This window comes from Lissotriton vulgaris, chromosome 2_1 (assembly GCF_964263255.1).
Source record: "Lissotriton vulgaris chromosome 2_1, aLisVul1.2, whole genome shotgun sequence".
NCBI lineage: Eukaryota > Metazoa > Chordata > Amphibia > Caudata > Salamandridae > Lissotriton > Lissotriton vulgaris.
This window is the reverse complement of record NC_141687.1, coordinates 972,765,956-972,910,134: the sequence shown is the minus strand read 5'-3', so window position 1 is coordinate 972,910,134 and position 144,179 is coordinate 972,765,956.

Below are 144,179 nucleotides of genomic sequence, written 5' to 3'. Positions count from 1 at the left end.
CAATAGGTACTGCGTCACCTTTGTTAAAAGTAAGGTATGTGAAACCCACCGCCCCAGGGATTATTATCACGAGGTTGGTGTGGTTATCACGAATCAGTAAGAATTTAGGTTCTAGAAGATCAGCCTGCAAAGTTAGCAGAATTGCTGAATGTTCAGGCAACCAGCACAATTTGGTAAAAGTAGGTTGTTTGAAAGCATACAATGGCTTGATACGCTAGGCATATTCAGGAATATATGTAAGCTCGAAATTAAAAAATCCCAGCAAGGACTGTAATTTTTTCAGTGTTGTAGGAGGGCGCAGCTGTGCGCATTTCTTCAAGAAGTGAGGAGCTAAACCTCGACCTTCATTATTGAGCTCATAGCCCAGGAACAACACTGTGTACTCTGCAATGTGAGTCTTTGCAAAGTTGAACTTGTAACCGAAGTCCGCAAAATTACAAATGATGCAGTCAACGCGACAGAGATGCGCCCAAATTTTGTCATCTGTATGATAAATGTCATCCACATACAAACACGAATCTGGGTCAATTCTCTCCAAAGGAGAGACAATGCGGGCAGCAAACACACCCAGACTATTTTTATAGCCCATGGCAGGCATTTAATTTGCCTTTGTTTGCCGCCACTGGTAAAACTGGTCCATTGGAAACTCAGACAAATTGTGGGCAAAAAAAACGTTGGATATGTCAAGTGTGGTTTTAAACCATTTGCGCACAAGACCATCCACCAAAGCAGAGCCGTGGGTATTCTGTACTGCACAGGTACAGCAATGCAAGTTCAAATGCCGGTAATCCAATACCAAATGGTACCAACTGTCAGGCTTGGTCCCAGTAAAAAGTGGGTTATTTATCGGTGAAACACAAGTTGATACCCTCATTGTTCAAGGATTTCCGCAACGGAAGCCTTTACTTCACGCCGTATAGGATATTGAGGTTGAGGCTGTGGCAAAGACCGTAAAGGAATATAGTGGTGTGGGGAAAATTTATCCCAACCACAGTAGGTACGGTACAAAGCCGGTGCAAGGGCCTTAGCCCACTCTTCTGCAAAATTCAGCGCATGCTCCTTAGACACTTTGTGCGCGAAACTAGGGAGGATTACCTCCTCCCCTCTCGGAGCTGCGAGAATAAAGGGTGGGGGCCAGTCAGCCTCCGCTAACAAAATGTCATAGGTAGTTGTAAGAGTTTCCCAAAATGCCCATTTTATGGTACGTTGTATGTCACCTTCAATTAAAAGGACAATTTCAAAAAGCCTATCAGGGGGAGCTACTCTAGTATCAGCTGCCTCCACAACAACATATTGATCAGTCGCTGCCACCTTCAATAGTGGACGCAGGGCTTCTTGTAGTAAGGTAATCTCCGCCGTGCTGTCCAACAACGTCAGCACCCATGTCTGATTCCGAAGCTGCGTTCTCAATATCTGTGGCATATCTCACTGTTAATGCGGCAACTTTCTTTTTCTGAAACTGGGGTCTTTTCTGTGAAGAATCGTCCTGCTTGCCTTTAACGTCTTTCGGGCGGGGCTGGTCATGACTCTGTTGGCCACCCGACCTCTACCGCCGCTCCCACCACCGGACAAAGAGGCCGATGTGTCCTGCAAAGAACGACTTAATTGTAGTGCTGTCGCGCAAATCATAAATGCGCTCAGTAGACACAGGCACTGTTAATAGGGGACGGGACTCGTGTTTCTGTTGTTGTTTCCCCTACTTTTTATTTCTGTTCTAATTTTGCTTTGGAGCTTTGGGTTGAATGTCCGTTTCAGACTTCAAACCCTGAGGTTGTTTTTTATCTTTAGCAGAAAAGGGTTTGACACCTAAACTATTGCGGCCAATGGTTTTATAAGACGCCGTAATAATTCTCGGTAACTATCGGATTTGTCGGCATCGGCGACTGTAGTTCCGTAGTTTGCGGGTCTGAGCTTCGGTGGTTCCGAACCCGTTCAATAAAGATCGTCGGAAATAGACGATTTTTGTGTCAGCGGACTGCAAATCACGAGTGCCTTGTGTACAAGTGTTTTCGCATTAATCGATCAATGGGAACACTGTGTATTTAGGGATTTCGTTTGAACCCCCGGGTTCCATTTTGTGTACGGTAGCCATTTTGTGTGGTTGCCCTCACATAGGCCGATGACTACGGCCAAGCGAGTCCTTGAGACACGTACACCTTAGCTGACTTCTGTGTGACCTGGCCAAACTGACTCCCTTGCCCGAGGCTGACCTCGCTGAGCCAGTTCCTTGTTAAGCAGCTGGTCAGATAAAGATCAAAGAGCAGGACGTGCCGAAGTTTACAGTACACTGCACCCACCTTTCTATCTTGCTTCCAATCTGTTTCTGCTCTTTCCTTTACGACATAATCACTGATTTGGGTTGAGGTTTTTATGATGGGTTTGTCCGGCCTGATTGAACAAGATATTGGAATGTGCTTGGTCATTTCTGGTGGGCTGGACAATGGAAAGTGGGTTTGCCGTCATACGATATGTTTGAAATGTCACCATGTGATTGGTCAGTTTGTATGTAACTGAGGCTACTTTGGAATGTGATTTTTGGCATAAAAGACCATGCTCCGCTCATTGAATTTGGCAAGTCTCTAGCGAACCACCCGTGTTGTGCTTCGTAGATCTCTGTTCCTGGTTGCAGCCAATAAACTTTGGTCTTTGACGTCATCCAGAAGCGTCCCGTGTCTCTGTTTGTCAAGGCAGGGGAACTCAAAGGCATTGGGCGTTTTCCCTGGCGCCTCTAGGTTCTAAAACCTGGTCCTTCAGTTGGGGCCCAATGCGGGGGCGACTTCAGCGGTACCGGTCCATGCCCGAAGATCGTGGAGAGCTTCGTGTGGAAATTCTGGAGGAAGGCCTGCCACTTCATCGACCCCTGTATGTCGTCGTGGTCCGAAAGTCTTTGCTGCGAGGTTCCCCACTTTCCGACGGCTACGAAGGACTAATGCCCTGACTGTCGCCCTTTCTTGGAGCCATAGATGATTTGTAGAGCGAGACGATTGACGGGTCTTCTGGTGACGCCATCGACATTTCAGTTAAGTATGAGTGGAGCGTCTCCCAGTCCTTAGTTTGTTTGGTATAGCTTCGTGGATCGCTTTGATTTGGTACCTGCAGCCCCCAAAGCCAAGGGACTCGTGTATTCACGAGATTATCGTTTTTTAGATTTCCCTTGAAGTTTGAAGCTAGACTAGTGAGTGAAGATGCCTGGTCTTAGCAGACTTGAAAGATATATTGGTGTGGTTGTTCTAAGGATTCCCGGTTAGAGGATTCGTGTCCGGTTCCTCCGATTGGACCTCCTACATATGAACTCTATGTGAAGCATGGTGTGGGCCCTATTAGTCATCTGGGTAAAATATACGAAGAATGACGGTGTCCTACAGTGGCCCCGTTACGGTAGCTTTGAAACTGAGATTTTAGATAATCTCAAAGTTAAATTGTTCAAAAAGAAAGCCCGTCCGGCAATGTTTGACTCTTTCCGCATATGGCGCAAAGAAGCCAAACAGAAAGAAATCAAATTAGCGAAGAAGAATAAACGAGATCGAGGTTTGTCAATGGTGCAAGCTGCTATAGCGTATAGGGATAGTGAGGAAGAGCAAGAGAGCGAACAGGTGCTTAGGGTTAGGAAGTTAGTGGTAGATAAGTGCTACCCAGTTTTACCGCTTAAAGAACAGGAAGCAAAGAAAGATCTTGCGAAAGATCCTTTAATGTCGCATCTATTGAGTTCGCCACCCCCTTATGCACAGAATGCTACGGCACCACCGCCACCAGTTGTAGTTGCGCAACCTCCGGTTGTCGTGCCACCTGCAATTCTTCCACAGCCAGCTCCTTTTCCGTTGGCTACTATTCCTTTGGCGCAGCCTCCTCAGGGGCTGCCAACTTTGCCTCCTTTTTCGTCTGCTACTCCTACGCCTATCTATAATACTCCTTCTGTTCCATCTTTGGATTCTTCCACTATCGTTCCGTCTTCTCTTATTCTTTCACCTTCTCCTTCTGCTAGACAGAGAATGACTGCTGCAGTTTCTGGTTTCTTTTCTCCTTTGTTGGGACAATTGGGTATGTCTCCTGTTAACGAGCGTAGACAATCACGTAGTCAGTTGCCTGATACAGATGAGCGTACAGTTTTAGATCATCTGGCACGTAAATGGACTACGTACACTTCTCAGTATGATCTTGAGGGTGTTATGGATGTTTTCCTTCAATGGGAAGCACCAAAGCAGCGGTACGTCTTTGAGATGATGTGTGTGTTCCTCCATGAACAATGGGTTGAAGAAGGAGGTAAAGCTCCTAATGAGTTGTACCGAATACGTTCCGAATTTGCGAAAGGGACCGTTGTGGGTCCTCATGATGTTGGGAGAGCAGTTGCGACTATCTTGTCATTTCGTAGTGACACTCCTTCTGTGCGCCTGTTTGAGCCTGATTCGTTAGTTAGGAGAGCAGTGCATCAATATCCAATGCAAGAGGTTCCTCCTGTTTGGAGACCTCAGGATGGAAATGTTGCTGCACACTTTCAACGAGTTTGGGTACATGTTCCTTGGAAGCGTGTTGAAGTTTTAGCAATTAAGCAGTCTTTGCCTGATCCGCGCAAAAATCCAACGGGATATTATAAAGAGCTCACTCAGACTGTGGGTTCGTGTATCATGAATTTGGCAGATATAGATATGTTGTTTGGAAATGTTGTTCCACAGCCCATTTGGGGTACCATTCGTCACACGGATCATGCACAAGAATTGGGCGATACATGGGTTAATCTTCGTGCTGTGAATGATAGACAAGTAGGCGGTGCTAAGCCTGAGGATATTATTACTGAACTCCCTGGTAGGATTATTACTTACATGAAGACCTTGATGCCCGAAGTGCGTGTTAATTGGGACAAGTTGTCTGCATGCAAGCAGAAGAAAGAAGAAACAGTTTTCACGCGGTTTGAAGAGACGTTTGTAGATCATAGTGGTCAGGATATGGCTACTGAGGGTGGCCAGAGATTGTTCATTGACAAATTTGTGCATAATCTGCTTCCAGAGTTGTGCACTAAGTTGAAAGATTCTGAGAGTGCTTGGGCTGTTTCCACGTCAGCGCCGATTTGGGCTACGGCCCAGTACTATGAAAATAGGTACAAAGATGAGCTAGAGAAAGCGGATAAGAAGACTAAGGAATTGAAGACTAAAGTTCTTCTACAACAAGCTTATCCACCTCGTACTAATAATCAGCGTGATTATCAGCAGAATCAGCAATATTCGAGAAACTCGCAAAGGAATGAGTCTTCTCAACAGCGTTTTCCATATGGGCCTAATCAGTGTGCGTATTGTAAAGAAGAGGGCCATTTCAAGAATAGTTGTCCGGTTTTGTTACAGCGCACGAATGGTGCTTCTGGTGTGAGAGGACGAGGTGCTCAACAAGCACCTAGAGGTAGAGGTCTCGGACAGAATGGTTGTTCTTTGCCTCCACAGAACTCAATGAATAGTTTTGATCAGCAACAAGGTTCGTCTAGTAGGACAGCACAGTACTATACGGATGATTACTACATCGAAGGTGAGGAAGTGAATGGTAATGATTGTTAGGACAGCCATGGACAAAGACAGGGAATTTTTTCAGTTCCAGTAGATCAGAGTGGACCTTATGTTGAAGTGATTGCATCAGGTGTGTCAGAGCCTTTTCTGTTAGATACTGGTGCTACAAAGAGTTCTATTATGCACTCTAAACTCCCTGGCGCACCTTTGTCTGGCTTTGAGAATGTTTCTGTAGGTTTTTGTGGCGCCCAGGTTACGAATCCGATTTCTACTCCGTTGTCTCTTTCTGTTGGTCCTTGTAAATTTGAAGCACCCCTCACTTTGACTACAGGTTGTGGTGAGAACTTGTTGGGATTGGATTTGTTGAAGAGATTGTATGCGACATTGTATTGTTCTCCGTCAGGAGTACATCTTACGTTGGGAGAGAGAGTGATCTCTCCGATGTATATATCTAAAGATAGACTTCCAGCTGAATTGTCTTCTTTACCAGATTCATTGTGGGCTACTGGTCCGAATGATGTAGGACTCTTAGAGATTCCACCATATGTTGTGACACTGAAGGCGAATGCTAAGTTACTGCGCATTCCACAGTACCGTATCTCGAGTGATGGTGAGCGTGCACTTTTGGCGATTATCTATGATCTGATCGAGAAAGGTGTGATTGAGGAAACAAGAGGTAATGTGTGCAATAGTCCCGTTTTACCTGTTCTGAAGAGGACTGATTCTTCACAGCCTACTGTATATAGGTTTGTGATTGATCTTCGCGAAGTGAACAAGATTGTTGTTCCACAATTTCCTGTTGTGCCTGATTACACCGCTTTGTTGACTTTGATCCCGGCTACAGCTAAATGGTTTTCGGTGATTGACTTGAAGAATGCTTTCTTCAGCATCCCAATTGCCATAGAGAGTAGAGATGTCTTTGGATTCTCTTTAGGAGGACAAAGTTTTCGCTTTAAGCGCGCTCCTCAAGGCTATTGCGAGAGTCCATCGATCTATAGCCAAGCTTTGAAAACACAACTTGATCTGTTGGTTTTACCTGATGGTGCTGCCCTTATTCAATATGTTGATGACTTGCTAGTTGCTGCTGACAATGAAGAGATTTGTAGAGAAGCCACTTTGTCGTTGTTACGCAACTTATCTGGTTTCCATCACAAAGTTTCTCTCTCTAAGTTGCAATATTGTCGACAAGAAATAACCTACTTAGGTCACCTCTTATCGAAGGAGGGAAGGAAACTGACCCCAGAAAGAATTCAAGCTATTGCGAAAATGAGTGTTCCTACGACACAGAGAGAAGTATGTGCGTTTTTGGGTATTACGTTGTACTGTAGACAATGGATCCCTAATTTTTCTTTGTTAGCGAAGCCTTTGATAGCTCTTACTGTTAAGGATACTCCAAATCCTATTCCTTAGACTGACGAATGTCAGAAGAGCTTTTCCGAGTTACGAAATGCGTTGTGTTCGGCTCCTGTGTTGGGTACCCCCGACTACAGTAAGCCTTTCACATTGTATGGGCACGAGAGAGAGGGATGTGCATTGTCAGTGTTGACTCAACAGTTCGGCGACAAGCAACGTCCATGTGCGTATGTTTCGTCGACTTTAGATCCGGTAGCTAGAGCATTGCCGAGTTGCTTGAGAGCAACAGCTGCAGCGGCTGTTTCGATTCGACAGTCTGCTGGTTTGGTTATGGACAACACATTGATCTTAATGGTTCCACATGCAGTGGATACCTTGTTGAACTGTACAAAGACACAGCACTTAACTAGTGCTCGGTTGTCGGGTTACGAGTTGACCTTGTTAGCGAGTCATGTGCACAATAAACGATGCAACACGTTGAATCCAGCCACGTTGTTGCCGATTTCAGCTGAGACAGATAATGACACAGAACAGCATGATTGTTTTCTGAGAACTGAGGAAGACACAAAAGGGAGGATAGACCTTAGGGATACTCCTCTTCCAGAGTGTGATGGTACTTTGTGAGTTGATGGTTCGTGCTTTAAGTTGCCGAATGGTGATACGACTGCGGCATATGCTGTTACGACTTTGCATATGATTGTTGAAGCTGCACGTATCCCACATAATTCAGAGCAAGCAGCAGAGTTGATTGCATTAACAAGAGCATATGTGTTGGCGAAAGGAAAACGAGTGAATGTGTACACTGACAGCCAGTAAGCGTTTGGTGTGGCTCATAGTTTTGGACGTTTGTGGCGTGAACGTGGGTTTTTGACTTCGCATGGAACAAAGATCCAGCATGGGCAGTTGGTGAATGAACTCCTTAAATCACTTACTTTGCCATTGCAAGTAGCGATTGTGAAATGCAGGCCCATAAGAAAGTTACGGATGATGTTGGTCGTGGAAATGCGTTTGCGGATTAAGTTGCGAAAGAAACTGCGAGAAATGTGATGAGCCGAATGTATGTTGCAGGTCCGGCGAGATGGGTTCCAGAGAAAAGTATGTGTGAAGATACGATCGAGAGTGTGAAATCCATCCAAGTTGAAGCTACAGAGAAAGAGTTGAATGAATGGAGAGATAGTAAGGGTAGATTTGATTCGAATGATTGTTGGACTGATTTGTCTGAGCATCAAAGATGGTTGTTGCCTGACGCGTATGTGCTTCCAGTTGTTACAATGGCTCATGGGATGGCACATATTAGCGTGAAAGGGATTTGTAAGTTGTTGGCTCCGGTTTGGCAGAATACAAGGATTCCCAAATGTGTAGAGAATTTGGTTAAGAACTGTATGGTGTGTTTGATGTACAATCCTGGTAAGGGAACTCCAACACCATCTGGTCATTTTGCTCCTCCTAAGTATCCGTTCGAGGCTTTGCAGCTAGATTTCATCCACATGGAGAGGTGCAACAACCTGAAATATGTTTTGGTGGTTGCTTGCTCCTTCTCTAGATGGGTGGAAGCTTATCCTTTGAAGGACAATACTGCCTTGTCCACAGCGAAAACCCTAATCAAGGAATTTTTCCCTAGGTTTGGTTTGCCGAGAATTATCTGGAGTGACAATGGGAGTGAATTTGTGGGTCAAGTGATGAAGAGAGTATGCGAGGGATTAGGTATCCGGCAGAAGTTTCATGCAGCAAATCACCCCCAATCAGCTGGTTTCATCAAGTGCTATAATGGCACTTTGAAGTTAAAGTTGGCAAAAATCAAAGCGAGCTCGAGTTTACAATGGCCAGATGCTTTGCCTTTAGCGCTCTTGTTCACAAGAATGACTGCATTCGCGAATTGGTTTGAGTCCGTATGAGGTTGTGTTTGGTCGCCCGGCGAAAATTTGGGGCGTACCAAGACCAACAAAGTTCAGTGACCTTGAGTACCCTGTGTTGCTTGATTACTTGTACGAACTGACGGCTAAACTGTGTGTTTTACACCAACAGGTTTATGACAGTTTGCCACAAGCTTCTGAAGATCCAGGTCATTCCATTGAACCCGGCGATTGGATCTTCATCAAGAACTTTCAGCGGAGCAAGAACGATCAGCCCCACTGGACAGGACCTCATCTAGTTCTCCTGTCTACACGTTCTGCAGTTCGAGTACAAGGCAAGAATCACTGGATCCACGGCGTACATTGCAAATGGGCTCCATTGCCCTTACCGTACGACTGGTGGGTCCAGGAAGGACTCCCAGACTCTGAAACAGAAACTGTGCCACAATTTTTGCCATTCAGCGATGCCCGTTTGATTGGAACAAACTCTGAAAAAGAAAGTGACGATCTTTTGCAAGAAGCTGTGCCTCCTTTGAATCGATTGAACACTACTGAGCCTGAGCTCCTATTTAAGGAACAAACATTACCTGGGAAAGATCGTTATAATTCGCGACCAAGAGTCGTGGGACAAATAAAGAAATAAATGAAGTTTTTTATGATTTTTCTGTTTACAGGTTAAGTCTCCACCCAGGATCTACTTATTTTTGTTTTTCGAACCGCCATCCGGGTTCAGCTGTAGGATCGCGGTTGAGAAGTCTTTGGAGTGCAAGCCTGAGACACTAGGTCAAAGGTTCTGGTTGGCCTAAGGGAGTTGCCCTGGGTTGACAGAGGCATTCCTTAGCATAGAACACCCTACCATCACGAGCAGCATATTTAGTTAGGATGGATTTCTTCGAGTTGGAGAGACCTGTAGGAATGATGACTTTTAGAAAAAAGATATACAAATTGATCACACGAAAAAGATTTTTATATTGTGCTTGTTTTTGCTATTGAGTTTAATGATATTTATAATTGGTTATGTGACATTCTCTTTTAAAGTGACGTTTATTCCCACTGTGCAACCTACACCTCCAGCTACTATTTCTTCTCATTATTTTCACCCTTTGCCTGAACATCAGGCAGTTAGACGACTGGAATTTGCCAATAATTCCTTTATTCAACTTTTGCACCAACACCAGTTAGTTATGAACACAACAAATTGTTGGCTCTGTGGTATAATGCCCCATACGACCGATAAAGGTATTCCACTTGGTTTTGCCTTTTAGCCTTAATGGTTCTATTTGGGCTTATAGAACGATGTTCATTTACACTCATAGTGTCTATCCCCAACGTTCAGTGAAAGATAATCCGAAGAATAGTGCTCTGGTCAAGGGAATAGTCGATATGATTAGGGGAATTAGTTCGTATGAGACTATTCCGAGGGATGAGACACAAGCATACATTGGTTGGAACGTTACTGGATATGGAGTTAATCTGAGTGTTAACCAGTGAGCGAAAAGTTCTCCACCGATTTGGATAGTGCCCCATCAGGGTCGCTATTGTCTGCAGGGTAATGGCATGAATCCGAGAGCTCAGCTAGGGAAGAGCGTTTGTACTGACACCTATGTATTTACGTCTCAGACTTCCCCAGCATTTCTAGCCGCTAAGGGTACTTACTTTGTTTGCTATGACAAAGCGTATACATGGTTGCCCCCTGACTTTTCGGGCACATGTTTTGTTTCCTTTCTGTTGCCCCCCCTTTAACAGCTGCGGCAGATTACCATAAGACGAGAGATGCTAGAGGTGTCTTCAGTCAGGAAGACACTGCAGGGCAAGAGTTGGGAGATTTCTTTAAGGGTTTTCTGCCGTTCTGGGGACCGATGGCTAACAGCAGGAATATTAGCCAGTTGATGAGAGTGGTTGAGTCCACCATAGTCGAAACTACCGGTGCCCTTAGTAACTTGACTGCTGAGCTCCAGTCAGATAGACTTATGACTCTTCAGAATAGAGTTGCTCTTGATGTCATACTAGCAGACCGAGGTGGAGTATGTAAACTGATTCGATCGAGCTGCTGCGTTTTCATTCCAGACAACGCTCCATCAGTTTTCCAGGCCATTTCCAAGCTACATAAGATCTCCGATTCTGTCCATCTAGACAAAGGAGATTGGTCATTGATGGGATGGTTCTGGGGATTGATATCCACTTGGGGATGGAAGATTCTGATGGTCATTGGGATGATCTTAGCTATCCTTTTCCTGTTCTGTCTCTGTGTACAGTGTGCTCCTGCTATTTGTGGCGTTTGTGCTACTTCGTGTGTAAGGAGACCTGTCCACAGAGAAGTACTAGGATGATGCTACAGCAACATATCGATGATCTGTTGATGATAGATCTAGATTCAGATTGACATGGGTTTGGGTTTATTGCCTATGTAAGGGCAAAAGGAGGGTCTGTAATTCTGTAGTTTGAGGGTCTGAGGTTCGGTGGTTCCGAACCCGTTCAATAAAGATCATCGGAAATAGACGATTTTGGTGTCAGCGGACCGCAAATCACGAGTGCGGTGTGTACGAGTGTTTTCGCATTAATCGATCAATGGGAACACTATGTATTTAGGGATTTCGTTTGAACCCCTCGGGTTCCATTTTGTGTACGGCAGCCATTTTGTGTGGTTGCCCTCTCAAAGGCCGATGACTACGGCTAAGCGAGTCCTTGAGACACGTACACCTTAGCTGACTTCTGTGTGACCTGGCCGAACTGACTCCCTTGCCCGAGGCTGACCTCGCTGAGCCAGTTCCTTGTTAAGCAGCTGGTCAGATAAAGATCAAAGAGCAGGACGTGCCGAAGTTTACAGTACACTGCACCCACCTTTCTATCTTGCTTCCAATCTGTTTCTGCTCCTTCCTTTACGACATAATCACTGATTTGGGTTGAGGTTTTTATGATTGGTTTGTCCGGCCTGATCGAACAAGATATTGGAATGTGCTTGGTCATTTCTGGTGGGCTGGACAGCGGAAAGTGGGTTTGCCGTCATACGATATGTTTGAAATGTCACTATGTGATTGGTCAGTTTGTATGTAACTGATGCTACTTTGGAATGTGATTTTTGGCATAAAAGACCATGCCCCGCTCATTGAATTTGTGTAGTCTCTAGCAAACCACCTGTGTTGTGCTTTGTAGAGCTCTGTTCCTGGTTGCAGCCACTAAACTTTGGTCTTTGACGTCATCGAGAAGCGTCCCATGTCTCTGTTTGCCAAGGCAGGGGAACTCGAAGGCATTGGGCGTTTTCCCTGGCGCCGCTAGGTTCTAAAACCTGGTCCTTCAGGACCTCACGTAAGGCATTAGCCACTTGAAAGTTCACCACATCTTCCTTTATATTAGAAAGGACTAGATCGGAAACGACATGTGCCCACGAGTCTCGTTCCCAACTCAACCGCAGCCTCCGTTCCGTGTTCATTTAAACGCGCTTAATGACCGTCGGAAGGACAGCCGTTGCGGAGTGCCGAAGCACCTCATGTACACTGCCACAAAAATTCTACCCCATGACTCGCAGTCACCGACTTCTGGTACCAAGTCCTTGGGTAAACTAACTGTAAGAATCCTGTGTTTTTCTACAGGAGTCGAATTAGGAAATACTGCTTCCAGCTGGTCAAACTTCTCGGCAAGCCAAGAAGGCATATCATCCTTATCCTGGGGACGCTTGCCCATAACCGTATTGACCATCACAGGACTAAGCTTCATTCTGCTCGGCCCAGCTGGAAGGGCCGCAACACCAGGGAAACTGCAGGTAATATATTGATTTAGGGCCCGAAAAACACTGATAGCAGAGTTATACAGGGTATGTAATTCAGCAACGGGGACTTGCCCCGCACGAGGATGCGGGGTGAATCCAACCAAAACCGGCCAAGAAGCACCCGAAATGGACAAAGGACCCAATCTAATCACCGTTACACTGTGGGGAAGGGCGCCATCAAACCAAACACAGTGCTGCCATGCAGACATTGGAATCTCCTGTGTCCTATAAGGATCATATTCCACGGGCACGGCTGTGTGAGTGTAAGTGTGAAACACTTGCGTAGCCGCATCCGCCTGAGGAAACGTCACCCATGAGTAGAAAATCTCAAAAGGGTAAGCAAACTCAGCACTCACCACCAAAATAACTGCCATGCCCTCCAAACCAACGTTATAAGCCTGCAAATGATTGCGGACAGCAGTGCGACTATGCTGCGGTATGTCAACGTTATCCATAGCGACACAGAGAAAAAAAGGTAGTAATGCAAAAGGAAACCGTTTTGAAAGATTCAAGCTTGAAATGACCTATGTAACTATAGGTAGGTTTGTCCGATAACAGTGTTATCCGGAAACAAAAGTGAATGGGCTAAGGACTGATAGAAGTACTACTCAAGCGTCATGTAATAAGACCACCATTGTTTGGTGCTATGTAGCAGGGATTCTGCTCCTACACAGAACTGTGCATAGAGACTTGGAACCTCAGTGAATAAGGGTGTGCCAAAACTCACCTTAGTACCCAACATCCCCTACCAGACTAGGATAAGTGTCTCATTGGCTCATCCAAAATACCAATGATTAGACAACCCAGAACATGGACCTTAGATTACCTCAGCAATGAGGAACACATGAACACTCTTTTGTTATACTCTCATACCAGTCCAAAACAGGGAGTAAAAGAAGACACGTGCAAGTTTGAAATATTTATTTCTAACGCCGTGTTCTCATGCGCAGCATCTTAGCTAATACAAGCAGACATATTTCCAGGAACAAGATTATCAGCATAGTTACTATTCCATAAAATACAAAGGGAGAAAGCATATTATAATGCTATATGGAAACAGGATTAAAATATACCTATATTTCACCCCCCCCCTTGCTAGTAGATTATTTTATATCTGCAGAAGGTCTCTTTGGATTACATAGGCGGCCCCATACCTCTGGTATTTAGCAGAAGTGGATCACATCAGATTCTGCACCAGCTCTAGCATACAAATGTTCTCCAAGTGTGTGTGATCATGCCTACGCAGTGCATTATTAAACGCGCCAATCTCAGAGGTGGCCGCAGCTGCATATGTGTTATGTCTAGAACGTGTGCTGATCAGTCCGAACAACAACCACTGTGTTGAAGTAACCTTGAAGGCCTCAGTACTCACTGTTCAGACTAAGCTTACCAAGTAAGGCTGCTAATATAGAAAATCATGTTATTCTCGTGTGAAGCAAAACACTCTGCTAAACTCTAAGCATTTAATAAAGTGTGTGCAGTGTGCAAAAGGCAGCAGAAAGGAAAAATGGCGTTTAAACTTCTAATAAGCTTATTTCAACTTAACACTGTGTGAATGCAAAGCTCAGCCCCACAACATCTAAATATCTCTAAAACAGTCTGCATTAACGATTCACTCAGTTATGTGAGTGCATGTCTATGTCTCTGAGTGGGTCTGTGACTGCATATATAAGTCTATTAGTGGATATGAAAGTAGACTCATGGGTCTTTCAGTAAGTGTGCTTCTGGTTGCATAAGTCTCTGAGTGCATCTCTCTATCAGTGAATGTTTGAGTGGAAGTATAAGTCTCTCAGTGGCTCTATGAGGCAGTACGTGATTCTCAGACTGGATATGTGACTGAGCAATCAATAACTCAGTGGGTGTGTGAGTGGAATTATAAGTCTCTCAATGGGTCTGTGAGTAAATGCACAAATGTCTGAGTGATTCTCTAACTGGGTTAGTGAGTGTCTGCATATGTGAATGGGTACATGAACCTTTGACTGGATCTAAGAATAGGTGCATTAGTGTGTGAGGGGGTCTGTCTATCAGTGAGTGTGTTAGTGGGAGCAAAAGTCTCACTCTGGGTCTGCAAGTGGATGTATGAGTGGGTCTGTGCATGGGTGCATCACTCTCCAAGTGAGTATGTAAGTGCATGCATGATTACCTGAATGGGTATGACAGTGGGTATATCAGTATCTGAGTGGGTATGTGACTGGATATATATGTGTATGAGTGCGTATGTGAATAGGTGTATAAGTGTCTGAGTGAATATGTACATAGGTGTGTGACAGTCACCGGCTAATGTTTACAAATCTAAATATATATTTTATATTTCCACCAATATTGGTGGTGTCTCTGTGATACTCAGGACGTCCCCATGATGCTACACAGGGCCGTTCTGGCAGCCTCGTTGTCATTGCAAATATCGTGCGCAACTAATACAATCAATTTTGGATACATAACTTGTGTCACTAACACCCCAGTTTCTCCAACATGGGGTCAGAGTACCTCTAACCTGACCCCTTATTTTAACTTCTTCTGAATTTTTCTGCCACTAGAAACATTCCCTATCAATAAAATGGTGGCTGCAACTTTCTGTTCAGGTTCCATCCAGCCTATCAGAGAACTCCCATTGGCGCACACATTCGCGATTACTCGTGAAATTACTGCAAAGTATCTGCGGATACAGATATCACTTTACATTTCGGATTACATTTCGAAATAACTACTAAACAGATTTACACCAAATAGGCAAAAGGCTCTTTCTTGAATCAACATCTACCTTCCTTCCAAATTTGGTTTAATTCCATTCAGCAGTTCAGGCTGTAGGTGTGGCTTAATGTTCCAATGGGAATTAACATTACAAATGCACCCTTATTTTGTGCCTCAAGTTCTCAGTCCCCACTGCATGGATCACCCCCAAATTTTCCATAACAACCACAACTTACCTTGACACTTTTCTTTGGAAAATTGGTCAAATTACGCCAAAGTTAAAGACAAGTCAAAAATGCATTTAATATGGCTACCACCAGTAGGTGATATATATTTTTGTGGAGGAGTTTTTGGACATATACATATATATATATATATATATATATATATATATATATATATATATATATATATATATATATATATATATATATATAACGTCCAAAAACTCACCCACCACTCAGAATGAGCCCAACACATGCAGGGATTAACAATCGGATTCATTCAGGAAATCACTTACAGCGCGTAGTGATCAAAGTTCAAGAAACGCTGTGGCAGACGTGTTTCAGCCGTGTGGCTTTCTTCAGTGCCTGGTTTCAAGCAGGTCCTTACACCTGGGGCAGGTTTAAATCTCCTGATGTCACTGTAGCCACTCCCAATAGCTATATTTATATTATCACCTACTGGTGGTAGCCAGTAGGTGATACCAAACAATAATCCCTTTGGTTTCAAAAGATTGAACCGGCACTCCAAAGGCTTCTTTACTCAGTTATTTCTTTATAAAGTGATGGCATCTACGCATTTCAGCTGCCTAAACAGAGGACATAACCCAAGGCAAAGTGAGGCATATTTCTAGTTACATGGTACTCCTTGCGCATATATAGATAGATAGATAGATAGATAGAGAGATAGATAGATAGATAGATAGATAGATAGATAGATAGATAGATAGATAGATAGATAGATAGATAGATAGATAGATAGATAGATAGATAGATAGATAGATAGATAGATAGATAGATAGATAGATAGATAGATAGATAGATAGATAGATAGATAGATATGTATAAAACAAAACACCCTCTCAATTTGTAAGAATACATTTAACTTTTCCAAATATCTACAGCTGCCAGGTTGTTTGTGATCAAATTTGACTGAGCTGGAAATATGTTTAAGCAGCAGCTCTTGGAGTAAGAGGTGACTGGGGCAAATCCCCAATTTTGCATAAAATACAGTAGGCTCAGAATTGGTTAATTCCACTAGCCTTAAATATAATTAAGGGTTACAATTTTCAGATTGTTCTTAATATTGCAGATAAACACGGAATACAACTTATTTTCATATCTGTATTGATTTTTAAATATCGGTGGTGAAAACAGAAATTATTATGTTGGTTGAATGATTTTAGATGAACTTATTTATGACTGCCAGGCTGTGAGTATTGTCAGATAATGGATTTTTGAAAAAAAGCAAACATTTCCTAGTGGAAAAGCTGTTGGTGTGATTAAGGTTGATACTGAAATGTCTAGGTTTTCATTTGAGTGAATTGATCTATAATATATGTGTTTCTGTAATACCTGTATAAAAGCCAGTTTTTAATTTCTTGACAATCAGCGACTTGTGACACTCTCAGATGCTGATTAGAAAAAAGACATCAAAACTCGACTATTATAAGTTATTACAGTGGAGTTGTGACTTCATAATGCCTGCTGCCAGAGCTGGCAGCTGATGTGAAATGCAACTCAGGTCTCAGAGCATAATTGAGGCAGCTGCTTAGCACTGAAAACAGTATGATGCTTTTCTTTTTCAGCTCTATTTTATTTAGCTTACAATGACAAGCAGAGAGAACATTTATTTTTTGCACTTCTTATTTATTAAGAGAAATGCTAGAATCTTTCTGCATGTTTCCACACATTCTGAGCTTGTAGAGTTTTTTAAACTGACTTTATATTGAATTATTTCTAATATCTGTTTGCAACAAATAACTAACTTTTGAAGTCTTTGATTTTGCATTAGAGATTTCATTTTTATTCTTCATCTTTTCAAACATGCTCACTCTGTTGTATGAAAAAGCTATGCACCAAGGTTTTAAGTGGTTGTGGCAAAGATAATGATGTGGCAATGTATTATAAGTGATAAAGTCCCCCCTGATGAACAAGATATGGATATTGCAAGTCACCTCCGAGTTCCATAACCTTATAAAGGAACTTGGCATTCAGCCTTCTTTATGTATATGGTTGTGGAACTCTTCAGTGACTTGCAATATCCTTATAATGTATGGCAGGGGATACCTTATATCATATACAGGTATTTACATAATTCAAAACTGTCAGTCACACAATTGGTTAAATGAATGCGGGTCTTTGCTAGTTTCATCTTCATTTTTACCACCAAATCCAACGTGAATATGGACAAACACAGATCAAATTAGCAAAGGATAAATATGGATAAGTACATACAGAAAAGTAAAAAATAAGTATTATAAAACCCGGTTCCCTGATTAGGATTCATTGCTGTGTCAATAACATTGCCCAAAATATTAGGTATGGTCATTATTTGAACGCAGAGGAAATGTAAGCAGCAATAAGGATAGGAGTCGAGAGTGCATATGTTTAATTCACTCAGAGAAAAATCTTTATTTTTTTAACACCTCAGTCTGTGGGTGTAAATTACAGGGACACAACAAAGGTGTGCGACACCCTAAACCGGTTTGAGGAATGACTTGTCATTAAGTGTCACCAGATAAATCAAATTCAAAAACATCGAATTCACCAAGGCATTAAGCCCACGGTATCAGCGCGTGGGATTTATTCAAAAGAAGTGAAATACAGCTGATTGCCATTAGGCGAATCACACCACTAATTACAATCATGCAGAATTTACATCATACGATTCTGTATTAATGAGGCACATTCACAAGCAATTCACAAACACGCCACTCATTTGATTATTTCCCATTTTCAATAGGTGCTAATTTACTGTGTTCAAATGGATTAGAAGAAGAGGTGACACTAAAAGATCCGTAGCATAAGATCTGTTTACTGTCACCCAAGAAAGCAGAACTGTAGTTACAGAATGGTGGAATACAGCAAATTAGGACAATAACACTTCAGACAGTCAGGCTCGATGCTGACATCTATTTATTTACTTATTTATTTATTTTATCAACTTATATGGCGCAACAGCTACCCAAAAAGGGTTTCCCGGCGCCTAACACACAGCCTGGTAGAAAGTGTAGCCAGCATAAGTGATCAGATTACTGGTTAAACAACCAGGTTTTTATCTCCTTTCGAAACCTGAGAAGGTTTTGCTCTTTGCGTATTTGAATTGAGAGTGTATTCCAAATGACGGGACCCAGGTAGGCAAAGGATTTGCCTCCCATCCTGGCCAGCTTAAATCTGGGGACACAGAATTTTTCAGCTGCTTTTGATCGTAAATTCCTATTAGGGATGTAGGGGGAAGCGAGTGCCTGCAAATATTTAGGAGCGGTACCTGCTTTGATTTTAAACATGTAGTTTAATGCTTTAAACCTAATGCGATTCTCCACCCTCAACCAGTGCAGTTCACGCAGGTTAGGGGACACACTGCTGTTTTTAGGTATGCCACAAAGAAGACGAGCAGCTGCATTTTGTAAAAGCTGCAGTCTTTTTGTGACTGCTTTATTTGCACCTAGATACAGGATGTTCCCGTAGTCAAGCCGAGATGTAATTAAGGCGTTGACCACCGTTTTCTGCATAGGGCTAGGCAGCATCCACAGGATCTTCCTGAGCCATCTCAAGATGGTAAAGCAGATGCTCACTACTTTGTTGACTTGCTGTTTCATGGACAGAGAGTTGTCCAGGATTATCCCCAGATTTCTAGCCTGCGGCACTGGTGTCGGGAGATTTCCCATCTGGGCAGGCCAATGTAATGAGTTCAAGAGCTCTGGTTGCCTGCCCAGAAGGAGAATCTCCGTCTTATCTCCATTTAATTTCAACTGGTTAGTTGACATCCAGTTGAAAATGGATAGCAGGCCAGCTTTAAGGAGAGATGGAGAAGAAGTTTGGGGTTCAGATAGTGAGAACACAATTTGAGAATCGTCGGCATACGACATGAAGGTTAGACCCGCTTTTTCCACTAGATCCGCTAGGGGTCTAAGATATAAATTGAAAAAGAGCGGGCTAAGGATGGAGCCCTGCGGTACTCCATGAGGGGAATTGAAAGTTTCCGAACATGCCGCTGACGATGATATTTGAAAGGTCCGATGACTCAGGAATGATCTAATCCATTTGAGTGCGTTTCCGCCTATTCCATTTTTTCCTAGTAGAGCGATAAGCCTTTTATGCGATACGGTGACATCCAGTTGGAAGGCATGGCTACATAGTTCCAGTAGTGATCTTTCTAGAACAGCATTTCAAAAGTGAGGCAGGTGACCTTGCACTGTCCTGTTGTATTTTGCAGGGTTTGTCTCCTGCTGACAGGGCACAGATGCCAACATGGGAAGGACAGAAGGGACGGGCAGTTAGTTAGTACAAGGAGAGGATGGAATGACAGCACCACAGCCATTACCAGCACAATCCTTCTCCCCTCCCCTTTTCTCCAAACGAATGCATGAAGATTCATGGACAAATACTAAGTACCCCTAGACACCCCTAATCATCTCCACGGTTGCATAACAATGCACCTTTCTCTACATTGTTAGAGAAACCTCCTCTGGCAGTGAATGAGGATGTGGAGTGGATGATTCTTAATGACATAAATATGAATGCTTTTTTATGGTTGATCATTTGAAGTTCTGGTGTAAGTGTTAAACTAGAGTGAGAGTGACTAAACCTCCCAGTTTTCAAGGGAAGAACACTAACTATAAACAAATGAAGTCTGTTCTTAAAAAAAGATGTTCTATTGCATTAAAGTGATAGGGGTACTCCTGAAAGTTAGAACTGCTGTCCCTTTTAAAATATATGTTAGTACTTCTGGAAAGTGCTTGTGCAGTGGACTGATATCCTAGCAACGCTAATTAGAGACTACACCGGTTCCCACTGAGGCACTGCAGCCCTGTTGGCCCTGTTAACTGCCCCATTAAAATAAGGTAGCACTGGGGGTCATGGCTTTACACCCACAGAAGATTGCGGCTAGCGAGTAGCTCTTTGGAGGGCAGCAGAGCCTTACAAATTACAGAGGCTGCTCCTCCTTTTGCCCCTCACCATTTTCTCTGCGGAAGATGATGTGAACCACACACGTTTGGTTCTACATTGTTTTTAAGATACACTGACACTTTTTCTGCACAAATAAGCACATGCGCTTTCCTCCCTCATTGCGGCCGCTATTTTCCTTTGCAACTGCTTTGGAGCACTGAGGAGAATAAAATGAAGTGGGTTATTTGGTAATTACCTATGATCCAGAATTGAGGAACTGATTTTAACAGCGGAACAGCATATTTCATCCCTTAATACCATGACTCTTGCAGTCAACCAGCTTCATTCCCAGGTTTCCTCACTTAAAAAACAAGTCTAGAATTTGGAGAAAAAAAAAGAATAGAAATAATATTTTACAACTTTGCAGTTTTCCAGAGTCCTCTGAAGCATCTGACTATTTAATTGTTCAAATCATTTCTTCCTAAGCTGCTCCATCTACTGATTCACCTTCTCTAAATATACAGAGTTCATAAATTGGGTCATCTATCTATTGCTGCTTCTACCTCTAAGAAGCCAATTCTCTATTTCCTTAAAAATTCAAGTAAAGGCATTTAAAAAATCTGACATTTCACTGGATTATGTTAAAACACTGCAGACAGATGCAAGTAATTCTTATCCAAGAGACCAGCTCTTAGATCTGTCAGTGCTAGTTTTGGTATTTTCCATTCATGTCTGTTTAAAGTTACTTATAAGAGCAAGACTACCACTTATGAGCATCTGTCTAATCTGAAGACATTTCTTCAAGAATGCAGAGTTGAAACTATGGACAACTCCAGACCTGTCAAAGTTAGCAAACAAATTGTCTTAACGCATTGCTTAGTATTTAACAATGTTCTTTTATTACGCAATGCATTTTAGTTTGCATGCGCTAGAATGGTTTCTTGACCTCTTGGTATTAGCAGGTATAAAATGTTCTTTTTTTCTTTTTATGATAATATTATTTTTCCTTCCACAGGTTGTATTTTCTCCTAGTTGAACTGTGCTGTCTGTCATTTACCCTTGTGCTACAAGTATCCCTGTTATCCTGTCCATTAAGCCTGACAATGGGACCTCTTCGAAGTGGCCTCACCAACCCGATTCTTCTTTGATTTTATCCTTGATTAGTTTTCCTTCACTCATATATTTTGAATTATGGTTTTAAACTTAACTTTCTTTGATGTCCGGGATTACTTCTTTTCCTTATTTCCTCTCTCCTCTATAGTTTTCCTAACACTGGAGCCTTTTCCTTTATGCTCCTCTTTTTCCTCGCTTACCTACCATACGGTATTTCATACCATTGGATATTTGTCCCAGTATTCCATCTATATATCTATGAAATGTATATCTTGGAACGTTAAGGGTTTAGGCTAACCAATTAAGCAGCAACGTGTTTTTACTAACCTCTCACAACTTAATGCTGATATTGTTCTTTCACAAGAGTCTTGGTGAAACAGAATCCATAAAATTGAAAGGAGGGTGGCTTGGCATTGTTTTCTTTTATCAGTAATGGGAAATGAAATGGGGTTGCAACTCTATGTCATAAGTCTCTCAACGGTCAGTAGATTTCACAGGAAACAGATAATGGGGGTAGTTGGTGGGTTACTAATTTTTTGACAGATAATGTACCAATTTCCATTTTGAACTTTTACAGCCCAACTAATGCAGATTGTCAATTTCGGTTAGATTTTTGCAGAAAAATATCACAATGTTTAGAGGATAATTTCATTCTTGCAGGGGATTGCAATCAGATTGTTTACTCATTTCTTGAGAGTAATTCTGCATCACCTTATGTGCCTAAGAAGCCCCATAAATTGTTTGCCCACAGTTTCAAGCAATGTGCACTGATTGATGGATGGACCATTTCTAACCACACTTGAAGCGAATATAATTACTTTTCCCTAGCCCATCACATTCAATCATAAATTGATTATATATTTGTTTCAAACACCTTATCACAGACCCTTCACTCTGCTGATATAGGTTCTGTTTTATTATCTGACAATACACCTGTTCTAATTCAATTGGACATTCTGCCTAACACTTTTAATCCTACTAGATGGAGATTAAACAATGTACTCCTATCGAACACTTCCTTCACATTTGCTTTTATCTCTTGTTTCCATGAACTTTTATAGCTTATTTATACAGACAAACTTGCCTTTCACACCATTTGCGATGCCTTTAAAGCATCATCTTATGATTTTAATATGAGGTTTTTCTCTAGTAAAAAGAAAGCTTCTGTCTTTAAAACTAAATAAGTCATTTTTGTACAAATTAAAAAATTTGTATACAAGTATTATATCCCAAAATATAAAGTTTGTGTCCAAGAACTTGTCAAGGTGAAACTTTATTTTAATACATTTTTGACAAATATTGCATCTGTATTCCTTTTTTAAATTCAGCACCAAGTACTATGGTGGTAAAAAGAAATTGGGGAGAATGCTAGCGCATTATCTTAAAATTAAGAAAAGCAGAAATAAAATTGAACCTATCACAGATAGCAAATCAAATCTGTTACACAAAGATGCAGACATCTTACAAGAATTTGCCCTATTTTATGAGACATTGTACACCTCGGAGCATATACCTTCAGGCTCTGACATCTTGAATTTTCTTTCATGAACATAAAAACCTGCTGATACTCAGACTTCCAGGAACTTGAGGTAGACTTTACTCTGGCAAAACTGCAAAATGCTTTATCTTGTCTGATAAAGCCCCTGGCCCTGATGGCTTTACTACTGAATTTTTGGGAAATTAATCTTAATTGCTCCTTCCTACATTATTTGTATCCTTGCTTCTTTTTCTAAAGAAGGAAATTCAGCTGGGTCATTCCTACAGGTACTTATATGGCTTATTCGAAAAGATGGGAAAGACCCCCACAAACTATAGACCCATTTCCCTTGTTAAAGTCTGTTTTAAGATTTTTGTCAAATCTCTTGCCCTTCGCTTAGAACTCTGTTCACCTCAGCTTCTGGAAAAGGAAAAACCTACTTTTGTGAAAGGAAGATACATCTCTGACAACAGTTGTCTAATGTTTCAAGTTTTATCCAAATTCACACAATTGACTGAGCCTTTAGCGGCAAGTACAATATATGCAGAGAAGGCTTTTGACCGGGTTAATTTGTCCTTAATTTTTCATATTCTTTACTGGTTTGGTTTCAGACCTAAAATCATCAAACTGATCTCTCTTTTATATACTGCTCCTAGGGCTGCTATTTTTGCCAACAGCCTTACTTCCCCTAATTTCACTTTGGGAAGAAGAGTTTGTTCAGGTTGTCCTCTTTCTCCCTTTCTCCTTAATCTAGCATTAGAAGCTTTCATTTACAGAATCAGGAACCATCCAAATATAAAAGGCTTCTCTTGGAAAGAGTTTATGCTGATGGCATTCTTCTATTTATTTCACACCCATTCAATCCCATCCAAAGTACAACATACTCCTCCCATCAGTGGGCAGGAATAGTCCACAAAGTCAATGTCTGGCTCACACAGGATGAGCTTCGGGCAAGGTTTCTTCCTGGCAGTGGTGGTTGTTTTGCCATTCTGAGCTCCTGGAATTTTGAGTGGATCTTCCCCTCTTTCTGAGAAAGAGGGGATCAAAAGCAGCTGAGACAGGAGAGCATGCCGGCATGTCCTCCTCTGACAGGGCCCCCATCCTGAGGCTGCAACAGATGTTGATGGGCTGGATGTACTTGGAGCAAAGGAAGGGATAGATGCAGGTAGAATATCCTTGCAGAGGGTCGTGTTGATGTCCAGCAGAACCCCAAACTGAGAGACAATGTTGGTGCTCATGGCAGCCACCTTGGTGTGGATGCCGCCACATCGGTGTGGATGCTGGCCACCTCCTGATAGTGTGCCTCTGCAGCTCTTTAATTTACTGGATTTCAGTCAATACATGGCCTATGCATCTTTGGGAGTCCTTGTAGACTCCTAGTACGTGGGTAAAGGCAGCCTGGGTGTCGGTGTCCCCAATAGGCTCACTCTGCGGACACACAGTTACACTCCCACTACCCCACCTCCCACAGGCCTGTGTCCTTGGCAAAGGCTGCACCATCCTGCTGGGTCCTGTTTCCTCCATGGCTGCGGTGGTGATATCCAGTTCAGAATCCAGGCATGGGGGCACAGGATGGGACTGACTGCGCTAGATGCACAGGTTTGGGGGGCAGTGGTTGGCTGTGTTTCTGCAGCTGTGGTGGGAGATTTTGTTTGGGCACAGTGAGCCCCAATATTGATGTCTTCCCAGGCAAATCAGATGGGCCTGGACCGTCATCCATGCCCACCTCTACAGGAGCATTGTCATCACTGAGGGCTTTGTCCTGCAGTAGAAAGGAACTCTGTTCAGTTTTCAACCTCTGTGCAGGTGCAGTAGCAAATCAAGCTGTTGAGAAATGGAAAACATTGCTAATGGTGAAAGTAAGATATCTACATCCATGTTGTTTGTTTCAAAGTAAATAGGGACCTAGAATGGAACAAAAAAGAAAGGGATTAGCACTGTCATCTATTTGCATGGAGTTTAAGTTGGTAACTAGACAATTGTGGACATTCAATAGATGTAGTAGATTTCATAAGCTCGTTAGCTGTGCAGATATGTGGCATTTTCGCTTTATGGATATACTTAAGATCTCTAAAACTCTGCGACAAACACAGTGTAGTCATAATATGTGTTTTTGCCCATTTCAAGGCCAAATTGTGTCTAATACAGGAACATTCCAAGCTTAGTGTATATTTAGCATTGTTCATCATGTAAGGAGTGAAGAGTCAAGGGGTCGCCAGGCACTGCTAATGAGCTCAATTGTCTTCCTGGCTCACATATGTTAAAGTACACATTTGGTATAGTGTCACTCATGCCAACAATAGTTTCAGTTGATGAGACCAGGACACCATCAAGCAAAATATTTAGATGTATATCTGAGTGGATCAGTGTCTGTATATTGCACAGTCCATGATAAGTGAAGATCAGTAGTAGCATGGCAGACAAGTGAGAAAGGGCAAAAGTTCTCTAGCATCATGGTTAGAGTTGCAGTCACAGGGCCTCAGTAGTGGTAGCTTTTCTATCTCAACTTACCAAGAATTGACAAATGGTGACCTACATGATGAGAAAAGATCAGTTGTAACATTGCAGAAAAGTGAGAAGGGACAAAAGGAGTACATCATCTTAGTTAGAGTTGCAGTGACGGGCCTCATGGTAGCTTCAGTCACTTCAATCTCACTTTACCAGCACTTGACAAATGGTGACCTGCATGATGAGTGATGATAATTTGTAAAATGGCAGACAAGGGAGAAGGGACAAAAGGAGTCTAGAATCTTGGTTAGAGTGGCAGTTACAGGGCCGTGTGGGAGTTGTAGTCGATTCAATCTCACTTTACCAACTCTTGACAAACGGTTAATGTAGCGTGGCTGTTGGGAGCATGCATTTGGGATGGTCCATACTTTTAAAAATTCACACATATTTCTGGGTCCTGAATTGATAAATATATAGTAATGCACTTACAGACAGCATTGCAACATGTGGGGTGTCATAGAGTTGGATACATGTGGTCTTATAAACAACAATATACACTATTGCAGACAAACCAACATCTCACATACTTTGAGTTTTACATGTTAGGAAAGTAGATAGAGAACTGTTAGACCTGGCATCTTTGGCATGGTTTCCTCTGTCTTTTTGGCCTCTACCGCCTTTATTTTTGATGCTGTGCTGGATTTCGTTTTGCTGGTTTAGATGCTTTAGACACTCTGCCACTGCGGATCAGTGCCAGATAGCACCTTGGCCTGAATAGGGCTGTGCCTGCCTTCCACAATGCTGGCTCCACCTCCTGCTGGGTGGCTGACGACCCTGCCCCTCACTCTGAAAGGAAAGGAGAAGCCAGGAAAACAAAGTGCTCAAGAAACACCAAGAACTGGTTCAGACTGGGCTCAGGGCCCACTTGCACAAAGAGAACAAAGACTTTTAGGGGTATAAGTACAGGACCCCTGACAACAGAAAATTAGATCATTCTGGAATCAAGAAGGAACCTCTGCCAAGTAGAAAGCTGAAACTGAAGAAGGAAGATTGTCCAGCTGTTGCTCTGCTGGATTGCCCTGCTGTTGCTTTGCTGCCTAGGAGAGGGGAAGGACTTTGCTTTGTGCTGTATCCCCTTGCTTGAAGGAATATCCAAGGCCCTGAGAAGAGCTGGCTCCATGTTTTGAAGTCCCAGAAACAAAAGGACTTCGCCCCCAGCTTCCCCTGAGCTCTACTGAGAGAGTTCTGTCCTTCCTGGAGTGCGTGGCCCCTGTGTGGTGCCTTTAGGAAGTTGTACCTGTGCTGGGAAGCTGGAAATTAAGCTTGAGAGACTTTGCAACAGAAAAGTTATCGCATCGCTCGCTGCGGAGCGCATCCCCGACAGTGCGAGGGAATTCCCACCGCTATGAAGATCGAGATCGTCGCAGTACCTGATGCCGCTGTCAGAGCCGTCGCATCCTTCATTTGCGGGATGCACCAGACTAACATCGCTGCGAGTGTCGCCGCAGAGCCTGTCATCGCTGGGTGAGATCGCTGCACCGCTTGCTTGCGGACCGCATCACGTCACTGTGAGCATCGTCGCAGAACCATCGCATCGAGGAGCTGCGAGAGAGAGATCGCCGCTGGATCGCACATCGTCACCCCAGAGATCGTCGCAGCCCCTACGAGATCGTCGCATCGTGCCTTTGTGAGAACAAAGTTCCTACGGAACCTACGCACCGGAATCCATACAAGTGGCCTTCCTCCCCATACAGACCGGATTCATCGCAACATGCCCGCTGCTGCAGCGGGGTGGTCGCATCGCCTCCCGAGGGTCTCAGGAGCAACGCATCGCTTGTTTTCACCGCACCAGCTTCTGCTTTTGGAACTTTGTCGCAACTAAAGGTACTGTGTCTGAAACGTGACGCAACTGTGAACTTTTCATGCAACTGTGGATTATTTTATCGCAACCTAAAGAACTTTTTATTGCAACCATAAGAACTCTTTTGAAACCATATTCTTGAACTGTGTATGTTGGATTTATGTCATTTTGGTCTTGTGTTGTTTAGATTAAATACCTTTATTTTTCTAATCTGTTGTGGAGTCAGTTTGTGGTGTTTTCACTATGTTACTGTGAGTGTTGGAACAAATGCTTTACACATTGCCTTCTGATTAGCCTTGACTGCTCGTGCCAAGCAACCTAGAGGGTGAGCAGGGGTTATCTCAGAGGGTTTCCTACTTGCCCTGATTAGAAGCAAGGGTCCCTATTTGGACAGTGGTAACCACCTCTGCCAACTAGAGACCCCCAGATCTAAAATTGTTATTCAGCGGTGGGGATTTGAACTTGTATTTGTACTAGACCCACAGTGATTGGTGTACATCACTAGTGAGTGCAGACCACTACGCCACCGCATACTACTGGTTTTTTATAATTTTTTATTCTATTTTTAAGTAACTCTTCAAAGCATCATGTCTACAAAAGGAGGTAGAAAAGGTGGCAGAGGAAAGCAAAATGCCTGTGCCTTAGAGGAGAAGAAATTGCTTTTGGCTCATGAGTTGAGCATGAGAGAACTGGATCTTAAAGCCAAGGAGGTGGATGCCAGTTCAAATGGTGGTAGCGTGCAGCCAGTGCATGGGGGTTAAGTATATATTCCTAAGGATCTGGTACAGAATTACAATAGGAGTGAGGATATTTATGCCTGGTTTACTTCCTATGAGATTGCATTATGGATGAATGGTGTGCCTGAACAACATTGGGGGATACAAAAGGGGATGATGGACGGAGCCTTTGAGCAAATCCAACACTCAAGATAGCCTGGCTGATGAGGATTATGAATCCGAAACCGGTCCCAAGATGCTTGTTTCCGGTCCAGGGAAGACATGGCTTGGCAGTTCGGGCTGGACTGTTCCCATGAGGCACAGGATCAGACTGATTTGCATATGGCCATGTCTGAACTGGGGTGGCTGAGGAAGCTAAAGAATGGTGATGGATTAAACCCAGATCAGTTGACTGGGGGTGAGTGTTTGATTTTCTCAAACTCTTCGTCCATCATCCCCTTTTGTATCGCTTTGTTCGCCCTAAGTTGGCAGGGTATGCTCAGACGTGAGTCTCTTGCTCACTTGGCCACTAGATTCAAGAATGCCTGGCGGATGAGGATTAGGAATCCGAAACCGGTCCCAGGATGCTTGTTTCCGGTCCAGGGAAGACATGGCTTTGCAGTTCGGGCCAGACTGTTCCCATGAGGCACAGGGTCAGACTGATTTGCATATGGCCATGTCTGAACTGGGGTGGCTGAGTGAGCTAAAGAATGGTGATGGATTAAACCCAGATCAGTTGACTGGGGGTGAGTGTTTGATTTGCTCAAATGCTCTATCCATCATCCCCTTTTCTATTGCTTTGAACAACATTGGGGGGCGGGCATGTGGAAAATTTTGAGGCTTCTGGGAGGAGTGCTCTAGAGCCCTTAGAATTAGCAGGTGCCATGACCTACCCCAATATGAAGGAGTCCTTATGTCTCAGGTATGGACTTACTCCAGAGCAGTACAGACAGCAGTTTAGAAATTCTAAGAAGAAAGAATCTGAGACTTGGATGGAGTTTGTGAATTTGTACTCGCATGCACTGGAAGGTTGGATGACGGGCAGCAAGGTAACTGATTTTAAGGGTTGTTGCATTTAATCTGTTGGGAGCGCTTGAGTAGTCTTTGTGTTCCAGAGCTGTGCCAGCATCTTTTAGACAGCAAGCTGACAGACCCCATTGAGCTTGCTAAGGAGGCAGACCACTGGATCAGTACCAGGGTCCACAGAGGAATTGTGAGTACCACAGCCAAATGTAGGCAGGGTCCCCAGCAGAAGAGTGGAGGGGACAAGGGCAATCAAAAGGAGTCCACACCAGGACCCCAAAATAGTTCCCAGGAGAAGGAATCCCAACCCCACAAATCTAGACAGCCATGGCCCCCTAGGGGCAGGCGGGACTACAAAGACCCCGGGAACAACAGAGGTCCCCCTAACTGCTTTCACTGCAATGAGGTGGGACATGTTATCAGCCGGTGCCCCAACCGACCCCCCGCACCCACTGGTGCTCCAGCCCCAGGGTTAGCCAGTGTAGTTCTGGGAGGGGATTTGGTTTCTAGTGGGGAGGTGGGGCTAGCAGTTATGTCCCTTGTCTCTTTAGGAGACCAAGAGATGGTCCAGAAAACCTTACTGCCCATGAACACTAAGAAATATGGGCAGAAGGTGACCATCAATGGGAGGGAGATAGAGGCTCTGAGAGACACTGGGGCCAGCGTGACATCCGTGAGGTGTCAGTGGGTGTCTGAAGAGCAGTGTATCCCTAATGTACTCCGCCCTGTAGTAGCAGTTGACAGTTCAGTGCGCCTCTGCAAAGTGGCATGTGTTCCCTTTGAGTGGGGGGGAGTCTCTGGTCTTTTGGAAGTTGTTGTCAGTGATGCCTTGCCGGTAGACTGTCTGTTAGGTAACGACCTGGAGACTTCTCCATGGAAGGATGTAGAACACCAAACTCATTTGGAGATGTTGGGGTTGCCTACGTGGATCTGTGTGACCACGCGTGCTATGGCAGCGAGTAGGGGTGATTCAGCAGAACTGGAGCCTGAAACAGTGGCCCAGAGACCTGCCAGGAGAGGACAGGGCAGAGGCTGCAGGAAACCAGCCCCAGCCATTCCCACGGTCCAGGAGGAAGTAGACCCTGAGGGGTATACCCTGGAACCTACATGGTCACAGGTAGCCGAACTGGGCGGCCAACCTGAGCTGACCCACTGGCAGCAGGAAGGTGGGCCCTCCAGGGAAGAATTCTGCCAGGAGCAGAAAGAGTGCCCGTCTCTCGTGGGTCTGCGGCAACAGGCTGCAGACCAGGCAGCAGCTGGAGCAGCCAGAGATCACTTCATCTACTGGGAAGATGACTTATTATATGGCGAGCCTAAGTTTACTGAGCCCGGTGCAGCCTGTGTGCAGGTGGAACCCGCGCGCTTCAGGAACTTCCTACTGGGTCTGGCTAATGACGTGACTCTCGTAGGACATCTGGGGCAAGACAAGACCCTAAACAGGCTTGTCACCCACTTCCACTGGCCCCAGATGAAGAAGCGCGTTGGTTCCTTTTGTAGGTTTTGCCAAACATGTCAGGCCAGTGGCAAGACGGGAGTTAAGTGCAAGGCCCCCCTCCAACCCTCCCCTGTGGTGAGCACCCCTTTCGAGCGGGTGGGCATCGACATTGTGGGGCCCCTGGACTCCAGGACAGCCTTAGGCAACTGGTTCATCCTGGTCTTGGTGGACCATGCCACCCGGTACCCGGAAGCAGTCCCTCTCAGGACAATCACAGCCCCTGTGGTGAGCCGTGCGTTGATGGGGATCTTTTCCCGTGAGGGGTTCCCCAGAGAGGTGGTCTCCGACCGGGGTGCCAACTTCATTTCTAGGTACATGGAGTCTCTGTGGGAGGAGTGTGGGGTAACTTATAAGTTCACCACTCCTTACCACCCTCAAGGAAATGGGTTGGTTGAAAGGTTCCACCGCACCCTGAAGGGTATGATTATGGGCCTTGAAGAGCCCATGAGACGGAAGTGGGATGTCTTGTTACCATGCCTGTTGTTTGTCTACAGGGAGGTGCTTCAGAAGTCCTTAGGGTTCAGTCCCTTTGAACTCCTGTATGGCCACCCTGCTAGTGGATTCTCGCACTGGTGAAGGAGGGGTGGGAGAAATCCTGTGAGAAAATCCCCCAGGATGTGTTCAGCTACGTGTTGGCGATCCGCAACCAGACATAACGCTTCAGGAAACTTGCTCAGGAGAACCTGGAAGTTGGCCAGGAAGAAATTAACAGATGGTACGACCAGAATACCACTCTGGTCGAATTTCAACCTGGGTAGAAAGTGTGGGTGATGGCCCCAGTGGAGCCTTGTGCACTCCAGGACAAGTGGACTGGGCCATATGAGGTGGTGGAAAGGAAAAGTGAAATAACCTACCTGGTTAACCTGAGGACCCACAGGCAGCCCCTGAGGGTCCTGCACGTGAACCGCCTCAAGCCACACTTTGAGAGGTCTGTAGTGACAATGCTCATGGCTACAGATGCTGGAGGGGAAGAGGATAGTGGTCCTCTCCCTGACCTCCTGGCAGCTAAGGAGCAAGACGGGTCAGTGGATGGTGTGGTCCTCTTGCCCACCCTGACCCCAAAACAGCAAAGGGACTGTCGCCAAGTGCTGGATCAGTTCACCCCCCTGTTCTCCGTGACCCAGTTATCACCAATTGGTGCGTCCATGTGGACACTGGAATTAGTTTTCCTGTGAAAAATAGATTTTCCAGGGTAGCTGACAGGGTCAGGGCCAGCATCAAGGAAGAGGTTTCCAAGATGTTGGCGCTAGGGGTGATTGAGCCGTCCAGCAGACCCAGGGCTATCCAAGTGGTCTTAGTGCCAAAAGCTGCTGCGCCCAGTGCCACTCCAGAACACAGGTTTTGCATGCACTACTGTGGGCTCAATGTGGTCACGAAGACTGACGCACACCCCATCCCCAGAGCTGATGAGCTTATGGATCGGTTGGGAGCTGCCCAGTACCTCAGTACATTTGATTTGACTTCTGGGTACTGGCAGATTGCCTTTACTGATGGGGCCAAAGAGAGGTCTGCATTCTCAACGCCAGAGGGGCACTTCCAGTTCCGAGTCATGCCCTTTGGGTTGAAGAATGCCCCTGCCACCTTCCAGAGACTGGTTAACCAGGTACTGACCGGGCTAGAGGAATTCAGTGCTGCATACCTGGATGACATTGCGGTGTTCAGCTCCACGTGGGAGGAACACCTGCAACACCTCCGTGAAGTGTTGAAGGCTCTGCAAAGGGCAGGCCTCACTATCAAGGCCAGCAAGTGCCAGATAGGGCAGGGATCTGTGGTGTATTTGGGACACCAGGTGGGGAGCGGCCAGGTGGCTCCCCTACAAGCAAAGATTGATACCATTCTGGCCTGGGAGCCTCCCAAGACCCAGATAGAGGTGAGAGCCTTTTTAGGTCTTACCGGATATAACAGACGGTTTGTCAAGGGATATGGCACCATTGTTGCCCCCTTGACAGAACTGACTTCTAAGAAGTTGCCCAAAAGAGTGAACTGGACTGAAACCTGCCAGACTGCTTTTGATACCCTGAAGACTGCCATGTGCACAGCACCGGTGCTCAAGGCACCTGATTTCTCCAGTGAGTTCATAGTGCAGACAGACGCTTCAGAGCATGGTGTGGGAGCAATACTCTCACAAATCACTGAGGAGGGCGGGGACCAGCCCGTGGCTTTCGTTAGTAGGAGACTACTCCCCAGGGAGCAGAAGTGGAGTGCGATTGAAAGGGAAGCTTTTGCTGTGGTCTGGGCCCTGAAGAAGCTGAGGCACTACCTGTTTGGGACTCACTTCCGTGTTCAGACTGACCACAGGCCCATCAGGTGGTTGATGCAGATGAGGGGGGAGAACCCAAAACTGTTGAGGTGGTCCATCTCCCTACAGGGAATGGACTTTACGGTGGAACACCGCCCTGGTACAGAACACGCCAACGCGATGGTCTGTCCAGATTATTCTGCCTTAGTGAAGAAAACTCACAAGAGGGTGGGCAGTTCCCCCCACTTTCAGCTGGAGGGGACACGTGTTAGACCTGGCATCTTTGACGTGGTTTCCCCTGTCTTTTTGGCCACTACCTCCAGTATTTTTGATGCTGTGCTGGATTTAGTTTTTGCATGTTTAGATACTTTGGACACTCTGCCACTGCTGATCAGTGCCAGAGTGTAAGTGCTCCCTGTGTAATTTGCTATTATGATTGAATGTACATGATTGGCATATTTGTATCACCATGAAGTCCCTAGTAAAGTGCACTGAGTGTGCCAGGGCTGGTGATGACAAATGCTTCTAGTGGGCCTGCAGCACTGATTGTGCCACCCACATGAGTACCCGTAAAAAGGTGTCTCAGGCCTGCCACCGCAGAGCCATGTCCTCCTGGTCAGTGTCCCCACTGACCAGGCGTAACCCTTCCCTTTTTGTGCATATTGGTCACCTCTATGGAAGGCCCAAGGTACCCCCCTGGGCAGGGTGCAGTGTATGTGAAAGGTAGAGCATGTACTGGTGCAGGTGACATGCTCTGGTAGTGAATTACAGCCATTTTCGTTTTTCACTATTGTAAGGCTATCTTGCTCCATTGGTTAACATGGGGGATGCTGGCTACAGTGGCTACAAGCATTTCTTCCCATAGGAACAAGATAGGACACAAGAGTCTAGTATCCCTGAACTCAGAATTTAATAACACATATTTTAGGAAAGGTTGTTTTTAAATCCTGTGTTTGAGAACAGCACTTTTAGAAAGTTTGCTGTTCTCTTGTCTGACCCTTCTATGTGCCTTGGCCTGTTTGTGTATTGACTGTCTGGTTTGAGAGTGACAGGGGCTGGGGATCCCCAGGAGGCTGGCTGAGTCAGCCCTAGGCTGAGTGACTGCATTTGCAACTTGAGTGGTGGAAGGAGATGGCACCTGGGCCTTAATAGGGCTGTGCCTGCCTTCCACAACGCTGGCTCCACCTCCTGCTGGGTGGCTGACGACTCTGCCCCCCACTCTGAAAGGAAAGGAGAAGCCAGGAAAACAAAGTGCTCAAGAAACACCTAGAACTGGTTCAGACTGGGCTGAGGGCCCACTTGCACAAAGAGAACAATGACTTTTAGGGGTATAAGTACAGGACCCCTGACAACAGAAAATTAGATCATCCTGGAATCAAGAAGGAACCTCTGCCAAAGAGAAACTGAAACTGAAGAAGGAAGATAGTCCAGCTGTTGCTCTGCTGGATTGCCCTGCTGTTGCTTTGCTGCCAAGGAGAGGGGAAGGACTTTACTTTGTGCTGTGTCCCCTTGCTTGAAGGAATCTCCAAGGGCCTGAGAAGAGCTGGCTCCCTGTTTTGAAGTCCCAGGAATAAAAGGACTTCACCCCCAGCTTCCCCTGAGCTCTACTGAGAGAGTTCTGTCCTTCCTGGAGTGTGTGGCCCCTGTGTGGTGCCTCTGGAAGTTGTACCTGTGCTGGGAAGCGGGAAACTAAGCTTGAGAGACTTTGTTACAGAAAAGTTATCGCATCGCTCGCTGCAGAGCGCATCCCCGACAGTGCGAGGAAATTCCCGCCGCTACGAAGGTCGAGATCGTCGCAGCACCTGTTGCTGCTGTCAGAGCCGTCGCATCCTTCGTTTGAGGGACGCACCAGACCGGTGCGGGAAGACTAACATCGCTGCGAGTGTCATTGCAGAGCCTGTCGTCGCTGGGTGAGATCGCCGCATCGCTTGCTTGCGGACCACATCATGTCACTGCGAGCATCGTCGCAGAACCATCGCATCGAGGAATGGCGAGAGAGAGATCGCTGCTGGATGGCGCATCATCACCCTGGAGATCGTCGCAGCCCCTACAAGATTGTCGCATTGTGCCTTTGCGAGAACAAATCTCCTACGGAACCTATGCACCGGAATCCATACAAGTACCTTCTTCCCCATACAGACCGGATTCGTCGAAACACGCCCGCTGCTGCAGCGAGGCTGTCGCATCGCCTCCCCAGGGTCTCAGGAGCAACGCATCGCTTGTTTTCCACCGCACCAGCTTCTGCTTTTGGAACTTTGTCGCAACTAAAGGTACTGTGTCTGAAACGTGACGCAACTGTGAACTTTTCTCGCAACTGTGGATTATTTTATCGCAACCTAAAGAACTTTTTATTGCAACCTTAAGAACTCTTTTGAAACCATATTCTTGAACTGTGTATTTTGGATTTTTGTCGTTTTGGTCTTGTGTAGTTTAGATTAAATACCTTTATTTTTCTAAACTGTTGTGGAGGCAGTTTGTGGTGTTTTCACTATGTTACTGTGAGTGTTGGTACAAATACTTTACACATTGCCTTCTGATTAGCCTTGACTGCTCGTGCCAAGCTACTTAGAGAGTGAGCAGGGTTTATCTCAGAGGGTTTCCTCCTTGCCCTGACTGGAAACAAGGGTCCCTATTTGGACAGTGGTACCCACCTCTGCCAACTAGAGACCCCCAGATCTAACAACAACACAACATCAAAAGCAGAGTAGAGAGCAAACATGACATTGTGGAATCTTGATATTGAAGTGTAATTAGCATTAGTCCACTCCACAATCTATTCAAGTAAATCCCTCAGAATTCAGAATGGCCAAAACATTATTCTCCCAGGGAAAGAATTGTAATGGTGTGCTCAGAGGGCCGCCGCCTGTCCTCTGAGACTCCAGGTGGTGGTTGTTGTACCTTGTACGCACCCTCAACTTGAGGCAAGTATGCTGGACTTGGGAACCAAAACATGGCCTCTACTCTAATGATTTCCTCCACCGTAACTGTCAACTTTTGCTCAGTGAAGGCGTTTTTTTTTTGCCAGGCATGATGAGAAAAATAAAAGTGAACGAGTATATGGTAGGGAAAAGATTTGATACAGGGAAAAAGGTCCAAACCAAAAATGACAGGTGGTGGAGAGTGCTAAATGGCAAATTAAAAATCGGTTGCTGAGAAAACGGCTGCCTGTCTTGTGGGCTGCAGTTGGGAAGAAAGGAATCTGGTCCGCAATGGGGTGTATTTTATAGTGTGATTTCCAGATGTGTCCCCTTGCCAAAGAACATCAGCTGTGTAGTTTCCATGTGTGCTGATGTGTAGTAATTCCATCCAATGGTCACTGTTGTTAGGTTTTTTTTTTGTACGTACAGCGGCGGTCTAACTCTGTTGGGTAACTGCAGTTTGTTAACTGCTGCTGGGAGACCGTGAGTCCGACTGTGTAGTCGTAATATGCTCAGCGGGGAGCACGGACCTAAGGGCATCGGAGGATGCACCATCAAGATTGCAGACCGCAGTGGACCCTGCATGAAGACGGCAGTGGCCATTGTCGACGTTTCAGACAGCGAGACTCATATTACGGCAAGCGGAAAATCGCCGGCACAGCGGTGTCTCGAGGACACAGATGCAGCGGTCAGACCTCCAAACTCATAATCAAGGCCTTATACTAAAAACATATGTTGCGTTTCTTGAAATATCTGATTGTTCTCTTAAAATTTCAACATTTCTTTGGACTTCGTTGGACTTTTTAAGCCTTTCTTTAATGGCAATCAATTTGACACTCTCACTCATGGTTCAGTGAGGCTAGTGTTTTCTAACCTCATCTAACTAAAACCCTCAAGTTATACTTTTTTGTAAAATGATGCATGTTAACATGTTAGTAACTCTGGACAATGGTTTGCTAATTTTAGCCATTTTCTAGCATATTTTATCCAAGCACAACGGAAGCTATATGTTTGACATTTACATTATGACAAAAGAATGTTCATGCTGCTGATTGTGCCTCAGAGTCAATTCTTGAAATACTACACTTGGGCCCATGACGTGATTATGACAGTATTTTGTGAATCGGGCGAGTTTACACACCACCATCAGTAATTCTATGTGTTTTCTTTAACACTATTACCGGTGTACCTGACTTACCATAGGCACATATTCTCCTGATGGATCAGGAGCTAGCAGTGGACAAGAGATAAGAAAATCCTTAATACTTTATACCTTCAATAACACTTCAATATTTTTATAATGACCACAGACACCTGAAGGGTTTTAAAGGTTTTATATAGTAAATAAAATTCAGAGTGACATGAGAATAAAACTAATACAGATTAAAACGTCAATAATCAGGATTATGACAATAATATAACTATGAATGAGGGCAAGCACCATTGAGTGCGAGTGGGAAAAACTACTGGGTAAGGGTAACAGGGAACATGCTATTCAGTTTTCAGACTTATACGAAGGTAGGGGGGATTCAAACTCATTGGTCAGTGAATTTTCTAAAGTCCTACAAGTGATTCAAACTGATCTTAGTCTAACTACTAATTCAAACCTAGATTGTAAACACCAGTAAATTAGATCATACTAATTACGTAAAACAGTTTCAATAATGTCCTACACTTTTGCATGTAAGACTTTTGGAGATGACAGAGGGAAAACCATGGGCAAGGATGCTTTATTAAAAGGAAAGAAGAAAAGAGAATAGATAGACGGACACCCACAATTATAATTACCTAGGACGGGAAAGAGGACTAACCCTGGCCACGGGTCAGCTTGGGAAAAGGCGAGGACAAGGACCCTCAAGGACTTGGGATGTCAGTAGGTGAGCAGGTACAGCTCACGGACAGTCAGGACAGGATACCCCTCAGGATTTGGGTCAGGACTGGGCTCACCAAAGGGCACGACCAACACCTGCAGCTTCGGATGCAACGCCTGCGCTACTCCCTATCTGCACGGAATCCGCCAGTAACCCCGATTGGGTTCTCGAATCTCCCAGCAAAGTGCTTCGCCAGCACTTAAGACTATTTCCACCCCTTGGAGTTTGTGGACATCTCGGACAGAGTGCTCCGCAGCTCTTTGTATTAATCACCTATAGAGTTCGTAGGGTCGGTGACAGGTCAGCTACTCGGACAAGTCAGACAATTTCTCTAGCTAAAACCAGGCTAGTTATACCCTTTTCGGGTCCCTAGACCACCTACAAATGTTGCAAGTGACAGGATCCCAACTTGGGATTGGTCAGGAGAGGTGGTTAGGTCATTGTCACCACCTAAAATTCTAGGTTCCCATAGTTAATATTCAAATTTCGTACCCACCCCTTACATTCCAGTTCCCATGTCTACGTGTAGAAGAGACAATGGAGCACACAAACATTATCATACAATTAGATACAATTTTGGTACAAGTCGAAGTCTTCTCCCAGGCAAAAGGACAGGTTCCCAGGAGCATCTCAGCTTCGGCAGCCAGCTGGCTGAGTTCCACTGATGCAAGACTTCATTTCTCTTGTCACGTGGTGAGTCCCTGTCAGACTTCTAAGATGGAGAGGCTCCTCACTCCCAGGCCCACAGATAAGCGGTACATGAAAAGTAAGCGAAAACAAATTAAAAACACAGAAAAAATGAATAAACTGTACACCATGATAAGCTACACTGCACCCCTTACTTTATAATATCTATAGCATTAAGGTTTTAGGCAGAAATAGATAGATGTGCAAAAGCAGCATTAGCAAGCAGAGAGCATGTTAAAGACAAAGCGGCCATTTTAGCTGTAATGCGCATGAGCGAAAAAATCCCTCCAGAACTGCGAGTGCGTCACATCACATGGGTATGACCGACGCATGCGCAGACTGGATTTCTGCAAAGCAGCGATTCTGTAATATGCAAGCCTTATTATGATTAATAGATATATAGGCAAGCGTCTCTGGGACACCCGCGTGTATTGTGAAAGTGCAATATTAATGACAATACAGGTTGGTTAATGCTATTACAGGTTAATGAGGTTCTTGAATGTGAGCAAGTCGCTTTACGCGCGAATCCTTGCTCCATCAGAAGCAGAAGGAAAAGCTTGACTGAGATGGGTTACTATAGAAGAGAGTGAATTACTGGATGAGCAGAGCTGCAGGAGATATAGATAAGGTGATGTATTCCACAGAGAATAGCTATGTGAGCTTGCCCATCTTCCTACTGCTGTGGTGGGAACCTGACTCTGCCATTCTTTTTCAAAAGAAACTGGTGAACTACCAAAGTCTTGACGTATCAGGTCAAACGGCACAAGCCAGATGAAGCATTATCCAATAGTCCTCCAGACTGAGGGTTGGGCAAAAGGCTAACAATATTGTCCCATAAAAAAGCATTTGTTACGAAAACAGCAGCCAGAACCTCTAAATCTTCTGGGCAGGAGGGACTCTCATAGTTTCTGCAGTAAGCATGCATGATTAACCTTTAGTCAAAGCTACAAGGAAACTACTGACAGGGTGGCAGAAGTTCTGAGTGCCAAATGGAATATCAGAATCACAGTCTGAAACGTGCAGACTGTGTGTGGCACAAAAAAGCTGGCTCAAGTAACATCTGAGATGAGATGCAACTGGGAAGCTAAGTGGACCCTGCTGTTGCCTAAACTTCAGAAAATCATTGGAAGAAAGTTTCAGAGCATGGACATTTTTCACTAATAAGCATGTATCATTGGTTTACAAGTGAAACAGGACACTGACAGAAGAATGAATGGTGTGATGGTGGGCTACCGGTTTAAATATAAATGGATTTTATTTGAGTATTTGAGTCTATGCCTTTTTATGTAAACATACATAGAAAAATTACTTAATTAAAAAACAAATTGGCTTATGCTAAAAGATGTAAATTGTGCAAGCATTAGAAAAAAAAGTGTTTCGAACACTTGTGCGTAATGAATGCCTTTGTGAAAAGTCTAATCAGAGCTGAACAAAGTCCATGGAAAAAAGCAGCAGAAAAGTATTAAACAGTGTCTAGAGACCGTAGAAAAAATAGGTAATAAGCTTGCTTACAAAAACTTGTATATGCAAATATATTCTTGCATATTGTCTGCATGAATCCCACATTTGGGAACTCAAGCACTTTGCATCATTTTGTTCTTTTTACTCTTACATTTCTTGTGTTATTTTTGCACATAGGAAGCTTGTATCTTATATGATTTTTGTGCCAGAGGGCATAATTTGGGTACCATTATATGCAGAAAGCTGACCAGGTATGTCACCTGAATTTTGCATGTCAGGACATATCTCACATACATCTCTCACAGAGACAAGCACAATTCATAAAAATGAGTACTTTTTTCAAAAACTATGCATATTATGCGTGTGGAAAACGTTTGTCATTCTGCACATATCTAATATTAGATTGTCAGAGGGAACATCCACAATTTACATTAGAGCAGCAAAGGAAGCTACTTTGCTTACCACCCCCTCCTCACCCCAACCACCAAGAAGATTACAATATTATTATGCAGAAACTAGGCATGGCCGCAATTTTTCATTTTGCTGGCGTAATTCCTGTAATTTTGATTGTTATGTGGAATTCTCTAAATAAGTACATTATGACACTTTGCATAATTACATGCTATTTGTGGTTCATTTTTACCATGAACATGCATTAGCTATAAAAATGTAAAGTGAATGCATGGGAACAACTGATTGTGAGTGGCTGTTGTTTGCTGTGCTTTTGTTTGTTTTGGCACAAGTTTTCATGTGAAAAATTCGTTTTCATGTCAAAAATTGACTTAAGGAAGCATTTTGTACTAAAGTATACTACTAAATAATGGATTCGTATTTTTGATAATTAGGTGCACTTTTTTAAAATTTTGCATAATTATTCTAAAGGAAGTTACATGAAATTCACACATCTCTAGTACAAACTGCTCTATGAAGGACATATGGACAGGCAAGGATCTTCCTTCCCCTTCATCAACCCCATCAGGCCTTCGCTCAGTGATAACGCAATTCTTATCCTTCACTGCAGGCCAGAGTAGCAAACCGTATTTTATATCCTTAATTTTTTTGTCACGTCTGAGCGTTACCCCAAATGACGATTCGTCCTTTGGGTCATTTTCAAGCCAAGCAACAGGGGATCTGCTCTCACTGGGATAAAAATCTCTTTTAAGGTTGAGATACATGCTGAACAGGAGGTGGGAGATGTGACAAAGGCAGGGAGAGCGAGATCGAGACAGGATGGGGAGAGAGAAAGAGAGAGATGCCAAAAACCGCAATGAGAATTAACAGGAAACAACGCCGTCCCTCCCACCTGAATGCAGTATCTTGTACCTAGCACCTCCTCCGCCAGCTGCGCAGCTCTTCTCGAGCCAGGGGCGCGTTCCCTCATGATGCATGGAATAATGCGTTATTGCACCCCCTGGAACAATTCTAGAAAAAGCGAGAACGCAAAGCCTTTGATTGAAGCTAATTAGCTGCTGCTTGATCGTCAGAACTTGACAAAGTTTTGTCAGCAATGCTGCGGATCACTCTATTCCTTGTTCCGGTCGGTGATTTTTTTCCTTTTTTTTCACGGAAGGCGCAGGCATAAAATTGAAAAAGTGTGTTTTGTAGTTGCTCTGGCCACTCTTTAGAAGCTTTTCCGGATTTGGCAACAGCAACTCCAATTGTGAACACCTGGTTTATGAGCAATTCCAGACGCCGCGTCAATTGCAAAGCCCATATTCCACTTAATGGCCGCTGAAAGAAAAAAAATGCAATTTCTTGCTGGATTTCGAGCACCACAAACAGAGGCAACTTGGCTGGTTTTCCATTAAGCTGCAGCGTTTGTCCACATTTAAGTAAACGTTGAGATTTAGATGGGGGCTGCTGGTGAGAAAGGTCCGAGTCTCACAAGCCACTCTTAATTCTAGGTCATCTCTGTATCCCGTGTTCTAGACATAACTTGCTAGCTAATACTATTGCAAAACCTATTATTACCAATGCTTTATAATACAGGTTCCGTGCGTTTGGCTCCACTGAGAGAAGTATTTGGCTGTTTATTGTATCATTACACCTTCTAAGAAGTGATTCAATTGGAATGCACGAGGGACGATTTTACATCTGAAAGATGCTCATTGTTTGTCACATGCAGTTCTTTATTTCTGTTTGTCACACTCAGTGTCTGTCACATTGTTCGTCACATTCAGTTGTGGCAAGCGGTTTTGACACATTCATTTCTTCATTTCTTACATGCTTTTTTAAACAGAAAACAGTCCATTATGCTTCATTTCTCTCAGTATTCGCATAGCCCGTGGATCTGATTATATTGTGCTGATTCCATGCAGCACATGCAAGCATAATTTGTGCAGTCTTGTGTTTGCATATGTAAATGTAAATGTACAGGAATTTATATTGCGCAAATCACCGAGCGGTTTCTAAGCGCTTGCTTAGGGAACCCATCCTGGTATTCCCCTGTGAGATTACCCCGGCAGGGTATCCACAAGGTGAAAGCCAGGCATCCCGCCGCGAGGGGCCATTGTGGAGATTAAGCAAGCTATTGCCCAGAGTCACAGAGTGTGAACCCGTGAATCGAGTAGGCACCGGAGCAAGAATTGTCGAGTCCATGGACATTTTAGGACTCAAGACCCCGCCGAGCCGGGAATTGAACCCTGGTCCTGGGCTGACGTCTGCTTCCAGGGCTGCCTCCTCTGACCAGTGAGCCACACTTCTCCTAGGTTAGACATTAAAAACAGACTTATGGGCTTTGCCAATGCTTGTTTTTTAATATGACTGAAGTTTGCTCTGCGACTGCCCATGCTCCTATGCTTGCAAAATTCTTTTTAAAAAACGAAATTCTTTGTTTTTTCAAAGCTTCTCCTAATATCAAAGCTTTTAACACAACCCTGAATGCCATGCTTGCTTTTCTGAACGCATCCTGGTTGGAAGAAGAAGAAAAATAAAGTACAAACAAAGAACAAGTGTTTTGCCTCTGATTACAGTATCTTTTAATTTCCAAATTAGAATGAACTCCAGGGTCACAGCAGGTCAGCCACCAGGACTCATCTCCTAATTGTTGCAATGAGCTAGTGGCATTTATTTCAGACACTCCCGCCCTCCAAGTGCAGAACAGTCCAATCCAATCAAATTCGATTCACCGCAATGAAATTCAATGCAATGCAACTCGACACAGTGCAATGCACTCCGAGCAAATACAATACACCCCAGAGCAATTAAATACATTTCACTGCAATGTAATCCAGTGCAATGCAATGTAATCCAGTCAAACGCAATTAAATGCAATTCCATACATTCCAGTGCAATGAAATCCAATGCAACCCAGTGCTATTCAATCCAATATAATGAATTAGATCCAAACCAATGCAACCCAATACAAATCCAAATCCACGTCCAATCCAGAAACCCAATGCAATGTGCAAAACAATGCAATTACTTCTACTTCATGGCAAAACAGCAAAGTATGGTGGCAAGGTGGCTGTGCAACTACTGGTGTCACAACCCCGAATTCACCTATGAAGATTCAAAGGCTGCCTGACTTAGGTCCTTCGTAAGGAGGACCAAAATAATGGGTTTTTTTTTTTGCACTTCGCTTTTTTTTAATTATGAATGTAGGTAGTGTTCCTTTTTCTATACATATGCAGAAGTCGGGGAGTGTATAGGGAATAGCAGACTCATCTCTAAGGTTTCGGACACATTTCCTACTGCATTTTGAATGTGTATGGTCAAGGTTTCCATATCTATCAGTTGCCCATTTCAGTTTTGAACAGCACATATATATAGGTGTTTGAAGAGAATGAGAAGTATTGCATGACTTAACCTTCCCTGTGTGTTTCCTAGACACTGCAGAGGTACAGCCAAAAGACAGGAATCTGCTTATTCCAAATTGGTGGGGTTATTTTGTATTTGCAAAGGCCACTTAAAACATTTGGGATTCTGTGTTGATTAGGTTGCGAGGTTGAGATTTGTAACACAGCTCTCCCTGTTTAGTTGGGCAACAATATCCTCCTTTTTAGGGCAAATCTACTCGGCAGAGGAAACTCTGTTTGCAAAAGGCCTATTGAAAGCTCACCAAGATCTTCCATTGAGCTTAAAGTCCATCTATTTCTTACAATTTTGGACTGATTGTCACTCTCAATAGCTTACTTCTTATTCTAAGCGTTGCCTTGTCCTTCCTTTGTTTATCCTTTGATTTGAGCACACCTTCTTTACTTGTATCTCTCTATTTCTCACTTTTGTAGAACTACTTTTTATTTTTTTCCTTAAGTTCCCCAAGACTGTGCTGTTAGTTACCGGCTGTCTCCCTTTTGTAATTCTTTGCCCCATCCAACTTCGTGAGACTCTCTCTTGGCCATCTTCTCATCTCCCCACTGCTCTGCTCATGTGTCTTCCAGCTGTCTCCCTTGTTTGCTTCTCTCCTCTTTCCATCCAGATGTTTCTCTCTCTCATCTATATTCTTCTCTCTTCCCCACACCGCACTCCTCACCCCGTGCTGTGTGTTGTTCTCTCCTCCGTGTACATCTGTGGTATGCTCTTCCTCTGGAACGTCTTTCTCCCCTGCTTGTGCTTTTCCCTCCTTTGCCCCACCTGCCCCCTTGTTACCTCCACATCCAAATACTTGTGGTCCATTTTTTTCAGATGCTTTGGTTTACCAATCAAAGTGTTGTCCGTCATCTTGAATCAGTAAATAAAAAATACAAATAGTGACCACATCATTCCACTGACGTGAGCATGCAGTCTGACGCAGGCACGCATTAGTAAAATGGTGTGACCTCTTGGTGCCTTTTATTAAATACTTTTCATAATGCTGAACACTGTTCCGATGCTAGAAAGCACTGTAAAAGCAATTGGTAAAACCAACATGTGATACCAAAGGTGAGACTTATTGATTGTGCCAATGCTTGTTGTTTATGTTGTTGATTGGAGCAGTGCAGACTTCAGTTTCAAAAGCTGGTTGGTTTCAGCAGCAACGTCAAAACACTGGGCCTCACTTCATTTTTTGTATTTCTCTATTGTATGATGGCTAGTCAGACCATAAGGCCACAATAAAACACATTGATCAATTCAAATTGTACTAAGCACGCAGTTCATTGGCCTAGGAGGACGCCCCTTCAGACAGGGTTGGGTGGCTGTAGTGGCAGCGTTGAGGCAGGTCATCGAATACCAGAGAGCTCTCAAACCAAACCTGCAATCCCACTCTTCTGATACTTTGTAAAAATATTTGAACCACTTGCAGAATCTTTGTGCTTCCGAAATAACCTCACTTTATGATTGCATACTTTTAACTTTGCCTAAGATATCTTATGCTAACCCTGTTACAGGCTTTTTGTCTGCTCTTGTGAAAATCAATAAAGAATTTTGAAGAAAAAAAAAAGAAATACTTCATAGTGAAGCAAAGGGGGTAGAAAGGGCGCTCGTCCTCTGACATTCAGTGGCCATGATTTAACATCTATTTCCACGCTTGCCCCCCCCATGTGCCACAGTGTGACACATGATATCGGCTCCCATTACAAGGTCACAAGGAGCCGATATCACACTGTGGCAGGGAAAACAAACTGAAAACCAATGTAAATAGTGGTCTTCAAGCTTGTTTTCGAGAGGCTTTGAACGTCTGACATCCATTAAGGGGACTTTTTTTGGGGGGGGGGATGGGTGGCGCTGTTGAGTCCAATTTGGGGGTCAAAATGTACTTCTGGCCCCCTCCTCACACAGTGAGATTGTTCTTCAAGTTGGCATGTATGCATTTCATCACTTATCTCTTTGAGAAAACAGCGGGAACCTGATGTATCAGCTCTAAAAGTACAATAGTGCTTGGTGGAGGTGGATGAACATAGACTTCTGTGGCTGGTTATAAAGTCACAAGGAAAGCATGTCGCTCGAGCTCTTAGCAAACGTACTTCAAAAGCTACTGGACCTTAAACTTTGTTAGATGTGGTAGAAGGTCAATGATAACTCGAAAAGGGTGTACAACTGGGACAATCAGTATCAATCTGCAACTGTAATTCATGTTCTTTACCTTTAAGACAAATTCACAACTTACTAGATACAGTTTGTGTAATTTTTTAACAAAAGCAACTTGCAGAACTAGCTTTCATGACCACCTAGTTGCTTTGGCAGTCAGTACAACTGAAACAGATACAACCATTACAGCAAGGAGGCATACTATTTTTTTGAGTGAGCATGTTCAAGGAAGTGTTTGGTGAAGACCGGATGAATAATAAAGCTCTTTCTGCATCCAAAAAATGTGCTGAGTTTCTGAGAAGAGCTGTATACTGGTAAAAGACAGAATGAACAATTTATTGTGCAAGTTAAAAATATAAACAGACTACTTTTCGACCAGAACCTAGGATCTGGTCCTAGGTATTATTAGACTTGAACTATAGTGTATCTACCCTCAGGACAGTAAGTTCACCAAGATGCTGAGCCAAGGTACTCACCAGTAAAAAGCCACACCTTTCTGGCAAAAGAGAAAAACACACTGAGTCTCAAAGCTCAACAGGAGCCTCTTGGAGCTCACAGATTACCAACAGTAGATCCCATGAATGCAACAAATAATGGGCAAGCAACCTGGACTATCCAAAGCTGTGAAGCAAATGTCATTCCAGGCTATTGTGATTTTTGTCTCAAAGATTTTCTTTTAACTACCTTGGTATCCCTGATGGCATGAAACCCAGATCTGTGACTGGGGGTGAATGTTTTGCCATTGTGCAACATTCCGTCCATCATCTTGTGTGTTTTGCTTATCCCTGATGGCAGCCAATGGAACCCTACGAGCATAGGTTGGCAACCTTTCAGAAAGCCATCCCTCAGGAACTCAAGTGTGTTGGAAATGGGGGTTGCCCAAGTCTCCAAGGGGGTAGCATGGCATCAAGCGGGCAGGCCAAACTTCGAGGACATGTGAAGCATTCACGCAGTACCCACAGTCAACACACCAGGCACACTACAAAAGAGGCAGGACACCAATTTGAGTTGGAAAATTAAGCAGTTTAGTATCTCCAACCTGCAAGGCAAAAATGCATTAACAGTGTCATCATAACACGGCGCCAACTGGCACCGGAGCCAAGTACTACAGAGGGGGATTATTTACAGGGGATAAAAAGGGTTGAGTCCAAAGTCCATGCTGTAAGGGAAAAAGGATGGGTTAAAATTGTCATTAGATCTGGAGCCCAATCTGGCGGGGCCAACTCAGACTCTCATCCTACAGGGAAGGCTGTAATTGCAAAATACCACTTAGCATAGATATATATATCATGCACAATCACACCAACCCAACCCCTGTAAAAGAAAACATCAGGGCATCATAGTACATATTAGACAGGAGCACCTGTAAGAAATCAGTACTACAGCTCACAAACTTGGGGCGCAGCCAGGGGCCTGGAATAACTCGTCAGGCCAGCATAGGGGCACACCTGTAATAAAAGGGCACAAAAGCATACCAACACCCATCAAGTGTAAAATCACAGTATACCTGGGCCTCAATAACATTAGTGTAGGCATAACATTAGCATAACCACATCAGCAAGGTAATCAGCCTTCAATTCAAACTAGGCACGGAAGCGCACCACACTTTGGCAGGTAACATGGAAATGCTGCATTACTTTAGGGCAACCAATATCCTAACTAGGATTAACCATGGCAATTAACCCTTGCAGGACCCAGGGATAAACAAGCCACTAACAACCAGGCTAAATTACCCCAACCCTTCACTCCACAGTGCCTACACCTAGCCAGGCGTTAACTTGTCCCTGTACCAATCCCAAAAGAGGGGGTTTCAGTAATGTCCCGGACTGGTTTAGGGGCCTAAACGGGGCTCAGAAACAGTTCCCAGGGGCGAGCACTAGTCCTGGGGTGAGCACCGACCCTGTGCCCCGACTTCCACACAGGTTAACCAAGTCCCCACTCACCGGGCTCTCCTCGATGGCTCCTGCGGGGTTCCCTCTGCAGGGGGGAAAACCAGGCACCGACAATGTGCCTCGAGTTGCAGGACTCCCCGGTGTTCTGCGCCGGTCACTCGGGCCCACAAGGCCCCACTCAGGCCTCAGCGCCACAACCGGGGCTCCCTCTTCACTATGGGGGCCCCGTTACACCACTCCTGTTGGCTTCAGGCCTCCTCTTGACTCCACCCCTTTTCAGGGTCCCAGGGCTCTCCACAACACGAGCCAGAGCTCCTTTCCAGGGGAGGGGGGCAGGCACCGGCAATGTGCCTCGAGGCCCCTCCCTCCCTGCGGCATCACTCGAGCCCCCTTCCTCTCCTCTTGGGGGCCCGGGGCGGTCACTGCACCTCTTGGCGGCCTCTCGCGGGGGCACAGACCGGCGGGATAGGCTCTCGCTCCGGTCGCTCCTTCTTTGGCGGCGGGGCTGGCACCGACAGTGTGCCCCGGCCCCGCCTCTTCAACCGGCCACGCTACCTCTCTCTGGGGCACAGACCGGCGGGGTAGCCTCCCGCTCCGGTCGCTTCTCTCGGGGCTCCCCCTTCGTCCACGGGGGCCCCTTACCAGCGCTTCACCCGGGTCCCCCTCCTTCCTCACGGGGACCCGGGGCTCCGATTCCGCCTCTTCTGGCCTTGCCGGCCGTTAGCCAATCCCTGCGCGGCGGGGGCGGGCCGATGACGCGGCCCGGCTCCCCCGTCACGTGATGCGGGTCAGGCAGGCTTCAGGGCCTAGCGCGGCCCACTTCACATCGGCGGCCCTCTCCTGGCACCGGGGGCCGCCGCGACAATGCACACCACCGCGGGGGGGCCTCCCTGGCAGCTACCAGGCAGCGCGAGGCAGCGCCAACACTCCCCGGACCGCGACGGTGATAAGGGGTAGGCTCCCTTTATTTAATTATTTATATGCAGACAGCGCGCTGACACGAGGGTAGGCTCCTCAGCGCTGTTTCTCCTCACAGTTCCTTCAGCGCCCGGGCTGCGATAAAGGGGTAGGCTCCCTTTTTAATTAATTAATTAAATGGCGGACAGCGCCAAAACGAGGGTAGGCTCCTCACATTCGATCCTCCTCAAACAGCGCTATTCACAGCACACTGCTCCTTGCCACAGTCTCCTCAGGAAACAGCGTTTTCCACCGCGCACCACTACTCAAACCACAGCGCTATTCACAGCGCACTGCTCCTTGCGCCCACACGGCAGTTCTGGGGCAGATTAGCGCTTCTAGATTATAGCGCTTCCTAGGGGGACACAGCAGCTCCTCCCTGTCCAACGCTTAAGGCAATGCAGCAGCAGCACTTCCAAAGGACAGTCTAAGAGTCACACTTACTTGAGGGCACGCTTCTCCCCGTCCAGCGCTTCCACAGGGGCCACAACTTCCCTGGGGGCATCAACTTCCCCAGAATAGCGCCTTCCAGGCAGTACCTCACAAGGGGGCAACAGTTCCTCTAGCCAACCCCAGGGGCACACTCCTCACCTCCTGGGGGGGCTCAGGTCCCCAGCATTCCTCAGCAGTGCTGGCGTAGTACAAGGTCCCAATAGTGACAGGAACCTAGGTGGACCCTCCTCCTTCAGGGGCCCAGGGGGACAGCAGAGGGGGGTTTATAGGGGTGCAGGGCCCAGCTCACAGGCCCATGTGGCGGTAGCACCTCACAGCAGGTCCCCCTCCCTTCCTTGTCCCAGCGCTGACTGACCCTCTGGTGACACTTCCCCCTATTTATACCCTCCTCCCAGGCAGTGCTAGGATCTTCTAGAATGTTGGCACATCTAGCCTAAACTGGTTCTAGGGGAGGGGGTGAGCACCCTGGGTGCCAGGCTTTCCCTCCAAAAGCTAGGGGTTGCTGGGTATTAATGACTAGACCGCCAACCTAACGCAGTCAGGTGGCACTACCCAGGCCATGGCATCCATTTTAAAATACAATACATTTCAGTCAGGTGCATTTTCAAAATGGGGGATTTTACAAGTGCTCACATTATGTCAGGTAATTACATTTTTAAAAAGGGGTCTCACACCACTCATGGCCTATACAGGTTTAATCCCATGGGGGAGACAATCCAAATAAGGGGGTCAAAAGCGAAAAATTTTGGGGGGAAAAGGCCAAGTCCAACACGACTCCCCCCCAGCCAAAAGCCAGGGTAGACACATCAATGCCTTGATGGGCTTCCCTGCTTGGGGCGGAAAAAGGTGGACGCAGGCCTGCAACTACAGGAGCACCTGCAGTCTCTCCTCCACTCTGGAACCCCATGGTTCTCTTTCGCAACCCTCCCTTCACCAACAAAACCACCCCACTGGTGTTCCCTAGTGGGATGTTTCTCCTTCCTAGAGTGGGAGGCTCTAGCCTCAGGCTTGTGATACTCTGGAACCACTCTCTTCTCTCCAAATTTCCACTGGTCCACCCCTCTGGGGTCTACACCCTCAGAATGACCAGCCCTTAGGGGCGAGGCTCCCCTCCCCCTACTTCTCCTCCTTGGGTTCCTCCATCTCCTACGCCTGGGGACACCCTCACACAACTCTCTCCCCAACCTGGAGTCGAAACTCACAGGCTGAACCGGTGACAGGGGCGAGTCCTCCCTCTCCCTGCACCCCCTCCCAGAATTCTGCACCCTCCTACCCGGAGAAGTACCCCTGGGAGTCACTTCCGGGGGGACTCTGATTACAGATGTCCCTCCCACCAGGGCAGGCAACTCCTGTCCCTGGCCACCCAACCCGGGATCTGCGCCCTGTGGCTGAGCTGGTGACAGAGAAGAGACCTTCCTCCCTCTGCACCCCCTCCCAGAGTTCCGCACCCTCCCACTGGAAGTGGTACCCCTGGGAGTCAATTTGGTAGGGACCTGCCTTACAGGAACCCCACCCTCCAGGCCAGGCAACTCCTGAACCCGGAACCCCAGTCCAAGATCTAGACCCTGTGACTGGTCAGTCCCCCGAACCACCGAAGCTCTAATTAATGATGCTCCGGGTTCTCCTGACATAAGGGGATCCCTCCCTCTGGATGACACATCGGGGCAGCCTAGCCTCCCAAGCTGGGGTTCTCTTAAAGAACACTCCAGGCCTGGTGGCCGCAGCTGGGGCACCTTGGTACACCTCCCCGCCTCACTCCCTTCAGGATCACTCCCCTCAGCCTTCCCAGACGCTCTGGCACTTACCCAGAGGTCTGCCTCCCGTGCAAGTTCCCTGGGGTCTGAGAACCCGCACTGCAACAGATGGTGACGCAGTCTTGGGAAACAACTCCTCAGCATGTGCTCCCGGATAACGGCATGGCACAGCCCTTCCCAATCCTCCACTGCTCTCCTCACCACCCAATCCTCCAGTACAGTCCAACACTCCTCCTCAAACTCTCCCCAGGACTGATGGGACAGCTTTACCTTACCCCTGAACACTAACCCGTCCTCCTCTTCCGGGGAATCAGGCACGGTCTCCTGGGCTTCGGGAGTGGGACTCCTTGCACTGGACCTACACTCGCTGCCACCACTGGATCCCACCCTCCTTGGTGAATCCAGACTCCTGAAACCACTCTCAGGGGACAACCTACCCACCTGAGCTGATCTCTCTCTGGCGAAGGCCCTCTCCGCCTCCGCCATCCTCTCCAGCGCTAGGACTTTTTCAGTCTCTAGTCGCTGCTCTTCCACCCTCAGCTGCGCTAAGCCCTCGGCATGCCTGAGCTTTGCCAGCGCCAGCTGATACTCCCTCTCTTCTCTCCTATCTACCCACTCTTCTGGGGACAGGGAAAGGGATGGGGCAGTGGCCCCGGGACTGGACCCAGTGCGAGACTCCCTATCTTCGGTGTCCTCCACAGCTACTGGCGTCTCCGCCCTCTCCAACTCTTCCTCCTCCTCATCGGAGTAACTACCTCCCAGGGTTCTGGATGGGGAGCCCTCTCTCTGGTCTCTAACCCACTGACCCTTTAAAACCTCGGGGGGGTAGTCAGACAAGTCCCCACCAATCTCCAAGGGCTCTCCCCTCTTGAGGGCCTCATAGAGAAACAGGTTCCTCCTAATGTTCCCTACTGGGGGTATCCCTCTCTCCAGGAGGAAGTCTATCACCTCCTGTTCAGTGTACTCCATCAGTTCCACTTCCTGGTAAACCAACCCCATCGTGGCGAGGTACACCCGGGACACACCCTCCCAGTGGAACAAGGGGACACAGTTGTCAAACACTTTCAGGAGGAAGCAATTTAGCAAACAACAATAATCCCCACAACAAGGCTCGGATTACATCCAAAGCTCTATTTGCAGTGTAACCCGTGGCCGCTGTGGTACTGCGCAAACACAAGTCCTATCCCACCGCTCTGCCACCAAATGTTGGAAATGGGGGTTGCCCAAGTCTCCAAGGGGGTAGCATGGCATCAAGCGGGCAGGCCAAACTTCGAGGACATGTGAAGCATTCACGCAGTACCCACAGTCAACACACCAGGCACACTACAAAAGAGGCAGGACACCAATTTGAGTTGGAAAATTAAGCAGTTTAGTATCTCCAACCTGCAAGGCAAAAATGCATTAACAGTGTCATCATAACACGGCGCCAACTGGCACCGGAGCCAAGTACTACAGAGGGGGATTATTTACAGGGGATAAAAAGGGTTGAGTCCAAAGTCCATGCTGTAAGGGAAAAAGGATGGGTTAAAATTGTCATTAGATCTGGAGCCCAATCTGGCGGGGCCAACTCAGACTCTCATCCTACAGGGAAGGCTGTAATTGCAAAATACCACTTAGCATAGATATATATATCATGCACAATCACGCCAACCCAACCCCTGTAAAAGAAAACATCAGGGCATCATAGTACATATTAGACAGGAGCACCTGTAAGAAATCAGTACTACAGCTCACAAACTTGGGGCGCAGCCAGGGGCCTGGAATAACTCGTCAGGCCAGCATAGGGGCACACCTGTAATAAAAGGGCACAAAAGCATACCAACACCCATCAAGTGTAAAATCACAGTATACCTGGGCCTCAATAACATTAGTGTAGGCATAACATTAGCATAACCACATCAGCAAGGTAATCAGCCTACAATTCAAACTAGGCACGGAAGCGCACCACACTTTGGCAGGTAACATGGAAATGCTGCATTACTTTAGGGCAACCAATATCCTAACTAGGATTAACCATGGCAATTAACCCTTGCAGGACCCAGGGATAAACAAGCCACTAACAACCAGGCTAAATTACCCCAACCCTTCACTCCACAGTGCCTACACCTAGCCAGGCGTTAACTTGTCCCTGTACCAATCCCAAAAGAGGGGGTTTCAGTAATGTCCCGGACTGGTTTAGGGGTCTAAACGGGGCTCAGAAACAGTTCCCAGGGGCGAGCACTAGTCCTGGGGTGAGAACCGACCCTGTGCCCCGACTTCCACACAGGTTAACCAAGTCCCCACTCACCGGGCTCTCCTCGATGGCTCCTGCGGGGTTCCCTCTGCAGGGGGGAAAACCAGGCACCGACAATGTGCCTCGAGTTGCAGGACTCCCCGGTGTTCTGCGCCGGTCACTCGGGCCCACAAGGCCCCACTCAGGCCTCAGCGCCACAACCGGGGCTCCCTCTTCACTATGGGGGCCCCGTTACACCACTCCTGTTGGCTTCAGGCCTCCTCTTGACTCCACCCCTTTTTAGGGTCCCAGGGCTCTCCACAACACGAGCCAGAGCTCCTTTCCAGGGGAGGGGGGCAGGCACCGGCAATGTGCCTCGAGGCCCCTCCCTCCCTGCGGCATCACTCGGGCCCCCTCCCTCTCCTCTTGGGGGCCCGGGGCGGTCACTGCACCTCTTGGCGGCCTCTCGCGGGGGCACAGACCGGCGGGATAGGCTCTCGCTCCGGTCGCTCCTTCTTTGGCGGCGGGGCTGGCACCGACAGTGTGCCCCGGCCCCGCCTCTTCAACCGGCCACGCTACCTCTCTCTGGGGCACAGACCGGCGGGGTAGCCTCCCGCTCCGGTCGCTTCTCTCGGGGCTCCCCCTTCGTCCACGGGGGCCCCTTACCAGCGCTTCACCCGGGTCCCCCTCCTTCCTCACGGGGACCCGGGGCTCCGATTCCGCCTCTTCTGGCCTTGCCGGCCGTTAGCCAATCCCTGCGCGGCGGGGGCGGGCCGATGACGCGGCCCGGCTCCCCCGTCACGTGATGCGGGTCAGGCAGGCTTCAGGGCCTAGCGCGGCCCACTTCACATCGGCGGCCCTCTCCTGGCACCGGGGGCCGCCGCGACGATGCACACCAGCGCGGGGGGGCCTCCCTGGCAGCTACCAGGCAGCGCGAGGCAGCGCCAACACTCCCCGGACCGCGACGGTGATAAGGGGTAGGCTCCCTTTATTTAATTATTTATATGCAGACAGCGCGCTGACACGAGGGTAGGCTCCTCAGCGCTGTTTCTCCTCACAGTTCCTTCAGCGCCCGGGCTGCGATAAAGGGGTAGGCTCCCTTTTTAATTAATTAATTAAATGGCGGACAGCGCCAAAACGAGGGTAGGCTCCTCACATTCGATCCTCCTCAAACAGCGCTATTCACAGCACACTGCTCCTTGCCACAGTCTCCTCAGGAAACAGCGTTTTCCACCGCGCACCACTACTCAAACCACAGCGCTATTCACAGCGCACTGCTCCTTGCGCCCACACGGCAGTTCTGGGGCAGATTAGCGCTTCTAGATTATAGCGCTTCCTAGGGGGACACAGCAGCTCCTCCCTGTCCAACGCTTAAGGCAATGCAGCAGCAGCACTTCCAAAGGACAGTCTAAGAGTCACACTTCCTTGAGGGCACGCTTCTCCCCGTCCAGCGCTTCCACAGGGGCCACAACTTCCCTGGGGGCATCAACTTCCCCAGAATAGCGCCTTCCAGGCAGTACCTCACAAGGGGGCAACAGTTCCTCTAGCCAACCCCAGGGGCACACTCCTCACCTCCTGGGGGGGCTCAGGTCCACAGCATTCCTCAGCAGTGCTGGCGTAGTACAAGGTCCCAATAGTGACAGGAACCTAGGTGGGCCCTCCTCCTTCAGGGGCCCAGGGGGACAGCAGAGGGGGGGTTTATAGGGGTGCAGGGCCCAGCTCACAGGCCCATGTGGCGGTAGCACCTCACAGCAGGTCCCCCTCCCTTCCTTGTCCCAGCGCTGACTGACCCTCTGGTGACACTTCCCCCTATTTATACCCTCCTCCCAGGCAGTGCTAGGACCTTCTAGAATGTTGGCACATCTAGCCTAAACTGGTTCTAGGGGAGGGGGTGAGCACCCTGGGTGCCAGGCTTTCCCTCCAAAAGCTAGGGGTTGCTGGGTATTAATGACTAGACCGCCAACCTAACGCAGTCAGGTGGCACTACCCAGGCCATGGCATCCATTTTAAAATACAATACATTTCAGTCAGGTGCATTTTCAAAATGGGGGATTTTACAAGTGCTCACATTATGTCAGGTAATTACATTTTTAAAAAGGGGTCTCACACCACTCATGGCCTATACAGGTTTAATCCCATGGGGGAGACAATCCAAATAAGGGGGTCAAAAGCGAAACATTTTGGGGGAAAAAGGCCAAGTCCAACAAAGTGCAACAAAAGTCCTCAAGGACTATCAGGGAGCCCCTTTACTGTGCGTCACTGAAAAACTGCTGCCAATGATGAGCACAAGAAACCAAAGTGTAAGGGCTACTATTTAGTTAAGTGCATGCCGCCATTTTCCTGGAACCACTTAGGCACCGAAAGGACAGCTTCTCATTCTCCAGTCCATCAGGCAAAGGTCGAGCATGAATGTCTGGGAAGAAATGCCCACAGGAAGGCTCAGACACAGTGGCAGGTGCGCTATTTAATCGGCTACTCTTAGAATGGGTGAATTGCACCAGGTACAGAATTTAGCCGCTGGAAAGAGCGTTTGAGCTTCTAACTTGAGAAAAAGGGTCGCTGACGCCCCATTTCTATGTTTCTGATTGATTTGCAGATGATCTAAATGTTGTGAATGAGAGTGACCCAGTCCGTGGAGGATGACGTATATACATATGTTTAAACATATTATTTAAATTCTGTTCGGCCTTTCTGTGTTTGCTTTAAAAACCACCATGAAATAGCACATTTTAAAAGGTGGATGAATCACTGCGCCTTGCCATGCTTGAATGTAGTGCAAAATAACTTGCCTGTGTATTTTTGGGACCGTTAGTTCTCTTCAGCAAAATTATTTGCAAAAATAACCCATCTTGTAACGTCGACAGCCACTGTCCTGATTCTCCAAGCAGTGACATGGATTTAAGTCCACGTGTGTTGCATTTTGTTTAGTTAAATGCAAAGAATAACCATAACGCTATAGAAAATGCTTTTGTACAGGCATTGTTGAGGATATTCAGAGTAAGCTCAGCGTGTCAGAGAATGCTCAGCGTGTCCTAAGGCCACCATGGGTGGAGCTAAGCAGCTCGGATAATGAAAAATGTCTGCATGTCCTTCTAACTGAAAGAAAATCTTTGAGACAAAAATCACAGCGTCAACAGATCCAGCAGTTTGTGTATACAAATTCCCCATCCCTTTCAACCTAGCTTCTTTTATCTCGTTACCTTGTTCAGCCCTACAGTGGCGGCTGGTGACATTTGAAAGTGGCGAGGCGTAAAACTATTTTCGTACTTCACTGGGGCGAGCAAAAACACCCACTCTCGCTCTAGTGAGCAATGGAAGGACACAACGTAATGCCCAACACCTGCAACAATGGGCGCCATTTAAGCACTTTCAACATACATCCGACAATCTGCCTGGATCTCTGACAGATGCAAGTTAGGGATACTGTCACATGAACTTTTAAACCTACTTTACACTGCAGTGCTATCATCTTTCACAGTATCATTACACATGCACCAATGAAACTGCCTTGCTAAAAGATCGCCCAATCCAATCACCTAATATTTACCTGCATGTGCTGTTACACAAATAATTCAATTAACCCAATCAAGGCAGGCCTTCAATCTAAAAACACTCTTTGGAAATGTTATAAAGCATTTCGTTTCTGCACAATGAAAGCTCTGCAAGGCGAACACACCTGAAACTCGAGAGATGCAAGTGGGAAGGGCGAATGTGATGTTCTCATACGACCAATATGCAAATCACACCTGGGCACCATATCGCCTTGCTCCGAGTCAACTCCTGGATTTTACTCAGCACTTAGGCACAAGGCATATGAATTGAGTTGCTTTCAGACAAAAAAAATTGTACTGTAGCCGGCTTGACTGCGCACGACTAAGCACATGCACGTTAAGAGTTGTTGCCTTTACAGATGTCACTAGGCTCCCAGTGCTTTTTTAAATACCAGCCCAACAGTCGCGGCCGGCATTACGGGCACGTGGGGGGGGGGGGGGGGGAGTTTGGAAATGGGGTCGCAACGACCTGAGGGGATGAGGGGGGAGGCGGGAGGGGTTTGGAAACACCGAACCAAATATGTATATAAAACAAAGTAAATTTACCATCCGGAGACTCCATCCCGACTTCCGCCATCCTGGTTTTCAAGTCCTGCAGCACGCACGTCATCAGGAAGGCGGCGCGGCAGGCAACCTCCCTCCCCTCCACCGCAGCCAGCGCTGTGATTGGTTCGGCTGGCTGCCCTACCCGCGTCATTTCTCTCTGTATGCTGCAGCTTACAGAGAGACAGGGAGAGTGGGAGGTGTTACTCGAGGGCAGGGGGGAGCAGCTTGCGTACTGTTGTTAATACTGTCTGTTTGGGCAGCCGCTCTCCCCTGCCCTCGAGTAACACCGCCCACTTTAAACCAGGAACTTCTGCTTTCTCGCCGTGCGAGAAGACAGAAACAAATGGTAGTTATTATGGCAATAACTACCTTTTGTTTCTATCTTCTCGCACAGCGAGAAAGCAGGGGGGCGGCGCCCAAACGCCCCCATGGAAGAGCCCCCACGACCCTTCTGTCGTGCATCTCTTTGTTCCAGTCCCTCCAATAGGAAGGGGCTCCAACTTCCACATCACTTTCTTTTGCTTCTTGCTCTCCCAATATATTGAGCTGCTAACTACCAACAAAGAGATTCCTCAGTGGTGTGGTTCACATTAGTATATTAGATGCATAAATGTATGTGTCTTGTAAAGCGCACTGCTGCCCTGAGGCGTTGTGGCGCTGTAGACCGCTGGGGAACTCGTCCTGGCTATCCCTGTGAGATGGTCCCTACTGGGTATCTCCAAGGTGAAACCAGGCATCCCCGGCGAATGTGGGGGGCCGTTGTAGAGATGAGGCAAGCTAATGCCCAGAGTTGCCGAGTGTGATCCCTGGTTAGAGTATGCACTGAGGCGAGAATTATCGAGTCCGCTGACCCTGGTCCATGACCCTGCCACGTAGGGAATTGAACCCTGGTCCCGGGCCGTTCTCTGCTTCCGGGTCTGCCGCCTCTAACCAGTGAGCCACACCACTCCACTCCAGACCTAGAGATACGTGGTGGGAACTGTACTCCACTGTGGACTGTTCTGTACCCCCTAACCAGTGTCATGAGCCCGTTTTATTTGCATGAAGTATGGGCTTTGGGATCCTTGCTACACCACTCAGTATTCTTTTCACTCTGCTCTCCTACCATGGAGGAACCTGTATTGAACTCCTACCAATGAAGTAACCTGACATCATGAAGAGAAGACACATCTCTAGTGCATGAGTAAACAAAATATAATAATGTTTGATGTTAAAGCATTGTCATGAAAAAAAAATGGTTAAACAAAACATTTTTATGACAAAGTAGGAATAATTTATTCAGCCTGTTTTATTTAAAATGTGCAGGGTTTTGGTTTCCTGCTACAAGCAAAAGCCATTTCCCAAATCGAATCAGTGAGGTACATTAAACCCTTCCTCGCTAAAGACCCACCCATGTAATGCGTCAATGCAGTATACCTCAACGGTGACGGTTACGTTTTCCAAAATGCTGTTAGTTTAATTGCAGTCCATGTGCACCCCTTAATGAACTTTTTGTACATTTAAGTCAGAAACATTTACTACTGTTCAATTCTGCAAATTGTGCAGTAGATGATGGATGTGTGACACTAGTGGAATATATACGATTTCTTGGAAAATGTAGCAGAATTGCTCAATTCGCTGCATCACATATTGACACAAATATGGAGACCATCCACGTCTTCCGATCCTGTAATTGTGTTCTCAATGATCCGGCAGCCCTTTTGTAGACCTAATTTAATATCAAGCGTGGAAGGTGGAAGGCATCATTTTCATGGGCAGAGCCTGTGTTGAGCAGTGGCGGCTTGCACAGGTAAAAGTGGTGCGGCGGTGAGACAGGCGGGGCGGGATGGAGTAGTAGAATTCAACAATCAATCAATCAATAAATAAATAAAACTACTTACCATGCATTCGCCGCATCGCCGACTTGGCGATGCGGCGAGTGCATGGTTAGTGGGTTTATTTATTTACTCTTCACTATCCCGTCGTATGTCAAATTCTACTATCCCCCACCCCGCCCCACCTCACTGTGCTTACCTGTGCGAGCCGTGACTGGTGATAAGAACCGTTGAAAATGTGATATGGAAAAGTGTGTGCAGTCCGAATTCCAAGTATTTGAACCCCTAGAAGAAACACTTAACCTTTAATATTCAACTAAATTGAGTAAGGTAAGTGCTGTGTTGGGCAATGTTAGCAGGTGATTTTAAAAGTATACACATACGACTTAGGGGCTTATTTACAAGACCCTTGCGCCACCCATATGTCACCTTATCCCAAGTGCAAAAGTGATGCACCGTCGTCGTAAGGACCTTGTAAATATGTCCTAAGGTCTTGAGTGCTGTAGAATTTGTTATTATTATGGTCTTTTTTCCACATAATATGGATGTAGCATACTTGCTAAATATTCCACTGTCTGATGCATAACTTACAGATTTCTTAAACAAAAAGTTATTTTAGCTCAAACAATCAAAAGGGACTGAAGCATGATGACTAAATACCCCCCTTTCAATGGCTATCTAGTCACCTTTCAACAGGATCAGACTTTGACAGAAAATAGTCCAGGGCACCAAATAAAAATGACCCACATTAGCGAGCCAGAAAGCTAAAAAATCGCCCTCATTTGAAAATTGAAGCAGATTTGAACTTGTTAAGACATGTTGCACAAGTGTGTTGCAAGATATGGGAGACTGCGTGCGTTTGCGCCTGCTTCAGACAATGTTTGTGGTAACAGGATAATATCAGCGAAATCTGCAGGAAACAAACGACCTACTAGAACATACAACCGGCCCACAAAAAAACAGGCCCACACATTGTTTTGTCAGATAAGCGGCTCCTCTGGTACTGCCCATTTAAAAAAGAAAATCCAGTTTAACTTGACATGAAGGTATTGGAGCGATTTACAGGAACAATAGTTACATCTCACAAGTACACGTTCCTCTTTGAGACAGGGGGACATTTGGTGATTTTCCAGAACCACGGATGTTGAACCGACGTTGACCCTGGAACGTGGTTCCCCAGTTCCAAAGTCGGCAGCTCTGGCCATAAGGCCACATCCATCCAGATGGTCCTTTACACCAGCCTGGCCATGCCCGTCAATTGATGATTGGTGAAGTGGCTTATTAACTGAACTAAAGACTTGAATCTTAAAATGATGAAATAGAGAAGTAATACTGCCACAGGATGTGTCACGTTGAGCCGCATAACTTCCCTTGCCACATTTAATCATGCAAGCTGAATACGTTGGTTCTCCATTGCCGCTTAATTCCAGTGGCCCTTGCACGTGCGATAGACATGTCACTTCCCTCCCTGTCATCTGCTGCCGCCTGAGGTTCAGCCCGGCGGAAGGGCGACGCGGGAAGCGGCATATCAGCGCCTGACAAGGCTTAACGTGCTGTTTGGTACTCTGTCAGATTACTGCTCATCGAGCCTGCGATTGAAAGCCCGCTTTCCCCGGAGCCATGCAAATGTCACCAGGATAGTCTCCCGGGGGCTGCGAATTTGATCGGCCTGCTGTATCACAAGGGCTTTAAATGTTACCTTTTATCAGCCATTGCCTGGCTTATTGTGAGGTGCCAGCGTTACCCAACTCTGGCATAAATCATCGCCATGACAACGGCTGCTGGGACGTACAGCCGAGCAGAGCTCCGTCTGCAAAACGAAAGACATCTCTGGTGGCAGCTGAAGGGACTGTAATGACAGGCTGAGAAAATCTCAGGTCAGGGTAGTTTCGGAGTGGCGTCACCCGCCTGCTGAGGGACGAGCAGGTACGAAGCCACGGTCACCTTCTGCAATTTCCTCTTCGTTCTCTTCTTTGTTTATTTCTTGTCGCATACACCAGCTGATTATTTTGAAGGCCGCTTTTAGCGCAAGAGAAACTGTTTATTTAAGTGACTGCAAATGCAAGGGACGGGGGAGGGACATAGAAAACAGAGGATATTAGTACTTAATATCGTCACATAGTGTCTTTGGTGCACCTCTACGCTGCACGCAAGGGGAGGAGAGCGGCGCAGAGCCATACTGACAAAATCTGGCATAGATGCTGCTCTCTTTTTCTTGCAAGCGCACAAAAAGGCTGCCTAGTGGCATTCATACAGCTTTGCATAGTGGTGCAAAGGTGTGTGCATGATGTCTAGCTACTGGAAATATACCTCTTTTTACACATTGAATAAGTACTGTACAGTTCAGCACACCAGCTATGCGTGAATTGTTTGCAAAAATAAATACATATTTTCAGACTTTGCACCTTGCTCGAGCATGCATTATTTTTGACACAATTTTAGTAAAGAAGGCTTTGCATCATATACATGGGTGTTTCTGCTGAACACCCATATAATGTACTCGTAATGCAAAGTGGCAAAAAAGCAGTGCAAAAAGAAATTTGCATTAAAAAAGGCACTTTTACAGTGTTGCAGAGACAGAAAATCGAGTACAAAATATCGAGTTGCACAAATATCGAGTGGCAAATATCATGGGTCAGAAAAATCGACAGCTAGAATATCGAGGTCAAGAATATCAAATTAAGGAAAGAAATATTCATTCATTTTAAATCTTTATTTCGACCATGCGGTCATAAAAGAAACATGTGCAATACATTCGTATAAATTGTGACACAATCATAAACCATCAAAGCGTAATTTTAAAATCACAGCCAGACAATACAAGTAATTGTTTAAAAAAAGATGTAGCAATTCTGCACTCTTACCCAACAGATTTTAAAAGACGACTACGCGAGTGCCACACATTCATAAAAAATTTGGAGAGTGCAAATACAATAGGGCCGGAGGCATCACTTTTGAAGATCCTATACATTGGTCCATATTCTCTTCCACCCAGATTTTTAATCAAAGGGAGTAGCCAGTATCTTCTTGCTGCCCTGTATGCTGGGCAAAAGAAGATCACGTGCAAGTCGTTCTCCTCTTTGTCGGTACAAACAGGACAGAATTTGGTGGACGGGGTTTTGGACCATGTGCTGCAAAAGGACCGTAGTGGGAGTGTGCTGTATCTCCACTGGAGGAATAGCTTCCTGGAAAATATGGGGAAAACAGGGTCCAAAGTTTTCTCGAATGCATACCGATCCTTGGTTTGCAAGAATGTAGAGGATAGGGACCCCTCCGTCTGGGTAGCTATAATCCTTACCCTTTTATGCTCGTGGTACAGCTTCGCCAATTGTGTCTTGGAAATTCTTGGTGCTGTATTTGCTGGTTCAGACCACAATTCGGGGAGCCCCATATCAATGCAAACTGACTGAATGTTTTGGACCCAGGGGATACTGAGCACCTTTGGATGTTTCAATAGTTCGACTAGTTCCGCCCTGTAGTCGGCGAGATTATCGCTGCTCCATAGCCTGCGCCAGAAGGCAATGGGTCTTAAGCTTATCTCGTCGGCAAGAGGTCGTATCCCTAAGTCAAGCCTCAGGGGGAGAAGGGGTGTACTGGGAGGAAGTGCGGTAATTTGCCTTAAAAACCTATTTTCTGTATGTGACAAATTCCGGCATGGGATGTGCCCCCACAATTCAGCCCCGTATAAAATAGCTCCCCTAGCCTGAGCTTTATATATCTGGATTAGGGCCCCCAGAGGGCGGTAGGTTGCACCAGTCATCATTCGGGAAATTCCCCCAGTGGTTTGAACTAGCTTAAGGTTTGCCCTGATTTGATGGCTCTCCCAGGTCATGTTTTCAGATAATGTCACCCCGAGGTATTCGAACGTGTCAACTCGTTCCAGTCTTGCTGGACCCAGTAGGGGGTTTGGGCGCTGCTTGGTTTTTGGGTTCAATACCATGTATTTCGTTTTTGAGGCATTGATTTCCAACCCTCTATCCTGGCAGAAGGTCACAAATGCGTCCAGTATCTTTTGAATGCCCATGGGTGTTTTGGATACCAATAGTGTATCATCCGCAAACATTATTGCGGGTACACTATTGCCATTCAGTTTGGGGGCATCTGTGTGGTCGGTGGCATTTAGATGGGCGATTACCCCGTTGACGAAGAGGCAAAACAGGGTCGGCGCCAGCACGCATCCCTGTCTCACCCCTCTGCCCACGGGGAATCTGTCTGTTAGCTCTCCCGACCTCCCACATCTCACCTGGGCGTAATTATTGTGATGCAGCCTCTGCAGAGTCAGTAGGATATCTGGTGGAACGCCCATCTCTGCTAAAATGGCCCAAAGTTTGCCCCTCGGCACAAGGTCGAAGGCGGCTTTTAGGTCCACGAAAATCGTGTACAAACTACCGCCTTCAAACCTGGCTGTCCTCCAGTAAATCAGATTTAATCTGAAAACTTGGTCCACAGTTGATATCCCTTTCCTGAAGCCTGCTTGGTATGGGCTGAGGGCGCCCACCTCCTCGATCCATTCCTGTAGCCTGTTCAGGAGGACCCTTCCAAACAGCTTCTGTGCTACATCTATCAGGCTAATTGGTCTGTAGTTGGCTGGGAGCAGGGGAGATCCCTTTTTAAAAATCGGGACCACCTCAGCCCCCAGCCAAGTACTAGGGATTTCCATCCCACTAAGGACACCATTAAAAAGGGTTACGAGGTAAGGCGCCCAGACGGTGGGCTCCTGCTTGTACAGGTCTCCCGGCAGGCCGTCCAGCCCCGGCGCCTTCCCCGCAGCCAAGCCTGAGATTGCAGCTGTTACCTCACTCAGTGTTATTTGGTCCGCCTGCGAGCCCTGGGTCACTGTTTCAATTCTCGCAGGAATTTCTCCAGGTTCGGCACTATATAGCGACTCAAAGTGGGCCTGCCACACTCCCGGCGCTATGTTAGGCTCCACTGCCGAACGAAGACTCCCCGATCCCCCATTCACTATTCTCCAGAACAGTCGTTGGTCTTGAACTGCTAGGGCCTTTGTGAGCACTTCCCACTGACTTTCCTCCCATTCTATCCTAGCTTGTGTGAGAAGCTTCTTGTAAGCTTGTCTACACTGCTTGAGGTGGTCCCCTCCCATGCCCTCCTTAATAACTCCAAGCAGTTCTGTTTTAGCTCGTCTGCAGGCTTTGTTGTACCATTGTGTTTTGCCTATGGGCCTCGCTTTTGACTTTTGTTTTTTACACGTCAGATGGGGTACCACCGCTTTTATGAGTATTTTGTGGACGTCAGACAATTTACACCTTATGTCCGTTTGGTTAGCCACACTATCGAGGGCCCCAGCAATTTCTAGGATTGGGGTGATCTCTTTATAAAGCTGAGGGATTTTATCCTTGTTTGTGACCATCTGCTCCCACTTAATTCTTCTCCTGGTGTTATCTATAAGGAGAGAGAGATGATTCCCTACCTCTTGGGTCGCTAGACCTTGCGGTGCTGGGTGGGCGAGATCTAACTCGAGTGCATTGTGGTCACTATCCCCCCTGACGGTAACCCTGAAATCCTGTATTAATGGCCACCTCGACAGTTGGATCAAAATATAGTCTAGGTGTGACTCCCTTCCTGGACGATTATAGGTGGTTTTGCCTGGTGTGTCCGAGGTAGTTCGCCCATTGCACGCTCTAAGACCATACCTTAGCGTGAGAGCCATAATTTGTAATGCTAACGGGGTCCAAGCTTTCGGTGGTGTCACATCAGCCCCTGGTACAGCCCACCTCTCCTCTTCTTCTGATAAAAAACCTTCCTGGAGCCCGGGAAGTGGCTCAAAGTGGGAGTTAAAGTCTCCACCCACCACGTAGAAGGAATCACTTGGCAGTTCAGATAAAAAGTTTGACAGTTCATTAAAAGCCGGTGATTCTTTTGCCTTTCCCATGGGCCTGGAATAGATATTGACCAGAAGGAGGGTGACTTTGTTTGGCCATGTCAGTGTGACCGCGAGGATATCATCGGAGCCGCATGGGAGCCTTGTAGCCACACAACCCAGATGTGCAGCTACCCATGTCGTAAGACCCCCTGAGGGTCGGCCTTTGCCTTCCCACCTGGCTGGGATATAAAAGGATGCATACCCTGGATACTCACAGTCCTCTCTGGCCCAGGTTTCCTGGAACATACATACGTCGCCAGTTTCTATGTACTTTCCCCATATGGGGTCTTCCAGCTTATTGGTTAGTCCCGCGATGTTCCAGGAGATTATCCTCAAATGTTCTGTGGTTGGGGGTGTTACGGCAAGGGGAAGATGTGAGACCAGGGATCCAGACTCCCCCATTCCGTTGGGGGGGGGGACTACAGCTATTCGCTCTTCAGTAGCTTCTCCATCAGTGGCAGAGTTAAATAGCTCAATTTGGCCATGTTCTAGAGTGAATGAGTCATTTAGTGGGCCAGGGATTGCAACGGGGGACCTCATCTGGGGGTCCGAAGGGCCACGGAAGTCAGGTTCCCCTGATGTGGAATTATTGGTGGTCAGTCAGTCAACCCCATCTAGCCCATTGAGACAGTTAAAGCGATTGAAGTCGCAAAAGGGTGTATCCGGTGGTTGGTGGTATGGGCGATGGATTGAGCCTTTATGGTTGCGTCTATAGTCCACCCTTGTCCATTTGTCATAGGTTTGAACCTGGTGCCTAGGGATAGGAGGGAAGAAAAAGGATACTGGGAGGGTTTGTATCGTGGAATCAAGGGATCGGTTCATTCCTTCACAGATGTGTCGAACCGTGCCTGGATCTTTAAAGGTTACCATGATGCAATCCCCCACTATGGTTTTCCTGGTCTTCCCCAGCCATGGCACCCTCCTCACCATAATGATTTCATTATTAAAGTGAGAAGGCAGGGGTCGGTTCCAGTTTAACCATTTAATTACCTTCTTCTTGAGGGATTGATAGTCCTCATGTTCTCCTAATCTTAGATGGGGGGCACCTGCTAAGACCACCATCAATCTATTGGCCTCGGGTGGGAGATCTGGCCTCCGTGGTCTAGGAGTTGGGCAGCCTGGTGTTGGTGAAAGATCAATGACCTGGTCTTGGTTTGTTCCTATGGGCTCCGTTTGTGAGCTATGTGGAGCTAAAGCCGCTGGATGAATAGGTCTGTTGCCTGGATTATTATGCTGTACTTGGAGTTGCACAGACATAAGAGGTTGCAGGGGGGCTGCTGGTGGCTTACTTTTAAGTGGGGCTTTACTAGCATTAGCTGCAGTTTCTGTTGAAGTGGATCCCCCGCCCAGGGACTGGGTTCCCGCTGGTTTTGTCTGTTTACTTACTAGAGAGTTAAGAGTGGTAAGAGAAGTCTCTAGTAAGGTAAGCCTGATCTCAATTTTTTTGAGACTATCGGTGATAGGCTGCAGGAGGGAGCGGAGTAAGAATTCGATACTCCCCTTTGCAAAGAGAGGGTGGTTAGTATTCGGTGTATTAGCCTCTGACTCTTTGGAGATAGGGATTGTGCTGGGCTTTAAGAGCTTGGGTGGTGGGGCTAACTCCGTGTTCTTAGTCAATGTAATAGAGTTAGTCTTGCTCTTGCCAAAGTCCAGATGTGATGTTTTAGATTTCCCCCGTCCCCCCGCTGATTTCCGTGCCCGTTTACTGGGTGGGGGCCTATGTATCTCCGCCATAACTTTTAATTTAGGCTTATTTTTATTGGCCATTAGTGCTGGTTGGATTTGGGTTATCAGATCCACGGGAGTGTGGGAGATCTCTAGAGAGGCTGACTCTATGATTTTTTCAGATGGTAACCCCTGGGTCGTAGCATCTTCCCTTAATAAAGCAGGGAAGTCCTCCATTGTAGATATATCTAAGCTAAAGGATAGCGCACCTACTTCCTGGGTAGTGGGGTGGGGGGTGATATCTGACAATGGCCTGTTTTTCATGGATTCAATGGAGCGCCTACGCTCCGCCCTACGTTGCTCGAGTGAACCTTCCGAGTCAGTGTCACCTTTGTTGGCTTTAAAATAATTGTCCAGTGTCCTAGAGCAGGAGGCTCCCTCCCTGGCGGGAGTTTCCCGTGGGGGGGGCGTATGCATATCCTGATTTCAGGTACAGGAAAAGATCAAGAGGGGGGGCCCAGCCCAGCCTCCTCCGGCCTCTGACGGCCTAGGACGGTCCCGCCCTTGTCCCGGGCTTCTCCCGGTCGCTCCCGCTCGCTCCCGCGAAGCGGTGTTCCTGCACGTCTTATATTGGTGGAACGATGTGATAGGCGGGGGGGCGTGGCCAGCGGGGAGAGCAGCCCAGGTGTTGCTAGTTGGGCGCGCAGGGGCTCCTGGTCGCTGGAGTCCCCTGCTAGCTCGCAGCCCCGCTGGTTCTCTTACCTGCCCCCGCGTTCCTCCCTGGCTCCTCCGGGCAGTCCACAGGCAGGCTACGACGCGCTGCGGGACCCGCGAAGCGGGTCCGGCGAGTCGTGGGCTTCAATGCAGGTCCGCTGGGCAGCTGATACAACGCGCTCCTCCTCCTACAGCAAAGTACGCAAAAAGGGTGTCCCACAGGCACAGGGACAGCGGCAACTTTTCACTCCGTTGGCGGGGGGGCGTGGCCAGCGGGGAGAGCAGCCCAGGTGTTGCTAGTTGGGCGCGCAGGGGCTCCTGGTCGCTGGAGTCCCCTGCTAGCTCGCAGCCCCGCTGGTTCTCTTACCTGCCCCCGCGTTCCTCCCTGGCTCCTCCGGGCAGTCCACAGGCAGGCTACGACGCGCTGCGGGACCCGCGAAGCGGGTCCGGCGAGTCGTGGGCTTCAATGCAGGTCCGCTGGGCAGCTGATACAACGCGCTCCTCCTCCTACAGCAAAGTACGCAAAAAGGGTGTCCCACAGGCACAGGGACAGCGGCAACTTTTCACTCCGTTGGCGGGGGGGCGTGGCCAGCGGGGAGAGCAGCCCAGGTGTTGCTAGTTGGGCGCGCAGGGGCTCCTGGTCGCTGGAGTCCCCTGCTAGCTCGCAGCCCCGCTGGTTCTCTTACCTGCCCCCGCGTTCCTCCCTGGCTCCTCCGGGCAGTCCACAGGCAGGCTACGACGCGCTGCGGGACCCGCGAAGCGGGTCCGGCGAGTCGTGGGCTTCAATGCAGGTCCGCTGGGCAGCTGATACAACGCGCTCCTCCTCCTACAGCAAAGTACGCAAAAAGGGTGAAAGAAATATTGATTTAAAAAATATCGAAGTGTTTAGTATTGTTTGCAAAAATATAGTTGTTAAGAATATAGTTTTTAGGTCTCGCCTATGCAGTGCGCATGCGCTGCAAGGAGAGAGACCTAATGCCATCAGCACAACTTGGGGGCAAAAACGTGCACGCTTTGCATTGCTTGCAATGGCAATGTGTGCACGTCTGGCGATTTCCTTGCGAGAGCGTGCGGCGCCATACGGTGGCGCTATATGGTCGCACGCTCCCGCAAGGGAATCACGCAGGCCCCCTCCCCCTGCTCCGGCGGCGTGGCGTGTGCTTGTTGCTACTTGTTTCCACCATTTGCAAAGTCTGTAGGATAAGTTTTAATGCCTGTTTTTTTTTGCATGTGATGGTACATTAAAATCAAACCTATTTTGTCAGTATTTGTTAAAAGAATGTTCTCCTTATACAACATTGTAAGAAGCCTCAGTTTGCTCTGTACCACTAATCTTATGTACGCAGATACAAACCTTTCAAAGATGGCCGCTGCATACACCTTTTCACTCTCTTTATTTGCTGCGGGCTTGTGTTTTAATATCATCTCTGTCAATCAATATGCAACAGCCAATTGGGGAGGTGTGTGGGAGGAGCATTGAGTCACGAGCTCGTGTAGCTCAACCCTTTAGCAAGAGGGTTGAAAGCTGGGTCTCTATGTGACCGGAGCACAGACGGATACCATGACGACGGAGGATGATTGACAGATCCTCAGTGCTCCCTATAAACTTCACATGGTCATCAGTAAGACAGGCATGAAGGAACGGGGCAGAACAGAAGCATGGTAATGCACGTGAATAGTATTGCATTGTGCACGTGTGTGCTAGTATTTGCACTTTGACCTTTGTTGTATGCTTTGTTTCATGTTCATTTGGCCTTTGACCCACCCATCCTCCTCAGAGTCTTGCACTCTTCAAAATACCACCTTCACCGGTTCCAAATTAATTCTGAGAAGTCCCTGAACTTTGGGATACCCGAGAAATCCTCTTCTATCCAGTTTCACAGATGTGCCCTGTGAGACCGCCTCCCATTCATGGTTGTGACATACCGAACACCTCTCTTATCACCATTTCAAAACTTTTCTTCAGTGGTTAGGGTGGCATGATTTATGCTGCTTTGGCCCTCCCCTCTCACAGCACACAGCTTCTTACCTTTGTAACATTCTGATTGCTACTTCGCTACTTCCATTGACTATTTTGTTGGTCCATCTAAATGTATGCTTCGTGAAGTCGCAACAATTATTCTGTACGGTCTACCAAATTGTCTTCCTTGTGATCCTTGAACAAATGTCTCGCTCGTGAATTCCGAATTCCGAATTATTGTTGCGGCTTATCTCAAAATATGTGCTGCAGCCACAAATGATGGATGGAATGCTGAATGGATCAAACATTCACCCCAGTCAAGTGATATGAGATGAATCCGTCGTTTTTTTTTAGCTCACTACACCATCCCAGTTTGGACCCAGCCATATGCTTATCAGTTTTGACCCTGCTCCTCAGGGGAACTGTCCACACCGAACTACCAAGCCAGGGCCTTCCTCCCAGGTCCGGAAACAAGCATCCCAGGACCGGTTTCGGGGTAACGGCCCATATCAGCCAGGCTAGCTTGAATCCAGTGACACAGCGAGCAAGGGACCCATGTCTGGCTTACCCATCCCACTTAGGACGAAAAGAGCTGCGGCTACAAATAATGGACGAAAGTGTGAATGAATCACACATTCACCCCCAGTCAGGAGATCTGGGTTAAATCCATTGTTCTTTTGCTCACTACACCGTCCCAGATCTCTTGAATGAGGAATCATTCAGCATTCCGTCCATCATTTGTTGCCGCAGCACTTTTTGCCCTTACTGGGATGGGTATGCACAGACGTGGGTCCCCCGCTTGTTGTGCCACTTATGAATCTTCTGTGTGTGTTCCTCTGTAAGCCTCCAAAACATGTCTTTTATCTCTTCCAATACAACCTTGCAAAGCGATTGTCAAAGCGCCCTTAGTCATAAATCCTGACAAAATATACTTTTTGAGACCTTCAAATCTGACTCTTCAACTTCTTCATAAAAATCTTATGTACCTCGCCAGAAACAATCTTGCGCTGTTACTGCACATGAAAAATTGTCAGTTGTGACCCCAAATATCCATCCCCATTCCTGGCAATGTAACATTTTCTCTTCCGGTGTGTGTGAACATCAGCCTCGAAAGACCACCTCTTTTTGGCAGCAAAAGAGACGTATTGTATTCCCAAAGCCAGGCCCCAATGTCCTTTATTAGTTTGTGTATGTTTTCGATTCAACAAGATTTTTACTGCTCATTATCAAAATGCTACCGTTGTAGAAAGTACTTTCTTTGACTGTTGCACATGAGTACGTGAGATGAAAGTTAAATAGGGCATTTAACTTTCATGAACACAGATGCCATTACCTCTAATTATCTCTATGTACAGGGGACCTTTAGCTGCACACTCCCACTGCAATTAATGTTAAAATTGTGTTCAGGAATTTCTGAGGCACAGATTGTATGTATACTTCACAAATCTAGTTCTGACGCGATTCTGTATACACTGTAAAGCTGCCTCATATAGGGGAAAGCAACTTCTTCGCACATCCCCAGATTAAGTGACTCGAGGCTATTAGTCAAAAACAGAAATTTGCTTTTGCAGTCATTGGCGTGTCGATACTCGAATATGTGTAATGGTGCATGTGTTTTCTTACACTAACAGATTTGTGAATATTTTACACCATTTAGTTACAGCGGATAGAAGCTAAATGATGCGCAGTGAAACACAGGTTTTACTTGATTTATAAGAGGCGTTTGGAACAAAGGAGCCGCAGGAGCACACAGTACGGGCTTGGGGATTTCAGACTGAATCCTGTATCATTGCTCTCGACGCATATCTAGAACAGTGACCAACATCTCCCCCCCCCCTTTTCTTCTTTCTCCTCCTCTCCTCTTTTTCTTTCTCTCTAATGGCCCCACCAGGCCGCAAGTATTACGAATGTTTTGCCTTTGTTTTGTATACAAAATGTACTCTCAATAAAGAATATTTTGAAATAAAAAAAAAAAAAAAAAAAAACAGGAACAGGCTACAAACAGATTTGGCAGCTGAATATTGGTATCATAAGACACATAAACAAGAAAGGCCTAATCTAAAACGCTGCAAAATAACAACTTCAAAACACATTTACTAGTTGACAATGCACTGACACTGATGCCCCAAATCAGATCCACCAGACCCTTAAAGCAGCCCTCTCTCACGTGACTTTGGTTTGTTGGAGGGCCGTACAACCCAAACTTCCACTGTAAATTACATTACAGAGGCAGCCTGCAACATAAGTTTTCAAGACATGTTTGCCGGGTTGGTTGCAAGCATCTTCATCCTCAATGAATACCATAGTGGCAATATCCACACTCTCAAGACCACCTAACACAACACATGGGCCAGGGGAGGTCCTAAGTCCTTTCATGGGAAAACCTACAACTGGAGATTCGTGGTTGACCATTCTGTAACGTAGGAACTCAGACTTGGTGTAACATTAACTACGCAATATTTTACAAGCTATGGGTGCAGTAAGATCTGCTCTCCAGTGCATCAAAGCAGTTAGGACTGCCTCTTCATCAATGAGTTCACATCTTGCCTCCTGCCATTGCAATTTCCCTTCCTCTTATGCTACAGTTTCTCAGTAGAAGAGTGTCTTGCTTTATACTCTCAAATAAAAGAAATTCAGCCCTCCCAAACAGAGGCACTGTTATATAAAGCAAGGAAACACCTTTAAATGGATCGGTCACAGCACTCACAAAATGAGGCACATCAAGAGGCAGTTTTCAGAATAAAGCGTGGGGTTTTATTTGTGCGTGCACAACTTAGTTTATTTTCTGCGTGCACAAATTAGTTTATTTTCTGACAGCCATTACGCGCTTCGGCTCTCGCGAGCCTTTTTCACATGACATCCGCTACGTCAGTTGGTGATACTTTTAAAGTGACTGGTGCAAGGTGAATACATACAAAATACGCAAGCATAGACATAGACAACATATAGTATATACATTCTCCTGTATAGTCTTTCTTTTCTACGGCAACACTTAGTGACTCAACTTTTTAATGATCAGTCAATCATTACCCACCATGTTGGTAATTTGGGTATGATATAAACTTGGACATTTGTCCTATTTTTAATTTTATATCACACACCGACCAGCACAGGAGCTGCACTACCAGCGGCACTGGGGCGGCCGGGTGCAGGGTCCAACAAGCATTTGCAATGCAATAGGTCTCACATTATTAAAGTTTAAGCTATTGGCATTGGTAATAATAATGCAACACCAATAGCTCAAACATTCAGTAATGCGAAACCTATTGCATTGCAAATGCTTGTTTATTATTGCTATGTATTGTGGTATATATTTTATATGTATGTGATGGATGTTTTTGTGTATAGGAATTGTTTGTATTTTTCACCTATATGTTAAATTTTTAGTAGGTATAAAAAAAAAAAAATATATATATATATATATATTGCGCTTATACTTCCGTAGTGGGTTGTGGGTTTATAGGGAAATAGGGTGGGAAGTAATTTAATTATATTAAACGTATTGAATTATTTTTATTTATTAATATTTCGTTAATTGAATTTTATAGTGTTAAATGTGTAAAGTAATGTATTATTATGTAATTAATAATTGGTTATTACTTAATGTAATTCATTAATTGTTAATTAATTATGGTAATATTGTAAATCATTTGAGGTGTGTTGTGGTGTTTACAGGTGTAAAGGGTGGGAAGTAATTTATTTTTAATTAATGAATTATTAATTGGTTGTTAATTAATTGTAATTAATTTATTTGTAATTCATTTTGGTAAGTTTGTAATGAATTTTAGGTGTGTGTTGTGGGGTTTATAGGCGTAAAGGGTGGGAGGTAATTTATTTTTAATTGGTGAATTATTAATCGGTTGTTAATTAAATTAAATTAATGAATTTGTAATTATTGTACAATACATTTTAGGTGTATGTCGTGGTGTTTATAAGTGTAAAGGGTGGGAAGTAATTTGTGTTGAATTAATTAATATATGCTTATTAATTAATGTTAATTCATAGATAATTATTTAGGTAATTAAAAAAATATATATTTATTTTTAAAAAGAGTAAAGGGTGGTTATTAAACACACTTTAACAATTTAATTATTAGTTGTTAATATTTATTTTTAGTTGTTTTATTATTTTAAAGCTTAATTTACATTTGTGTTTTTTAAATGTTAGTGGTAAAGTGTGTGTAGTAAATGAATGTTTATTATTTCAAATATTTTTTGAATTGATTATTAATTATGTTAAATATGTAAGAAAAAATGTAAATAACAATTTTAAAGTGTTTTGTTGTTGGTGTGGTGTTATAGGTCAGGAAATAAAATAAATACATGTATTTTGTAATTGATTGTTTTCTTTGTAAATATTTTCCAGTTTAAAAAAAATATTTTTTTGCAAATGTATTTTTTGTTATATGTAATTAATATTATATTACGTGTTCTTTTGATATGTTTAATACATTTTATTTTAATTCTTTAAATATTGTTTATTCACTTTTATTATTTTTTATTTTTAATATATAGAGATGTTTTGTAAGTGCTTGAGTGTGAATAGTAAAAAAAAAATATACAGTATCCAACACTTTTCCTATTGTTGCATTCACTAGAGTGGGAATAGTAATGTTTACTCCTCTGCTATCCAGCACTTTCCCAACTGTTGCACTCACTGGAGTTGGAATAGTAATTTGTACCTCTCCACTATCCAACATTTTCCCTACTGTTGCATTAACTGGAGTGGGAATAGTTTTTTTTCCTCTCTACTATCCTACACTTTCCCTACTGTTGCTCTCACTGGAGTAGGGATAGTAATGTTTACCACTCACTATACAGCACTTTCCCTACTGCGTCCTTAATGCAAGGCATTTCTGTTGAATTCTAGCGGCCTGCCTGGTCGCGAGTATGCCCCGCTGCAATAAATACGGACCTTGGGCAACCTGAAATGCGGGATACTGGGAGGACGGAGAGGCTGTTATTAAGGGACTTGAATGGCATTGCTGGCAGTATTTCAGTCTTGGACCGACCCACTGGGGTTTATGATTTTTAATACGGCAAAATTGTAGCAGCACCCACTGTGATATTATAAGTGGAACTGCAAGTTACCATGAAGCCACTGGGGTGGGACTTGGGACAATTAAAAAGTGCTCCACTTGGCTGCCGTTCTTCTGTTTCCAGCCATTGATTATGGGCACAGGTTTCCCAAAACTGTGTTTGACTACATTGGGCTCGGAGTTGAAAGCTGCGAGCATTGTCATTCCCAATAAAAGAAGGCGAACAACTCTCCTGTGTAAAGACATCCTTAATACAAGGCATTTTTGTTGAATTATAGCGGCACGCCTGGTCGCGAGGACGCCCCACTGCAGTAAATGCGGACCTGTGGCAACCTGAAATGCATAATGCCACACGGCACACGCCCACTGAGACGGGACGGGACAATTAAAAAGTGCTCCACTTGGCTGCCGTTCTTCTGTTTCCAAAAACAACAAAATACACAAGATGATGGAGGGAATGTTGCACAATGGCGAAACATTCACCCCCAGTCACAGATCTGGGTTTATTCCATCGTTATTTTGCTCACCATGCCACCCCAGTTGAGACATGGCCATATGCAAATCAGTCTTGACCATGTGCCTCATGGGAACAGTCCAGACTGAACTGCCAAGCCATGCCTTTCCTGGACCAGAATCAAGCATCCTAGTACCGGTTTCTGGCTATCAGCCGTCTTCAGCCAGGATAGCTTGACTCCAGTGGCTTAGTGAGCACAGGACCCACGTCTGGGCATACCCTTCCCACATAGGGTGAACAGCAAAATACACAAGATGATGGACGGAATGTTGCACAATGGCAAAACATTCACCCCCAGTCACAGATCTGGGTTTGTTCCATCGTTATTTTGCTCACCAAGCCACCCCAGTTCAGACATGGCCATATGCAAATCAGTCTTGACCCTGTGCCTCATGGGAACAGTCCAGACCGAACTGTCAAGCCATGTCTTTCCTGGACCGGAATCAAGCATCCTAGGACCGGTTTCTGACTATCAGCCATCTTCAGCCAGGATAGCTTGAATTCAGTGGCTTAATGAGCACGGGACTGAGGTCTGGGCATTCCCTTCCCATATAGGTTGAAGCGCAAAATACACAAGATGAAGGATGCAATGTTGCACAATGGCTAAACATTCACCCCCAGTCACAGATCTGGGTTTATTCCATCGCTATTTTGCTCACCAAGCCACCCCAGTTCAGACATGGCCATATGCAAATCAGTCTTGACCCTGTGCCTCATGGGAACAGTCCAGACCGAACTGCTAAGCCATATCTTTCCTGGACCGGAATCAAGCATTCTAGGACCGGTTTCTGGCTATCAGCCGTCTTCAGCCAGGATAGCTTTACTCCAGTGGCTTAGTGAGCACAGGACCCACATCTAGGCATACCCTTCCCACATAGGGTGAACAGCAAAATACACAAGATGATGGACGGAATGTTGCACAATGGCAAAACATTTATCCCCAGTCACAGATCTGGGTTTATTCCATCGTTATTTTGCTCACCAAGCCACTCCAGTTCAGACATGGACATATGCAAATCAGTCTTGACCCTGTGCCTCATGGGAACAGTCCAGACCGAACTGCCAAGCCATGTCTTTCCTGGACCGGAATCAAGCATCCTAGGACCGGTTTCTGGCTATCAGACGTCTTCAGCCAGGATAGCTTAACTCCAGTGGTTTAGTGAGCAGGGGACCAACGTCTGGGCATACCCTTCCCACATAGGGTGAACAGCAAAACACGGGTTGCCCGAAACGTGTTTGGCTACATTGGGATCAGAGTTGAAAGCTGCAAGCAGTGTCATCCCCATTAAAAGAAGGCAAACAATTATCCTGTGTGCAGGTGTCCTTAATGCAAGGCATTTTTTAAAAATTCTTATTCTAGCGACCTGCCTGGTCGCGAGGATGCCCCGCTGCAGTCAATGTGGACCTGCGCATCCTGAACTGCGGGATGCTGAGAAGACGAAGAGGCCAATGTCGAGGGATGTGAACAGTATTGCTTGCAGTATTTCAGTCTTGGATCGACCCACTGGTGTTTGTGATTTTCAATACGGTAAAATTGCTGCAGCACCCACTGTGGTGTTATAAGAGGAACTGCAAGTACCATAAAGCCACACTGCACACGCCCACTGGGGCGGGACTTGGGACAAATAAAAAGTGCTCCACTTGGCTGCCGTTCTTCTGTTACCAACCAGTGATCAAGGGCATGGGTTGCCCGAAACGAGTTTGGCTACATTGGGTTCGGAGTTGAAAGCTGCGAGCAGTGTCATCCCCATTAAAAGAAGGTGAATAACTCTCCTGTGTGCAGGCGTCCTTAATGCAAGGCATTTTTGTTGAATTCTAGCGGCCTGCCTGGTCGCGAGGACGCCTCGCTGCAGTAAATGCAGACCTGCGGCAACCTGAAATGCAGAATGCTGAGAGGGCGGAGAGGCCGTTATTGAGGGACGTGAACGGCATTGCTGGCAGTATTTCAGACTTGGATCGACCCACTGTGGTTTGTGATTTTTAATACGGTTAAAATTGTGACAGCACCCACTGCGGTGTTATAAGTGGAACTGCAGGTACCATGAAGCCACACGGCACACGCCCACTGGGGCGGGACTTGGGACAGTTAAAAAGTGCTCCACTTGGCTGCCGTTCTTCTGTTTCCAGCCAGTGATCAAGGGCATGGGTTTCCCGATACGTGTTTGGCTACATTGGGATGGGAGTTGAAAGCTGCGAGCAGTGTCATCCCCATTAAAATTTAATTATATCTTTTTCTGCGGGCGCACCCACTTGGGATCATGAGCAGCGGACTACAATTCCCAAGAGGCTTAGCATCCAGCCACGCCCATGGCAGGCATGAATGCAGGTGCGCTTCAGCTCCATGGCGCTCGCAGCAATCAACCAGTAATCCGCAGAAGAAGTGACGTGGAAGTCCCGAAACGCGTCCGGCCTGCAAACCTGATGGGGTGCTGACGTTTTACCCTGTGCTGGCAGTGTGACCAATAAATCCTGAACTTACTTTTTCCACGTGTGGTCTCCCTCAATAGAGTGCCTGCGAAGATTTTTATACATATTACCTACTGGCGGTCGCCAGTAGGTATATATAGTTAGGATTTTTTCTCTATGGAACTTTTGAAAATTCTATGTCTAATAACTTTGGCGTTTGTGGACGGGATCGGCTGAAATTTTCAGGAAAATTGCACATTTTGTTTCCGATCAGCCCCTGAAAATTTGGGGGGGTTTCATCAAGGGGGGGCCGAGAAAAAAGGGGGGTCCCAAAACGCGTTTTTCCCATTCATTTTTCCATAGGGCGTTTGGCCTCACTTTTAGCTCGAACGGCTGAATGGATTTACACGAAACTTGGCAAAATTGTAGGGACTGTTAGCCCGATGTGCCTTTGCTGGGTCTCAATATATGTGCTCCAGTGGATTTTGAGAAATTAACGTTTAAAAAAACAGATATATCTGTGACAGCGTCCTGGATAGCGAACCAGTTCGCGTACTTTTCGCGTAACGGAGCTTTGCGAAGCGAAGCTGATTGGCTCTCCGGTGTCTGTCAACATTCTAAACAGTCCGTAGCGGCCGCCATCTTGTCTCTCGGTAGGATCGAGAGACAAGAGGAGGCCAAAACGAAGGGGAAAATGCCCATAAGGGGGCATAGTAGATCCTCCTTGACCCCCTAGGTTTGATATGGAGGCTTTAAAAGGGCCCCGCCGTGCAAGACATATGTAAGACATATTTTAACTTTACAGAAACTTACAGTCACTGGATGATGTCATCAGTGATGTCATCAGTGATGTCACTGACCATGTCATGAATGATGTAATATGTGTCAGCAGTGGATTGCAGGTGCGCGATATATAGTTATTGCAACTAACTATATATTCGAATTTCTATGGTTTTGTGCGAGTAAAATAAGGTTTTGTAAATGCTAATCCTTAACTATATATGGTCTATAACCAATGGTTTTTTCAGTGAATTTTCAAGGTTTTGTAAATGCTAATCCCTAACTATATATGGTCTATAACCTATGGTTTTTTCAGTGAATATATATATATATATTTATATATATATATATATATATATATATATATATATATATATATATATATATATATATATATATATATATATATATATATATATATATATATATATATATATATATATTACCTACTGGCGGTCGCCAGTAGGTAGTTATAGTTAGGATTTTTTTCAATGTTAAATCTCAAAATTCTATTTGGAATAACTTTGGCACCGGTTGACGAATCTGCCTGAAAATTTCCTGAAAATGGCCTCGTCGAGCTCCGGTTCTTCCTTGAAAGTTTGGGGGGGATACGTCAAGCGGAGGCCGAGATAAAAGGGGGTCCCAAACGCGTTTTCCCCATGTTAATTTCCATAGGGCGGTCGATTTCACTTTTAGCCCGAACGGCTGAATGGATTTCCATCAAACTTGGCAAAATTGTAGGGACTGGTAGCCCGATGCGCCACCGGAGAGCGCTCCAGGCGCGCCACGCGACTTGCGCGCAGAAAGCTGATTGGCTCTCAGTTGTCTGTAAACATTCTAAACAGTCCGGAGCGGCCGCCATCTTGTGTCTCGGTAGGATCGAGACACGAGAGGTGGGCAAAACAAAGAGGGAAATGACCATAAGGGGGCAGGGTAGACCCCCCCCTTGACCCCCTTGGTTTGATGTGGGGGCTATAAAAGGGCCCCGCGGGGCATTTAAAATATTTATTTTTTTCATTTTGCGCGGGGGAAGCGCCCGGTACGCGCACCGGGGAGCGGCCCGGGGAGCGTACTATGAGGGAAAAAGATGAAAGAGTTTTTAAAAAATGAAGCCTTTATTTAGAAATTGGAGGTAGTTCTAAAAAGAACTTTTTTTTTCTTCTTTTTGTTGTTTTATATTTTTTTTGTGTTTTTTGAACTTTTTGAACTTTTTTTGGCTTTTCAAAACAGTTTTATATTTTTTTTGTATTTTTTTAGGGGGAGAAACAAAAAAAGGGAATTGAAACTGGCTCAACTGGAGCAAAAAAATAAAAAACCCAAAAAATTACTTCTTTTTGGGGCACTTGTGATTATCACCTGCAAGGACGATGAGCTTAACGCTTTTTTCACCATAGGCGATAAGCTTGCCACATGCAGAACAAGTGATTTTAAAATCAGCAAATCTTGGCTGAATGCAAGGCATCATCTCGGATGTTTCTGGTCCCGATGAAGTGGGTTGGTTTGTTTGGGAGGTGGTCCTTGACGACTGGGGGAGGTTACTGGCCAGTTCCCTGAACTCAGCACAAGAGTAGTTGTTTGGGTGCTTTCTGGTCATAGGACGAATCATGGTATAGTTACCAAATGAATATTTTTTGTTTGGGTTGCCCCGTGAAAGTTCATCATTGCAGATTAGGCAAGTTACCTTGGGCGCATTCACTTTTTTCTTGCCCTCTGGGATTGAAAAAAACTCCCATACAATGTGTGGCTTGGGTTTGTATGGGGTATTTTCTTCAGGCAGCCATCTTCTCCTCCCCTCCTCCTCTTCCTCTTCCTCCTCCTCCTGTTCTTGACCACCAATATAATCTTGAGGTGGTCCTCTTGGTGGTTGTGGTGGTGGTGGTGGAGCAGATGCACCAGCTGCTGCTGCTACTGAAGCCATTATTAATATCAAAAAGGTACAGAGATGTACAAACAGGTCTTCCTCAGTCAAAGGACAAAGTCAGAATAAGGAAAAAAGGTGGGGTCTTTCATCATTTAGAAAAAAAACTGTCCTGAACCAATGAGAAGTGTTATTTTCAGGTCACAAGACCAGGGGCTTCATCATTATGAAACTAAAACTGTTATGAACCAATGAAAAGTGTTATTTTCAGGTCACATGACCCGACGCGCTTACGCTATGCGCCCCGAGGTGCGCCCGGGGGCGCTTTGGGTCGCGTAGCATAAGCGCGTCGGATGTTTACGTTGCGCGATCGTATTCGCTCGAGTACTTCAGGGTGCGCTTACGCCGTGCGTATCACGCGGACGCGGCTACGCGATACGTCATGATCATGTTTTCGTTCGCGATATTGGCGCTTACGGGACGCTCCTCGGAGCGCGCCCGGGGCCGCTTTATAAAAGTACGCTTTTCGGGGCGCTCCCCGGGAAGCGCACCGGGAGCGCTCCAAAGCAAAAAATAAAAAATAAAAAAATGGGGAAAATTGTAGGGACTGGTAGCCCTATTCTTAAGTGGTTTTTACGAAAATTAACTTTGATAAAATATATATTGTGCTACATTGGGCTATATATATATGCCAAAATGCCAAAATGTAACCCAAATGTAGTCCAATGTAGCCCAATGTAGCCCAAAGATGGCCACCAGAGACCAAAAAATGTAAATGTAGCCCAAATTTCAACTAGATGTAGCCCAACTGTAGCCCAATGACAGAATGTACCAGAGTGTTCTAAAGAACAACTAGAGTGCTAACAGTCTTATTTATAAAGTGAGACTTATAGTTAGGAATTAGCATTAAAAAAACCTATGAAATTCACTGAAAAAACCATAGGTTTCACATCAGTTATAGTTAGGAATTAGCATTTAAAAAACCTATGAAATTCACTGAAAAAACCATAGGTTTCACACCGGTTATAGTTAGGAATTAGCATTTAAAAAACCTATTAAATTCACTGAAAAAACCATAGGTTTCACACCAGTTATAGTTAGCTGGAAATTTTACTGATATAAAACCATTGAAATTCCCACGTTATAGTTAGTTGGACTCACTATAACTTGCGCATGCAATGCACTGCTGATGACATCACATATTACATCACTCATGACATGGTCAGTGACATCACTCATGACATCACTGATGACACCATCCTTGTAACACAGTGACAGACCTCCTTTCACTGTAAAGTAACCTTTGAAACACATATTCAAAAATAGAAACTAACATTAACAAAAAAGTGGATATACCCATACCAGTTACAACAACCAATTCAGTAATTTCACCATCTATATACAAATTCACACATTCACCAACAGTTTTATGTATTCACTCATACATATACTCACTCATCATATGTAGTGATACCCCTATTCATTCTGTTACACACTGACAGTCATCAAAAACTTACTCATACATATACTCACACATGGAAATAAACTAATAAACATCCATTTATTTGCATATACAACTATACACACATTAGCACATTACTTCTAAGGAAACTTACACATACTTACTCTCTTAAACAATCACTTATAGAAACACATACTTATTTAAACAGGAACTCTTTCAATCTCTCACTCTCACATATACTTACTTATATACATCAATTCTCATATATACAAGATTAAAACATATGTAGTTACTCATAAAGACACTAGTGAGAGAGGCATTCACTCTCTAACACACACATATACACACTCATCCACCCATACAATCCTACACAAATGCTGTCTTCAAAACACATACAAACAGTGAGTCAGTCATTGATGCATCTATGTGCTAAGTAACAGCCCCACCAAACCATACAGACACTCATACTGATACTAAAAAAACATCTAATAACCCATATACACACACATGTAGCTACTCACCAACCCATGCAGCCACTTATACACAAAGTAAAACACTGATACATATATTTAAATATTTAAACATTACTCGCTAATATATGTATTCACTAAGATACACTTAATAAGCCAGTTAACCAATCAATTTTTTTTTAAAAAACATCCATTTAGACACTTATTTAAACATTTATTCTTCCATCGATCTTAACATATACATATATAAAATATATTTATTTTTCAGAAAGACACACATTCACTGGACGATGTCATCAGTGATGTCATTTGAGATGTCATCAGTGATGTCATGAGTGATGTCACTGACCATGTCATGAGTGATGTAATATGTGATGTCATCAGCAGTCCATTGCACGCGCAAGTTATAGTGAGTCCAACTAACTATAACGTGGGAATTTCAATGGTTTTATATCAGTAAAATTTCCAGCTAACTATAACTGGTGTGAAACCTATGGTTTTTTCAGTGAATTTAATAGGTTTTTTAAATGCTAATTCCTAACTATAACCGGTGTGAAACCTATGGTTTTTTCAGTGAATATATATATATATATATATATATATATATATATATATATATATATATATATATATATATATATATATATATATATATATATATATATATATATATATTCATTATATTCATTGAATACTATCATGAGTTATTTCTAACTGTATAGATATCCATAATTATGCATCTAAATGTGTGTGTTGAAATGTTTGTTACGTTAAGTTGACTAAAGGCCTGAAGCATTTGGACTCTAGTGTTTAACCTTCAACGTGAAAGTTTTCTTCTGCTTTGCAGGTGCGTCCCTGTGATCTCATAGCTAGTGAAACACACATTGTGTATGAGATAGTGAGGCTTGGGAGAAGAAATGTTGGCACTAACGAACAAAGAGAGGGCTATGGTTCACGGAGACAGTAGGACTCAAAGGACATTCTAATATCAATGGTGTGTGATCAAGAGTACTAGTTACTCGAAACGCTTCGCCAGGAAGGTTTTAAATAAAAGCAACATCTTGCCTGAAGCCGTGGGGTCTGTCTCCTTCTTTTGCCACGCCGCGGGTGTGGAGGTCAGAGGATTTTCATTGATATATATATATATATATAAACAAACAAATTGTCCTGTCGCAGCGGGAGCTCAATCCAGTGGGTGCCAGCGATGAGACCAGGACAGTGTCTCAAGTTAATCCCATACCAGAAAAGAATCGCGGCACACTTCTTGGTTTTCACGCAGTTATTTTATTTCCAAACGTGAGACAACAACTCCTACGCGTTTCGAACCGTAGTTCCTGTTCACTAATACTACAGTGAACAGGAACTACGGTTCGAAACGCGTACGAGTTGTTGTCTCACGTTTGGAAATAAAATAACTGCGTGAAAACCAAGAAGTGTGCCGCGATTCTTTTCTGGTATGGGATATATAAATATATATATATATATATATATATATATATATATATATATATATATATATATATATATATATATATATATATATATATATATATATATATATATATATATATATATATATATATATATATATATATATACAAGAACAGCAGTCCCTCACCGCAAAACTACCAGGCAGGTAGCAGAGAGGAAAAACCACGCGAGTCCCAATCTTCTTTCGGCAAGTTTTATTAATAAGGAAAGTTCACCAACTCTGACGCATTTCGGGCGTCCGCCCTTGGTCACAGATCGTCAGGTAAATGAAAGAACCTCCCTTTTAAAGGGTACATTGCACGAATTTCATTGGTGATTTTTTTCATTTGCAACATCATGTGATTGAAAAATAATGAAAACTGAGGACACACTACATATAGCTGACATAGATAGTCTGTTTTCCACATCATAGTTAAATTTATATAAAGATCGAGTGGAAGGAGGTGTTATTACAGTGTTTACACATAGTCGCCAAAATTATATAGACAATTCATTTTGAGTTGCAGCGTTTCACATTGTACATACTTTGAATTTGAATTGGCACGTGATTATATATATATATTATTTTCGTTTTTAAATAAATTAGAGATAATAGGTCAAGTCAAAGTAAATTTATTTGGTTCAAAGGACCACAAAAGTCTGACAAACATACATTACAGTTTAACATTTTCATGTCGTATTTATGCAATTACATAGATAAAATCGATAAAAACAAACATTTCATAGCGTTCAAACAGTTAATAAAGGGATATAAACCCTAGCACAAAATACCCACTATGACAGACTATATTGCCAACCATAAAATTTCATAAATATGATAAATTTTTATTTAGAGATTGCAAAGAACCTGTTCATCTAATGTGACTAGTAGTGTTTTCTAGTGGCCATTGCAACTTTAATGTCATTGGAAACTGCCGTGCAAATAGGAAAAGTAGACAAAGAGTGCAAAAAATTTAAACCATCAATATAAGTACAAGGTCTAATTTCCCTCAAAGGTGGAGCTAAAAAATTTCCCGTCAGCTCGTTATAAAGAGGGCAGAACAACATAAAGTGCAGATTGCTCTGAGCTGCCAAATTGTCACACGGGCAAGGCATGAGTTTGATGACCAATCCTGATTGTTTCGGGAATGCCACTAAAGAGTGCAAAATCTGTAATCGAAGTCCGGTAAGAAAGAATCGTGCCCGTACGTTGGTAGTGACAGTTAAATAAAATTGCATTTGTGCAGGGAATAAGTGTGAGGGACCTATCGCTACCAGTTGTAAGTGGTGCGTATTTGCCCTAAAATAATGCACCTCTTTTATAATGGCTTTTGCATTTGTGTGGATACAAGCAGGGTTGTCATAGTAGTGCCCCAGTACTATGTCATGGAGTTTATCTCTCATGAATCGGGGCCAAGGGATCGAAAATGCACTATCTGGTGCAATCCTTAATGACATCCCTTGAGAACATTAAGTGCTCAGACAGCCAGATTTTTGCCCAGAGGTACAAAGGGGCAATATCTATTCGATCCTCAAGAAAATCCATCCCCAGCTAAAGATGACAAAAAATTATGGGGGCACTGTTTGGGGTCATCAATAACCTAATTTGTTTTCAGTACCAATAAATAGCGGCTTTTATGATAACCCCAAACTCCTACCCCATATGATGGACAGACAAGCATTTGGCTTTTTAAAGGGTTACCAGTTCTGTCACCGGCTTGTTGCCTAGCTTGCAGGCAAAGCAGAATAACCCCTCCACAAACCGGCAAGTATGTTGTACCCTTGTAGTGATGAGAGAATCCCAATTCAGGTGCACACTCCTGAGGCGGAAGCCGGGAGTTTTTTAAAATCGCCAGTACTTTCACTTGTGTCACTATTTCTCTGTGTTGCTTTTAAAAAACACTCTTATCACGCGCCAGCTTGCGCCAGGAATATTCTCCTACCTCATACCACCGTGAAGAGCGGATTTAGCGCTACTCCGTGGTAAAGTCACCTGACCAAAACGCCGATCTCGGCGAGGACGGAGGCCACGCCCCCCGGAAGGCCATGCCCCCCCCTATCACATACTTAAGCGCGAGCTCTCAAAGCGCCTAAGCCTGACAGCTGCACACTCCTGAGGCGGAAGCCGGGAGTTTTTTAAAATCGCCAGTACTTTCACTTGTGTCACTATTTCTCTGTGTTGCTTTAAAAAAAAAACACTCTTATCACGCGCCAGCTTGCGCCAGGAATATTCTCCTACCTCATACCACCGTGAAGAGCGGATTTAGCGCTACTCCGTGGTAAAGTCACCTGACCAAAACGCCGATCTCGGCGAGGACGGAGGCCACGCCCCCGGAAGGCCACGCCCCCCCTGTCGCATTCTTAAGTGCGAGTTCTCAAAGCGCCTAAGCCTGACAGCTGCACACTCCTGAGGCGGAAGCCGGGAGTTTTTTAAAATCGCCAGTACTTTCACTTGTGTCACTATTTCTCTGTGTTGCTTTTAAAAAACACTCTTATCACGCGCCAGCTTGCGCCAGGAATATTCTCCTACCTCATACCACCGTGAAGAGCGGATTTAGCGCTACTCCGTGGTAAAGTCACCTGACCAAAATGCCGATCTCGGCAAGGACGGAGGCCACGCCCCCCGGAAGGCCACGCCACCCCCCTGTCGCATACTTAAGCGCGAGCTCTCAAAGCGCCTAAGCCTGACAGCTGCACACTCCTGAGGCAGAAGCCGGGAGTTTTTTAAAATCGCCAGTACTTTCACTTGTGTCACTATTTCTCTGTGTTGCTTTTAAAAAACACTCTTATCACGCGCCAGCTTGCGCCAGGAATATTCTCCTACCTCATACCACCGTGAAGAGCGGATTTAGCGCTACTCCGTGGTAAAGTCACCTGACCAAAACGCCGATCTCGGCAAGGACGGAGGCCACGCCCCCGGAAGGCCACGCCCCCCCCTGTCGCATACTTAAGCGCGAGCTCTCAAAGTGCCTAAGCGTGACAGCTGCACACTCCTGAGGCGGAAGCCGGGAGTCTTTTAAAATCGCCAGTACTTTCACTTGTGTCACTATTTCTCTGTGTTGCTTTTAAAAAACACTCTTATCACGCGCCAGCTTGCGCCAGGAATATTCTACTACCTCATACCACCGTGAAGAGCGGATTTAGCGCTACTCCATGGTAAAGTCACCTGACCAAAACGCCGATCTCGGCGAGGACGGAGGCCACGCCCCCCGGAAGGCCACGCCCCCCCCTGTCGCATACTTAAGCGCGAGCTCTCAAAGCGCCTAAGCCTGACAGCTGCACACTCCTGAGGCGGAAGCCGGGAGTTTTTTAAAATCGCCAGTACTTTCACTTGTGTCACTATTTCTCTGTGTTGCTTTTAAAAAAAAACACTCTTATCACGCGCCAGCTTGCGCCAGGAATATTCTCCTACCTCATACCACCGTGAAGAGCGGATTTAGCGCTACTCCGTGGTAAAGTCACCTGACCAAAACGCCGATCTCGGCGAGGACGGAGGCCACGCCCCCCGGAAGGCCACGCCCCCCCCTGTCGCATACTTAAGCGCGAGCTCTCAAAGCGCCTAAGCCTGACAGCTGCACACTCCTGAGGCGGAAGCCGGGAGTTTTTTAAAATCGCCAGTACTTTCACTTGTGTCACTATTTCTCTGTGTTGCTTTTAAAAAACACTCTTATCACGCGCCAGCTTGCGCCAGGAATATTCTCCTACCTCATACCACCGTGAAGAGCGGATTTAGCGCTACTCCGTGGTAAAGTCACTTGACCAAAACGCCGATCTCGGCGAGGACGGAAGCCACGCCCCCCGGAAGGCCACGCCCCCCCTGTCGCATACTTAAGCGCGAGCTCTCAAAGCGCCTAAGCCTGACAGCTGCACACTCCTGAGGCGGAAGCCGGGAGTTTTTTAAAATCGCCAGTACTTTCACTCGTGTCACTATTTCTCTGTGTTGCTTTTAAAAAACACTCTTATCACGCGCCAGGAATATTCTTCTACCTCATACCACCGTGAAGAGCGGATTTAGCGCTACTCCGTGGTAAAGTCACCTGACCAAAACGCCGATCTCGGCGAGGACGGAGGCCACGCCCCCCGGAAGGCCTCGCCCCCCCCTCCTACAACATGTGCTGTCACCGGAAGCGCAGCAGACGAGCGCAGCGGGAGCGCCGTTTGCGCGCCGAAGGTGCGCCTAAGGCAAGCCCATCTGCGCCCGTCATCGCCACAACATCGCCAGTCGCCAGTCCCCCTGGTCCAACCAGGTCCCACTCGCTCACCCGATATGACCGTGAAGAACTTCTTGGCATGAACCTTTACCAAAGATGCTCTGACGCCAACGGCATACTAGGCCACTCACAACTTCACTGCAATCGATGCCATTTCTCCACCAGCATGCCCACTCTTGTGTGTGGAGGCCGTGCCAGAACCACTACCCCACCTCTGACGATACTACAACTCAACGTCAGATCCCTCCCTAAACACCATCTAGAGGTAAATTCCCTGCTATCGGATGAAAATCCTGACATCCTCTTTCTCTGCGAAACATGGCTAAGCGACGGCGCAACTACCATCCCTAACCTGACGCTCCCTGATGAGTTTCACCTGGCCACCATAAACCGTGAAACTCGAGGCGGCGGCATTGCTGTTATTTATAAAAAACACCTCATCTGCTCCTCTACCAAAGAACATATTCCAGACTGTGAATGTGCCCATTTTAAAATTAGCATTAACCCTCAGTCCACGATATCTGGCCTTTACATATACCGCCCACCTGGCCCGTCCTCGAGGTTCATTGACGCCCTCCTCGAAACGTCCACGGCGCTTATCACCAAATCCGCCAATTTCACAATTCTAGGTGACCTTAACCTGCATTTTGACTTAACTAACGATGGTACAATCGCTAATCTTCTTGCAGATCTTTCGGCACTTCAACTTAACTCCCTCATCCATGCACCTACCCATATAGCCGGTCACACCCTAGACCCGATATTTACTAACATCCAAGAGGCAGTCACAGAAATCCCCACCCCTATTGGATGGACGGACCACTATCTCATTAAACTACTGGTTCCTGCACCTAAACGTCAATATAAAACTGAATCCAACCGTTGCTTAAAAAGACCTTGGCACAAACTCTCCACTCCTGTTCTCCACGAAACCCTTGGAGATTTCCATTGCGATGCCAACCAGGAGATAGATGCGACCTATACCTCGTTCACTACCTGGATTACCAATGGGCTTGACACTCTTATCCCAGCCAAGCTGACGAAAGGACGTAACACACCTTCTAACCCGTGGTACGATGACACCCTAAAAGCGATACGTAAGGACTGCAAAAATGCCGAGCGCCAATGGAGGAGAAACTTTGACAGCCATGATAAGAGTTGCTACTTATCCAAGCTTAAAATCTACCATAAAGCCATCCGCACCACCCGTGCTACTTTCTATGCTGACAAAATAAGCTCCAACCCGAACCCATCTAAAGTAATCTTTAAACTTGTTAAGGAACTTCAAAACCCTAGATCCCCCTCCCCTAAAATCTCATCCAACGAGCAATGCGAGCAGTTGGCATCATACTTCGTTGAAAAGGTCCAAAAAATCTATGCCACCTTTCCGCAGAACCCCCCTCACTCTGAGGAAACTAAGACACCCGATCACACCTTTACCCCTCTTACCCAAATCCCTGCCATCACGGCTGCTAACCTGACCAAACTTTGCAAGAAAGTGAAGTCTGGTTCTCCAGCTGACCCCATGAGCCCCTCTCGCTTTCTGGACTCGATTGACTTTTTTCTACCCCCCATGCTGGATATCCTCAACCTCTCCTTTTCCTCTGCTTCTGTACCCATAGCTTGGAAGCAAGCGTGGGTATCGCCGATAATCAAAAAACCCACCCTTGACCCATCCAAGCCGGAAAATTTCCGACCAATTTCCCTCCTCCCCTGGATATCTAAAATTGCAGAAGCCCATGTCAACGGCATCCTCTCGAAGCATGTGGACCGGCACGGTATCCTGGATTCATCCCAGAATGGCTTTCGAGCGGGCCATAGTACTGAATCTGCCCTACTAGCCACCACCGAACATCTCCGGACGATTTTAGACTCCGGTCAAAGTGCTGCGCTGATCCTTCTAGATCTCAGCGCAGCCTTTGACACGGTATCCCATGACATTCTTCTAAAACATCTGGAGATGGCCGGTGTGACTGGCCTCGCTCTTTCATGGTTTCAATCCTTTCTTAAGGATAGAACCTTCAAGGTGTCAGACCCTCCATTTCTCTCTAAATCCCATCCCATAGCCCAAGGAGTCCCCCAGGGATCAGCGCTGAGCCCCTCCCTCTTTAACTTATATGTCCAACCGCTTGCGGATGTGGCCAAAGAGTGGGGGCTCACGCTTGTCTCATACGCAGACGACACCCAGCTGGTGGTCACCCTCTCGGAAAGCCCGTCCACCGCAGCATCCAAGTTCAGAGAGGGTATGGCAGCGGTGGCACAATGGATGACGAACAATTTCCTCCAGCTCAATGCTGGGAAAACCGAGGTGCTCCTCCTTGGCCGAAACACCAGCCTTTGGAACGAGCACTGGTGGCCGTCATCCCTCGGTACCACTCCGCTCCCTAAAAACTGTGTTAAAAATCTGGGAGTCTGGATGGATGCTAACCTCAGCTTCCAGTCACACACTAAAAAGGTAGCATCCACCTGCATAGGTCTCCTTAGGAACCTCAGGCCTATACTGGGTCTCTTTGACTCAAAGTCCCGCCAGCTAATCGTCCAGGCAACCATCTTGTCACGCCTGGCCTACGCGAACTTCCTCCTCCTGGGAGCAAATAAAGCAGAAACGGCGAGGTTCCAACGTATCCAGAACGCGGCGGCTAGAACGCTGGTTGGTCTCCCACGCAGATGCTCAGCTAGAGCCACCATCCGCAAGCTCCACTGGCTGCTGGTGGAACACAGAGTTAAATTCAAAGCTCTGACCACGATCTTTAAGATCGTCAAACTGGGAAGCCCCCCACTACTGCGAAATCTGGCCAGACCGTATGTTCCTGGCCGTGAATTACGCTCCTCCAACCAACTTCTTCTGGAAGTCCCAAGGACTAGGCTTTCTCGCACTGGAGGTCGTTCCTTTAGCGCTCTTGGACCCAAACTCTGGAACGATCTCCCGATCAGCATACGTTCCATAGACAGTCTCCCAGTCTTCCGCAAAGCTATCAAGACATACCTCTTTCCCGCTCTCTAGGGCCCTTTCCACTCCTCCGTTTAGTAGGTGTGAGCCTGTCTCTCAGCGCCGGGATGCCCCATTGCTGGGGTAGCTGTTGCGCTTCACCAAATCCAGAAATAAGAAATAAATAGTGTTAATAAAAATGTTCCATAAGTATGTAAAATTGATCGGCTTGCCGATAGTCTTATCCCTTACCACAACATTTCTAGTTTAAGTTGATTTAGGGCCACACACCATAATAAACTATTTGATAAAAGTGACTTTAGGTCCAGTGCTGACATACAATCTGTAAAAGCATTAAGTGATTTTTGGAGGCTGTTATCTGTCAAAGCCATTAGCACAGTGTTGTCTTCATACTATAACAGTGGGACCGAATTGCCTCCAATTCTGGGAAAATCCATTTCCTTCACTATTAAAAATCCCTCTAGGCCATTAGTGTACAATAATAAGAGAAATGGAGCTAAAATGCACCCCTGCTGAACACCTTCTGTTGAGACAATAGGCCGAGGATGATATTCATAAGGACTTAACTCCGATTTATCTCCACCTTAACACATTGGAGATAGATTTAACACCCCATTCACAAGCTGGTGCAAACTGCAGACATTGCCAACTAACCCTAATGAGATGCAGAGTAGGTGTTCCCGTGCAAAAACACACAAAAAAAACCACAAAACCACTTTCACAACAAACTCTGATCTGCGAAGTGCCACAAAAACATGCAATAAGCCGTGATAGCACCAGGGATTTAACACCTGACAATTGCTGGTGCCAAGCAGGATGACTACCCACAGCATGAAAGGGAGCCCAGCCAAGAGCCACACCTGAAGACCCACAGATGTCATGGAGACAAGGATCATGCCGCTCTGATACTCATGAGGTCACAATGCGTGTGTCCCTGTTGTAGTGTCCATGGCACTAGGAACACAATAGGCAATGTAGCACCCGGTGACTGGCATCTCACTAGATGAGCATCATTGACGTAAGGGAAATCCCTGTGCCTACATTCATCCACGTATTCCTACATGAGTGATGAAAGACATGACACAGCAGTGCGTTACTGGATGTTTATTGCACATCCAGCGGAGTTTTGCAGCTGGAGCGGTACAAGGCCATGTCAAGCACACCACACAATACGGGCCCGTGGAGGGCCAGCTAGAGTCCATCTGGGGAGGACAGGTACTGCGGAAGAGGTAGGGTACAATCCATAGTCTGGTCGCCGTGTCATTGGCCTTCAAACAGGATTTGTCAGTCCATGTTGTGGTCCAAGGTGAGTGCCGCGGAGTGTATTGGGGGTCAGTGGAAGGTCATGAGGCCATGTGCAGGACCAAGCAAAAACAGACCAGGTAGTGGAAATTAATGCTAGTGCCTCTTTCTGACAACAATCCCATTCACGTCCTCGAATGTGTTCTCTGACCCACCTGTGGGTGTTGCAGTACCGGCTGCGGCACTGTCTTCCACTGACACATCAGAGGCCGGAGGAGGATTGTCAACCGCACTGTTTGGCAGTGACACATCAGGTGCCAGGGTGGATAAGCCTGCCACACTGTGAGGCACTGTGAGGCACTGATACACCAGGGGGCGGAGATGTGGATGGTGTGGGGTCAGCAGCATTCATCAACACCACACGTTGTGGCAGCAATGCCATGATGAGGATCTGCAGAGCATCGTAGATCCCAGCTACATTTCGCTGAGGTGCAGCAGTGGCTGCCATCCTTTCTGCCTCCATCCGCATCATGTCCTCCATGAGTGTCCGCATGTGTGCCAGCTCATGGCTGGAATCCCTGGAGCCAGTCTGAGCAGACAGGTGTTCTTCTCTCTGCGTCATGAGTCCAGCAATGTCAGTCAGGGCTCGTTGGAGACCATGGGCGTTAGTTAGGAACTGGAGCTGGTCCCTGATGGGACCTAGACACCCACGGATGTAGTCAAGCTATCCTGGCTGAAGACAGCTGATAGCCAGAAACCGGTCCTAGAATGCTTGTTTCCGGTCCAGGGAAGACATGGCTTGGCAGTTTGAACTGGACTGTTCCCATGAGGCACTGGGTCAAGACTGATTTGCATTTGGCCATGTCTGAACTGGGGTGGCTTGGTGAGCAAAATAACGATGGAATAAACCCAGATCTGTGACTGGGGGGTGAATGTTTTGCCATTGTGCCACATTCCGTCCATCATCTTGTGTGTTTTGCTGTTCACCCTATGTGGGAAGGGTATGCCCAGATGTGGGTCCCGTGCTCACTAAGCCACTGGAGTCAAGCTATCCTGGCTGAAGACGGCTGATAGTCAGAAACCGGTCCTAGGATGCTTGATTCCGGTCCAGGGAAGACATGGCTTGGCAGTTCGAACTGGACTGTTCCCATGAGGCACAGGGTGAAGACTGATTTGCATATGGCCATGTCTGAACTGGGGTGGCTTGGTGAGCAACATCACAATGGATTAAACCCAGATCTGTGACTGGGGGTGAATGTTTTGCCATTGTGCAACATTCCGTCCATCATCTTGTGTGTTTTGGTGTCCAGTGGGTAGCCATGAGGCCGAACCCCACCCGCACGTGCTCAGCTGTCTCCCTCTGGCCCTCCAGCACATGGTATTGGAAGGCCATGGTGTGTTCCTGGGGGTATTGGGAGACTTCTGGAGCTGTGAGGGCCTCTTTCTGGGTGTTTTGGGTAGTGGGTGGGGTCTCCTCGATGCAGCAGGGCTGCCCTGATCCTGGAGGTGAGTTGCGGATGATGTCTATGATGTGTTGGAGGGCTTGGGTGTCGATGCTGGGGGTGTCCTCCTTGTCATCAGTGAAGAGTGGCTGGGACTGCAGTGCAGGTGGTGTTGATGGTGCCTCTGCAATGTGAAGGGGATATGGTGTATTACATTGTGTCCATATGTATGTAGCCACATGGTACATGTTGGCATACAGACTCCATGGCATTGTACATTGTGACCGTGTGTAAATCAGGGCCATGACCCAGAGTCATTGTGGGTGTGCACTGTGCTCTGCTTGATTTTTCATGTGTGCCATTGTAGCCCTCTCCACCCGTACCGCCAGTACCTGGTGGTCACGCACCCTGTTGCAGTTGTCTTGTGTCCTGTTGAGCAGTGTCCGGCCCTTCGACTCCGGCCACAGTCTCCACACCGTTGACTATCGACACCAGCTCCTCCATGTCATCCAGCACAAGCTGTGGCGCTGAGTTCCCACCTCCAGTCTGCATTGCTACCTTCTGGTTGACTGCGAGTTTCTCCTTGGTCTTTCGCTTGATGTCTACCCATCGCATCTTGGCCTCGTCCATTGACCTTTTGTGCTCTCTGACGGCGTTCACCTTGTCCACGTAGTGCCGCACATCCCATTTTTGGTTCCCAATGACCCGTTGGAGGTGACAAACAGTTTTTGATGGTGTTCCATCACCTCCGTAATCAGGATACTGTTTTCCTGCGAACTGAACTTCGCCTTCTTCTTCTTCTTGTCCTTGCCCTTCCCTGTCCCCAAGGTCCCAGGCTGGTCATACGGGGTGCTTGTGGGGTTGCTCTCTTCCTCTGCACCTGCTCCGGCTGCCTAAATGGTGCTTGGGTGATGGGCAGTTTGTTTTTTGGTGTTTTTTCTACTTTTATAGTGATTTTTCCCGCCTTTCATGTGTGTATTGCAGACTTGGCGCTGCTTATCGCTGATTTCCTCACCGCGCTTTGGCCCATCGCATTTTCTTTGCGTTGAGGTTTGTGTTTTTAGCTCCTTCAAGGTGGTTGGCCACAGTTCGGCAGACTATCACATGGTACCGCCTTGTTGTGAATTCCACGTTAACACTAGGTTATTTTTCTGCGATAGGCTGCGATGTGTAAAGGTGCATTAGCATTTTTTGGTTATGTTGAGAACACGTTCTTGTGAGTATACCCACTAGTCTTTCCCCCCATATTTAGAGATAACAGTTTATTATTTTAAAGTTAATATATACATATATATGTATAAATTATTATGTTTGTATGGTTATTTTTATTTAATTAATTTTATTTGTAATATTTTGTAAAAATGTATATAAACGTTAATTAATTTTGTTAAAATAAATATTATTATTTAATAAACTTTCATATATATTATTTAATTGTATAAATATTTTAACATCGATTTTTTTTACATCTATATTTTTAACATTAATATTTCTGATTCTATATTTTTGTACTTACCTGTGTAGGTATGGGAGTCGATATTTTTGTTTTCTTAATTGTTTTTTCCGCTATTTTTACATCAATGTCTTTTACATCGATATTCTATCACTGAACCTTTTCCAGTAAAAAAATAAGTTCAAGACTTTGTGCTTTTTGCAAAGCTCTGTGCAACTTTGCGGTGACGCAACTATGCTAAATCTTCACTTGATTTTTTGCCGATGAGTTAACCGGTGCGCAGGACAATACCAGCTTTGTCCAGGATGACACTGCTGTGATCCAAGGGGAAACTGAGATTATTACGGATGCCTTTTACTGACAGATTAGCCCCTTTAAACCACATCTACTCCCTAAATTAATTACCAGACTAAAGTTACCTAGAAGTATACTGTTGGAGTTGGAGTGCCTCAGGGCTCGATTTTGAGCCCCACTCTTTTTAACATCCTGATGACCCCTTTGGCGACATTAGCGGAGTCCTATGGGGCCCGGATCGTCTCCTATGCTGACGACACTCAGCTCCTCTTCACCTGTCGCAAGGATGAAGAGTTTGATGGTGAAGGGATTCGCGAGTGCCTTGGGGCTGTTTTTAGCTGGTTTTCAAAAAACAGTCTTAAATGCAACTCGGACAAGTCCGAAATACTATTCTTCGGATGTCCATCAGAACCAGATTGGCGAGGATGGTGGCCGGCTGACATGTTCCCTCCCACACAGTCTTCTATGTGGGCGAAAAACCTGGGAATTAAAATCGACAATGAGCTCTCGCTCAAATCCCAGGTCTCCACTCTCACGGGAACATGTTTTGGGTTACTTAGAATGTTGCGTAAGTTCTTTCCCCTTCTATCGGAGCAACATCGGAGGATCACTGTTCAGGCCCTTATAGGGTCCAGATTGGACTACGCCAATGTTTTATATCTTGGCTTGCCTGAATATCTCCTCCAGCGTCTGCAGATTACCCAGAACGCCGCTGCGCGTGCCATCTTTGGCCTTCATCGTCGCACCAGCGCCTCTAGCCTTCTTGCATCCCTCCACTGGCTTCCGGTGCGGAAGAGGATACTGTTTAAGGCCATGACTCTTGCCCATAAGGCCTTACATGGCAATGGTGCCAAATATCTTCAGAGAAGGCTGGACTTCTATCGACCTGCACGATCCCTCAGGTCAGAAGCCTTGGCTTTGGCGCGGGTACCACGTATTAAAAAGGCTCGGCTAGGCGGCCGATCTTTTAGCTTCCTCGCCCCCCAGCTATGGAACGCGCTACCGCTGTCCCTACGAAACACCTCAAACCTGCTTGTTTTCAGGAAAGACCTGAAGACCTGGTTGTTTGCTGGATAATTTCTTTCTTTTAGGCCCCTTTCTGTTACTGTTATGTTTCTTGCTCTCCTCTGTGATTGGAGCTCAAAGCGCCGGGACACTCCCTTGGAGTAGCCGTTGCGCTATAAAAGTCCCATTTTAACATAACATAACATAACATAACTGCCAAGCAGGTCGACAGGGCTGCTTCAAGCTAGTTTGAAAACAAAAAAAAGGAACATTCCACAAGCACTTTTGCATTGACTGAAGGGCACAGATTGACTAAATGGACAGCTCTCATCAAGGTAATAAACACAGACAATGAGGCCAAAAAGTAATTAAATGCAGCTTTTACATACTGTATGTGTGAATGAAATTGCTTTCTAATAAGGGTTGCTAATTAAAACCTTCAATGACATACATCAAGTACAGCCTCGAAACATCTCTGTAAACCTTGACATGTAATACATTTCTCAAAATCTGCAGGGACAGAGGATAAAACCCACACTTTTACAAGGAAAATCAGGGTATAAGCAGTAAGAACTGGTGTTACTGTTTGTACCTGAAAAGCTGAAGACTGGGGTTCAGTGATTTGGGGACAGATTGAACATTTGTCTAAACAGCCACTCCATGTAAAACAAGCATTGGCATAGCGAATAGGTCTGGCATATGGTAGAACTATTGACTTTGTCAATGTTTTTTAGCCATTTTGTACACCAGTGTGGATGCTGTACTGCATGGGTAAAGGTTAGTAATGTAGATGAGAAGGCCTTGAAGTGGAGTGGCATAGAGAGGAGTGGAGTAGAGTGGAGTGGCATATAGTGGCGTAAAGTGGAATGTAGGGTTGTGAAGTCACGTAGAGTGGAGAAGAGTGTTGCAAAGTGTCATAGAGTGGAGTGCCATGGAGTATTGTGGAGGAGAGTATAGTGGACTATCATAGAGTGAAATATATATATATGTCATGACTGGAATTTTGGGTGGTAAACTCACATGTCTGCATGCCCATTTGCACACATCAACCAAGGTGTGCCTGAGCGTTAGACATTACAATATTATGGGGTCAGAATTACCGCCTGACTTAAATACAATTGTGCTCATTTTTTTCAGCGACATGACAGGAAAAGGTCCTCTTTGGTTTATCTGTTTGCATGCTTCATGATGTTCGTATAAAATACTACTTAGAGTTGGTAGTTACCAAATATATATCACAGGGATACTGCATACATTTCTGGTCCTGATGAAAGCCTATTGCCCCTTTATGGCACTAGATACAGGCTGAAATATGTTGACTCATTGAAGGTAGGGGTCATTATACCCAGTAAACATCTCACTTTTTTTATTCTTGCTAAAGGACCTTGCTAGTAAACAAGATTTAGGATTCTAAAGGCAAACTTAGCTTGCACTTGTTATCTCTTAGACAAAGAGTTCTGCTTACAAACTGTGTTGAGCCCATGTACGCCCACTAGGTGCAGTGGGTGAGAATCCAATGATGAAGCATGTCACTGGTGGTTGTTGTAGGTGAGGATCCTAGTAATATAACTGTAAGATGCCAGGGGTGCACCAATTTAGCTCGGTGCAGATCCCCTACCATTTTAAGATATATTGAGACTAGATAACTGAACTCTTAGACCTTGAAAGTTCATTTCTAGACAGGCTAACCCTCTCTTGGTAATTATTAAAATTCAGTTCAGTCAAGTGGAGTGGTATAGAGTGGAAGAGAATGGAGGGGCGAAGAGTAGAGTGGCATATAGTGTCATAGAGTGGGATAGCAAAGAGCGACATTGAGTGGAGTGGTGTAGAATGGAGTAGTGGACTAGAGTGGAGTAGTGTGTCGTAGAGTAGAGTGGATCTGCATAGAATGGAATAGAGTGGTGTGGAGTTACATAGAGGGAGTGGGGTACAGTGGAGTAGAGTGTCTTAGAGAGGAGTTACATATAGTGGAGTAGAGTGTCACAGAATGGAGTGGGATGGAGTGGAGGATCATTAAGTGAAGGGGAGTAGAGTGGAGGGGCATAAAGTGGAGTGTTGTAGACTGCATAGGTGTAGAATGTAGGGAAATAGAGTGAAGTAGTATAGAGTGGATTAGGATGTCATAGAGTAGCATAAAGTGGTTTAGATTGAAGTATCATAGAGCGGAAGGTTGTAGATAGAAGGGGTGTAGAATGGAGTAAAATGTTGTAGAGTAGATTGGAATGGCATAATGTAGAGTGGAGTAAAGTGTCATAGACTGGATTAAAGTGTATTAGAGTGGTGTAGAGTAGTGTAAAGTAGTGTAGAGTGCAGTTACATAGAGTAGCATAGAGTAGCATAGAGTGTCATAGAGTGGAGTGTTGTAGAATGGAGTGTTGTAGAGCGGAGTGTCGGAGTGAAGTGTCAAAGAGGAGTGTAAGAAAGGAGTTTCAAAGTTGAGTGGCATAGAATGGAGTGGCATAGAGTGGAGTAGAGTCAGAGTGGCAAGGCATAGAGTGGAATAGCATAGAGTGGAGTGGCGAAAAGTGTCCTAGAGTTAAGTGGTATTGAGTGCTATAGAGTGGTGTCAAGTGTCATAGAGTGGAGTTGTATAGAGTGACATAGAGTAGAGTAGAGTGCTGTAGAGTGGAGTGGAGTGAAGTGAAGTAGAGTGGAGTGACTAAGACTGCAGTGACTTGGAGCGGAGAGGTGTAAAGTTGACTGGCAAAGAGTTGAGTGTAGTAGAGCCGCATAGCATAGAGTGGAGTAAAGTGTCAAAGAGTGTAGTGGGCTAGAGTGGAGTACGATGGAGTGGAGTGGGATAGCATAGATTGGAGTAAAGTGTCATAGAGTGTAGTGGCGTAGTGTGTAGTGTTATAGAGTGGAGTAATGTAGCATGGAGTGTAGTAGAGTGGAGTGAATGTCGTTGAATGGCAGAGAGTGTTGTTGAATGATAGTGTCGTAAAAAATGGATTGTTACACAGCGGTGTGGAATGTAGTGGCATAGAGTGTTTCAGAGTGTAGTGTCATAGAGTGGAGTAAAGTAGCATGGAGTGTAGCACTGTGTAGTGGCATATAGTTTCGTAGAGTGGCATAGAGTGTCAAAGAGTGTATTTTCACAGAGTAGAGTGGACTGGAGTGCTGTATAGTGGCATAGAATGTCGTAGAGTGGAGTGTTGTAGAGTGGCATAAAGTGAAGTGGCATAGAGTGGAGTTTTGTAGAGTTGAGTGTAGTAGAGTGGTGTAGAGTGGAGTGACGTGGAGTGTGTAGAGTAGAGTGGTGCAGAGTTCAGTGGAGTAGAGTGCCAGAGTAGAGAGGTGTAGAGTAGATTAGAGTGTTGTACTGTCAATGGGTGGAGTGGGATAGAGTGGAGTGTCTTAGAGTGGAGAGTCATAGACTGTCATAGAGTGCCCTGGAGTGGTGTGGAGTGCCTTAGATTGGAGGGTTGTAGAGTGTCAAAAAGTGGAGTAGAGTAAAGTTTCGTGGAGAGTCACAGAGTGGAGTGGCGTAGAGTGGAGTGGTGTAGAGTGGGGGGGCATAAAGTGGAGTGGAGTATAGTGGCGTAGAGTAGAGTCGACTGGAGTAGAGTGGCATGGAGTAGAGTAGCATAGACTGGGGTAGAGTGCATACAGTAGAGCGGTATAGCGTGCTAGAGAGTGGAGTGGGGTAGTGTAGAGTGGCATAAAGTGGAGTGGCATCATTTGTCGTAGAGTGAAGTTGCATAGAGTGGCATGGAGTAGAGTCGCGTAGATTGGAGTTGTGGAGAGTGGAGTATGCATGGTGTGGCAGTAAACTGCCATTATAAACATCCCATTTTCAATTGAAATAACCATTTAATTTGCACAAACATCCAGTTTTACTAATAAAACTATACAGTGCACAAATGATAACGTGTGGAAATGGCATCACCTAGTGCACTGATTTGTTTTGATCATATTAAAATATTTGTTTTCAAGCCCACTTCAGAATTTAAAAAAATATGCTTCATTTCTGCTTTCCTAATTCTGATATGCTCTGAAATATTTGCACAGTTCATTCATAGATGTTAAAGTTTTGTTGTGTGCAAAAAAAATCCTTTCCTTTCACACTCCTAGATTGCTTGACAAATCATCTCACTTTGAAGTCAGAGAAATAAAAGTGAACACCAAGCTCCCTTGGAAGACAAATCCTGACACTTGACATCTGCCTTTGAATGCCCTGCAAATGTGATAAGATAAGAATAAAATGTAAAGTCCTGTTTACAGAAAGTGAGCACTCTTTGAAGAATATAACAAATAGGGTATGCTCCACAGGAGGGACAAAGACTTTGCTAGACAGCCTATAACAAATAAAATCAGCAAATAGAAAGCAAGCAAATGTGAGTTACAAACCACAAAGTCACTGGTAAGCAATGGGTCGAATATAATCTTAGTTCACCTTTCAGAATGTCCCCAAGAAGTCTTTATCCACCAAACAGCTACTCCGTCTGGTAGGCTTCGACCTAACAATGGCAGTCTAGGTTACCATCTTTCTTATGGATGGCGAAATGTATAAGAGATAACATGATGACTAGAGCTGAAAAATATTATTCTCACCTGGGAGAAAGTGGGTGGAGGGAATGTGATTTAAAAAGCTGTAGAGAAATATCTTTAACAATGCACCGTCACTCCGACCCCTCCGCCTCCTTCCACCCCCCAGATTAAAATCTAGAAAGGTGAATACAGGTCGCAGTAGTTAAAACTATTCTGGTCAGCAAAGAGAAGTCTTCATTGAAAAGTTTTTGTTGAAATGCCATGAATCTGCAAAGCGTTATTACAATTGACAAGTTTGGCAAAGTTCCTGATTGTCGCATTTTGTGAAGGTGGATAAGTTACTAGGTTCACCTTTGTCCATGCAAATGTTTTCTCTTCAAAGGCAGATATTTTTCAGTTTAATCGAACCCAGCCAAGCTGGAAATTTATTGCAGATTTTTTTCTCCAAAAATATACATTTTGCTGAGCTTTTTCTGCCCGTAATGACATTAGATGGCAGAAGAACTCTAGCTGTTTTCTGCAAAATATATTTATGCATAACTTTTTGTATAATGCTAGAACAGAATTTATAAAAAAGTGTAAAAATTCTCAGATATTAAGTAGATCTGACAAAGCGAAACACTTTGTGAATGTTACAATTGGTGTAGTGTTCAATAGACCTTCACAAGGGTCAAAAAAGGCTTTGCATGCCTTTGCCAAATGAACCCAAATACCTTCTTTTAAGTCCAGGGGCTGTATCATGGTGGGGCAATCTGCCTCAATGCTTGTCTCTTTATGCACGTATGTACCGTGAAGTCTACGTTGACCACTTTCTGAGCTGTGCAGAATAAAATAATATATTAACTGGAAGAAATATTGGGTTAAGCATATTGGGCCTCCTTTATGAAAACTGTTGCATCGCTGCGTGAAAACATCAATGCAACAATTTTCACTGAGCCATCCTTGCGACATGATGGATGTGGCATATTTACTGTATGATGCATCATATCCCAAGGAATGACAGATATGTCAGTATTAGTGACATATCTGTCAGACTAAAAGTGACACATTTCTGCGGTGTGTCAGAAACAGACAAAACTATGTGAAAGGGCCTGTGCCAGTCTTACGCCTGCTGTGAGGCAGGCGTAAGATATTGACGCAGTAGCATCCTAGAAGTGGCACAGTGAAATTTCATAGATTTCACTGCGCCACTTCTACAAGGCTTTTTGCGGTGGAACGCCCACCCTGCATACATTATACCTGACGCAGGTATAATGTAGCGCAGGGCATTCCAAAGTGATGCTTCTGCTTAGATGTGTCACTTTGTAAATAGGGCGCAACGTGGCACATTTTTTACGCCGTGTATCAAAAAAAGGGGGGAAGATGGATCACATCAAAATCCTATCTCGCAATCTGAGAGAGAGAGGTTACCCAGCTTGAGAGGTCTATAAAGCACAAAAACGAGCACAGAACAACCACAGAGGGGCTCTCTTGGAGATTAATACTCCAACTCCACAAGACAAGGATCTGTTGACCTGTGTAACAACTTTCTCCACAGCCTCTACAGAAATCAAGAAAATAATAAAGAGACACTGGCAGATTCTCAACACAGGAGATCTCAACCTTGCGACCCCTAGGTTTGCCTTTAAAAGGTCTAAAAATGTCAAAGACATCTTGGTTCACACCAGGCCTAAACAAGTAGACACCCACAGACAGAACACACTCTGGCAACTTCCACCAGTGAAAGGTCACTACCCCTGCGATTCTTGTAGTGCATGCCCCTTTACCAGTATCACCAAGTCTATTCAACTAACAGAGACATTTCTGTGGGAACTCCGAGGCCACACTAATTTCAATACCCCCAATTGCATCTATCTACTCAGATGCCCTTGTGATCTTCAATACGTGGGCATGACCACTCGCCCTATCGAGATCCGCATCTCGGAACACAGAAGCAACTTCCGTTGCAAAAAAACCAACACAAAGATGTGTAGACACTTTGTAGACATAAACCATACTGCTGACTCACTGAGATGGCTCATCTTAGAGACACCAAGTAACAAATCCAAACAGAACCTGTTCCAGAAGGAACAGAGGTGGATACACAGGCTATCCTCTGACAGGCGGGGTCTCAACGAGGACATCCCGTGGAGTGCATTGTAATTACTACTATATTAGTAAAACAACAACTTAAGTGATTTTCCCTCATAGTCGTTTATGGCTTAAAACATAAATAATATACAAACTTCTAAATGGATTTATACATAAATTGCCTTTTTATAAACTCCACCAGCCATGTAACTGCATTGGTTTTATTGAGGATGGGTCCCTTCCAAGATGGCCCCCACGGTTACTTCGGTTCCCACATGACCTTTAGGGAGAGCCTAACCCGACCACGCCCCCAACAAACCACTTAACTAGGTTCCTGCCCGAGGACTCGGTACTATACGGATCCCGGTAGGATGGGTAGGCAGACTGCACTGACCAAGGCAGAAAGAAGTAAGTGACCCCTCCCTTGTAACCCTAACCCCCGCACTTATGGAATTGTCAGCCCCGCGCTTTGCTGTCAAGCGCGTTAACACTACACCTCGTTAGACGGTGAGACGTCAAGACCGTTCGGCCACCCGCCGAACATTAATATGGCAATGCGTCTGTACCCCCAACTAACTGCAGAATTGTGAAGGCATCGGTCGAGCACTTTTAAACGCCAAAGGCCGGCGTGTGAAAACGTGACTGCAAACCCGCCTGGTAACAGTATGGCAATGCGTCTAACTTCGTAACGCGCTGCCGAGTAACGAAGACATCCCTCGAGCCCTCGAGCCCTCTCACGGTTTCTTTGCATCGTAATAGATACGATTAAATTGTTGCTTGCCGCATGTTGACACAGCTGAGCGGGACCTAATAACACTCTAAGACGGGCGAAATGAAAAGAAAGCTTAATCGGCCCACGTCTGCTCCAAATGTTGTTATTATTATCACTGCCTAGAGATCGATGGGACACCGAGACAGCCACACACGGTGGGTGGAGAGAGGGAGCCATATAATTGTACCCTCTTTATCAGGCGATGTCAAGACAGATCTATAACATCTAAATGAATAACCAGAGCTTATATCGCTCTTAACATGGGATAAAGAAGGGGATGCTTTTTTTAACCTACCACAGTATAACAGTTGAAGTGCAAAGCGCTATCTTATATATGTTTAAGATCTAATACTGTAATTACCACCATGATGTAGCCTCGATATTAAGCCACCTACAGCGATCAGACAGCGCTACTCGGTCATAGCTGACCAACTTATTTCCCCCACAACTCTGACACCAATAGGCAACTGTGTGATAAGATAACCAATGAAAGTGATTCATACAGTTGACTGTTGTGCTTGCCCCCCTTTTAGCCTTAAACCCCTATGCTTCTTTTCCCTTGAAGTAAAACCTACCGGGTACTGTTGACACCAAGACACTTTGACTTTTAGGTGAGTAAACATGTTACCTTGATTACAGGTTTTAGACGGAAGTCTTTCACTAATTGCTGCTGTTTTTAAACTTTACCTTTGGTTTTAATTTAGTAGTGCGGTGTGATGTAGCCATGTGATATATAGTCAATGCATACTGGTCACCAATCTTTCACTGGTATGTCACTACCTTCATGTCACTGCACCCACCACAGCACTGCGTATTCACGGTCACTATAAGGCGTTTGTTGTAACAAAACCATGGTAATGATCTCTTTTGTCTCCATAGGCTAGAGCTGTCCCGTACAGGTAGTACAACTATTTATACTGACACTTAACTAGGTCATGTTTGATTGAGGATAGATGTAAACCACTAGGTCCTGAAGAATCGCGGCCAGAGTGCTAAGGCGAGAAACATGTTGACCTCACGATATGTATTGTAGTCCTGGATCGCTACATGGAACCCTAATTTCCAGCGATCATAGGCTACCCACTGCTTTTACTTGTGACAGGGGACCACCAGAATAAATTGATCTCCGGTACCTTGTGTCACATTTTAACTCACGTATTTACACTATCCGTTCCTTTCTGGCCCCTCACCCGCACTTCACCCTAGGCAGTTGGTAAAAAGATCTCCGCTAAAGAGCCCCTCTTTGAGGTGAGCCCGTGGGGCATTGCACCGCCTGCTCCACGAGGAGCAACCGCCAATGATGAAACATGACACTCGCAAGGATGTGTGAGGCCATTAATACCAACATATTGGATACCCAGGGTAGCCCTCCACTGAGCACTACCTTTTCCCTTCTTGTGACCATATCTTTACCTCCTCCTACTCTCTAGTCTAGAGGAACAGCCCAGTCTGTTTTTGCCTGACATTTTTTACGCCGCCACTGTGACACAATAAATGATGCTACGGCGGTGCACAAGTGATGCAGGGGTTCATAAATAAGCCCCACTGACTTTAGGTACTGTAATCATATAGAGGAGAAAGGCGCTTGGCTCTGTGCTACAGCCACAGGAGCCCATGATGAAACAACCCCAATCCTTCGTAATAGGACATCCATAGGGGCCCATTAGGATCACGGGCGGATCGCCACCGCCCGCATGGCGGTGGCGATCCGCCCGTGATCCGACCGCATCCGCCACCGAATTCCCCCCGCCATATTACTATGGTGGGGAAAGACCATCCGCTGCTTTTCCGCCCAGTCAACGAGTTGACCGGGCGGAAAAGGTTTTAATATGGTGGCGGTGTCTGTTAGACACTGCTATCCATATTACTATGCAGGCGGGGATATGCGTTGCCGCCACGGAAAGGCATGCAGTGTTTGAAATTGGGGGCCCAGTGCAGGCCCCAGGGACTCTGGGGGGTGGGGGTTGCAAATTGGGGGTACCTATGGTACCCCCAGCAGTTCCATGCACAACATGCAGGCACCGCGCGATGCCTGCCATGTTGTGCATCGAAGTGCACAACATGCCTTCCTGGCATTGCGGCGGGCGGTGCTGAGTGCACCGCCCACCACAATGACATGAATGCAGGATGCGCCCTCCTCTGTGGCGGGCGCATTCTAATTGATCCCACGGGACCCCCGCCCTTATGGTGGGCGGTTCCGTTTCCTGATAGGAATATGCTGCTGATCACCCATCATTATGAGCAACAGCTCTGAAGGTGACCTTCCAATTCCAGGCCATTAACCAGGCAAATCCAGCATACAAAAAGGCGCAATCTCTAACATTTTCCATGGCAGATATACACTCCTAGGACAAGGCCAATAGACAAAGGGTTGAGCACGTGTAAACGGGTAACCACACTGTCCAGGTTGCATGTCCTTCCCTAACCTGCCAGAGGTCATCCAACCGTGTATGACAAGCTAAAATTGCATGCATTCACCAAAGGCGCGTCAATGGGATTGGAATCATTTCTTATGATAGCTACAAATTAAAACGGGCTCCATTTGTGAGCGAATAAGTGTATGAGCTGCACTAATGCACAGTTTTGTGGGAGCATAGCACAATACAAATCAAATGAACAAAGAACCAGGAAGACTAACCTCCGGGAGATATGCTAATGCCTTGGGAAGTGAGCATGTCAGTCCTACCGCATGATTCTTCTGCATTACCTCTCGTTGTCCCCCATATTCCCATTACTCACGTATATATTCATGGATTTCCATATTTTTATAGAGCAGTGTAAATAAGAGACATTTCTCAACTCCTTCTGCAACCTGTTCATTTAAAAGATTTCTGCGAACGTGCACATGCACGTGTGTACTTCATAGCAGGTAGGCAGTATTGAACGTTACTAGCCGTTGAAGCATAGAGTTGTTATATTCACAAAGTCACTGACAATTAGCAAATACGTCTTCTTCACCAAAAGGGCCCGTGACAACACACAAGAAAAGTTTACTTTTACATCAGTCTTTTATGACTGTATTTATTTTAACTTAATGGGTTACCATTTGGGTCTGTCTTTCTACAAAACCTAATATGGACAACATTCTGTTTTTTTTTTACACTTCACTTGATTTTTAATAGGGGGGGAAAGCAGATTAGGCTTAGTTTGGGGGAAGCCTCGCAAGCCTATTCTCGCTCACATGATCTGCATCACATGACCTGTAGAGACATAATGGCGGTTCACCAAGACCGAATTCACAGTCATCCTGAGCATCGCCTCAACTGTCTGCACGGAACCCATTCACGGCTCCAAGATCATCAAGTAGACGGTAAGAATGTGGGACCACCATCCAACTCGCATTTAAAAGACTACCAGTGATGAGCGAATATCAACTTCATACCCTTGCCTCTCCTTTTTCCCCCGCATGTCGGCAACTGCCACTGTCCTACCCGCAAGCAGCACTTGCTTAAATCCTTAGGTAAGTGCTCTATCGAGTTACTCCACACACCCCCTTTGGTTACACTGACACACGTAGTGATTCCGGCCCTCTCTTTCCCTAGCTGCAGAGTTCGTATTCCTTCCCAACCGCAGAGTTCATTCCAGAACCCCAGCTCGCACCTTACGCTGTAAGATGAAAGTCTGCACCCGCACTCACTCGGCGACCATGGAATCACACTTTCCTGACATCAACACTTTTCTTTACGGAATATAGTCACCGGTTATGCTATAGCCCTCGCTGCTTCACTGATAGACCACAGCCCTTGTCATACACCCTCCAGCCCTAGGTAAGATAGTTCTCTCACCCGTCTGTCAATTGAGTCGTATAAACAGCTCTGCTTGCATAAGACTGCATCTGCCGGTCGTGAATTATTAGACCTTCTCAATTACCGTGCCGGCTTAGAACCTCACCTGCCGGACACGCATGCTACACCATCAGAAACTGGCACCCTTCGCTGGCCTTCCTGCCTATTGCCAAAATATCCTCACTCCGAATGAGCATGGTGTTTTCACTTATATTGTCAACTCTGCAAAAGGATTATCCTCTTCAACACTTTTATCAAACAATGATATGTTATATGAACACAAGATGTGAGTCAGGGAATGTTGCCATGCAGACTAAAATTAGCCTGCCACTGATTTTAAAGTCTGGTTACCCATGCCTTCCTAACCTCGTTATTTTCTCATTTTTCTTTCTTTTTCCCACCATTTTGTGTGTGTTCCTTCAATTGTACTGTATGTTTTTAATTTGTTCCATGGCTCAAAGTTAATAATGCAGAGGGAGGAGCTACGCGGGCATCCAAGATGGTCGCCTGAGCAGAGAGCTCCTGAGACCCGCGCCACCCTTCTTTATCTATCCTGCAGATATCCTGGTCACTTCGACGGGCTTTTGGAGTGCTACTCTCACTGATGCTGTTGATCCCTTTTTTGGTCGAAATCGGACCTCGGGGACCATTTTTACACCGTCTCCAACTTTCTGGCCTAACCCCCGACGCGACCGGGGTCTCAACTGCCTAATATGGCCGAGCTGTAATGCAACAACAACGGCTGCCTGGCATCTGCCCACCGGTGGTGTGCCACTTTCACTTTCGGTTTCCAGCCCTCTCGTCTCTGACTCCTTGGGACCTCCTACTCTGTCTTGGCCTGCCGCTCTCACAGTGAACGCTTTCTTTCTTTGTGCTGGCAAGTAGGCCCGTGGCATCCTCTTGTGAAACTGGACTTTTGAGGTTTGGGACTTGTCACCGTCCCGCTACACTTGGGTGTCCCCGGCCGACGCTGAATGCAACATGGCGACGAAACCTGAGGCGGAGAAACGCAGGAAGAACATTACTCGCGGGGGGTCGATCCAGTCCAATATGATCGAGCGCTACACCCAACCGAGAGGTTCCCCCGGTGCTACCAGTGTTGGCTTGGAGGACCCGAAGACCGACGTGTCGTCTTCCTCAGAAGTGTCCCTTCAGGACCTGTTGGCCGCCATTTCTGGACTCAAGGCCGATATGAGTCAACAATACGAGGCCATCGTGTCCAAGATAGACACAGTGGCGGTGGATGTTACTCTTATTCGAGCCGACTTGGCCAAGACGAACGAGAGGGTCAAGGCATTGGACTTAAAGGCATCGAGTTTGGTGACGGACATGGCGGAGGCGCAATCCGAGATAGGGAATCTGCGTTCCTCACACGACCTTTTGCTCAAACGCATGGAAGACTACGATAATAGAGCCAGGCGGAACAACATACGCTTGGTTGGAGTGCCGGAAGACAATGGTGCCGCCTCGATCGATTTACTGGTCGAGGAACTCATTGTCGCTAAACTCGCTCCCGCAGGTCTCAGCAAGTTCTTTGCGGTTGAGCGTGCCTATCGCTTCCCAGGTGGTCAGGTGAAGCCAGGAGGCCCTCCGAGGCCTATCATCGCCAGGCTGTTTCACTATCGGGACAGAGATGCTATCCTGCAGGCCGCTCGTAAACACGGCCCGTTGAAGTACGATAATAACTCTGTCTCTATATATCCTGACTTCACTCCCCAAGCGCAACAACAACGTTCTGGGTTCCTTGGAGTGAAGCGTTGTCTGAGAGATCTGGGACTGAAATACGCCATGCTGTTTCCAGCTCGCTTGCGGATTGAGTTCAGAGAACGAGCTTATTTCTTCGATCAGCCGGATCGTGCTAGTGACTGGTTGAACTCGTAGCCGAAAGATGACACCGAGAGTGGAGGCCCTGGTGGTGCGGAAGGTGGTGCGATGGCCCAGGGTTAATGTGGGCCCCCACTGGTCCGACTTGAGACTATGAACTTTACAGAGTAATCTTTATTGTATGCTTTATGATTATGCCCGTGGTGGTGCGGGTACGGGTGATTTCTCCCTTCCTCCTCGGGGGTTTCTTTGTGTAGATCAGATGGGGCGACAGGCACACTGCAGTTTGGGGTGGCTTTCTAGTCAGCAGGGGTGCAGGGTGGGGGGCGTTGTAACAGGCTCTTGGTTGGGGGGTGGTTTCTGGGGACTTGGTTGTGTTTTATGTTTTCTGTTATTTCTCTTTTTTCATGGTATGTTATTGATTGCAAGTATTCTGGATTTGTGGTTGTGGGAGGGGGTTGGATCGGGTCGCTTTTCCTGGGATGGTGGGGGGGTGAGATGCAGGTTCTTTCTTGGAACGTCAACGGTCTGAGTGACAGGATTAAACGCGGCATTGTGTTACAATTTATAAGGCGCCATGCCCCTGATGTAGTGTTCCTTCAAGAAACCCACTTGATCGGTAATGCCTGTAAAGCTCTTGACCGTCGGGGCTACCGAATGGCTGCTCACGCTGGTTTCACCTCCGGGTCCCGGGGAGTGGGTATAATGGTGAAATCCTCCCTGGCCCTTGAGATTGATGATGTGATCCTAGATGATCGGGGACGATATGCTGCTGTCTCCGGGAGATGGGAGGGTAAGCCAATCGTATTAGTAGTTGTGTATATTCCCCCTGGGCTGCAGGCCACCACGTACGCTGACCTTGGCAAGACTCTTCTGGTCTCCCTGATGGTCTGCTGATTGTGGGCGGAGACTTTAACTCTGTTATGTCTGGCGAATGTGATCGGCTGCCTCCTAGAGTGTTGCCACAGTCCCAGATGTGGCTCAATGATATGACTGAGACTTTTGGTCTGGTAGATGTTTGGCGTTCGCTGCACCCCGCCCTGACGCAGTATACCTTCCACTCTGGTGCGCATGGCAGCCTCTCTCGGATAGACTACTTCTTTATGCTGGCTTCTACGCTATCCTTGGTGCGGGAGGTTCGTCATCTCCCCCGGGGTATCTCGGACCATTCCCCCTTGATGATTAAGATTTCTGTGGGTGGTCTTTTTGGTAACAGAGTTCCCCCTGTTTCCCCCTGGCACTTCCGGAACCCCTGGCTCCGCTCAGATATGGTGAAGGCTATTGACTGTTACTTTGATGAAAATGTGGGTTCGGTGACCTCCCCTACGGTTCTCTGGGAGGCCTTTAAAACTGTCATTCAGGGATCCGCACTGTCTCTCATTGCTGCTGAGCGGAGGGCTAAGAAGGAGGCCGTTCTGGCCCTCGAGACTGAAATTACAGCGCTTGAAAGTGAGCTGGGTGGAGATGACACGCCTGCGCTGTTACACACTTTGGAACTGAAACAGGCGGATTACAAGGCCTGTGTTACCGATGCTGCTAAGTTGATGCGAGCGAATCAATTGTGCCGGCTGTATGATGTGGGTGACAAGGCCAGCAAACTCCTGGCGTGGCTGGATAAGGCTGAAAGAGCGAGTCGTGTTGTGCCCGTTATTGTTCGCGAGTCTGGTGAAAGTGTGTCTGACCCCGGTGAGATTGTTGACTGCTTTGTTGATCACTTCCGGAAGGTTTATACCCCGGTGAGTGATCGTGATGAGGCTGATTCCTGTCTGCTGTTGCGTGATATAGCTCTTCCTTCTGTCCCGGAAGAAGAGGGCCTGGCTCTGGAGGCTCCCGTTACGGTGGATGAGATTGCCCTCGCTATCCGATCTTTGCGCTCAGGTAAGGCGATGGGGCCCAATGGTTTGCCCATCGAACTTTACAAACTTTGTCCGGACAAGATGGCCGCCCATCTGCGCAACATGTTTCTTGACGCGTTCGAGGCAGGAATCCTTCCGCTTGAACAGCGCCTAGCTACTATAGTGGTCATTTATAAGGATGGCAAGCCTCGTGATCGCTGCACCTCCTATCGCCCCATTTCTCTGCTGAACGCGGAACCTAAAATCCTGGCCTAGATTCTGGCCAATCGGTTGTTGACGGTGATTTGTGACCTGATCCATCCGGATCAATCCGGCTTCATACCGCACAGAAACACGGCCCTTAATCTGCGTAGGCTTCATGGTGTTCTCGCGAGACCTTCAACTCTCACGGAGCCTGCGGTGGTGGCCTCTCTAGACGCTACGATGGCTTTTGACACCATTGAATGGCCTTATCTTTGGGCGGCCCTCTCCAAGTTTGGCTTTGGCCCTAACTTTATTGCCTGGGTCAAGCTCCTTTATGAACAACAACTGGCTCAGGTTGTGGTAAATGGCAGAAGCTCTGACCCCTTCCCGTTGGGCCGCGGCACCCGCCAGGGATGTCCGCTCTCCCCTCTCCTATTCGCGTTGGCACTTGAACCCCTTGCGGCGTGGCTCCGGTGGGAACCCTCCATTAAAGGGATCCGGTGGACGCCAGATCTAGAAGATCGCGTCTCACTGTATGCCGACGACATCCTTCTTTATTTCACTTCCCCTCAAAAGTCCTTGAACGTACTCTTCGACGTTCTTACATCCTTCGGTAAGAACTCTGGATTGGTCATCAACTGGACCAAATCCTGTGTTTATGTCATAGCCGGGGTTCTGCCGCCTTTGCCTCGCAGGTTCCCAATTTTGGTGGCGGCTGACGGCTTCAAGAATTTGGGGATTTATGTCTCTATGGTTTCTACGGTTCGTTATGAGCGAAATCTGTATGCCCCGCTCCGCCGACTCAAACAAGATGTACGACGATGGCGTGAGTTGCCTTGTCTCCATTGGGTCGAGCGGCGCTTTTTAAAATGATGTCGCTCCCCCGATTTCTCTATGCCTTTCAGAATTTCTTCGACCCTGTCCCCGCTCGCTACTTTCGTGAGATCGAGAGTCTACAGCGGCAATTGATCTGGGATGGTCGTGCCCGTATTGCGCTTTCTAAGCTCACCCTTTCCTGGTACGATATTGGTATTGCTTTGCCAGGTATCAGACGCTATTACTGGGCCTCGCACTTGAGCGCCATTAATCATGCTACGTACTCATCGGAACCCGCTCCTGCCTTTGCCTTGGATAAAGTTTTACTGCCCGGTGGCAATTTTAATAGGGCTTTGTACTCAAAGTCGCCAATCCGTCTTCTTACGGGTCCTACGAAGTGTGCAGTGCGGGCCTGGAGGGATGCAACTGTGGCTACGGGCTGGGGTGGCAAGCTGACACGTATGACGCCATTGTATGATTCTGATCGATTGGGCAACCTTTGGAAGACGAAAGGGTTTGACAGATGGGACATGATTGGGATCAGTAAGGTAGATGATCTTTGGGCCAGGGGCGCTGTGAAGTCCTTTGAAGTCCTGAAACTGGAGTACCAGCTTGATGACAGGGAGCACTTTCGGTATATACAGGTTCGACATGCCTTGTCCTCCGTCTTTCCCCCCGGTACTGATATTCCACAATCCTCCCCCCCTGGAGGATCGTGTCCTAGACGGCCATGTCCCCGATAGTATGATTTCCTTAATATATAAGAAGCTCATTAACAACAGGGCTGACCAGCTGGGGAAACTTCGTGCTTCCTGGACAGCCGACGGGCTTGAACTAGACGATGAGGACTGGCAGTCAGCTGTTTCTTCCCCTAAGGAGGTGGCTATTCCGGCTCGGCTTCGTTTTGTCCAGCTAAAGATCCTCCATCGTGTGTATGTGACTGGTATGCGTCTGGTGCGAATGGGGTTTGCGACGGATGGACGGTGTAGGCGTGGGTACGGTATGGATGGTACTTTTCTCCATGTTCTGTGGGAATGTCCGATTGTCTCGGCCTTCTGGTCTAGGGTGCACGATGTGATGGGACGTGTCACTGGAGTCCCCCTCCTTCCTGAGGCACGACGTTGCTTGCTTAATGTGTGGGAGCCTACGGATTGTACTGCTGCTCAGACGTTCTGGGTCACTCCGGGCAACATGGTTGCAAAGAGGGATATAGCTCAGCTCTGGGGCTCCGCCAGACCACCGCTCCTCAGTGCCTGGAAAGATAACATGGACTGGTGCATGTTTCGAGAAAAGACGGTGTATGAGGCACGGGGGCGTCCCAAGAAATGGTCCAGGGTTTGGGCTCAGTGGAATTCGTACCGTGGTGATATTTTTTCCCCTCCACTTGACTATGAGGTTCCTCTCCCCTCCTCCCCATGATTGACGTTCCGTTTTCTGTTCTCTATATCATATGTGTCCTTTCTTCCTTCATGCTCGCTCCCCCTTGCCAGATGCGTTCCTTTATATATTTATTCCTTTTTCCCTTCCCCCCCTCCTATGACCCTCGCCAGTATGATACCATGTGTTTGTGTGTTGTTGTTTTTTTTTCTTTGACAAAATCATAAAATTAAACCTTTAATATCCTTTTGCTACAGTTTCATGCTCCACACTATAATATACGCTCATAGTTTGTTTTAACAGTGTACTGTCCTTTTTTATTCTTTCACTATATGTCATAGCGGCCGGCCTTGAGGGGTTGTAGGCAGACGCTGTGTAATGTGTATTTCACAAATAAAGGTTTTAAAAAAAAAAAAAGTTAATAATGCAATGTTATACAGGCATGAATAAAATGTCCGAAGGGTGATCACTTTATCCCTACATGGGGATCGAAACGCCGTCGACACTGTATACACTATATGCCTATGACTGTACTATATAATATGTCGCAATAGTGTACTTTTGTTTTATCAGTCTGCAAGATTGTAATGTACACAAACCCCTTACCCTTGCCTGAACTCCCCTTCTGTATGTCAAACAGTTCCATACGTGGTAGTAGAACACAGGCTGTGTCCCACTTGAATCTGTATGGATAATTGCATCCTGAACTATATACTATATATAAAATTCTGTCCGGCTGGACAAAGAATATAGGGGCATATTACCAACAACTAGCGATAATTTTTGTCTCTAACTTGTTTAGAGACAAATATTATCGCCGCACATCGGCGATTTTTATCGCAGATAAACCTTGCTATTAGCAAGGTTTATCGCAAATGCGATAAAAAACGGCCGCAATGCATGAATATAGCTGAAAAGTCAGCGATATTCATGCATTATCGAGCAAATGCTCTTAGCCATGTTATCCACCTCCCATTGGATAACATGGCTAAGAACTGCTCAGGGCAGGTGTTAGCTTTTGGAGATATTCGCGCTTAGCGCGAATATCTCCAAAAGTTGGTAATAGGAGATAGCGATGTTAGGGACTGTTTCCAGTCGCTAACATCTTGGTACGCCCACTTTGCATGTCATTAGTGATAAATATCACTGACAGGCAAAGCGGGGCCCAAGTTGGTCGCTATCTCCTATTAGCTGTCACTAACTGGTGTTAGCGACAGCTTGGTAATAGGGAGATAATTTATTTCCGCTTTCTTGGCTTTTAAAGCCAAAAAAGCGGAGATAAACCCCCTTGATAATATGCCCCATAGAAACTATTTAGTCTATATTTATTTCTATGCTAAACTCACATTGTCTAGGGACCACTGTCTTTAGAAATACTAGAAGTACCCAAAGTCCCTGACCAATCACTAAATTGGGTTTCCCTTGTGCCTTTGAACCAATTTGCAACAGGATATAGCAACTCAGTAAAGCCTAAAGAAATTGCAGATGCCTGAATGCTGCAAATTCCTATTTAGGAGGCAAGTGAATGTGTTTTTTCTACAGAACAGCTGCCGTCAGTTCTGCAACTACTGGGAGGCGCTCATATGGGCATTTCCAACACAGTCAATTCTGTCCGAGTCCACCATCTCGATCATGTCAGTAAAAACCAGAAAAGTCCAGAAGATGTGCCCCCTCCAACACCCTGTCCCCCCTTTTCACTCTGAGAGAAAACAACTGCTTTCTGAAAGGAATCAATTATTTATTGATAGTAAAAAACTACTTGCCCCAACCCCTTCCTTCAGCGATCTGTTAAAAAAACAAGCCTTTGCCATGCAATAGGTCTCTCATTTACGCGAGTTTGAGCTATTGACATTGTAAATGACAATTACTTTTATTTATTTTTTTGTTTTTAAAACGTAAATAATTTACGCGAGTTTGAGCTATTGACATTGTAAATGACAATTACTTTTATTTATTTTTTTTGTTTTTAAAACTTAAATAAAAGGCCTTGTCATTTACAATGCCAATAGCTCTAAATCTCGCACCCGCGAGACCTATTGCATTGCAAATGTTTGTTGTTCTTGTCTTCTTTATGGTGTTATCAGTCTTTGGTAGGAGTGAGCTTTACCTCCGAGATGAGCGAGTACTTAAGATGACCATGATGTATACCTATGACTATGCTGACTCTAACTGCAATGTCAATTGAGAGGTCAGTGACGTTATTGAACATGTTATGATTGACCCACTAAAGTGCACTGACGAATACTCCGGCCTTATTTCTTGTCTCGTGTTAAGGGTTTTTTAAAAATAAGAATTATTATCTCTATTCAACGCTATATGTTGAGCTATGAGAACGAGTTATTATTCACAATAGACGTATGCGATCTGGATGTAACCTTTCAGTGTCCACGTATTGCTTTTTTAATGTTTATACTATATTCATCTTTTTTAAATCTCAGGTGTTCTATTTTTGAAAGTCTTTGTTTATTAGTGTTTTTGCACAGCTAGAGCCCTCTCTATATGCACTGTTGAATTGAGTGCCCTGAAACACTCCAGAGAGTTGTCATTTTTTCCTTACACACCTGCAAACAGCTCTTGTTAAAGAAATTTCCGGTCTGGAGCCTGTGAACTGCAATAACCCTAATAGTGGGGGCCTGCGAACAGGGGTGGCGTTAAAGAAGTGTTATGTTATTAGAGAACCGTAATAACCCTAATAGTAAGTGCCTGCAAACAGGGGTGGGGTTAAAGAAGCGCTGTTATGAAGCAGAGTTTGCACCCCGATGGAGGCAGTTGTTTGGGGCATCACACGAGCTGCTGGTTTGCGCACCCTCGTTTATCAGTTAAATACACATGCACTTGTAGGCCTCCATTTATTATCAAAACACAAAACAAATATAGATAAATACCAATACGACAAGCAAAAACAAAAATGGGTAAATACAAACGGAAATATTCAAACAATTATTGCCATAAAAGCAAGCTCGAATTATGATGGTACTGGGGTGGGTGGCGAGGGGACTACAGGGTGCGAATTTCAGAACTTTCCAATTGTCCTCCATGCTCTGGCTGCAAGTTGAGTCCTTGTGCACAGTGTGACCTGCGGTGCAGGGCACCAGCCATCAAGTAAATGTAAATGTAAATGTACATGTATTTATATAGCGCAAATCGCCCACATCGCAAGCATCTATGCGCTTGCTTAGGGAACCCGTCCTGGTATTCCCCTGTGAGACACCATACTCCCTCCCTCTCACCTCCTGTACATGTCACCTGAAGGCCTGGGAGCCTTAATTATGACTACCCTCCGTGCTCAGCTAAAGGGTGAGTCCTTGTGCACAGTGTGACCTGAGGCGCAGGGCACCAGTCAGTGAAGTCATCATCCTCCTCCCTGTTACCACCGGTACATGTCACCGGGAGGCCCGGGAGCCCTTGATCCTGCAGACGGGTAGAAACACCAGCACTGGCTTGAAACCTCTGTGTTAAGAATGGCCCAGCAGCTCCAGAGAGCCCAATGACTACCAGTTCATGTAGGGCCTTAGCGCACCGACAACCAAGCAATATCACAAGGAGCTGACCATGCCTGGCGGCCCTGAAAGAATAGGCTAATTGCTCAAATCACCCCAAGGGGTCCGACTGGCCATTCCAAAAAGGAAACTTCCCAGGATGGCGAAGCGGCGATACATGAAGGAGATGGGGGGATAGAAGGATCTAAACGGAGCACAGCAGCTCTGGTGGGGTTGTTGGGGGGCAGGGGTATAATACAGCACGCCCCCTCCGGCCAGTATTAGTAGACTGGACCACGGTTGCACAACGGCCTCCAGCCAGCAGCTGTCAGCCACGGAAACCGTCGGCCCCCGACTTCCCAAAATTATAAAGGGGGTGACTGCTGAGTGGCATTTAAGTGTCTGATGTGTAAGAGAGGGAGAACTGAGGGCCAATTACGAGTTTGGTTTGGCCCCAACCAGGGCACCCAGATGTTTTCACAATGCAGGCTGCGCTGGTTAAAAATATTGGTGATGCTAAAAACAACACAGGGCGAAAAGAAGCTGGTTACACAATGCCAGTAAAAATACTCTTCCATTAAACCGATTACAAAGCATAACATCGCAGGTGACACGAAAGCGCCGCGGGTTCTTCACAGTCAGTGCCTCCAGATTCCTTATTTCGGACAGATGCCCTGGGCGGAGAGAGGGTACTTCTTTAGAACAAGAGGCATGCTAGGGAGAAAGAGCAACACGCGCTCACCATCTGTTTTCACTCAGCCGCTTGTTTATATTTTCATTGTGCTTTCACTTTCACTTTAAGTGAGCGCGATACAAAAATAAACATGCAGCTGAGTGAAAACAGATGGCCCCCTACTAAAAATAAGAAATTGCTTTGCAACTGCTGCAAAGCAGATGAGACAATCTGGATGGGCCAGACAAAATGGCAAAACGGCGGCAATAAAAATACCCCATTTCCAATGGCAGGCCACGTTGGTGACGCAAGCGGATCACTGACATAATATCGACAGACAAAATTTCGACCTACAAAAATATCGAGTTAAAAATATAGAATGCCAGAATATCGACTGCCTATCTACAAACAGGTAAGTACAAAAATATCGACTCCAAAATATTGATTGTAAAAAAATATAGACTGTCAAAATATCAAATTTTTTAAATGTCTTAAAATGAATTAAAAAGTTATATCATAATAAATATAATTTATTTAAACATACTTAAAATAATTAAATTAATCTAAAACTAATAAATAATGAATGCAACTTTAAAATACCCTAAAAAAATGAATATATATATATATATATATATATATGCGAGGTACAATTCTGCTCGTCACTTCAGACCACAGACAGGAAGGACCACCATACAACTTCGTGAGAGTTTAAAACGGGCTTTTATTATCCATTCTTGCAATTTTCAGCAGGCATGACGCGTTTCGGGCAGGTACTGCCCTTGATCACATAACGGAAATGCAGTTGTGGTCACTTTAAATAGAGCACCCACTCAATTTTTTTCTTGCATTGTGATTCCACCACGTGTTTCAACTATAGACATAGAAAATAGACTCATCGTGTAAAGTGATAGATAACCAACATTAGGTAGCTTTCTACTGTTGTTATAAGGTTTCAGCATGTTTTCTGTGTAATGCACAGTCAGCTATGTTCTATTTACAACAGACGAAATATAGCAGCATAAATGCATTTAGTAGTTTGTGCAAAAGTAGACTTAGCAGCATCGTAATGACAATAAAAAACTAGTATAAGCATATATATACACATTCATATAGTGTTGCAATACATTATCCCATTGCAATGAATAGATAAGTAACATATAAATATGTTAAAAATTCTGTTGTAAAAAGACCATATATATATATATATATACACAGATTAAGGTCAAATCATAATTTACATTGAATAAATATTATGATAAAAATTATGCAAGTGGAAATTTTGTAGTAAAACAACTATACATCTAGTGTAACCAGTCATAGTTTTGTCCTCATGCCTTGTCTACACTACCACATCTAGATGTCGTATTTGTTGTTTGTATGACCATTCAACAATAAAGTGCTAGTGCTATGCTGACCTTAATACTGTCAACGACAGCTAAGTGTAATGAAAGCATTTAATCCAAAATGTCAGTGTGCTGAGTGATTAAAGTGCAACCTTGGTTTTAAAGGGTTAAAAAAAGTGATAAAAGGAGAGGAGAGATAAGAAAGCAAATCTAATATTGATAGCTAAAAAGATGCTTCTTTGGTGTTAGTTTGATTTACATATTCTGATAACTGACATTCATTGGTGATATGATACGCTCAAGTAACATATAAGAGATAAGACTACATTACAGGGTGGGATACAGGATTGATAGCATATATTACGGTTTACAAAAAAGTATGCATATCCTCCCTGTCATTGAGGCCGTTTGGATGTTTACTGTTGAGATTCAGAATATATCTGGTCTCTAACTGCCTCAATGCTTTGTCTCTGTCTCCACCTCGTTTTAGAACCGGTGCCTGATCAATGACAAAATAAGTCAAACAATTCACATCTTTATTATGGCTTATTTTAAAATGTCTGGCAACCGGGTAGGCTGGGTCACTGTTAATAATTGCACGAATGTGCTGTAGGATACGCATATACACAGGATTTATTGTACTTCCCACATAGCGTAAGCCGCATGTACAGGTAAGGACGTATACAGCGTATTCAGTGCGGCAGTCATATTTCCCCCTGATTAATAGTTCTTTGGTATTGAACGGGGTGCTGTATGTGGTAGTATTGGCTCCGAAGTTGCAAGCCCTGCAAATAGCGCATTTGCGAAAACCATTACTTGTGGGCATCCAGGTTTGAATACTGCTAGACCCAATGGGAATCTCTTTAGATAAGAGATTTTCTACGTTTCTGGATTTTTTAAATGTCACATTTGGACGGTCCGATAACGTATTTTTCATAATTGGGTCAGTAAGAACTATGGGCCAATTTTTATTCAAGATGTTACGTATTTTGCGTTCCTGTCTGCAATATGTGGTAATGAGTCTTGGGGAATTATTTTCTTCTGCTGTAATGACATTTAACTCATTAGTGCTAGGAAGCAAGGTAGTTCTAGGTCTCTCATTCGTTTTTGTCATGGCTTGCTCTAGAATCTTTTCGCTATACCCTCTCTGCCGCATACGTTTCAAGCATGATTCACTGCAGATATTAAACTGCTCAGTTGTGCTGCAAATCCGCTTAAGACGCAGCAGTTCCCCGTAGGGTATGCTGGCTATTAGATGCCGAGGATGGGCACTTGATGCGTGCAATATTGCATTACCAGCTGTTGGTTTTCTAAAAGCTGTAGTAGTTAGAGCTGCATCAATTATTTGTACTTGGACGTCTAGAAATTCTAGCCTAGTTGCACTCATGTTTGAAGTAAAATGCAAGTTGAAAACATTTACATTTAATAACTCAACAAACTCCTGTGCACTCTGCATACTGCCCTTCCAAATAATAAAAACGTCGTCTATATAACGAAGCCATGCAACAACATTATTTTCAAATATGGCCTTGTGTTCCTTCATGAGGACCTGCTTTTCCCAAAACCCAACATGCAAACATGCGTAGCTCGGAGAAAAGCAGGCCCCCATGGCTACCCCTTGCTTTTGTCTGTACATATTTTTTCCAAATGTAAAATAATTATTGTCTAGGCACCATGAGATTAAAGACAATAGCATCTTATTATGCATAGCATATTCAGCAGGACGTGTATTTAGAAAATGCTCAACACCACGTAACCCACACTCGTGACGTATGCTAGTATAGAGAGACTCTATATCTAGCGTTAGTAAAATCCATTCTTGTGACCATGATATGTTGTTGAGGTACCGTAAAAAATCACCAGTGTCTTTAATATAGGAGGGCAAAGTCTTGACTAGGTCCTGTAAATAAAAGTCAATATATGAGCCCACATTCTCAGTCATGCTCCCTATCGCCGAGATTATAGGGCGTCCTGGAACAGGATTAATGTTCTTGTGGATTTTTGGTAATAAATATAGGAAGGGTACTTTTGGATGAGTCCTGGACAAGAATTTATACTCATCGTTTGATAATAGGCCCTCAGATTTCCATTTAGAAAGCTCTTTCTTAAGGTTCTCCTTCGCTTTGTTGTATTTAATCCAAGTTGTTGACTCATAGCAATCTTTATTATTTAGTTGTCTATTGGCCTCTGAATCATATTGCTGCTTGGGCCACAGGACCACATTGCCCCCTTTATCAGATTTTTTTACCAAGATAGAAGCATCCTTAGCTAGCTTGTTTATTAACGTGTTCAAAGAAGCTTGTCGCTGGTTTGGAATGAAGTTTCTGTTGCGATTTGTGGAACAGTGTAATTCTTTTATTTCCTCCACGACGCGGTCATGGAAGACATCGATTGAGTCTCTCGGCATCAATGGCATAAAAGTGGACTTCGGTTTGAAAGGGCTTTCCCCTGCACCCTTCTGTAATAAATTCAGTTCTTTTAATTTAACTTGTGTCGGTGCTTGGGAATTCAGCTGATCTTCATTGTTCAAACCGTGTAATGCCCATAATGCTGGTATTTCCCCGACTTGTAGGCCGGAGGAGTTGGAGGCTCCCTGATTATTTTGTTTGTCCTCTCCCAGATTCTTTAGGGCATGGAATTTCCTGAGTTTTAATTTACGGATGAACAAAAAAAGATCTACACGTGTTGAGTCATAATCAAAATTAGTGTTTGGACAAAAGTTTAAACCCAAAGAAAGCAATTGTTCCTCTGCTTTTGTAAGCGTCATAGTACTGAGGTTCACTACCGTGTTGTCATTTATTGTTTCTTCTTCCGCCAGTAGTTTTGCCTCTTTTTCGGCTTGCCTTTTGCGTTTTCTTCGGGCGGTTTTTCTGATAGTGTTCCGCCTTCGTCGGCTTGCTTTCTTTCCTTCCTTGGTCTCAGGGTTTTCAACCGGTCCTGGACTAAAAAATCCACCTCCTCACCTAAGCCGGGAATCATCTCCACAGGTTCCAAGTTGCTCGTACTAGAACCCGCTGAGCTCAAACTGGACTCACTTGTTAGAGATATTGAATCCAATTCAGGTGAGTCTCCTTCCTTAGAAGTCGGATTAGCCTCCAAGATATTCGGTTTAGTTGCTGGTGTACTTTTCATTTTGCGGATATTTTCATATTTTTTTGCAAAAGTGTAGATCTGGCCTCTTTCATAGTCCTCCAGGTCCCTGGCAAATTTATGTACTTTTCTGTTTTTTATTTTATCTTCATATTTTTTCAAACGCTCCTTAATTTCATTCATTTTTTTCGAAATCCAGTCCTGGTGTTCCATTTTGCTGAGATCCTGTTCCATTTCCTCAATCTCCTTTGCGAGTGCTAAACGGTCTATATCGGCATACTTAATTAAAATCCTTATGAGATTCATAGATTGTTGTAAATTACTCTCCCCCCACTCGAGTAACATTGCTGGATTAGGGTGCTCGAAGCTGGGAGCTAATAGTATGCGCAGGCCCCGAGGGACCCGATTAACTTCCACATATTTTGTCAGGGACTTGCTTTCCCACCATTTTGTCAGCTCTGCTCGCATTTTTTTCTCCAGATTCTTCAATATCAAATTGGCGTCTTTATTCACTTCTTCACTGGTGTCTTTTTGCGCGTTCTTATTAGTGCTTTTGCTTTTGTTTTTAGCCACATTATCAAAAAGCGCATCTGCTTCTTGCTCTCTCTCCTGAACTGCGTGACTCCACATTGTGCCTGTTCCCTTCGGTAGGTTTAAACTGCAATAATTAGTCGCCTGCACATTTCAGTGCAACTGGGCGTGTAGAATGGAAAAGCTCGATAAGTTACACTCAGTTGTTACCCCGTCTTGCTTGTGCTTTTCAATTACTCACCGGAGACGAGGTCAGGCTGCCGCGGGTCCTCCGACTCAAGCGTCAGCGTCCTCAGATACCGGTTTTCGTTCTTTCACAGCTCGCAAGGGGTTCAGCCGACCTGTAGATTTCCTTCCGGAGCAGCAGGGTTGATTCAGGTTGAAGACGGCTTCCAACAGTCGAGGCGGGGTCCATCAAAGCGAAAGCAACCAGAAACTTCCGCGTTTAGATGCGAGGTACAATTCTGCTCGTCACTTCAGACCACAGACAGGAAGGACCACCATACAACTTCGTGAGAGTTTAAAACGGGCTTTTATTATCCATTCTTGCAATTTTCAGCAGGCATGACGCGTTTCGGGCAGGTACTGCCCTTGATCACATAACGGAAATGCAGTTGTGGTCACTTTAAATAGAGCACCCACTCAATTTTTTTCTTGCATTGTGATTCCACCACGTGTTTCAACTATAGACATAGAAAATAGACTCATCGTGTAAAGTGATAGATAACCAACATTAGGTAGCTTTCTACTGTTGTTATAAGGTTTCAGCATGTTTTCTGTGTAATGCACAGTCAGCTATGTTCTATTTACAACAGACGAGCAAAATGGCCCGATGATGAAGCATGACATCCTATGGGTGTGTGAGGGCTACTATGGACATTATTGTCTCTTTTCACACCTAGTCTTTTCTTCCTCTCTTGTACCTCTTTTTCCTTTACTTTAGACTGAATGGGTGACTTTTTGCACCCTGACGTTTCAGATGACTTTTTGCATCTTACGTCTGGGTGCAGTGTCCTCTTTGTTGTTGAGATATTGGTTTGGGAGCCTGGACACTGGACCTTCATATAACTCCTTGGGTCTCCCTTTTTGTGTTCATAAAGGGAAAGTAAATACTTCATATATATTTGAAAATAAATTAAATATTAAAACCAAATTCTAATTAATTAAAATTAATTCCCAATTTAAGATATTATAATATTTATTCAAATTAAAACAATAAAATTAATTTAATTACTAAAAAATATTTACCTATTAATACCAAATATTTACAAATAACAATAAATTATTAAAACATTTAAAAAGAATTAACTATTAATTCAAATTAAAAACCAATTTATATATTAATAAATGTAATTAATTACAATTAAATGACTTCCCACCCAATTCCCCTACAAACCCACAACCCACTACAAAAATTAAATACATAACATTAACATAATTATCAATTAATCAATCAATATAAATAATTACCAATTAAAACTAAATAATGAACAATTACATAGTAAATTGGAATTAAATCTAAATCAATACCATTAAAAAAAATATATTACATTTTTTATAATTAAATTACTTCCCAACCTATTACCCTATAAACCCATAACCCACTCCCGAAAATAAATTAATACAATTAACATAATTATCAATTCTTACAAATTAATTACCAATTATATTTTAATTAATTTCCAATCAATAATGAATTAACAATTAATTGTACATAAATACCAATAAATTAAAATATTTAATTAATTATAATTAAATTACTTCCCACCCTATTCCCCTATAAACCCACAACTCGCTCCAGAAAATAAATAAATAAAATTCACATTTATTTATTTATTTATTTAAAAATTTATAAAGCGCGGCGTATACCCGTGGGTGTCTTGGCGCTATAATTTGCTGAAAATCCCAGAATAAGGTGGTATATTCCTTCAAACGTATTGTTTCTGAGCGGATTATTGATCAAATAACCATGTTTTTACCAGTTTTCTAAACTGAAGTAACGATGGTGCCAGTTTTATTTCCTTTGGGAGCATGTTCCAGATTTTGGCTGCAGCATTGGTAAAACTTCTATCGCCCCATGTCACCGTCCTGGTGCGAGGCACTACCAGCAGGTGACTGTGTTCGGAGCGTAAGGATCTTTTTGGTGAATAGTATTGAAGTTTTTGTTTTAGAAAAGCTGGTCCAAGACCCTTGAGAGCTTTGTAGGTGAGACACAGGGTTTTAAATCTGATGCGATTTCTCACTGTTAGCCAGTGGAAATTTCTTATCGCATGCTTGGTGGACTGAAACTTAGGAATGCCAGCTAGTAGCCTTGCGGCCGCATTTTGAATAAGCTGGAGTTTGGCCACCACCCTTGCCTGGGCGTTTGCAAACAGTCCGTTACAGTAGTCGAGTGAAGAGAGTACTAAGGAGCTCACCACTGTTTTCCTAGCACTCTCGGGAAGATAGGGCAGGATTTTTTTAATTATCTTAAGCTTGTAGAAAGCAGACGACGCAACCTGGTTGGCATGGTTGGAGAAATTAAGATTGTCGTCAAATATAATGCCTAAGTTCCTGACCTTTTTTACTGGTTCTGGAGGGGCTCCGAGGGGTGTCGGCCACCAAAGAGTGGACCACTGTGGTGATAAATTTCCAAAGATCACTACCTCGGTTTTCTCCGAGTTGAGGCGCAGGCAGTTTTCCGACATCCATTCCTTGATGGCAAGCATGCCTTCTTGGAATGTGGCGGCAACCTCCTCACCGTTGTTCTTAATAGCGATCACCAGTTGGGTGTCGTCGGCGTAGGAGGTAAGGCTCATCCGGTAGTTCTTAATCACCCTTGCTAAGTCCGACACATAGATGTTAAAAAGTGTCGGACTTAGGGATGAGCCTTGCGGGACGCCACATGGGAGGGCGAGCTGAGGGGATTGAAATGCACCCAATGTTACTGCCTGTGTTCTGTTGGACAGGAATGATGCCAGAAGCTCTTTGGCCTTTGAGCAAATGCCCATCTCCTCGACACGGTCAATCAGAACAGTATGATTGACCGTGTCGAAGGCCGCCGAGAGATCCAGTAGGACCAGTATAGCTGTCCCTCCTTGGTCCCTAATGGTTCTAATATCATCGGCGGCCTTAATAAGGGCAGTCTCCGTCCCATGAAGTTTCCGGAATCCAAACTGCGATTCGTCCAGGAGACTGTTTTGCTCAATATAATCGGCTAGTTGAACATTCATTGCTCTTTCAACAATTTTAGCCAAGTAGGGTAGGCTAGCAATGGGTCTGTAGTTTTTGAGAATTGTTTTATCAAGACCAGTTTTTTTCAGTAAGGGTTTCAGCAAGGTGTTTTTTAACTTATCCGGAAAGATCCCCGATTGGAACATTGCGTTGCAGATGGGGGTTATAACTTTGCTCACCACATCAGTTACTGGAATAAAAATTTTAGGGGGGCAAGGATCTAAGGCTGAGCCTGTTTTAACCAGTCTCATAATATCTCCTATTTCCTGTTCCGTCATATCCCTAAATCGGGAAAACGAACAGTCCATGCTATTTTTTGATGATTTAGGATAAGTGCTGGTGTTTGATGGAATGACCGAGAATTCTGCATATATATCGTTTACTTTTGAAAAAAAGTAATCTGCTAGATTATTGCAGAATTCCTGAGTGTTTGGAGGACTCAAATCTACCTCCTTCCCTGCCAGAGTTTTAACTACTTCAAACAGTTGTCGACTCGAATTTTTTGATTGCTTAATTTGCTGCTCGAAGTAGTCCTTTTTTACCTCCTGAATCATTTTTTTATAGATGATAAGTTCGTCTTTATACTGAGCTTTGCTTAAGTTATCGTATGTTTTACGCCAGGTTCTTTCCTTATTTCTACAAATCTGTTTTTGCTGTCTAAGGGTTTTTGAGTACCACGGCGCTGAAGGCATCTTCCTATTTTTTGATATAGTTTTTAAAGGAGCGTGTATGTCTACTGCCTTGTCTACCCAGTTAAGATACTGCTCCACTGCTTCGGTGGGGTCAGACTGGATATTCGGACAAGTGTTGGACAGGGACGTCTTAAAGGTTTCGGCATCGATGTCCTTCCATACTCTGAATTTGTTTTGATAATGGACCTGTTTATCCGGTTTGGGTCGTTTGAACGGTAAATGACAGAAAATAGCATGGTGATCTGTCCATGTGAGCGGCAAGATTTTAGATACCTCCAGATCACTGATGTTAGAAAAAATAGCATCCAGGGTGTGTCCTGCATCATGTGTTGGAGCTTTTATGTACTGGGTTAAGCCCAGTGTGTTACAATCTCCTAATAACGTTAGTGTGTCCGCCTCATCTGTCCTGTCCAGATGGAAATTTAAGTCTCCTAATGCCATAAAGGAGTCCTCAATGGCTAGGGGTTCCAACCAAGAGGTAAAGGTGGAAAGAAATTCTGAACGAGGTCCTGGTGGCCTGTAGATAAGCACTCCCTTAAAATTGTGCGACGCGTTCAGTTTAATGGCAAAGTGCAGCGCCTCGCATGCCGACGATGGTACCTGGGAGAGTCTAACTGGGAAGGTGACCCGTGTGATGATAGCCAGGCCACCTCCTCTTTTTCTTCCCTGTCTGTCCTGCCTATGCACCTTATAGCCTTCCGGTACAGCTACCTGAAGGTCAGGCTCGGATGTATCATCCATCCACGTTTCGGTTATAAAATAATTATCATTTAATCAATTAATAAAAATTATTTACCGATTATATTTTAATTAATTGCCAGTGAATAATTAATTTACAATTAATTATACATAAATACCAATAATTTAAAATATTACATTTATTATAATTAAATTACTTCCCACCCTATTCCCCTATAAACCCACAACCCGCAGCAGACAAAAAATAAATAAAATTCACATAATTATCAATTAATCAATTAATAAAAATTAATTACCAATTATATTTTAATTAATTGCCAATTAATAATTAATTAACAATTAATTAAATACATAAATACCAATAATTTAAAATATTTAATTAATTATAATTAAATTACTTCACACCCTATTCCCCTATAAACCCACAACCCGCTCCAGAAAATAAATAAATAAAATTCACATAACTATCAATTAATCAATTATTAAGAATTCATTACCAATTATATTTTAATTAATTGCCAATTAATAATTAATTAACAATTATTTGTACATAAATACCAAATAAATTAAAATATTTAATTAATTATAATTAAATTACTTCCCACCCTATTCCCCTGTAAACCCACAACCCGCTCCAGAAATATATTAGGCAAAAATTAAATACCATAAATTGACTTACGGCCGTTTTGCACGTTTTGGAATGTATGAAACATTCCCAAAATAAGGAATTGCAAACTTGTGCGATTCCTTATTTTACCATAGCATTTAGGGAATCGCAAATTTGCGATTCCTTAAATGCTATGTATGCAGCAATTTTAGCTTGCAAATTTTGTTTAGGAATTCGCAAATTACCACCAACTTTAAGTTGATGGTAACTTGCGAATTCTTCCAGAAATGCACAAATTGGCATTTTTAAAGGTGTCATATGATGCACACACATGCCCATAGGGCATGTATGTGCGCCATATGCACACACATGTTCTGTTCAGGGGTGCAGCAGGGTGTCTTTGAGACACCCCTGCACCCTTGCAATAATTCTCAAATTGCGATTAGCAAATTGCGAATTTGCAATTTGAGAATTATTTTGCATTCATTCCCATGGGCCTCCTGGCCCATAGGAATGCATTGGAAATGATTCCTTAATTGCGAATTCGCAAAATGTGAATTCGCAAATAAGGAAGCTTAAGGAATCGCAAATTAAATGCGATTTTGTTCATACATAACATTTTGCATTTCCTAAATAGCGATTCCTTAAAATTCGCTATTTAGGAAATGCTAAATAGTTTGATGATACATATGGCCCTAAGTTACTTACCTAAAATTCGATATTTTTGTTGTCTATATTCTGTCCCTCGATATTTTTTTTTGTCTATATTCCGTCCTTCGATATTTTTGCTGTCTATATTCTGTCCCTCGATATTTCTGTTGTCTATATTCTGTCCATTCGATATTCGGTCCAATCTATATTTTTGATTCAATATTATTGTCCTTCTATTCGATATTTTTTTAGTCTATATGTTGTCTTATCGATATTCTGTCTACTAGATATTTACAACTCGATATTTCACTACCTCGATATTTTTGTACTCGATATTTTGTCTGTAAACTGACGCAAGCCAATGAAAATGAGTGGCGGGGCTTCGGGTCCCCTTCTGAAAACCCCTCATCCACAATATCTCTCCCCGAGCAGGCACCGCATGCACTGCAATGCTAGGCGAGACCTACAAAGTGTCAAGTTATTCGCTGTTTTGGAATGGTGGACTCGCTGTCACTGTTTATTTTCCATGAAGCAATTGTGCATGAGGGTAAATGCTGCAGGAAAATGCCACCAAGAAGGAGAAGCTCTTGATTTAGCGACCATCTTGGACGGAAGAGTGATGTCTGTATTTTCAGTAGCTAAAAAAAAATCACATTGCACCAAGGACTTTGCTGTTTAGACTTGTTTGAGGGTTGGCATAAAAACGGAAATGAACAGGATTCGAGTAACATGGAGTACAAACCATGGGTCCGGGTCACATTTCCTCCCTGTCTGTATTTTCCTTCCCTGTTGCTTGGTGATCCAGCCAGTTTGACAAGATTGTTGCAAGATTTCTCAAAGCATACTGATAGCAGGATGTATTTCCAAATGACCCTCTTTAAACTATCTCAGTTTTATAGGCTGAATTTGATGGGGGAGATTTATTTTGAATGCCTGCAAAATGACAAGCATGTCTCTCTTACAGCAACAACACTTGTAATCTATTTTAATTTGGCGTTTTCATGTTGCTTTGGATGAGTGACAGAACTAGGATGTACGATGGTTTTTTTGCACCTTGAACACAGTTTTACATAGTTCCCACCAATTGGACTTCACGTGGTTCACAATGTTTCTTGCTTTCCCTTCTCTTATGTTGGAGCGTAGTTCGGGGTGCAACCAGTTAACTGGACCCTGATTATCACATAAATCAGAAATGTTATACTCCAGTGGTGGCTCACCCTTGTTTCTGCTCCTTTGTTAAAATACCAGCCGTTAGCAGTGGTTAGTTGCCAGCATCAGAAGGAGCACGTTAATTCGGGACTGCGAGGACCAGCAGCCTACCTTGCTCTCAGCTGTGTCCTCTTCCCCTGATGTTCCCGCCCCTGCCTGGACGTATTTATTTGGTTACACACTTCTGCCCCACGGATGCGCGCGGGCTTGCGCCGGGCGAAGACCGGGCCAAGGGCGGTCCCGTTTCAGCCCGTTCCAGACCTGGAGAGACCGGAGCGGGCCACCCCCTTTGCATCCGCCGCTCTACATTAAGGAGCCGATTAGGATTGTGGTTTTTACGCATCCTCCGGGCCGGCAGAAGTGTCCGCCGGCTCGGAGGATGCGGAAAAATCTCTGCGAAGCCTTCAAAGACCCCCCGCCAGATTAGGATGGCTGGGGGGATCAGGAAAACCGTCCGCTGCATTTCTGCCGCGGTCGCCTTACGACAGCGGCGGAAAAGCTCTAATATGGAGGCGGTGTCTAACAGACACTGCCAGCCATATTAGGATGGGGCAGAACAAATGCCTTTCCGCGGTGGCTTCTCCACCGTGGAAAGGCATACGGTGTATTCTTTGGGAGCCCGTTGCGGGCCCCCAGGGTGACATGGGAGTGGGGGGTGCACCTGCATCGGCCCCTAAGTATAGAATTGGGTCTGCATTAAGTAAGGAAATTCTGAGATATTGGACCCGAGGAGAATGGCTGGTCGGGAAATGAGGAGTAAATCGGCAATGTCGGGTGGCTCTACAACAGGTACTATGGAGACATTTTTTGTTAGAGCCAATTCTCTTTTATCCCATGAAATCACCATACTAGAGCGGCGGCTCTACCAGGAAATAACTTCTGCCAAGAGATCTTCATTGGGCTGTATAGCGAATGCTATAATACCGGAGAGGCGTGTGGACACAACTATAATGGAACTTCCTGAGAGGGGTGACAATTTAAATCTGGGTCTCGATCTTCAAGGGACAGTGCACCATTGCTCTCCCGGATATAACTGAGAGTATCCTGTTGCCTAATGTTCCAGTCAACCCATCGATTGACAATCTAGGAAAAGCAAATACTAGGCAGGTACAGGGGGATCGGGAGGGGACGGTCCCAAAAAGGAAACGGGTGGCCCTAAAATCCGACGGGAGAAAGGCAAAACTCGCTAAGCAATCGAGCTGCCCGGTACCCGTTGGTAGGACCATCACAGGCATTAGTGACACAGCTGCCCCCTTAGTGGCAAGTGCTGCCCCCTTAGTGGCAAGTTCACCCACTTTAATCGTAGGAGACTCAAATACTAGTAATCTGATATCAGTTGGAAGTGACTCGTCAATCGAAAATATGGGTGCACTCCTGAAGTCCCTATTTAATCCCCTAAAGGTAAGACTTGCTAACATTGAAACAAGGTTGTCAAATATAGAGAACCCACAGCAGCTGCCGCTGATGGCTTGAGCATGGTTGAGAAGAAGTTGGAAAGTGGAGGGTTGGAGAAGAGTCAGAGGGGGGGTTAATAGCCAACACTGATCCTATAGTAAATTTTATCCCCCCACCGCAGCATACTTCCAATAGGAACGGTGGTCCCCTGCCGCAAGTAAACGTTCCGATAGCAACCAAGAAGCCTGATCCACCTGCTGAGAAGAAAGTATATGAGGGTAGCACTTACGGAAACAACCTTACATTAGATCTACCCCTTGAAGCAAACCCCTTGTAGTTCTTATAGTGGGAGTTCCTCTGTTAGAGGCTTCGGCCAGAGAATCCTTTGCATCACTTAAAAATAAGGCAGTCAGCTGGCTGATTAAAAATAGACCTCTCCCTCCTCATATTTCGAGTGAGATCTTGATGGTAAGAAGGCTCCCTTTGGTAGGTAGTACTCCTAAAACGATTAGTGCTGATTGTGTCCTGATTAATTTTAGGGACCCTAGAACTGTCTCCCATATATGCGCTTGGCCGCACGGCGACACTGATACTACCATCCAGTCCCGCCCACTGTCCTTTTTTTATTTGGCAGGCCAGTGGGTGATGACTGGGGGGAGGAGGATGGATGGGTAAGAGTGAGAGCTAGAGGGAGGCGTAGGGGGTACACGGACAGGAGGGGCCAAATGCAGGTGCCTGATACCTTTTATAACTACAATCGCTTTAGTTGCCTCGACATGGTCGATTGACTACAGCCCAAACATGCGGGAGATTGTATGCAAGCAGAGGGTCGAAACAGCATGCCCACCCAGCCTAGTGGGAGGCCCACTCATGAAGAAGGAGAAAGGTCTTGAGGTAGTAATTAGATAGAGAGCAACATTCCAAAACGATTGGTATGCTTACCCCCCCCCAACATAATCGACCAGCCTAGCTCGGACGGTGGTCTAAACGTGGCACTTAGTGCGCAGGGCACGTTGGAAATGGTGAAATCAAATATAATGGGCCCTAAAAGCCCTAGGGGGGGAACCACTAATAACATCAACCTAGGCTCCCTACTCATACTGACTTGGAATTTGGCAGGGCTTGCCAATAAGATGGACTGCTCAGAGTGGGGTTCGCTCATAGACAAGAATGACGTATGTCTTTTTCAAGAAACCTGGGCCAGAGAGGACAAAACACATACTGGTTATGCTTCTTTCTTTGTACCGGCAAGGTGGGGGAGTAAGGGACGCCCGTCGGGGGGCCTTGCAGTCTGGGTGGGTTCCCACTTGGGCTGCAAGGCTAAGCACCTGAATACATTATCTGAGGATGTCCTGTGCGTGCTTTTGGAGTGGCCTAATGCCTCCAGGCTCGCACTAGTTAATGTGTAATCTAGAACCATTGAGGAATTGTCCTTATTCTTAAGCACCATCCCCAGCGGCACCCCGTTTGTGGTCGGGGGTGACTTAAATTGTCATTTTGAGCCACTATCGGGTCTGACTGATGGGGTCGCCCTGGATGAAGATGATTATTGGGCAATACCGCCTACGGCTGTATTTGGAGAAGTCAGTGATCTAATCGAGCATTCCTATTCCCCTGATATGCATCACAAGCTCGTGGCTCTGCATTGCCACCTAACTAATACGCTGGAAGAGGTGTTTAACCCCACTGTTACAAAGAGGCCGACCAAGGGTAACAGAGCCTCATGGTATAATGTCGTTTGCAGAAAGGCAAAGGCCGAACTGGTATCTGCCTTAAAACGGAATATGGATAAATTATTTATACATACTAGGAGATCGGACTATAAACACCTTGTCCAACTCGCGAAGGAAGAATGGGATCATGACAATTGGTCGAATCTAACCAAAGCCCTGGCAGACTGAGACTCGCGCAAATTCTGGGCAATTGTAAATACTGGGTCCGAGGAGCCATTGGCGGCCGTTGAGGCAAATATAGCCGCCAATGTATGGGAGGACCACTTCCGGGCATTGTATGCAGTGGGGAATTGGATAAACTCCTGGGCGACCTCTTCAAGCATGAACCCACAATATGGGCTCCATATTTGTTAGTTATCTTCAACGCAGTTCTGAGAGGCATGTCGGTACCCGGCACTTGGCTGGGCGCAGAGATTGTCCCTATTTACAAGAAGGGCTCCTCTCTGCTCCCAGCTAACTATAGGCCTATCAGCCTGATCGATTTGCCGCAGAAGATTTTTGAGAGACTGATTCTTGATCGCCTCCGGGACTGGATGGAGGTGAATTCCATATTGAGCCCTTTTCAGGCAGGGTTCAGAAAGAATATATCTACAATTGACCAGATTTTCCGCCTGTCTTTGTTATTCTGGAAAACTGTCAGGATCAAGGGGGGGGTCTATACATGGTCTCGTTGACTTGCGTGTGGCGTTCGATCTGGTCCCAAGAGGCAAGCTCTGGTCTGTGCTCACTGAGATGGGCATCCCACCCCATCTCCTAAACATTCTTATACGGCTTCATGAGGAGAATTTTGCAGATGTGAGGTGTGGGAGGAATGGTCTTTTGTCTTCTAAATTCCCCGTCGTTGACAGGGGGGTAAGACAGGGGTGCATTTTAGCACCAACCCTGTTTTGCCTCTACGACAACGGGGTAATTGCCTATTTAAATGGGATATCAAACACTGACGCCCCCAAGCTTGCCAGCAACAGGGTGCCTGTGATTATGTTTGCAGATGACACCCTTCTGCTGTTGAAATCTCCAATGGTGATCCAACATGTGTTGGATGGTTTTGAGGCATTCTGCATGGAGCGAGGGTTGGAAATGAATGCCCTCAAAACTAAATTTATGATTTTTAATTCCCTTCCAACCATGCGCCCAAACCGGAGCATAGGTACCAACAGGCTGGAAAAGGTTTGGATTTTTGATTATTTGGGGGTGACCTTAAATGACAGTATGACCTGGACCCCACATCAAATCAAATCCCAATTCAAACTGGCCCAAACAATAGGGGGTATCTTTATGCTCTCCAATAGTTCTACAATCAAACCAATTGGCCCACCCATCGAGATTTATAAAACACAAGCAAGGGGGGCAGTCACTTACGGTGGTGAACTCTGGGGACATGTGTGCAGACCCGAGATTGTCATTACAGAAAATACATTTCTTAGGCAACTGCTAACTCTGCCCTCTAGTACTCCCTTGTTACCACTGAGGCTTGATATGGGCCTCAGACCAATAGACGAGGTTCTGGGACTTAAACCGTTAACATTTTGGCGAAGGCTCTGGATTACGCCGGAGCTCTTTCAATATAGACAGGAACTCCTAGAAATCCTAAGTTTACCAAAAGCGGGGAAAATTCCATGGCTTAACTATATAACAAACGAATTGGGAAACTTGGGGATTCAGCAACTATGGACTGACCCGGAGGCAGCCTGTAATAGGGTCTCACGAAAGCACCAAGTAAAACTTTATTATGATAGTAAATTGACGACTTCTATACATAATGTGCAAAGTGGAACCCTAACTGACTCTTTTGTAATGGAAAAAGATTTTTATCGTTTTGAGTCTGTCCTGGATGACGTTTTTCCTATTTTAACCAGAAAGTTGTACTTACATTGGAGATACGGCACCTTGCCAATTACATCTTTACTAGTAAATGGTGCCCTTCTCCTATAAAAAGCTGCCCTGGGTGCAATTGTGATTTGTAAAATGACTTGCATATCATGTTTTTTTGTCCTGCATATAAAAAGTCAAGAAGGCACTGGCTTGTGCCGCTGTGCAGAAACTTGGGATTTACTCACTGTATGCAAGCTTACAGAATTTTAAAAACAGATTTATCCACTCCAATTGTGTTTGCTGTAGCAAAATACTTGGCAGCAATTTGGTTAAAGCGCAGGGTTTTATTAAATAATGTTTAATTTTGAATCTTCGCACATGCACTTTGTAATTAAATGTTACAGATGTTATATTGGCTTTTACTAATGAATTAGAATTTTGTATTAACGCCAATCTTTTCTGTGCTCAATTGGAATTATTTATCATCCCGGTCTTGTGTAGATTGTTGTTTTTATCAATTGTGTGAACATCTTTTATGGCAAATTTTGCTGAAATAAAGATATACGAAACTAATTACAATTTATTATTTACTAGTGATACAATAAAAAATATGCCTATCCTTACTGTAGCCTGAGTCAGTAAATCTGTCTAGTTGCTGGCATAGATGCTCATAGGCACCCACATCAGCCATCAGAGAGACTGACCAGGACTGGAAAAGTACTAGCCTTGTCCTCGAGGTCCTGCCAGGTTTCAAGTCCTCCCCATTGGTCACCCGTTGTGGCATTACTGGTAGAGGTAGCCCTTGGTCCTTTAGGTTTAATCCCTACAGTGCCTGGAGCTACCTGTCAATCATCAATCAGGAATGGTTCTTGGGGCTGAACATTTCAGTGAAAGGTGACGGAAGGAGTTAGTGTGGAGGAACTCTGACCCCATGTTTGAGAAATGGGGTTGGTAGTGACACAAGTTAGGTGTCCAAAACCATTTTTATTAATCACACCTTGACATTTGTGATAACCATACGTGTGGCCTGCCATGTACTGTTTTGGGGTAGTCGTGACTATTGTGGTAACATTGAGATTATTGGTGAAAATATCAAACAAAAAGAATCTGTATCTATATGCACTCAACCACTGGTCACAGTCAGAGACTCATGTACCTACTCACATATCCACTCAGACACTCATGCATCCACTCATAGACTCACTCAGAGACCTATGTGCATACTCACATAACAACTCAGAGGCCCATGCACCCACTCACAGATGCACTTAGAGACTCATGTGCCCACTCACCTACATACTTAGAGACTAATACACCCAGTCACAGACCCAAGCAGACACTCACGCACCACTCAGAGACCCACAGAGAGACTTATTCTTCCACTCACATACCCACTGAGAGGTTGATGCACCCACTCACAGATACACTCAGAGGCTTATACCCCCAGTCACAGGCCCATTCAAATCCTCACATACCCACTCACAGACCCACAGAGAGACTTATGCTCCTACTCGCCCACCCACTGATAGACTGATGCACCCACTCACAGACCCACTCAGAGACTTATGCACCCATTCATAGATCCAGTCACTGACTTATGTACCAATTCATGCACCCACTGTCTGTGGTGTTCACAATAATGTTGCGAAAATCAAAAATATCTTAAAATAGGATGATTAGTGTACTTTATAAGTTAATAGATGACAAATACAACAATAAGTGGTGCAAAATGCAAATTTGCGATTCCTTAAAAGCAATGCATGAATACTTTTAAAATTGCGAATTCGCAATTAGGGGGTGCAAATTACCACGAGGTTTAACCTCGTGGTAATTTGCGAAAATGTGTCAAAATGCCCAAAGATGCATTTTAAAACACTGTCATGTTACAGACACACATGTCCTTAGGACATGTGTGTGTGAAACATGCACTTCAAAATACATTTCAGGGGTGCAGGGAGGGTCCCCCCCCTGCACCCATGGAATGCATTAACATTTTGCGAATTCTAATTTGCGAATTCGCAATTCCCATTGATTCCTATGGGCCTTTTGGCCCATAGCAATCAATGGGAATTGTGAAATCGCAAATTGTTGCGATTCGGTAAAAATTGCAATTTTTACCGAATCACAAATTTTATGCAATTTTAATCCTGCATCCCGTTTTGCGATTCCTTATTTGCGATTCCCTAAAAATCGCAAATAAGGAATCGCAAAAACGGACTTTGATGTATGTGGCCCTACGAAACCAATATTTATTTATACTATCACACTACTTTCAGATACAATGACACAGAGAGCAAAATATATAACACCCCAGAAAGGAAAGCAATTACTAACTTACATGGGCTACACCTACATCCAAGAAAGAGCATCACAGAAAAAGTGAAGTGGAAATGTACCAAAATTATTTGAATGCATGCTATGGGAGGTCCTCAACAAGCGATGATGCAATTCATGTAAGAGAACACAACCACCCCCCAAATGTGACAGAAATAGAAGTAAGGGAAATATTTCAGGATATAAGAGAAACAAGCACAAGCTCTCAGGAACCCACAACCAAAATTCTAAAAGATATACTGCAGAAAGTCCCCGAGCACATCACAAGCCAACTACCATCTGTACACATGTCAAAACGTTTAATTGCATAAACTAAAAAAGCCATCAGTGATAGTCTTCCTGCCCCAAGAAGATACAACACATAGAAATACCTGAACATTTAACAATAATGAGGAATCTTTCCCTTTACGTGATAATCTAAACAATAAGAATCAAATGCTAATATTCTCTACAGCAAATAGACTACCAAAACTAAGGTCCAGATTACAAGTTTGGTGGTCATGCAGTGGACAGTACAATGCGCCATCTGGTGTAGGACTGCCAAACCCGTGGTCCAACCACAATCGATCTGGAGTTTATTCCTGGTCTGGTGGGTGGTCATGCAGCGGTCTGACAGCTGCAGTCTGGTAGGCTTACAAGAGCTTACTATGCTGACCAACGCTCTCAGAGCACTACCTGCACCTCCCTGGATGGTGTGGAATGCATGCCACACTGTGCAGGAACTGGGAGGGCAAATTGAGGGGGTCACTACATACACCCTCCACATGCAAACCATGGGCCGTTTGTTGGCAGGGGGCTTTATTTGTGTCCCTTTAGTTGCCTCATCACTACCCATTTCATGACAGGCTCACCACTATAAAAAGGGTGGTGGTGGGGCAACTTGAAATATGCTCGGTGGTGCCGCTGTGGCACTGCCAACATATTTCTGCGTCTGACTGCTACACAAATGCTATGGGATCCTGGATCCATGTTAGTCACAGCGGTCTAGCCACCGCAGTAGTAATACTGCAGGTGGTCCTGCAGTGAGGCAGTGGTCAGAATGCTATCATGGGTTCGGACCGCCAAATTCATTATCAGGCCTTTAATCATTATCAAATCTGGATGATGGATGGGACCTTCAACATAAAAGAGCAAAGCTACCAACAGCTGCGAATGTATGTATGTATGTATGTGTATGTATAGGCATTTATGTAGCGCACTACTTACCCGGAGGGTCCCAAGGCGCTTCGACCGCTGCGAAACCCTTCCTGGCTTCCCTGAGAGATGGTCCCTTAATGGGTATCTCCAGGGTGAGACCAGGCATCCCCGGCGGTCTGGTGGGGCCGTTAGTGAAGATGAGGCAAGCTAATGCCCAGAGTTGCCGAGTGTGATCGCTGATCAAAGTGGGCACCGAGGCGAGAGAATTATCAAGTCCGCTGACCCTGGTCCAGAAACCTGCCGCGCCGGGAATCGAACCCTGGTCCCGGGCCGTCCTCTGCTCTCGGGTCTGCCGCCTCTAACCAGTGAGCCACACGAATGAAGCAATCAGTTAGCCTAATTGCTGTCAAGTTTCAATAAGAACTCTTTGCTGTAGGGTGCATGATTGCGGTTTCGCAGAGATGCTATGAGCCAACTTCCCTGCACCCCATTACATAAACTGTGTATACTTGAAACCAAAAAGGCTATGGAATAAGGTTTAGGGAGGAGGGCCAGGTTCATGACGCTGACGTCTTCTTGTTGTCGACCTGCGAGGCAACAAGTAAGTTTTACAACGCTAGTTCCTAAGAGGCATAAGACTAACAATAATTTATCCCACTATATGTTAGGGAAGATGTCCTACCTGCGATCTTTAGAGTGATGACTTAGCGTCTTAGAAGTCATGTAATGGCGTCCAGTTGTGAGGAGGAATGTTGTAGAGTTAGTGCCTAATTGGTTGTCTTACTCCTGTGAAACAGTAGGAATTTTGAGTTAGGTTACTACTTTCTATATACAGTTTTATTTTTTAATATATCTCACTATAACCACTGCATGCACTTACTTGTATTCCCCTTCACTGCTGTCTTTCCATCACATACTCTATGAATGATAAAACTCACTAAACATACTAACACAAACTTAGAATTTTCTTGATACTTGTTTCTAGTCCGATTTACAAATTGCACAAAATGTCCTTTGCATTGTTCTTTAATCTGAAAATGTTCTTCCCTTCCTTTCAAGCAGGAAAAAATGTTCCAAAAATTGTTCTTTAGTTTTTTAACAGCTGTCTTGCGATGGGCGCCTTAATGACAAAGAAAAGTCACTTAGAAGACAGTTACGTGTAGCTCGTACGGAGCACGCTGCATCTCTTTTCCTGTCTGTCACTCTGCGAGACACAGAGCTCAAACCTTTTGTGAAAAGCGATCGCTCTTCAAGCAGAAGCAGTCGCTTTTACGCATAATACAATTGAATATTTCCTGATACCAACTAAAGGAATACAAATAATATTGCAACATGAGCTTAAAATTACAATGGTGATTTGTCTAAGCATTGCAATGTGAAAAGCATTAAGACACAATGATAATCTCAACGGACTTGACCTTACTAACAAAAGATTACACATCATATAAAGTATAACATTACATTTATGGAGTGCAGGATGACCGGGACAGGGATGGGTTTAAATGTGGGATAAGAAACATGCAATGCTGTACTAGCCATATGTGATGTGCGAGGGAGGGAGCTGGCAATGATCTTATTGTGGTAATGATATTGCAGGAGCCGAGGAGTCATGACAGAACGCCCCTCACAAAATCCCTTCTAAAACCAATGGGATAGGTTTGGGTTTATCAGCGTAACGGGTGTGAAAAGCTTTTGCCTTACATGGTGCATTCTGTAGATTCTCAAGGGGATACCACGACTGCTATTCGAGACCATAACCCTTCCAGTCCACCAGATAATAGAACTTGCCCGGTATTCGTTTGGAATCAAGGACTGTTTTTACTTTGAATTCAGGTACATCATGTACTACTGAAGGTTGACAGGAGAAGGGGTTGCGGGATTTAAACATTTTATTAACGAAACATGGAATACAGGGTGAAAGCGGTAATTCGAGGGCAGAGTCAATCATACACTTACAGGGTTGATGATCTTTTCTATAGAAAGTGGACCAATAAACCTACAACTGAACTTTTTATTACTTTTCATGTGTAAATGTTTGGTAGACACCAAACCTTTTCTCCTTTTGAATAAGAAGATTGAATGGATCTCTGTCTATCAGTTTCTGAGTCTATTTTGCTTTAGCTAACTGAAATTGAGCTTGGTTATGAACGGAAACCAAATTCTTTACATAATCATGAACAGATGGTGTTAATGAGGGTACAATATTTGGCCCAGGAATATGTTTTGGATGAAAACCAGTTGCACAAAAGAACGGGGACATGTCTATGGATGAGTGATTTGTGTTGTTATAAGCAAATTCTAATACCCACAACACATCTGACCACTCCTCATTACAATCACATACTGTGCAACATAAATATTGCTCTATGGTATGATTTGTACGTTCGGTCAAACCATCTGTCTGTGGGTGGTAACTAGAGGACTTTCGAACTTCCATGTTTAACAATTTGCCTAACTGTTGCCAGAAATGGTAAATGAACTAGGAACCTCTATCAGAAATCACTACAGATGGGATTCCATGTAATCGTATGTTTTCTTTTGCAAACGTCTGGGCTAATTCCTTTGCCGATGGTAACTTTTGTAAGGGTATAAAATGTGCCATTCTAGTAAAATGATCAACCACAGTCAGAATTGTGGTGAACCTGTCCATAATACGAGGTAATTCCACTATAAAATCTAATGATATAGTATGCCATGGTTGTGGAGGTATAGGCAAGGGAAGTAACAAACCACTAGGGAATTTATGTACAGATTTATTTTTTGCGCAAACACTGCAAGTAGCCACATAGGTTTGTATACCATTGAACATGGAAGGCCACCAAAATTGTCTTTTAATCAACTGTTTTGGTGATTCCTGGGTGAGCTGACATTAGTGTATCATGATGTAATTGAATCACTTGATTTTGTAAAACAGAAGAAGGTACAAACACTTGTTCATTCATAATCAACATATTGTCTTTCCATTGAAGCAGAGGATAGTTTTCTTGCCATTCTTTTTTTTGTTTGTCTTGTAGTGCCTTCTGAACTCCTTCTGTTACATCTTTATAAGTGACTCCTACCAGAAAACATTGTGCTGGCAAGATATTTTGCGGTATGTCCTGAGCTAAGGTTATATCATCATCAAGTCCTATACATGACAACGCATTTGCCTTGTTATTGTCCTTTCCTGAACGATATGTGATGACAAAATTATAATCATTGAATAAAAGAGTCCTTCGAAGTTGTCTAGCAGAAAGGGCTTTTACTGATCGTAATGTTTGCAGGTTTCGATTAGCAGTATAAATGTTTACAGAGTGTCTTGCCCCTAACAAGTAATGCTGCCATTCTTCGAAAACAGCTTTTATGGCCAAAAGCTCCCTGTCTGCTATAGCATTATTTTGCTCTGCTGGTGATAATTTTCTTGAATATTGTGCTATAGGATGCATTATCCCTGTGTTGTTGTGACAAGATACCCCAGATAGCAAATTGCAAGACATCTTCTTCTACTATAAAGGGACAAAATGGATCAGGATGCATTAAAAAGGAGCAGATGTAAACTGTTCTTTTAGTTTCTGAAAGGCTTGTTCAGCTGTATTGGTCCATTCAAATTTAACATTTTTACATAATAATCTTGTAATTGGAGTAATAATTTGGGAGAAATTGTGAATAAAATGTCTATAAAAGTTGGCGAAGCCAAGAAAACTTTGGAGTTGCTTTACAGACAAAGGGCTTGGCCAGGTTGTTACTGTTTGGATTTTCTTGGGATCCATTTAAATACCTGAAGGACTGATGAAATAACCTAAAAACTCCACCTTGGAGGTAAGTGCATGCTTTTCTCCAACTTGACATATAGGGATTTTTTTAAAGCTGCTGAAGAATGGCGCTTGATTGTCGCACATGTTCTGTCACAGTTTTTGAATAAATAAGGATATTGTCTATATACACCACACAACAAATCTCCAGAAAGTCTCTTAAGACCTCATTGATTAAAAACGGGAATGCTTCTGGCACATTGTAGAGTCAGAAGGGCATAACTTGATATTCGTACAGTCCGAATTTAGTACAAAAGGCTGTTTTCCATTTGTCGCCCTCTCGAACTCGTACAAGATGGTAAGCGCCACGCAAATACAGGTTTGAATAAATGGTTGCATCTTTGATTTGATATAATATTGTGGGTATTAACGGAAGAGGATATCTATTTTTGATTGTAACGTTATTGAGTGAGCGGTAGTCGATGCACAAGCACAACTCTCCCCCTTTTTTTGGTATAAAAAAAGAGTGGTGAAGAGACTGGAGATTTCGAATGCCGTATAAAACCTTTGGCAAGATATTCATCTAAATATTTACGTAAATTCTCATTTTCTTTTTCAGTGAGAGCATAAATCCTACTGCAAGGCAATTTTGCTCCTGGTACTAGATCAATACGACAATTGAAGTCTCCATGCGATGGTAGATTAGCCTGTTATTTGTCGAAAACATTTATCAAATCGGAGTATTCGGAAGGTACTCCTTCCACCAGTAATATACTTTTGGATTCTTTTGGAAAATCTTAACCTTGTACAAGTTGTTCAGATACGAATTGCTGAAAACAGTGTGAACGACAATGTTTGGAATCAAACAATATGGTTTTCAGCACCCAATCTAGTTTTGGATTATGTAGTACTAACCAAGGAACCCCTAAGATAACACAAAACTGTGGTGTGCAATGATGTCAATAGTGATACGTTCTTTGTGGTGTGTGGAACAAGTCATGGTAAGATCTTCTGTGTGTTGTTGTATTAACCCTCAGGTTAACTCCTTACCGTCCACTTCTCTGACCATATCCAATTTTAGTTTAGTCACGTGTTTTAATCCTAACTCAAGTAAGAAAGCAGTATCAATAATATTACCTGTGGCTCCTGAATCAATGAGAACGCCCACAGACCATGAACGCTCCTTGTCATCTATAGCCTGTAATATGACTCTAATACCAAGGTGGTGATATGAGCTTTCTGGGGCTAAGGAGGCCAAACTAGTGTGTGGACTCGACAAACTGACCTCATCTTTCGTCGAGTGAATTAGTTTTCCAAATTTTGGGTAATGGCCACCTTATTCGTTTTTCTTTGGGTTTATTGGGGCGATTGGGACATTCCTTTACAAAATGGCTGGTCTTCTCGCAATAAAGGCACTGATTTAACTTTCTTCTCTTATCTTTTTCTCCTTTAGTAAGGGGACCCCTAACTGTCCGATTTGCATGGGTTCTCCCATGTCAACCTTGGGTGTTACGTCTACCTTGGGACTGGATTTTTCTTTAAACATGAACAGTTTATGTTCTGTCCGTCCTTTCTCATTCCTACGCTATGACAATCGATGATTCAACTTAACTACTAGATCAATACAGTCTTCTATATTGTCTGGGGGATCTAAAATCAGAGTTATCATGTCTTTTAACTCTTCCCTGAGTCCCTTATAGAACAGGGAAAAACGTTTCTCCCAGTTCATGATCTGCGGATTGCACAAATACATGTTTGGCGAATCATTTTTTCATTGTGCTTTTAAAGCGACGCAAATTATATAAAAGTGGGTTGTCTCGTTCTATTAATGGTCCTGACCATAATGCTGCATCTCCTCCTAAGTCAAGTCAAGTCAAGTCATAAAACTTATATAGCGCACTACATACCCAGAGGGTTTCAAGGCGCTTAGGAAGGGGAGGAGGATTATTTGTCAAATATCCACGTTTTAAGCTGCTTTCTGAACGCTAGGTGATTCTGGGTGAGGCGAAGGTAAGCGGGGAGTGAGTTCCATGTTTTGGCAGCCAGGTATGAGAAGGATCTGCCTCCCATGGTGGTCTTGTTGATGCGAGGTACAGTGGCGAAGGCTTGGCTGGAAGAGCGAAGTTGGCGGGAGGGGGTGTAGAAGGACAGTCGAGAGTTGAGGCAATCTGGTCCGATGTCGTAGAGTGATTTGTGTGCGTGGGTAAGCAGTCGGAAAGTAATCCTCTTATTGACGGGTAGCCAGTGGAGGTCTTTAAGGTGACCAGAGATGTGTTCGTTGCGTGGGATGTCTAATATGAGCCTGGCTGAGGCTTTTTGGATTCGTTGTAGTTTCTTCTGGAGTTTAGCGGTGGTACCTGCGTAGAGGGTGTTTCCGTAGTCCAGTCGGCTTGTGACTAGAGCGTGGGTGACTGTTTTCCTTGTTTCGGTGGGGATCCAGCGAAATGTTTTTCTGAGCATGCGAAGAATGTTAAAGCAGGAAGAGGATACGGCGCTGACTTGTCTGTTCATTGAGAGTGAAGAATCCAGGATGACGCCAAGGTTCCGTGCGTGGTCTGTCGGGTTGGGTGCATTTCCGAGGGCTTCCGGCCACCAGGAGTCGTCCCATGCAGAGGGGGATTTACCTAAGATGAGGACTTCTGTTTTGTCTGAGTTCAGTTTCAGACGGCTTTGTTTCATCCATTCGGCGACTTCTTTCATTCCTTCGTGTAGGTTAGTTTTGGCGGTGCTGGGGTCTTTGGTGAGAGATAGGATCAGTTGAGTGTCATCCGCGTAAGAGATGATGTTGAGGTTGTGTTGGCGGGCGATGGCCGCGAGGGGGCTCATGTATACGTTGAAGAGGGTGGGACTGAGTGAGGATCCTTGTGGTACGCCGCAGATGATTTCAGAGGCCTCGGACTTGAATGGTGGGAGGCGGACTCTCTGGGTTCTTCCGGTGAGGAACGAGGTGATCCATTCCAGTGCCTTTCCTTGGATTCCGATGTTTCTGAGGCGTTGTAAAAGGGTGCTGTGGCAGACTGTGTCGAAGGCTGCAGAGAGGTCGAGGAGGATGAGGGCGACTGAGTCTCCATTGTCCAGTAGAGCTCGAATGTCGTCTGTTGCTGCGATGAGGGCGGTCTCCGTGCTGTGTTTGGCTCGGAAGCCAGATTGTGAGG